General features: G+C 53.6%; 3 protein-coding genes and 1 non-coding gene across 4 annotated transcripts in view; 1 reads left to right on the top strand and 3 right to left on the bottom strand.

The window, feature by feature from the left end:
• The window catches only part of CIMIP2B (ciliary microtubule inner protein 2B), a 16,093-nt gene extending 7,171 nt beyond the window's left edge, over positions 1-8,922 (top strand). The window contains exons 4-6 of the mRNA XM_060236648.1: positions 6,010-6,133; positions 6,816-7,043; positions 8,822-8,922. Coding sequence (XP_060092631.1) covers positions 6,010-6,133; positions 6,816-7,043; positions 8,822-8,922 — 453 coding nt within the window. The remainder of the gene's footprint in view (positions 1-6,009; positions 6,134-6,815; positions 7,044-8,821) is intronic.
• Positions 8,923-11,291: 2,369 nt separating this feature from the next.
• Positions 11,292-42,854, bottom strand: RUSC2 (RUN and SH3 domain containing 2). The gene is made up of 11 exons (XM_060236272.1): positions 40,925-42,854; positions 28,395-29,159; positions 27,480-27,644; positions 26,053-26,196; positions 25,336-25,412; positions 24,247-24,421; positions 22,838-22,943; positions 21,565-21,611; positions 13,999-14,911; positions 13,712-13,891; positions 11,292-11,508 (listed from the first exon to the last, which is right to left on the bottom strand). Exons 1-11 carry the CDS (start codon positions 42,744-42,746, stop codon positions 11,328-11,330), a joined length of 4,575 nt encoding a protein of 1,524 aa, XP_060092255.1. The 5' UTR covers positions 42,747-42,854; the 3' UTR covers positions 11,292-11,327.
• Positions 42,855-75,298: 32,444 nt separating this feature from the next.
• TRNAS-GGA (transfer RNA serine (anticodon GGA)) lies at positions 75,299-75,373 on the bottom strand. The gene has a single exon. It is a non-coding gene; the product is annotated as a tRNA-Ser (tRNA).
• Positions 75,374-81,609: 6,236 nt separating this feature from the next.
• Positions 81,610-138,319, bottom strand: LOC132570219 (phospholipid-transporting ATPase ID-like). The gene is made up of 26 exons (XM_060236647.1): positions 138,107-138,319; positions 134,816-134,929; positions 131,590-131,688; positions 129,555-129,616; positions 126,347-126,419; positions 121,448-121,518; positions 119,286-119,368; positions 113,372-113,530; positions 111,515-111,603; positions 107,278-107,474; positions 104,071-104,279; positions 99,490-99,533; positions 99,190-99,352; positions 98,879-99,070; positions 96,898-97,013; positions 96,046-96,210; positions 93,250-93,361; positions 92,245-92,350; positions 88,602-88,752; positions 87,833-88,016; positions 87,063-87,286; positions 85,876-85,959; positions 85,385-85,630; positions 84,168-84,306; positions 83,687-83,817; positions 81,610-81,822 (listed from the first exon to the last, which is right to left on the bottom strand). The coding sequence occupies exons 1-26, from the start codon at positions 138,317-138,319 to the stop codon at positions 81,610-81,612; spliced, it is 3,639 nt and encodes a 1,212-aa protein (XP_060092630.1).
• Between the last annotated feature and the right edge of the window lie 2,078 nt (positions 138,320-140,397).

The raw sequence follows: 140,397 nt of genomic DNA, 5'->3' as shown, positions 1-140,397 counted from the left end.
AAGCAGATGCTCTTCCACTGAGCCACTGTCCCTCCCAAACACTTAAGAAGCTGCCTTCTACTGAATCAGACCCCTCTGGGCCTATCAAAGTCAGTCTTGTCTACTCAGACTGGCACCGGCTCTCCAGGGTCCCAAGCGAAGGTTTTTCATCCCTACTTGCCTGGACCTTTTTTAGTTGGAGATGCCGGGAATTGAACCTGGGACTTTCTGCTTACCAAGCAGATGCTCTACCACTGAGCCACCATCCCTCCCCAGCCTAAGCAGCCTGCTTAGATGTTTGAGGGCAGGGCTTCTGCTGCTGGGCAAGTCTGCCCCATGAAGCTGCCTTCCACTGAATCAGACCCCAGTTCACCAAGGCCAGGGGGGTCTGCTCAGACAGGCCGTGACTCTCCAAGGTCTTAAGAAGAGAAACGTCTTGCCACCTACTCCCTGTCTCTTTTTTAAGCTAGCGGTGCCATGGATTTGACCCGGGACCTTTTGCTGGCCAGAGAGATGCTCTGCTATGTACTGAGCATGGCCCACCCCTTGCCCAGAAGTCCTTAGTGCTGGGCACAAAGGCTGAGGCAATGGGGGCAGGGAGGGGCTTTAAAGTGTTGGACTGGATGGGCCATTGGCCTGATCCAACATGGCTTCTCTTCTGTTCTTATGTGACACAGAGTGTTGGACTGGATGGGCCACTGGCCTGATCGAACATGGCTTCTCTTATGTTCTTCTGTGACACAGAGTGTTGGACTGGATGGGCCATTGGCCTGATCCATTAGGGCTTATCTTCTGTTATTATGGGACACAGAGTGTTGGACTGGAGGGGCCACTGGCCTGATCCAACAGGGCTTCTCTTATGTTCTTATGTGACACAGAGTGTTGGACTGGAGGGGCCATTGGCCTGATCCAATAGGGCTTATCTTCTGTTATTATGGGACACAGAGTGTTGGACTGGAGGGGCCACTGGCCTGATCCAATAGGGCTTATCTTCTGTTATTATGGGACACAGAGTGTTGGACTGGATGGGCCACTGGCCTGATGCAACATGGCTTCTCTTATGTTCTTATGTGACACAGAGTGTTGGACTGGATGGGCCACTGGCCTGATTCAGCAGGGCTTCTCTTATGTTCTTATGTGACACAGAGTGTTGGACTGGATGGGCCATTGTCCTGATCCAACATGGCTTCTCTTATGTTCTTTTGTGACACAGAGCGTTGGACTGGATGGGCCATTGGCCTGATCCAACAGGGCTTCTCTTATGTTCTTATGTGACACAGAGTGTTGGACTGGATGGGCCACTGGCCTGATCCAACATGGCTTCTCTTATGTTCTTTTGTGACACAGAGCGTTGGACTGGATGGGCCATTGGCCTGATCCAACAGGGCTTCTCTTATGTTCTTATGTGACACAGAGTGTTGGACTGGATGGTCCACTGGCCTGATTCAACATGGCTTCTCTTATGTTCTTATGTGACACAGAGTGTTGGACTGGATGGGCCACTGGCCTGATTCAGCAGGGCTTCTCTTATGTTCTTATGTGACACAGAGTGTTGGACTGGATGGGCCATTGTCCTGATCCAACAGGGCTTCTCTTATGTTCTTCTGTGACACAGAGTGTTGGACTGGATGGGCCACTGGACTTACCCAACATGGCTTCTCTTATGTGACACAGAGTGTTGGACTGGATGGGCCACTGGCCTGATCCAACAGGGCTTCTCTTATGTTCTTCTGTGACACAGAGTGTTGGACTGGGTGGGCCACTGGCCTGATTTAACATGGCTTCTCTTATGTTCTTATGTGACACAGAGTGTTGGACTGGATGGGCCACTGGCCTGATCCAACATGGCTTCTCTTCTGTTCTTATGTGACACAGAGTGTTGGACTGGATGGGCCATTGGCCTGATCCATTAGGGCTTATCTTCTGTTATTATGGGACACAGAGTGTTGGACTGGATGGGCCATTGGCATGACCCAACATGGCTTCTCTTATGTGACACAGAGTGTTGGACTGGATGGGCCACTGGCCTGATCCAACATGGCTTCTCTTATGTTCTTATGTGACACAGAGTGTTGGACTGGGTGGGCCACTGGCCTGATTCAACATGGCTTCTGTTATGTTCTTATGTGACACAGAGTGTTGGACTGGGTGGCCACTGGCCTGATCCATTAGGGCTTCTCTTCTGTTCTTATGTGACACAGAGTGTTGGACTGGATGGGCCACTGGCCTGATCCAACATGGCTTCTCTTCTGTTCTTATGGGACACAGAGTGTTGGACTGGATGGGCCATTGGCCTGATCCATTAGGGCTTATCTTCTGTTATTATGGGACACAGAGTGTTGGACTGGATGGGCCATTGGCATGACCCAACATGGCTTCTCTTATGTGACACAGAGTGTTGGACTGGGTGGGCCACTGGCCTGATTCAACATGGCTTCTGTTATGTTCTTATGTGACACAGAGTGTTGGACTGGGTGGCCACTGGCCTGATCCAACAGGGCTTCTCTTATGTTCTTATGTGACACAGAGTGTTGGACTGGAGGGGCTATTGGCCTGATCCAACAGGGCTTCTCTTATGTTCTTATGGGACACAGAGTGTTGGACTGGAGGGGCCATTGGCCTGATCCAACAGGGCTTCTCTTATGTTCTTCTGTAACACAGAGTGTTGGACTGGAGGGGCCATTGGCCTGATCCAACATGGCTTCTCTTATGTTCTTATGTGACACAGAGTGTTGGACTGGATGGGCCATTGGCCTGATCCAACATGGCTTCTCTTATGTTCTTATGTGACACAGAGTGTTGGACTGGAGGGGCCACTGGCCTGATCCAACAGGGCTTCTCTTATGTTCTTATGTGACACAGAGTGTTGGACTGGAGGGGCCACTGGCCTGATCCAACAGGGCTTCTCTTATGTTCTTATGTGACACAGAGTGTTGGACTGGAGGGGCCACTGGCCTGACCCAACAGGGCTTCTCTTATGTTCTTATGTGACACAGAGTGTTGGACTGGATGGGCCACTGGCCTGACCCAACAGGGCTTTTCTTATGTTCTTATGTGACACAGAGTGTTGGACTGGAGGAGCCACTGGCCTGATCCAACAGGGCTTCTCTTATGTTCTTATGTGACACAGAGTGTTGGACTGGATGGGCCATTGGCCTGATCCAACATGGCTTCTCTTATGTTCTTATGTGACACAGAGTGTTGGACTGGAGGGGCCACTGGCCTGATCCAACAGGGCTTCTCTTATGTTCTTATGTGACACAGAGTGTTGGACTGGAGGGGCCACTGGCCTGATCCAACAGGGCTTCTCTTATGTTCTTATGTGACACAGAGTGTTGGACTGGAGGGGCCACTGGCCTGACCCAACAGGGCTTCTCTTATGTTCTTATGTGACACAGAGTGTTGGACTGGATGGGCCACTGGCCTGACCCAACAGGGCTTTTCTTATGTTCTTATGTGACACAGAGTGTTGGACTGGATGGGCCATTGTCCTGATCCAACATGGCTTCTCTTATGTTCTTTTGTGACACAGAGCGTTGGACTGGATGGGCCATTGGCCTGATCCAACAGGGCTTCTCTTATGTTCTTATGTGACACAGAGTGTTGGACTGGATGGGCCACTGGCCTGATCCAACGTGGCTTCTCTTATGTTCTTTTGTGACACAGAGCGTTGGACTGGATGGGCCATTGGCCTGATCCAACAGGGCTTCTCTTATGTTCTTATGTGACACAGAGTGTTGGACTGGATGGTCCACTGGCCTGATTCAACATGGCTTCTCTTATGTTCTTATGTGACACAGAGTGTTGGACTGGATGGGCCACTGGCCTGATTCAGCAGGGCTTCTCTTATGTTCTTATGTGACACAGAGTGTTGGACTGGATGGGCCATTGTCCTGATCCAACAGGGCTTCTCTTATGTTCTTCTGTGACACAGAGTGTTGGACTGGATGGGCCACTGGACTTACCCAACATGGCTTCTCTTATGTGACACAGAGTGTTGGACTGGATGGGCCACTGGCCTGATCCAACAGGGCTTCTCTTATGTTCTTCTGTGACACAGAGTGTTGGACTGGGTGGGCCACTGGCCTGATTTAACATGGCTTCTCTTATGTTCTTATGTGACACAGAGTGTTGGACTGGATGGGCCACTGGCCTGATCCAACATGGCTTCTCTTCTGTTCTTATGTGACACAGAGTGTTGGACTGGATGGGCCATTGGCCTGATCCATTAGGGCTTATCTTCTGTTATTATGGGACACAGAGTGTTGGACTGGATGGGCCATTGGCATGACCCAACATGGCTTCTCTTATGTGACACAGAGTGTTGGACTGGATGGGCCACTGGCCTGATCCAACATGGCTTCTCTTATGTTCTTATGTGACACAGAGTGTTGGACTGGGTGGGCCACTGGCCTGATTCAACATGGCTTCTGTTATGTTCTTATGTGACACAGAGTGTTGGACTGGGTGGCCACTGGCCTGATCCATTAGGGCTTCTCTTCTGTTCTTATGTGACACAGAGTGTTGGACTGGATGGGCCACTGGCCTGATCCAACATGGCTTCTCTTCTGTTCTTATGGGACACAGAGTGTTGGACTGGATGGGCCATTGGCCTGATCCATTAGGGCTTATCTTCTGTTATTATGGGACACAGAGTGTTGGACTGGATGGGCCATTGGCATGACCCAACATGGCTTCTCTTATGTGACACAGAGTGTTGGACTGGGTGGGCCACTGGCCTGATTCAACATGGCTTCTGTTATGTTCTTATGTGACACAGAGTGTTGGACTGGGTGGCCACTGGCCTGATCCAACAGGGCTTCTCTTATGTTCTTATGTGACACAGAGTGTTGGACTGGAGGGGCTATTGGCCTGATCCAACAGGGCTTCTCTTATGTTCTTATGGGACACAGAGTGTTGGACTGGAGGGGCCATTGGCCTGATCCAACAGGGCTTCTCTTATGTTCTTCTGTAACACAGAGTGTTGGACTGGAGGGGCCATTGGCCTGATCCAACATGGCTTCTCTTATGTTCTTATGTGACACAGAGTGTTGGACTGGATGGGCCATTGGCCTGATCCAACATGGCTTCTCTTATGTTCTTATGTGACACAGAGTGTTGGACTGGAGGGGCCACTGGCCTGATCCAACAGGGCTTCTCTTATGTTCTTATGTGACACAGAGTGTTGGACTGGAGGGGCCACTGGCCTGATCCAACAGGGCTTCTCTTATGTTCTTATGTGACACAGAGTGTTGGACTGGAGGGGCCACTGGCCTGACCCAACAGGGCTTCTCTTATGTTCTTATGTGACACAGAGTGTTGGACTGGATGGGCCACTGGCCTGACCCAACAGGGCTTTTCTTATGTTCTTATGTGACACAGAGTGTTGGACTGGAGGAGCCACTGGCCTGATCCAACAGGGCTTCTCTTATGTTCTTATGTGACACAGAGTGTTGGACTGGATGGGCCATTGGCCTGATCCAACAGGGCTTCTCTTATGTTCTTATGTGACACAGAGTGTTGGACTGGAGGGGCCACTGGCCTGATCCAACAGGGCTTCTCTTATGTTCTTATGTGACACAGAGTGTTGGACTGGAGGGGCCACTGGCCTGATCCAACAGGGCTTCTCTTATGTTCTTATGTGACACAGAGTGTTGGACTGGAGGGGCCACTGGCCTGACCCAACAGGGCTTCTCTTATGTTCTTATGTGACACAGAGTGTTGGACTGGATGGGCCACTGGCCTGACCCAACAGGGCTTTTCTTATGTTCTTATGTGACACAGAGTGTTGGACTGGAGGAGCCACTGGCCTGATCCAACAGGGCTTCTCTTATGTTCTTATGTGACACAGAGTGTTGGACTGGATGGGCCATTGGCCTGATCCAACATGGATTCTCTTATGTTCTTATGTGACACAGAGTGTTGGACTGGAGGGGCCACTGGCGTAACCCAACAGGGCTTGTCTTATCTTCTTATGCCAGAAGCCCACCAGAGGCTTGACCTTTAGCCTTGTCCCTTCCCTGCCCTCAGCTCCCCCCTGCCGAAGAGAAGCTTCCAGTGGCAACTCCTGCCCCCCCTGGGCCCAGCTGTGCTCCTCACAGAGAACCTGATGCAGCAGCGGAGGGTGGCGAGCCCCAGAAGTCTTTCGTTCCAGGTGAGGCTCCGGGGCCACGGAGGGGGGTGGTGGTGAGCGTCGCTGCATGGAGGCCACGGGGTCTGCCACTTTCCACGGGGCCTCCATGTAAACAACCCCCCCGATTTTCCAATTATTTTATACAATCAAATATCCTCATAGAATCATCCAGTACCAAAGGTGCAGATATAAGACACACCCATACCCGAAGGCCATATACTTAAAGCAGTAGTCTATTTCTTTGGGATAAAAATCCTTGTAATTGTTCCTTAGAGCTGGGACTCCAGCCGTGAAGGTGGAGTCCTGTGCTCCAAATCTTCTTGCAGCTAGGGTGAAGATGAGAGGCAGGAAGACAAAAGGACGCAACGGGGACGCGCCTGATGCCCTCTTTCACAATAGGCTTGTCCGAGCTTCAAAACATATTTTCAACTGATGTGGGAGACCAACGCTCCAACTATTCTGCAGACAAAGACGGCTTATGTTGGTCTCCCACATAAGTGCATAAGTGTATAAAATAACTGGCAAATCTCGGGTTTGTTTACGTGGATGCCTACGGGCTTTTTCCCGCTTCCATTGCCACGTTACTCTGTTGGCTTGCCACTTTCCAGGGGGGGCCAGAGATGCTGGCGGGGTGCTCCCAGAAGAGCCGCTGGCCCTGGCCCGCCCTGGGACCCAGGAGGTAACCCGTGGGTGGCTGCTGCAGGCTTCACAGGCTTCATCCCCCGTGCCCGCTATTTGATCGGGGCCAGCTACCCGAGCCTGACCCGCCGGGCCTGGGCGGAGTTTCGACAGATGCTTCGGAAAGAAGGGCAGGAGACCTCTTGGGAGAGCAGCGCTCGCTGGAAGGGCAACGGCCAAGTCTTGCCACCGCTGGTGAAGACCTACCCCGCCGACAAGGGCCTCCTGCCCCACTACCAAGGCTATGTGCCAGGTGAGCTGGGGGAGGGCTGGGCAACTGGGCTCACAGCTGTGGCAGCAGAGACGGGCCCCAGCAGGGGTCACTCCGCGATACCAAAGCCACAGAAACTCTGCCGGCCAGACTGGGCCTCAACTTGACAGGAACCCACAAGGGAGGGGCCCACCTGCTCTGGGGCTCCCAGGCTGCAGCAGCCCAAAGTTCCCCGGGGGGGGGGTGCTGGGGAGGCCACCACATAGCTTCAGCCCCCATTCAGCCTCCAGGGGGGCCAGGCCACAAAGACCCCCACCCCTGCCTCCACCCCCAAAGGGAACTCTAGGCACAAACCGCCCATCTCTTCTGTTATTGCCTTGTGCTGTTTATTCCGGGAGGAAGCAAGACAGCAATTCTTGCCTCGCATTTCCAAGAGGGCTCAACTTCTGAGAGTCTGCTCTCAACAGCACCGTGAGGTGAAGGGGCTGGGCAGAAGGGCCTGGGCATTTGGAACTTACACCTCAAGAAGGCCCCGCCCAGCTAGTGACCCCTTTCCCCACTCCAGGCCCATCCCTGACTGGACCACAACTGCCCAGGGGCTGCTGTTTGGCTCCTAACAGAGACAGCAAATAGAAAACCAGATGTCCTCACACCAGCGCATCTCGACATGCAGGGACAGCAAAGCAGCTGCAGCCACAGAATCTTAGAATTGGAAGAAGGGACCTCCAGGGTCATCTAATCCAACCCCCTGCACAATGCAGGAAATTCACAAATACCTCCCCCCCCACACATACATCCCGTGAGCAGGCCCAGAAAATGGCAAAAAACAAAAATTACCGTATCCCAGAAGTCTTCCCTTTTGTTTCAGCTGCTGCAAAACCTGCAGTAACATGGCATGCAGACAACCGCTTTCTTCCACACTACGAAGTGGAGGGCGGAATATAAATCCAATGTCGCCTTCTTCTTCTTTCCCTTTCTACATCCGCAACAAAAAAGTGCTAGTTTTTTAAAATGAGAGCTGGAAATTCAGGCACTAGATTGTGGTCGTGGATTAATATTGATGTTATCCTGCTGTAGTGTTGATTTTAAAACCCCACCAAAGTCCGTGTGTGGGGAAGGGGGTTTCATGGGGGCTGAGGCCAAGGGAATGGCACCAACGGGAGCAGGTCTTAGGAAAACACACACCTGCCACCCATGTGGGGGAAAAAGGGTGATTTGACTGTGATCTCTCTGAAAAGGAAGTTCCCCAGCCAGGGAAAGATCACACACAAAATGAACGATTTGAAGACGATGTCGGGTGGATCCTCCAAAAAACCCCTGGGTTCCGGCTTGGCTGCCAAACCAGAGCAAGCTCTCTGTGGGAAGCCCACCAGAACACTCCCCCAGACTGGATCTGAAGCCAAAAGGAGAGCCAGTTTGGTGTAGTGGTTAAGTGTGCGGACTCTTATCTGGGAGAGCCGGGTTTGATTCCCCACTCCTCCACTTGCACCTGCTGGAATGGCCTTGGGTCAGCCATAGCTCTGGCAGAGGTTGTCCTTGAAAGGGCAGCTGCTGTGAGAGCCCTCTCCAGCCCCACCCACCTCACAGGGTGTCTGTTGTGGGGGAGGAAGGTAAAGGATATTGTGAGCCGCTCTGAGACTCTTCGGAGTGGAGGGCGGGATATAAATCCAATATCTTCTTCTTAAAAAAAAAAAAAGTGAGGGCAAGCAAGGGGTGACTGAGCAGGACAGCGCCCCCCAGCAGCAGAGTGCTGGGCAGGGCACGTGCAGAGTGCTCCCAGTCCTCAGCAGCCTTCTCCCACCCCACCTGTCTTCTTCTAGGCTACAAGTTCCGGTTTGGCCACACCTACGGCCACCTCACCTACGACGCCCTGGGCCGGAGCACACCGGAGAAGCTGACGCTGCCAGATCGTCTGCTGTAGAAGGCTGCTTCCCCAGCCCCATCTCCCGACCCCCAAAAAACTAGGCCCCTCTTTGGGGTTGGGGGCAGCCCCCACAGCTCTCCCCCCCACCCCCCGTGGACAGACATTCAGGAAGAGAAAGAGGAAGGTGCTGTCAGGCAGGCAGGCTGTCTCTCACCTTGGCAATTGGGGTCGGACCAGTTCCTTGGGAGATCTGAGCAACCCACGGCCACCTGGCCTCTAGGAGGGAGGGGGAGCTGGAAGGCCTTCCCCTCCATCAGTCAGCCACTCCTGGGGAGCCCTGGAGAGCAGCTTCCGGTCAGAGCCCTCCGATTCAGCACCAGGCAGCTGCCTAAGGGACCCAAGGCCTATTTTTGCCAGAGGAGGTCTGGCTGAGGCCCAGGGTAGTTGGGGGTCAGACAACTGCAGCACTCCCCCAGTTCTCTCCAACTGCAGAGAAGCAGCCCTCGGCCTGAGCAGCTCCACAAAAACGGAGGTGGGGTGCTTGTCAGGCCGATGGAGGCAGGAAAGAGTGGGGGTCCTCTCCCTGCTCCCCTTCAAGGTTTCTAGGAGTCTCCTTTGCAAACACCCGGCCCAGCCTGACTTGCTTTGGCAACTCGGGGAAGAGGACCCTCCCTTGCATCCTGCATCAGCCCAGATGTTGTGCCGGAATGCAGAGCTGGGCCCCCCCTTCCCTGGGCCCCTTCCCTCAGTCTTCTTTCTGGCTGCCCCGCCAGCACTCTTTCATTTTTAACTCTTTGGCTGCCTTCCCGCTGAGATTCTCCAGTTGGTTTCATTGCCACTGCATGATTTGGGGCGTGTGTGTGTGTGTTGCACAATCAATTAAGCCGTGAACTCCTGACTCGCTGCAGTGCTCTTGCAGCTCCCCCTTCTCGTTCCATTCAGAAGCCAACTTGGCCTTTCCCCTTGTATCTTGGCAATAAAAAGGGCAATAGCCGTTTTTGGAAAAACGAAAGATGAGAATTCAGAGAAACTAGTGGATCGCAGCAACAGGTTGCCATGAAAATATCGCTCTGTAGCATAACAGCAATTGCTGATTTTTCTCAAAAATCTAAAAGCCCTTTTGTGGGACAGCAGGGGAAACGGCATCGCCATGGGGCTAATTGGGGGGTGGGGGACCTTCAGCGACACCCCCCTGCCTGTGCAGGAGACATCTCGTGGACCTTCTCGGGACACAGTTTGGAGTCTTCCTCCCCCGCAGCGCCCAACGTCTTCCCCGTCCTCCGCAACCCACATCAGGGGCAGGGTGCGGAAGGCATCGGGCACCCATGGGAAGGCAAGGCAGCGTCAGCAGTCATGACTCCAGAAGGCGGCTCCTCTCATCAGCACCTTTTTTTAATTAATGTGCATCATAAATAAAGAAATAAATAAAGGCGAGACACCCTGTTCTAACGCCAAAAGTACAAATTAAACAATGGCGCCATGTCCGCAAGAGCCGAATGTACACCGAAGGGCCCGCTTTGCAGCGGCAGAGACGCCCGGGCAGGACCAGCTGAGGGGAGGGGGGGCTATACCTCGGCTGGCCTTTGCAATAATACTGTTGCGTTAGCTACACTGAGCCTGGCAGGGCACCCACTCCCTACACAGCTTGTCCCCTAAGTGGGCATGGAACACAGCAGCAGGTGACCCCCCGCCCTCCTTCAGACTCCTGTGGCAGGCAGTTCCACCGGCCCGGCGGCCTCCGGGGCCTTCCAGCTGCTGCGCTTCTCTCTCATGCAAAAACCTTAAAAACCCAATAGCCGTTGGCCTGGAACAAAACCCACAGCCACTTGCCCAGGATGGCGGGGCGGTACCTGCCCACTTTGGGCTGGAAGCACTGCCCCTCCCCCATCCCCACATGGCCCCTCCCCCTACTCCCCAGTCCCCCCCGCTGGGGGGGGCAACGCTCACGAACCCGCTACTTCTACCACAGAACAGCTGTCGACTGCTACCAAACCACGACACACAGACACAGACACTGGCTGGACTCCCGCCGGCCCCCCCCCGGCCCTCCACGGCCCGCTCGCGTTAACAGCAGGGAGCACCGAGCTTCCAGCAGCCAGCAGGAGGGACCCCCGCCTGCCCACCCCCACCGCGGAAGAGGAGCAATGCATGCTGGGAACTGTAGTTGCACACAGGCTGCCCTGTCAGACGTCAGGAGGGCACCCCTACCCCACCCCAGGTGTCTCTGTCCCTGCAGACCGATGCTTATCTTGGATGATGGCTGGAGGGGAGGAGGAGGGGGGGTCCCAGAGAGAGCATGCACGATGATGCTGGGCAAGAGAGATCCCTGCCAGCCCCCGCGGAGCAGGGCAGAGGAGGGGCACAAGAAGTCCGTTCTCAGGGACCACGGAGGGAGGAGGCACGACCTGCCCACCCCTGCTCCGCCTGGTGGCTGTCCTTCAGGAGCCTGGTGCCCCGTCCTGTCAATAGTCCTCGTCTTCCATGTGCGTGACGTACATGATGGGCACCAGGCCGCTCTCAGCTCCTCTGCTGCACTGCAGCCAGTCAGCGTCCACCTTGCCCGTCACTTGCAGGATGTCTCCCTTCTTGAAGCTCAGCTGCCCGGCCTCTGTGGCGATGTGGTGGCAAAGGGCCTTCACCTCCCTGGGGAGGGAAGTGGAAAGACATGAGGGCCCACGTAGGTGGCGTCTGGCCCAGGCGGGGCCAGAGCAGCTGCTGGGGAGGTGGGAGAGCCACGCCCAGCCAGGAAGCCTGGGGGCAAAGGCGCTCCTCGCTCACTAACGTGGCAGCCTCCCTTGTAATGACAGAGGCACAGAGCAGCTGTTCAGGGGGCCGGAACACAAAAGGGACACGGCAGAGCTGGGGAAAGGGGAGGAGAGGGCAGCTGCGGTGGCAAAGAGGTTGGCACATCTTCCCTCTGAGGAAAGGCTGAAGAATCTGGGACTTTTCCCACATAGAAAAGAGGTGGCCGGGGGCAGGGGAGGACACGGTGGAGGTTTACAGAAGTATGCATGAGGGTGGAGAGAGCGGACACAGAGAAAGACTAGACCGTGAGGGCATCCAATGAAGCCGACGGGCTCAGGATGGACAGCAGGAAAGACAACTTTACAGGTGGATGGAAATGTGGGAGGAAGTGATGCCCAGGAACACAGATGGCTTGAAAGGGGCTAGACAGATTCATGGAGGAGAGGCCCAACAATGGCTACTAGCCCCACAGTGTCTGAAGGGAGCCCGCATGTCTCTGGGGCTCTGTGCTGAGAGGCAGGGTCAAAGGAAGGCCTCAGCTTCTATTGCCTGTTATGTTGGCCCTTCAGAGGAACTGGTTGGCCCCTGTGTGAGACAGGAGGCTGGACTAGATGGACCCTCCCTGGTCTGACCCAGCAGGGCTCTTCTGATGTTCTTCCCAGGGGAAGGCCTCAGCCTCTCTGCCCTGTTGTTGGCCCTCCAGAGGAACTGGCTGGCCACTGTGTGAGACAGGAGGCTGGACTAGATGGACCCTCCCTGGTCTGACCCAGCAGGGCTCTTCTGAGGTTCTTCTCAGGGGAAGGCCTCAGCCTCTCTGCCCTGTTGTTGGCCCTCCAGAGGAACTGGTTGGCCCCTGTGTGAGACAGGAGGCTGGACTAGATGGACCCTCCCTGGTCTGACCCAGCAGGGCTCTTCTGACATTCTTCCCAGGGGAAGGCCTCAGCCTCTCTGCCCTGTTGTTGGCCCTCCAGAGGAACTCGTTAGCCACTGTGTGAGACAGGAGGCTGGACTGGATGGACCCTCCCTGGTCTGACTCAGCAGGGCTCTTCTGATGTTCTTCTCAGGGGAAGGCCTCGGCCTCTCTGCCCTGTTGTTGGCCCTCCAGAGGAACTGGCTGGCCACTGTGTGAGAGAGGAGGCTGGACTAGATGGACTCTCCCTGGTCTGACCCAGCAGGGCTCTTCTGAGGTTCCCCAGCCCACCTCCGTTTCACTCCCAGAGCTCTGGATCCAGAGAAGTCCATGCTTAAATTCTATCCCTCTCCATCCCTTGCCCCAGCGGGCTGCCACAACCACACTGATCCCTATTGGGTGTTTCTCCTGTGGATACCACCTGCAGCGAGTGTTTGCATCTGACCACCAGCCCGGCTGAGAACTGACCCTGGCGGGGGGGCACTATTTCTCAGCCCACACAAAGCAACCCTGGCCCGCCTCCAGTTTGGTGTAGTGGTGAAGTGCGAACTCTTATCTGGGAGAACCGGGTTTGATTCCCCACTCCTCCACTCGCAGCTGCTGGAGTGGCCTTGGGTCAGCCATAGCTCTGGCAGAGGTTGTCCTTGAAAGGGCAGCTTCTGGGAGAGCCAGTTTGGTGTAGTGGTTAAGTGTGCGGACTCTTATCTGGGAGAACTGGGTTTGATTCCCCACTCCTCCACCTGCACCTGCTAGAATGGCTTGGGTCAGCTCTCGTAGGAGTTGTCCTTGAAAGGGCAGCTGCTGGGAGAGCCTTCTCAGCCCCACCCACCTCACAGGGTGCCTGTTGTGGGGGGAGAAGATTTAGGAGATTGTGAGCTGCTCAGAGTCTCTGATTCAGAGAGAAGGGCGGGGTATACATCTACGGTCTTCTTCTTAGGTTCAAAGACTCTTATCTGGGAGAATGGAATTTGATTCCCCACTCCTCCACCTGCACCTGCTGGAATGGCCTTGGGTCAGCCATAGCTCTGGCAGAGGTTGTCCTTGAAAGGGCAGCTTCTGTGAGAGCCCTCTCAGCCCCACCTACCTCACAGGAAGTCTGTTGTGGGGGTAGAAGACATGGGAGATTGTGAGCCGCTCTGATTCAGGGAGAAGGGCGGGGTATAAATCTGCAATTCTTCTTCTTCCACTCACCAGGGGGTCTCTGGGGACAGGTTCCTCTCCAGCGGCTGCCGCTTGGGGCAGGCAGAAGTGCAGTCTGCTGGCCCCCTCTCCGGCTCCGAGGCCGCCTCCTTCCACGCCCCTCCGGCCCCCACGGTCTGGGCCACCAGCTGGAACACGGAGCGGTCCAGGCTCAGCCAGCCCGACGGCATCCTGGGAGGAAGGCTGCCGTCAAGGGACAAATTCATCTGCGCAACATCCCTCGGGCCACGAGCCACCGAGAGCATCCTCAGAGGAGGCCTCCCAGCCTCCTTGCTTACCTGCTGCTCTGCTTGGGTTCCTTGGTCGCCTTCCGGGAGCCAAAGAGGTGGCCCCACTTGGGCTGGCTGCTCTCGGGGCTGCAGGCGCTGCTCTGCCCGGGGGGAGGGCCCTGTCCGGGGACCGGCCCCCGCTCCTTCTCCTTGGTGCGCTTCAGCTCGGTGAGGACGGAGTCGGGGGGGCTGCCCATCCAGAAGGGGCGGCTCTTCTCCTTCCCTACCTGCCCCCCCTGGGCCCAGGGCTCCAGCTTCTGGGCAGGCTCTGGGCGGGGCCCCTCGGTGACGGGGCACGCCTCAGCCCCTTCCACCACCCCTTCCCTCGGGGGGGGCCCCTTCCTGGCCTCGGCCTGCTGCTTGGTCCCCACCCCCCCAACCGCCTTCTTCTTCCGCTCGTAGCGGATGAGGCGAGCGCCTTCTGCTGTAGACCCTTCAATGTAGACCTGCGAGCTCTGCATGAGCTGGTACCACCAGCTGGCCTGCTTGTCTTTCCTCAGCCCTGCAGCCGCCACCAGGACGTCCCTGTGCTCCCCGCCTCCCTCCTCCTCCCTCCTGCCGCCTCCTCCGGGGGCCCCCACGCCCTTGACGCGGCCCGCCTCCTCCTCCCCGCGGTGCCCAGGGTTGTCCTCCTCAGCCCCCCAGCTGGGCTCGCTGCTGCTGCTGCCCCCCCGGGGGGTCCTCATGAGCTGGAGGGTGGAGTGGGCCGAGAGCACCAGGCCCTGCTGGGTGCGGAGCAGCTCCTTGCACTGCTCCTGCTCCTTGCCCATCTGCTGCAGGCGGTGCTCGAAGAGGAGGTCCAGGCTGAAGGGCAACAGGGAGAGCGGCTGGAGCAGCAGCAGCACCTCCTCGAAGAGGCCCTGGCACACCCCGTGGGACAGCGACAGGAAGCCCACCGGCTGGTAGTGCGCCTGGATGATGTCTGCAGGGAAGACGGGCACACACGTCAGCCACCCCTTCGTGCCCCAGCCCCTCCCCTCCCCACCCCTGCCTCCCACGGGCCAGGGCCAGGGGCAGAACAGCAGAAGCCTCCGGGGAGCCCAAGCCTCTGGGAAGACCCTCTGGAGGGTCTTGGAACTTCATCTCTAGACTCTCTCTTGGCCCAGAGGCCTGCGATGATTCCTGACGGGCCTCCAACCTGCCTGTGAACCAGCCGGCCACACCCCTCTCGGGGAGGAGACAGAGGCCAGCAGGGGACACTCAGGACTGTGGGGCCAGGGAACCCACAGGGGAACTGTAAGACTTGACCCTTACAAGAGTAGCCGTTCTAGAGAGACTGAAAGGATTCCGTCTCCTCTGCTGACAACGGGCTTTGTCGTGGCTGCCACAAAGACCCCATCCCCCAGGGATTTAAGGATCAACAGCCAAAGGGCTCCTTCTCCCCCCCACCCTGACTCAGCTACCAAGTCCGGCTGATGTCCATTCCAACTGGCTGCAGACCCTGGAGTTCCAGCCCCTCCTGCCCCCGGGGTATAGAAGGCAAAAGGAGAAGAAGAGGAGGAAGAGAAGGAGGAGAAGAAGAGGACGAGGAGGAGGAGAAGGAAAAGAGGAGGAGAAGGAGGAGGAGGAGAGGAGGAGGAAGAGGAGAAGAAGAAGAGGATGAGGAGAAGAGGACAAGGAGGAGGAGGAGGAGAAGAGGAGGAGGAGAAGAGGAGGAGGAGAAGAAGAGGAGGAGAAGAAGAAGAGGAGGAGAAGAAGGAGAAGAGGAAGAGGAGGAGAAGAAGAGGAGAAGGAGAAGAAGAAGAGGAGGAGGAGGAGGAGAGGAGGAGGAGAAGAAGAGGAGAAGGAGGAGGGGAAGAAGAGGAGGAGAAGAAAAGGAGGAAAAGAGGAGGAGGAGGAGAAGAGGTGGAGGAGAAGAAGAATAAGAGGAGGAGGAGGAGGAGAGGAGGAGAAGGAGGAGGAGAAGAAGAGGATGAGGAGGAGGAAGAGGAGAAGAAGAAGAGGAGGAGAAGAAGACAAGGAGGAGAAGGAGAAGAGGAGGAGGAGGAGAAGAAGAGGATGAGGAGAAGGAGAAGAGGACGAGGAGGAGGAGAAGAGGACGAGGAGAAGAAGAAGAGAGGTCTGGGAGGTCTGGGAGGTCACAGAGGTCTGGGAGGAGCAGAGCAGAGCAGCTCTGATAGCTGAGACAGCTGGAGAAATTGCTGAGAATTTCTGAGTTTTGAAGGACTACATTCTAAGGTTTGTGGGGCTGCCTAAAATTCTAAGGTGTGATAGCTGGGGAACTGCTCTTTGTTTGGTTGACTGCTCTTTGTTTGGTTGACTGCCTTAAGGGTGAAAGAGATTGAGAGTGATTGCTGCTGATTGAGAGTGATTGCTGAGGAGTGCCCTGCTCCACCTCTTTGCATTTTAAGCTGCGCCTTGCCAAAGGCGCGAGCCTTTGGCGCGAGCCGAAGGGCGAGAGCTAAAGGGCTCTTGGCCTGTGGCTCTTCGCCTAGGGGCTCTCTAAGGAGCAGGAACCCAGATCCCTGGCTTCCTTGTTCTCCAAATAAGGTAAGTTCCCAATAAGGTAAGTTTAGGTAAGTTGACCCGCCAGAAGGGGAGCCACTTAAACAGCATTTAAAGAGGACTGTATATTTTAATATATATATATATATACAATGAAGATAGAATGCCAGCAGGGGGTTGGGGGCTTTCCAGTGTTTTGCACTGAGTGTCACATGTATGACTATCTGCCCAAAGGACAGAAGTCTTGGGTGTGTGCTCGATGCAAGGAGCTCCTGGTCCTCAGGGAACGAGTTCGTACCCTTGAGGCCGAGGTGACTGCCCTGGAGAAGCAGAGACGGTCAGTTAGGCACTTGGGGAAGACTCTCGGGGGCATATTAGATGAGCCCCGCTCTGAACGTAGCAGCCCCGTTGCTGCCAGAGAGCGTGAGGGTCGAGAGGGAACAGGGCACCGTGCTGAGGATAAGGGGAATGCGCCCTCAGAAGGGACCTCTTCTTCGGTTGGTGAGCGGGAATCCTTTCGCGCCAAGGAACCATCCCTGAGCAGGGGGAGAGGGGGGGTATTGGTAGTTGGTGATTCGATCATTAGGCAAGTAGACAGCCGGGTGGCGAAACCGCGTACTGACCGTATGGTGACTTGCCTGCCTGGTGCGAAGGTAGCGGACATTACGCGTGTAGTAGATAGACTGATAGACAGTGCTGGGGAGGAGCCTGTGGTTGTGGTGCATGTTGGCACCAACGATGTGGGGAAATGCAGTCGTGAGGTCCTGGAGGAAAAATTTAGGCTGCTAGGCGGGAGACTTAAGGCCAGGACCTCCAAGGTAGCCTTCTCGGAAGTGCTACCTGTTCCACGTGCAGGGCAGGAGAGACAGGCACAAATTAGAAGTCTCAATGTGTGGATGAGACGATGGTGTAAGGAGGAAGGGTTTAAGTTTGTTAGGCACTGGGATGCTTTCTGGAACAAGCGGGAGCTGTACAAAAGAGACGGTCTCCACTTGTCCCCGGATGGAACCAGGCTGCTGGCACGTAAAATCAAAAAGGTGGCAGAGCAGTTTTTAAACTAAATCTTGGGGGAAAGCCGACAGGAGATGAAATGTCTCTGGTTCGGGAGGACTCGTCTCAAAGAGATGAAGGGTTAGCTGCTATTTTTCTACCGGGTAACGGACCGGAGTTGTCCACTGTGAAGGTGACAAACAATATGGACTGTCTGCCAGTGTCTCGAGGCGGCAGGAGGAAGGTGGCGGGCCTAGCTCGCCTGGGAAATTATAGATGTTTGTATGCAAATGCTAGAAGTGTTCAAAGTAAAATTGGTGAATTGGAATGTTTAGTGCTGGGAGAAAACATAGACATTGTGGGAATTTCAGAAACTTGGTGGAATGAGGAGAATCAGTGGGACACGGTGATTCCTGGATATAAGCTATATCGGAAGGATAGGGAGGGAAGGGTTGGAGGTGGGGTGGCTCTGTATGTCAGAGAGGATATACGGTCCAGTAAGGCTGAGATCAGAGAATTAGATTCACTTTTAGAAATGCTTTGGGTTGAAATAGAGGGCCCAAAAGGAAATTTAACTATGGGAGTTTGTTATCGCCCACCAAATCAAAAGAGAGAGGACGATTATAATATGATGGAAGGCTTAAAGATAGCGGCTAAACGTAAAAACTGTGTTGTAATAGGTGATTTTAACTACCCGCAGATTGATTGGGTCAATATGTGTTCTGGTCGAGAGAAAGAGATTGAGTTTCTTGATGCTCTCAATGACTGTGCTATGGAGCAGATGGTCTCAGAACCTACCAGGGGTGGGGCGATCCTGGATTTGGTCCTAAGTAATTTGGTCCTAAGTAATGCCCAAGACTTGGTGAGAGATGAGATGTAAAAGTGATTGCGCCGCTTGGGAGCAGTGACCATAATGTTATTGATTTCACCGTTTGTATAAATAGGGAGTTGTCCAAAAAGAGGGAGTTGTCCAAAAAGACCACCACAACCACACCCTATAAATAGGGAGTTGTCCAAAAAGACCACCACAAAAGACCACCACAACCACGTTTAACTTTAACTTTAAAAGGGGTAAATACACTGAGATGAGGAGGCATGTGAGGAAGAAACTGAAAGGAAAGGTACATACGGTCAAAACCCTTGAGAAAGCTTGGACGCTATTTAAAACTATAATCCTAGAAGCTCAGATAAAATACATACCACAAGTTAGGAAAGGCACAAACAGGCATAAGAAAAGGCCTGCGTGGTTAACAAACAAAGTAATGGAAGCTGTAAAAGGTAAGAAGGACTCCTTTAAGCGGTGGAAAACCAGTCCAAGTGAGATTAGTAAAAGGGAACACAGGCTGTGGCAAATCAAATGCAAGACTGTGATCAGGCAGGCAAAAAGGGACTATGAGGAGCATATTGCAAAAAACATAAAGACCAACAATAAAACTTTCTTCAAATATATTAGAAGTAGGAAACCAGCCAGGGAGGCAGTGGGGCCATTGGATGACCATGGGGTAAAAGGATTACTGAAGGAGGATAGGGAAATGGCTGAAAAGCTAAATGAATTTTTTGCCTCCGTCTTCACTGTAGAAGACGAGAACTTTTTGCCCGCCCCAGAACCACTAATTTTGGAAGGGGTGTTGAAAGACCTGAGTCAGATTGAGGTGACAAATGAGGAGGTCCTACAACTGATAGACAAATTAAAAACTAATAAGTCACCGGGTCCGGATGGCATACATCCGAGAGTTCTGAAGGAACTCAAAGTTGAACTTGTGGATCTTCTAACAAAAATCTGTAATCTTTCATTGAAATCTGCCTCCATTCCTGAGGACTGGAAGGTAGCAAATGTCACCCCCATCTTTAAAAAAGGTTCCAGAGGAGATCCGGGAAACTACAGGCCAGTCAGTCTGACTTCAATACCGGGAAAGTTGGTAGAAACCATTATCAAGGACAGAATGAGTAGGCACATTGATGAACACGGGTTATTGAGGAAGACTCAGCATGGGTTCTGCAAGGGAAGATCTTGCCTCACTAACCTGTTGCATTTCTTTGAGGGGGTGAACAAACATGTGGACAAAGGAGACCCGATAGATGTTGTTTACCTTGACTTCCAGAAAGCTTTTGATAAAGTTCCTCATCAAAGGCTCCTTAGAAAGCTTGAGAATCATGGAGTAAAAGGACAGGTCCTCTTGTGGATCAAAAACTGGCTGAGTAATAGGAAGCAGAGAGTGAGTATAAATGGGCAGTCTTCGCAGTGGAGGACGGTAAGCAGTGGGGTGCCGCAGGGCTCGGTACTGGGTCCCATGCTTTTTAACTTGTTCATAAATGATTTAGAGTTCGGAGTGAGCAGTGAAGTGGCCAAGTTTGCGGATGACACTAAATTGTTCAGGGTGGTGAGAACCAGAGAGGATTGTGAGGAACTCCAAAGGGATCTGTTGAGGCTGGGTGAGTGGGCGTCAACGTGGCAGATGCGGTTCAATGTGGCCAAGTGCAAAGTAATGCACATTGGGGCTAAGAATCCCAGCTACAAATACAAGTTGATGGGGTGTGAACTGGCAGAGACTGATCAAGAGAGAGATCTTGGGGTCATGATAGATAACTCACTGAAAGTGTCAAGACAGTGTGCGTTTGCAATAAAAAAGGCCAATGCCATGCTGGGAATTATTAGGAAGGGAATTGAAAACAAATCAGCCAGTATCATAATGCCCCTGTATAAATCGATGGTGCGGTCTCATTTGGAGTACTGTGTGCAGTTCTGGTCGCCGCACCTCAAAAAGGATATTATAGCTTTAGAGAAGGTGCAGAGAAGGGCAACTAGAATGATTAAAGGGCTGGAGCACTTTCCCTATGAAGAAAGGTTGAAACGCTTGGGACTCTTTAGCTTGGAGAAACGTCGACTGCGGGGTGACATGATAGAGGTTTACAAGATAATGCATGGAATGGAGAAAGTAGAGAAAGAAGTACTTTTCTCCCTTTCTCACAATACAAGAACTCGTGGGCATTCGATGAAATTGCTGAGCAGACAGGTTAAGACGGATAAAAGGAAGTACTTCTTCACTCAAAGGGTGATTAACATGTGGAATTCACTGCCACAGGAGGTGGTGGCGGCCACAAATATAGCCACCTTCAAGAGGGGTTTAGATAAAAATATGGAGCACAGGTCCATCAGTGGCTATTAGCCACAGTGTATGGAGCACAGGTCCATCAGTGGCTATTAGCCACAGTGTATGTGTGTATATAACATTTTTTGCCACTGTGTGACACAGAGTGTTGGACTTGATGGGCCGTTGGCCTGATCCAACATGGCTTCTCTTATGTTCTTATGTTCTTAAGAGGACGAGGAGAAGAAGAGGAGGAGGAGAAGAAGAAGAGGAGGAGGAGACGGAGGAGAAGAAGAGGAGGAGAAGGAGAAGAAGAAGAGGAGGAGGAGAAGAAGAGGACGAGGAGGAGGAGAAGAGGAAGAGGAGGAGAAGAAGAGGAGAAGGAAAAGAGGAGGAGGAGAGGACGAGGAAGAGAAGGAGGAGGAGGAGGAGAAGAAGAAGAGGACGAGGAGAAGAAGAGGAAGAGAAGGAGGAGGAGGAAAAGAAAATGAGGAGGAGGAGGAGAAGAAGAGGAGGAGGAGGAGAAGAAGAGGTGGAGGAGGAGAAGAAGAGGAGGAGAAGAAGAGGTAGAGAAGGAGGAGGAGAAGAAGAGGAGGAGGAGAAGAAGAAGAGGAGGAGGAGGAGAAGAGAAGAAGAGGAGGAGGACGTTCCTATACCCTGCATTTCTCTGCCCAAAGCTGTTTCAAAGGGGCTTCCTATCGCCTTTCCCTTCCCCTCCCCACAACAGACAGTTCTGATCAGGGGGCTGGACTGGATGGCCCTGTGTCCCCCACCAACTCTGGGCTTGTATTATCTCAAAGCCACCATTTCCTCCAGGGGAACTGATTTCAGTCACTGGACCCCAGTTCCAATCCCAGATCTCCAGCCACTACCTGGAGGTTGGCAAGCATTGCCCTGAGACTGTTTGCCACTCCCTCCCCCAGAAAGGAAGCAGGGGCTAACGGAGCTCTCCTGCTGGAGGCGGGAGGGGGGGTCCCTTGAGCCTGCAGGTGTCCAAATCTTGCCATAGCCGCAGACACATCCCCATTCCAGCGTGGCCGCTTGTTCTTACCTTCGTGGTTGTAGAGGTGATTGAACCAGAACTCCAAGGACCGGATGCTGTTGAAGAAGAAGAAAGTAGGAGAAGGGAGTGAAACTGGCCCTGGAGGGAGGGCCCAGCCCCCAGGAGGCCGCCTGCCCCTCCTCTCTCCCGCCCTCCCCCCCAGAAGCAAGCAGACAGCACACACACACGGGGTCCTCCTCTGCCCTCAGAGGGCATCAGGTAGAGGGAAAGACAGAGGACGGGTGGCCCGTGGCCACCAGGGCTGACTCAGGACTGGAACCCGCCTCTCACTGCTCTCCACACCAAAGCAAATGCTGCAAGTGCAAGTGGAAAGGAGAAACACCCCCCCCCCCATAGCTCTTCCCACATGCCCAGTTCATGACGGGCTGGGATTTTCCTCCAGCCAAACGTGGTAACCAGCCACGGTATTGCAATGAGGGGCCAGGCAGGGCAGTTCCAGCCCTCCAACCCCAAGGCCATTTTTGGGTCGGAAAACTGGTGCCAGGGGGTTGTGTGAAGCCCCTTCTCCCTGCATAGTGGTCCCAATCCAGATCAGACCTCTGAAGCGTGCACGTCATGATCATGGGCCTAGTGAGGCCTGCAGCCTCAGGGAAGCCTGCTTAGGAGCTTCGGCGAAAAGCCTACATCTCCCAGAATCCCGTCCCTCTGATTGGGTAGCGAGGGTTTCGGAGGGAAACAGGCCCAGAGAGGGGCGGGGCCCGGGAAGAGAATATATAAAGGCCAAGCCCAGGAAGTGGGTGTTCTTTTCCTAGGAGGCAGAGCTGCTGCCAGGGAGAGACCCTTGCCCTTAGAGGAAGGGTGAGTAGGCTAGGTCTGGCTGAGACAGTAGGGATAGTAAGTTCAGACGCGTTAGGGCATTTGGTTATTTTCCTCTTCACCCCTTTTACTGTTTTATGCACCTTGATTGTTATATTGCACTGACCTTAAAACAAACCTTTCTTCCCCTCTGCCTGGTCCTCACGGCCATTATTTGGCCTAAGCTATAGGAGACCTGAAGGGCTTGGGAGGGAACTCTGGACCTTCTCAAGGGAGACCCTTAACCCAGAGTGGTGGCAGCAGTTGGTAAGACCCCTCCCTGAGTTGTGACAGCACAGAATCACAGGCCTTCAGTGCAGGTGGGGCTGTGTGGATCTCTCTCTCCCACAAGCAACTGGCAGCCCAGGGGGCTCAACTGCGTCCCCCCTCCCTTTTAAGTAAAGCCGGTACAGACCCCCCCCCCCCACAAACCCCCTGCCCTAAAAGGGGCCGATCCGCAGCTTACTTGAGGAGGCCCAGGAGGAAGGCGTTGAGGCGCATGGTGTGGCTGGTGAGCTCCGGGAACTGGCTGACCTTGGCACAGAGGCCGTGAAGGACTTTGGTGGAGGGGCCTGCAAGGGAGGAGGGGGAGCGTCAGTGGCAGAGCAGGCAAGGAACGGGGTCTCCCCCCTCCCCCAACAAGAGGCCAGATTCCTCTGAGCCCTTCTCCCCCCACCCCCGCCCTGCCATCCTTCAAAGGAAAGGTCCAAGGGAGGGAGGAGGACCACGCAGGTACAGCTCTTACCTGAGACATCTTCTTGGGAGGGTTTGGTCACCCAGGTGGCTGGAAGAGACCAGGGGACTCCCACCCCCCATAAAGCCCACCAAGCCCAAATCCATCATCATGCTGGTTCCATTCCCGAACAAGAAGACCACAGATTTAAACCCCGCCCTTATCTCTGAATCAGAGACTCAGAGCAGCTCACAATCTCCCACATCTTCTCCCCCCAGAACAGACGCCCTGTGAGGTGGGTGGGGCTGAGAGAACTGTCCCAGAAGCTGCCCTTTCAAGGACAACCTCTGCCAGAGCTATGGCTGACCCAAGGCCATTCCAGCAGGTGCAAGTGGAGGAGTGGGGAATCAAACCCAGTTCTCCCAGATAAGAGTCCACACACTTAACCACTACACCAAACTGGCTGTCACAGAAGCTGCCCTTTCAAGGACAATGTGAGGGCTCTGGCTGACCCAAGGCCATTCCAGCAGCTGCAAGTGGAGGAGTGCAGAATCAAACCGAGTTCTCCCAGATAAGAGTCCGCACACTTCACCACTACACCAAACTGGCTGTCACAGAAGCTGCCCTTTCAAGGACAATGTGGGGGCTATGGCTGACCCAAGGCCATTCCAGCAGGTGCAAGTGGAGGAGTGGGGAATCAAACCTGGTTGTCCCAGATAAGAGACCGCAAACTTCACCACTACACCAAACTGGCTCTCACAGAAGCTGCCCTTTCAAGGACAATGTGGGGGCTATGGCTGACCCAAGGCCATTCCAGCAGGTGCAAGTGGAGGAGTGGGGAATCAAACCCGGTTCTCCCAGATAAGAGTCCGCACACTTCACCACTACACCAAACTGGCTCTCCCAGAACCTGCCCTTTCAAGGACAATGTGGGGGCTATGGCTAACCCAAGGCCATTCCAGCAGCTGCAAGGGGAGGAGTGGGGAATCAAACCCGGCTCTCCCAGATAAGAGTCCGCACACTTCAGCACTCCACCAAACTGGCTCTCAAGATAGAGGTGGCCCCCCAGGACTCCCCCCACCCTCATCTCTCCTGGCTGGGACTCCAATCCTCCCCCCTCCCCATAGGAGCAAGCAGAGGAGGGCCTTGCTTCGCTCACTGCAAGACAAGGGCTGGTGCCATGGCAACAGCAGCATCCCTACCCAGCTGAGTGGAGGCCTCCACCACGCTCCAGGGGACGTTGCGCCTCTGGCCCACGATCACGTCCAGCACGTGGCCTTTCAGCCCGTCGCTCAGGAGGCTGCGGATGGCTGGGCACAGGTACTTCAGGATGAGGTGCCCCACGTTGGGGCTCACGGAGCTGTTCCCCAGCTTGGCCTGGAAAGGGGGCGGGGGGGGGAGGAGAGACCCTGCATTACAGCCAGCCGAGGCACCCTGGGCTTGGGCTCCGCCGTGGTCCGCTGCAGACTGGCTGTGGCTGGGACAGGCCGAGGGCCAAAGGGACACTCCCCACTGCTAGCAGGCATGGGGGGTGCTATAAAGTCGGGGTGGGCAGGGCTGAGCCTTTCCAGGAATTGGGGGGGGGTTTCTGCACTTGGAACATGCTGGCCCCCTCGCCCACACAGCCCAGAACATTCCCTGCTGGCTGCTGGAAGAGGGGGGGGGGAGACATGACCCTGGCCTGCATTCTGCAGCTTGCCTGCTGCCCTCCCCAGCCTCAGCCAAGGACCTGGGATTATGCAGAAGGTGCCTGAGTACCCCCTCCCCCCAAGGAGGAGGAAAGGGCTGCTGCTCTGCAGAGGGGCTCACCCACCTTCAGAATCCCTCCCCCCCCAACCCACCTGGCCAGCAGGTCCAGGAGCAGCCAAGACCTCCCACACCAGGAGGGAGGGAGGGAGGAGGGAGGGAAGGGAAGGAAGGGAGGGAGGAGGGAAGGAAGAAGGGAGGGGATGGAAGAAGGAGGGAGGGAAGGGAGGAAGGAAGGAAGGAAGGAAGGAAGGAAGGAAGGAAGGAAGGAAGGAAGGAAGGAAGGAAGGAAGGAAGGAAGGCCAACGTGGCAGAAGACTTCCCAGGTGCCAAAGAGTCAGGAAAGCAGAGAGGTGCAAGTGCCAGAGAGACACGTCCAGACAGAAAAGGGGCAGAGATCCGTGGCCCGACAGGATCACTCCCCCCCCCGCCCCCGCAGTTCGGGGAAGGTTTCTTTGGGGGGAAGCACAAGGAGGGCTTCAGGGCTCTGCTGATGCCCTTTTCCAGCACAATGCCTCGGAGGGGCCCCCAACCCCCGCACTCACCTTCACCCCGGGGTCTCTGCTGGTCCCAAAATGTGCCACTATCAAGTCCACGGCTGTGTTGATGGCCTTGACCAGCCCTGGAAGACAGATGGCAGCGCAGAGGTGAGAGCCCAAGGCAGAAGGGGAGGAAGGCAACACCCCACCCGCATCTCCCCATGCCGTGGGGGCAGCTGTCCTCCCCCGCCCCGCCCCAGAGGGTCTGCTTCCAGCCGCTGGCCCCCTCTGTAGCACGCCTGTCCTCAAAGGCACCCACAGCCAATCACAGCAGCAGATCACTGTTGGGTAGATCTAGGGACTCTACAGTCAGAACTTCCTGTAAGTAGACAAGGCCTTATTTTCCACCCACGTGGCCCCAGTTCCCACCTCTCCAGCAGACAAGGGACTCTGCAGGAACCCCACGGACAGCCCTGCCTAGAAGAGGGCCCCTGCTCTCCCCACCGTCTCTCCTCTCAAGCCCCTCCTGTCCTGCTCACCACTCGCTGGGCCAGACGCAGGAGGGAGGCCCCACAGCCCCCCCCCCCCCACAGGGCAGCAAGAGGGGCCTTGGGCAGGCAGGCCCTGGGACTCCTGAGCAAGAAGGCCCCCAACCACCCCAGAGCCTCGAAGGGCAGCAGAGTGGGATGCTGAGGCAGCTGGGGGCTCCGAGCCCCCAAAGGGGCCGCTGCCGATCCCCGCCCCCCGCCCGCTTGCTCCGTGGCTGCAGCGGAGAAGACCCACCTTTCTTCTGCAGGAGATCAACTGACACGGACTCCGCGTTCCCATCCGGCGACAGGCAGAATTCCGCGGGGGGCTTTTCTGCCAGGGAGAAATAGTCGGGGAAGAAGTCGGAGTAGTTGAGCGGCAGGGGCTTCACAGCCTGCCCTGGGGGGGGGGGGGGTCAGAGAGAAAGGGGGGAGGGTCAGAGCTGGTTCCTGGGTGGCACAGCCTTCACCTTCAGAGCGGGAGGGGGCACTGCCGCCTTTGCCTGGCCCTCCCGATGTGGGGCGGCGGGATTCCTTGCCCAGACAGTGCAGCCTTCCTTAGCCAAGGGCCAAGTCCCACCTCTCCCCCAGAGGGAGGCCCCAACCAGGGCGCAACACAGGACTCCCTCCTCCCGCAGACCCCAGGGAGGGCTGGCCTTTGCCTCCAGAGGGAACAGCCGCCCTCCAAAGAAGGGGGGAGGGAGGGAGGAGCAGAGGACAGAGACAGCGGAGGGGCAAGGAGGCAGCAAAGGCTCAGGAACAAGACCCCCAAGTGGGGTCTCTGGCAGGGCTCCGTCTCCACCCACGAGTCCCCGTTCCGCTGAAATCAATGCCCAGGCAAAGAGATCAGGACGCTGGGCTTGGATCTGGGAGACCCGGGTTCGAATTCCATCCCCCTCCCCCCATGGAAGCTGCTGCTCTCGCCCGGCCTTGCCTACCCCGCTGGGGGGTTGTGAGGATCCAACAGAGGCGGAGGAGGAGAGGGCTGAGCTGCTTGGTGGGAAAAGGTGAGACTGAGATGTAACAGCTAAAACAAACTGAAGCCTGAAGTGGGAGCCGATTTTAGCACCCCGGGGGGGGGGGGGTGGAACGGTGGGCTGGTCAGAAGGCTGAGCTGCCTGTGCTCCCACAAGGGGGGTGGGGGCAGAAGAGGAGGAAGAGATTGGAGTTCTATCCTGCCCTCCGCTCAGGGTCTCAGAGAGCGCCTTCCCTTCCTCTCCCCACAACAGACAGACCCTCTTGCGAGGGAGGTAGGGTTGGGAGAGCTCTGAGAGAAATTGCTCTTGGGAGAACTGCTCTACCGAGAACTTGTGGCTGGCCCAAGGTCACTCCAGCAGCTGCATGTGGAGGAGTGAGGAATCGAACCCGCTTCTCTCAGATTAGAGTCCCACATTCTCCGGTTCCAGCTCAGCCAGGGAAATGAGGGGCCAACGGCGCCTCTTGAAAGAGCCGCCCCGGTTGGTCAGGCTGTTCTTTCGGGCTGCCCCCAGCACCCCCCCTGAAGCCCCGGACGTCGGCAAGACTCCCCCCACTGGAGCACTCCCACCCCCGAGAGAAGACTCCATCCCTGAGCCAAAACCAGGAACTTCCTTTCCCACCAAGTCGGAGCCAAGGGGGGTGGGGCAGTGGCCGCCTTTGGTGGGTCAGGGGTCCCAGAGAGCCCCGCCTTTGGCTGGGGCGCACCCTTGAGCCTGCAGGTGGCGCGTCCCGCACCCAGGGCACCTGGGAACTCAAAGATGGTGTTCCTCCAGTCCAGGCTGCCCGCCAGCCCCGAGACGCGGTCCAGCCCCAGGGGGTTCCTTCGCCGATACTCCCGCCACTTGAGGGCTTGCGGAGAGAGGTGGTGGGCTACACGGCCCCCCAAGGCAGGCACACAAGGAGACAGAGAGAGCGGGGGAGGGGAGGGGGGGAACCAAGAGAGGAGACAGACAAGAACAAAGACAGCAGCAGGTTAGTAGCGTCAGGAGCAACCCCACAAGCGTCAGCTGCAGACTGGCATGGGGGGGTGGGGAGGGGAAAGTCTAAAGATGTGGAAGCAACAAGGCTGGCATGGTGGCCCTTCAGACAAGCAGGGAGCTTCAGAAAATTCAGTGGCATCACAAAAGGGAGACCATGTGCTACATGTTAAGACCCACCTGAAGTGTCTATAGAAATGGCTCCTGTTGAGCTGTTAGAAATTCTAGTGAGTAACTACATCCATGATGTATGCAGGGGTGGAATTCCAGCAGGGGCTCCTTTGCATATTAGGCCACACCCCCTGATGTAGCCAGTCCTCCTGGAGCTTACAGAAATGTAAGCTCCCGGAGGATTGGCTACATCAGGGGTGTGTGGCCTAATATGCAAAGGAGCCCCTGCTAGAATTCCACCCCTGGATGTATGTACCTGAGGACGTGTGCGTCCTGCAAAAGCTTGTACTCAGAATTAAATTTTGGTGGTCTTAAAGGCACCCCTGGACTACTCAGCAAACCCCATTCCTGTGGTTTCATCCGCTGCTGAGGTGGCCATGGCCAATACGGGTGTTTCCCCAAAGCCTCCCACCCACCCCGTTCATGGGAGGCCTGCCCAGTTCTCAGCTGCAGGCAGACACAGAGCACCTACCATTCAGGGGGCGGGGGCCCATGGCACCCAAGGGTCCGGCGCTGAGGGGCTCATTGCAGCCGGCCTTCCATTTGGGGTCGGCAGGTCCTCCTGCCCTGGACAAGCTCAACCTCTCGGTCGCCACAGGCGGGAGGGAGCTGCTGCCGTGGAGCTGGCACTCCTCTGGTGGTCTCTTCTGCTCGGGCAGCCCCTTGGGGACCGGCTGAGGACTCTCCTTTTTGTGTCCGGGATTGGCCCGGGTGCTGGCATGGGGGGCCGGGGAAGGCTTGGTGGGCAGGAGGTTGGCAGAGACGGGGCAAGACCTGCTTCGGGGAGGGTGGCTCTCAGGAGTCGAGGAGCAGGCAGAAGAGGAGGAGGAGTCCACATTTTGGAAGAAAGGCACATTGCTTCGCACGGGGGAGTAGCTGCCCAGCGGGGACGGGCGAGTGGTCTCTGGGCCGGGCTTCTTGGCACTGCCGTCGCTGAGGGAAGCGGCCCCGTCCGCTGAGCGCTGGCCGGCCCCCAAGGCGCCCACCACCATGGGCTGGTCGGCGGAGGTGGCGGAGGCCGAGGACTGGGAGGTGGAGGAGAGCTGCTGGCCGGCTGAGCGGCTGGCGGCCGAGAGGCTGTAGAGCTGGGAGAGGCTGGAGGCGAAGTGGCTGTGCAGGGCCCGCCCCTTGGGCTGCTTGGGGAAGTGGTGCTGGAACACAAAGGGCTGGATGGGCAGCGTGGTCGGCCGCTGGTCTTTGCTGTAGCGCACCACCACTTTGCTGTCTGCGGCCCCGCCTGCAGGGGGAGGCAGAGAGAGAGAGAGTGAGAGGGGTGCAGCCAGGGGCCCACTCTGCCTGCCCATGGAGGAAAGCGTGGCTCCCCCTCCCTCCCCACCCCAGCCCAGACCACCCACCCACTGAGGCTTGCTTGAACAAGGGGCCTGTGTCAAGCATGCTATTTCCAAGTGTTGATTCATCCATACTTTTCTTTTCTTCCCCCCACCCCCCTTTCTCACTTCTTTCTGTGAATGCATAATAAATCTCTCTGCTTCTGGGATGTGTAGGGTAACCTTGTATTAGCAATGTAAAATGCCTCTCCCCCAGATTCTCACAGCCATGTCTTATCAGCTAGCAGAGAATGTGTGAGAAACGGAGATGTTCACATTCCTTAGTCACCAAAGAGATATTAGTGAGTAGCCTTTGAACCTTCAATGCAATTTGCATCTTTGTGTTATTCTTTTGAAGTTATCTGTAACCCTGTCTTTGAAGTAGCCTATAAGATACTATGCAACACTGTGACAAGTATTACTTCCAAAGTATCGGTCCTTGGAGCAAGTTATGGAGTTTCAATAAAACAAGTCTTTGATTCAAAACAAAAGCTTGATTATTTCGAAATATCGATGCCTGAAAAAGGCAACTGGAGGCAGACAAGGGTGGTGGCCCCCGCCCCCTGGGGTTCATGCCTCTCAGCCCTCCCCCCCCCCCCGGTCCCACCTCGGCTGAGATGCCAACTGCCACAAAACAGCAGGACTAGAAGGAAGGGAGAGAAGTCGGTCTGTCCACCATCAAAAGGCAAAACTGAAGGGAAAGGGGTGGAGAGTTCAGCAGGGGAGGCCAAACCCGAACGGACCTCGGCCAACAGAGGCCGCTTGGGCAGGGGATGTGGAAGCACCAGGCCTTATGCCCAGGAGGAGGACGGTGGCACAGCGCCCCGGATCCTCTGCCAGCTCTGAAGCCTTGGTTGCTCAGGGCAACAGAAGGGAAGTGTTTTAACACAGCAAGACTCAGCTTCCAGCCGCCCGGCCAGCCTGAAGGGCCCACAGCCCTGCACCCTGGATTAGGCAGTGGGAGGCGCTTCTCCTTGGGTGGCACAAGCCTCTCGGAGAGGGAGCTTGGTGCAACACCAGCATGGTGCGCATGACACACATGACCAAGCCCCCCCCCTCCACATACATTTGAGCAGGTTTGGTTAGGCAGGCTCCTTGCGGAGCCCAAAGACCCTCCAAGTGAGCAGATCTGGCCAGCCAAAAGCTCAGGCAGGGCCCGGGCAGAGAACGCTCCCTCTGGGCACGGATTTCTCTTCCCTGCTTCAGAAGAAGATTGCAGATTTCTACCCCGCCCTTCTCTCTGAATCAGAGACTCAGCGCAGCTTACAATCTCCTCTATCTTCTCCCCCCACAACAGACACCCTGTGAGGTGGGTGGGGCTGAGAGAGCTCTGACAGAAGCTGCCCTTTCAAGGACAACTCCTGCGAGGAGAAAGTAGTTCTACAAGGCTGTAAATTAATGGAAAACCAGATACGTCTGAGAGGAGTACTTGAAGATGAAGAGTCTGATTTGAGGTCATATATAATAAGAATCATAGCTGAATTTTTGGGTGTGGATGCTGACGAATCTAGCTATCTTTATGACTATATATACAGGGTAAATTCAATGTATGCCAAGAAAAATAAGTTGCCAAGAGAAGTGGTAATAAGATTTGTATCAAGAGATATGGTAGGAAAGATCTTAAGTAAACAATTTGAAAAAACATTGGAAGTAGATGACAGCAGAGTAAGAATCATGAAGGAGTTGCCAAGAAAGGTCATAAATGACAGAAGACTCTATAAAAAATTAACTGACAAACTACGGGAGAATGAAGTGAGATACAGATGGATACTGGCAGAGGGTCTAAGTTTTGAACATGGAGGAAAGAGGATGACAATTACAAATGTTCAAGAACTGAGGAGGTTTTTTGAAGAACACAGGGAATTTGGGGATACAGAATAAAAGAAGAATCACTATGGATTACAAATTAATATCTTGGAATGTAAACGGACTAAATTCACCGCAAAAAAGAAAGGCTACATTTCATTGGATTAAGAAACAAAAAAGTAGTATAATTTGCCTACAAGAAGTACATATTAAACAAATGGATTACAAATTTTTATGGAATAAACAATTGGGAATGGAATTTTACTCGCTGGCTAAGGAGAAAAAAAGGGGAGTGGTTTTTTATATTAAACTAGAATTGGATCCAAAGTTTATTTTTAAGGCAATGATGGGAGATATTTAGCAGTGGAAGTGGTGTTGAATGACAAAAAGACGTTATTGGGACTGTATGCCCCAAATGGGGCGAAAGATGCCTTCTTTAAAGATATTGTGCAACTATTAGACCAAGTGACATACGAACAAATAATGGTAATGGGAGACTTTAATGGCACAGTTAAAAATACTTTGGACAGATACCAAAATCATTTTTTGAATTAGTGAAACAAGAAAGTTTGGAAGATGTATGGAGGAAATTTAACCCTAAGGTGCGTGATTATACTTTTTATTCAGCAAGGTACAACTCTTTCTCAAGAATTGACATGTTATGGATTACAAAAGATCTTGGACTTATGACGAAAAAAATAGATTTTCTTCCTGAAGTGGGGGCAGATCACAATCCATTAATGTGGATGGCAAAATGTGCAAAAAAGACAAGGAGGTGGAGGATTAATGAAGATTTGCTACAGAAAACGGATATAGTGGAGTCTCTAGGAAAAGAAACTAAAGCTTTCTTTCAAATAAATGAAAATGAGGACATTCAATTTCACACTGTGTGGAATGTGTACAAATCTGTAATGAGAGGTATTTTAATTACAATGAATAATAAAGATAAAAGAGCTAAAGAGAAACAAATGTTGGACATACAAAAAGAGACTGCAAAGTGAGAAGAGGAAATCAAAAAGACCAGGAAAAAAGAAATTTATAAGGGAGATTACAGTATTACAGAACCAATTGAGATATTTGTAAACAAAGAAGTAGAATGGAACCTCAAAAGACTGCAACAGAAATCTTTTGAAGAAGCAAATAACCCTGGAAAATACCTGGCTTGGCAAATGAAAAAAAAGGGAGAATAAATTTATTAATAAAATTGTATTAGGAGGTAAAGAAATTGCAGACCAAACAGGAATTAAAAGAGAATTCTATAAATATTATGCTAAGTTATTTCAAGGCCAAAAGGTGGAGAAAAGAAAAACAGATGCATATTTACAGAAAATTCAAGTAAATCCCCTAACAGAAAATATGGAAAAGGTATTAAATGAACCAATTGAAAAAATAGAAATTGAAGCAGCAATGAAATTGGGAAAGGCTCCGCGTCCAGACGGTTTTACAGCAAAATTTTATAAAGTCCTCGCAGAGACATTAGTACCAAAACTCCAGAAATTGATGAATATTATAAGGATTGATGGGAAAATACCAAATACACGGAAGGAAGTAGTAATTTTGTTGATACTGAAAGAAGCTAGAGACAACACAAATGTAAAAAAATTACAGACCAATTTCATTACTTAATAATGACTAAAAAAAAATATGCTAGGATACTAGCAGAACGACTCAAACAGCATTTGAATAATTTTATTAAAGATGAGCAAGCAGGATTTCTTCCCAGGAGACAAATCAGAGATAATATCAGAACTGTTATAGACATTGTTGAATACTATGAGAAACATCCTAAAAGAGAAGTGGCATTATTCTTTGCAGACACAGAGAAGGCCTTTGATAATGTGAATTGGGACTTTATGTTTGCAGTGATGGAGAAATTGGGACTAGGAGAAGATTTTATAAGAATGGTTAAGGTGATATATACTGAACAACAAGCAAGACTTTGTATAAATGCAGATTTGACAGAAAAAATGATAATTAGTAAAGGAACAAGACAAGGTTGCCCTCCATCTCCATTGATATTTATAATGACACTAGAGATTTTGCTTATGCAAATACAAGAAGATAAGGAAATAGAGGGGTTGAAGTTTAAAAGTTTTTCTTATAAATACAGAGCTGATGATGTAATGTTTATTAATGAAAATCCCATATATGTAACACCATTGCTGCTTCGTAAGATACAAGAATATGGAGAATTGGCAGGCTTCTATATAAATAAAGAAAAATCAAAAATTCTGTGCAAAAATATGTCAAAGAGCGAACAGGAAGAACCACAAAGTGTAACAGAGTGTGAGGTTACTTCAAAAGTAAAATATCTAGGTGTGGAAATAACTATGAAAAATATAGACTTGTATAAAAATAATTATGAGAAGCTCTGGTGTAAAATTGATGGAGATCTGATAAAATGGAGGGCTCTCCTTCCTTGAAGGTTTTTAAACAGCAATGCGGATCCTGTGAATTAGTCAGCTCATGAGGAGGGCAGGAAGGGCTGCGTAAGGGCCGAGTTCTCTTAGTGGGCCCTTCTGACATGTCCAGGGAAAGGCTGCTTGGCACTTTGGGCTCAGGCAGCCATTGTTCTCCAGGCCAGTTTGACCAGGGACCCTGGAGGGTTTTGCCACCTTCTGACCATGGAGCAGGAGTCACTGCAGGGGGAGCGTTGGGGGGAGGTAGCTGTGAGTTTCCTGCACTGTGCAGGGGGTTGGACTAGATGACCCTGGAGGTTCTTTCCAGTTTTAGGATTCTATGATCTATCTGATGCCAAGGTGTACAGCAGCCCTCATCTGCACGGCAAAGCCAACGGGCACCAGGGTGGCAGCACAGAGCAGGTCATTCGGCCTGAGAGGGCCAGACTGGCCAGAGTCATGGGAGGTTCACAGAATCATAGAGTTGGAAGGGACCTCCAGGGTCATCTAGCCGAACCCCCCGCACATTGAGGAAACTCACAAACACCTCCCCCTAAATTCACAGGATCCTCATTGCTGTCAGAGGGCCATCTAGCCTCTGTTGAAAAAACTCCAAGGAAGGAGAGCCCACCACCTCCTGAGGAGGAAGCCTGTTTCATTGAGGAACTGCTCTAACGGTCAGGAAGCTCTTTCTAATGTTGAGCCAGAAACTCTTTTGATTTAATTTCAACCCATTGGTTCTGGTCCTACCTTCCTGGGCCACAGAAAACAATTATGCACCATCCTCTAGAGGACAGCCCTTCAAGTACTTGAAGATGGTGATCAGATCACCTCTCAGCCGCCTCCTCTCCAGGCTAAGCATCCCCAGCTCCTTCAACCTTTCCTCATAGGACTCGGTCTCCAGACCCCTCACCATCTTCGTCGCCCTCCTCTGGACCCGTTCCAGCTTGTCTAGATCCTTCTTAAAATGTGGTGCCCCAAACTGAACACAATACTCCAGGGGAGGTCTTACCAGAGCAGAGTAAAGCGATCTGGACACAAGACTTCTGTTGATACAGCCCAAAATTGCATTTGCCTTTTTAGCCACCGCATCACACTGTTGACTCATTGAATGAACTGTCCTTAAGATGTCACAAGATGCATTTTGTGGGAATGGGTGTCTGAGCTGCTTGCTGTCTCCTGTGTGACATCCATATCCCCTGGGGGGAGGGGGACACACATTGAGAGAAAACGGACAACCAACACAGTCCTTCCCGCTGCTGCTGCTGTTCAGAGCTTGGCCCCTGGGCAACGGCCAGAAGGAGGGCCACGAAGGGTGGGGGGCTCAGGCAAGCCTGGCCAAACAGCCCCACCCCATCCTCAGATCCTGGAGTGAAGCACAGCACCTAGAGAAACCAAGCCCCTGGTGCAAATCTCGCCTGCCATTTACTCACTTGGTGGTGTCAGAGAAGCCACCCTGTCAGATTCAGCCCCACACTGGCCACGAGAACTTCCCCGAGAGAGCACACGCAAAGTGCATCAACCATCCCCAGAACACTCTCTAATGCGAGGTGGTCGTGTTCGCATGGTTCCTGCTGCTGGTAAGTGAGCCGGCCTGGGGATCCAGGGGGGGGGGGGGTTATAGCCTGGGTGCCAGCCGCAGAGAAAGCGGAGGGGGCCACAGAAGCCCCCAGGCTTCATACTGCAAGTTCCCGGGGAGCAGAGTCGAGCGGCATTCAGGAGCACAGCAGAGACGCCGAGAGAAGCGCAAGATACACGCCTTGAGATGAGGCAAGAGACAGGCTGGGAGGGGGTTGTCGTGTCTCCCCCATTACCAAGTGGCCCTCCCGTCTCCTCTCCAAGCCTCTCTCTACAACTGCAGCGGCAACAGAGACGGGCCCCCCTGCACTGACCCCCACTAAAAAACCCCAACTACCTGGGCAAGGGACTGAATCTGCCCTCCTGGCCCTTCAAGCCCAACCTCCAGGCGGTGTTTTCCTCCTAAGGCGCAACCGGCAGAAGGAGTCACCCCACTGCCCCTCCCTTCTCCCAGCATCTAACCTGCTGTCTCCTGGGCCCAGTTCCTCCCACTGCCGGCCACAGCAGGGACGCAAGGGAACAGCCCTCCGTCCGGGAAGCCAAGATCCAGGGCCACCGGCTGCTGAAACACGAGAGGCTGGCTCTACAGGGGAGGGGGAATCACATGTCATGCCAGCCGGGACACAAAACAAACCTCTCCCCTTTCAGCTCTTCCCCAGGATGGGCCGTGGGCAGCACCCTCTGCAGGCCAGCCTGCTTCTCAGGGCTTCTGAAAGGCCCCCTTGCAGGGAAGCTACCAGACGCCTATCCAGGCAGCGAAGCAGAGAAGAGAAGCTTCCAGGACAGCTCTGCAGAGAAACAGTCCCCTGCCCACAGACAGAAGTGATGCCCCTGAAAGCTATCAGGCCCTTCAAGAAGGGCCCCAGCGCAGGAATCATAAAACCAGAGTTGGAAGGGACACCCAAGATCATCTAGCCCACCCCCCTGCACAGAGAGCCAGTTTCATGCAGTGGTTAAGTGCGTGGACTCTTATCTAGGAGAACCGGGTGTGATTCCCCACTCCTCCACTTGCATCTGCTGATGTGACCTGGAGTCACAAGTTCTCACACAGCTGTTCCTCTCAGAATCACAGAATCCTAGAGTTGGAAGGGACCTCCAGGGTCATCTAGTCCAACCCCATGCGCAATGCAGGAAACTCACGAACACCTCCCCCTAAATTCACAGGATCCTCATTGCTGCCAGGTGGCCATCTAGCCTCTGTTTAGAAACCTCCAAGGAAGGAGAGCCCACCACCTCCCAAGGAGGAAGCCTGTTCCACTGAGGAACTGCTTTAACGGTCAGGAAGTTCTTCCTAACTTTGAGCCGGAAACTCTTTTGATTTAATTTCAACCCATTGGTTCTGGTCCTATCTTCCGGGGCCACAGAAAACAATTCCACACCATCCTCTATAGGACAGCCCTTCAAGTACTTGAAGATGGTGATCCTATCACCTCTCAGCCGCCTCCTCTCCAGGCTAAACATCCCCACTCCTTCAACCTTTCCTCATAGGACTCGGTCTCCAGACCCCTCACCATCTTTGTTACCCTCCTCTGGACCCCTTCCAGCTGGTCTAGATCCTTCTTAAAATGTGGTGCCCGAAACTGAACACAATACTCCAGGTGAGGTCTTGCCAGAGCAGAGTAAAGCGATACCATCACTTCATGTGATCTGGATACTATACTTTGGTTGATACAGCCCAAAATTGCATTTTCCTTTTTAGCCTCCACATCACACATCACACTGTTGACTCATGTTTAGCATATGGTACGCTAAAACCCAAGATCCTTTTCGCACAGACTACTGCTAAGACAAGTCTCACCCATCCTATAACCATGCATTGGATTTTTCCTACCGAAATGCAGAACTTTACATTTCTCCCTGTTAAAATTCATTTTATTGGTTTTAGCCCAGGTTTCCAGCCTGCCAAGATCATCCTGTATCCTGTTTCTGTCTTCTACTGTATTTGCAATGCTTCCCAATTTAGTATCATCTGCAAATTTAATAAGCATTTCCTTGAATCCTTCATCCAAATCATTTATAAAGATATTAAATGAAACAGGCTGCAGAACAGAGCCTTGAGGCACTCCACTTGTTACTCCTCTCCAAGAGGATGAAGAACCATTCTCAAGCACCCTTTGGGTTACCGATCCACCTAACAACAACAGAATACAAACTACATTTTACAAACATATCAACAAGAACAGTATGTGGAACCTTATCAAAAGCCTTACTGAAATCAAGAAAACTTATGTCTACAGCATTCCCCTGATCCAGAAAGGTAGTAATTTTCTCGAAAATAGAGATCAGGCTAGTCTGACATGATTTGTTCTTGAGAAACCCAAGTTTGCTGCTTCTAAATGTTCCAGGACTGTTTGATGATTTGTTCTAAAACTTTTCCAGGAACATACAACAAACAGATCCTCCTTTCCTGCTTTTTGAAGACAGGGACAACATCTGCCCACCTCCAGTCTTCTGGCACCCCACTTGTTCTCCAAGAATTCTCAAAAATAATAGCCAGAGGCACAGAAATTACATCCGCAAGTTTTTTGCGGTTCATTTGGCCCCAACGATTTAGGCTCATTTAAAGAAACTAGGCGTTTCTGGGCTGATCCTAGGCTGCAACATCTTTCCTTCTTCATGCGTTGCTTTTGACAGGTTGAGCACTATTCTCTCAGAAGAGAAGACGGAGGAAAAGTAGGAATTGAGCAGTTCTGCCATCCCTCATCACCTGTTACAATTCAACTTTCCTGTCCCAGAGTCAGTTTAGTGTAACGGTTAAGTGGGCGGACTCTTATCTGTGAGAACCGGGTTTGATTCCCCACTCCTCCACCTGCAGCTGCTGGAATGGCCTTGGGTCAGCCATAGATATTGCAGAGGTTGTCCTTGAAAGGGCAGCTTCTAGGGGAGCTCTCACAGCCCCACCCACCTCACAGGGTGTCTGTTGTGGGGGGAGAAGATAAAGGAGATTGTAAGCCACTCTGAGTCTCTGATTCAGAGAGAAAGGCGGGGTATAAATCTGCAATTCTTCTTCCTAACAGGGGGCCTGCCATGTCCTTGCTCCTTTCTTACTTTGAACATAAGAACATAAGAGAAGCCATCAGGCCAACGGCCCCTCCAGTCCAACACTCTGTGTCACATAAGAACATCAGAGAAGCCCTGCTGGATCAGGCCAATGGCCCATCCAGTCCAACACTCTGTGTCACATAAAAGAAGTCCTACTGGATTAGGCCAATGGCCCCTCCAGTCCAACACTCTGTGTCACATAAGAACATAAGAGAAGCCCTGCTGGATCAGGCCAGTGGCCCCTCCAGTCCAACACTCTGTGTCACATAAGAGAAGCCCTGTTGGATCAGGCCAATGGCCCATCCAGTCCAACACTCTGTGTCACATAAGAACATAAGAGAAGCCCTGTTGGATCAGGCCAGTGGCCCATCCAGTCCAACACTCTGTGTCACATAAGAACATAAGAGAAGCCCTGTTGGATCAGGCCAGTGGCCCCTCCAGTCCAACACTCTGTGTCACATAAGAGCATAAAAGAAGCCATGTTGGATCAGGCCAGTGGCCCCTCCAGTCAAACACTCCGTGTCACATAAGAACAGAAGAGAAGCCATGTTAGATCAGGCCAATGGCCCATCCAGTCCAACACTCTGTCACATAAGAACAGACGAGAAGCCATGTTAGATCAGGCCAATGGCCCCTCCAGTCCAACACTGTGTGTCACATAAGAACATAAGAGAAGCCCTGTTGGATCAGGCCAGTGTCCCATCCAGTCCAACACTCTGTGTCACACAGTGGCCATAAAAAAACAGGCCAAAAAAAAGCATAAGAAAAGAACCCTTTTTGGTTGTTTTTAGCATCTCTCACTAGCCTCAGCTCATACTGAGCTTTAGCTTCCCTAACTCTCTCTCTGCAAGCACTGGTTGTCTGTTCACACTCATCCTGAGTGTGCAAAAGGGCCCCATTTCAGCCCCACAGGTGTGGGAGATGCAAGAAAGCCCTGCCCAAGATCCTGGAGAGACACTGCCAGCTGGAGGAGGAGAGACAGACCTCAACAGATCAAGACTGGACAGTGCCAAGAGCCCCTCTCGATCCAGGCCCTGCAATAAGATGAAGCACCTGCTCTCTAGGGCACAGGAGAGGGAGCTGGTGCCACCCAGGTTCATACACCCCTTAGCATGGGCCTCAGGGTGGCCTCTGGCACCCAGAATGCAAGAAGAAGAGGAGACTGGGTTTATACTCTGCCCTTCACTACCCGAAGGAGTCTCCTTCCCTTCCTCTCCACACAACAGACACCCTGTGAGGTAGGTGGAGCTGAGAGAGCTCTGACAGAAACTGCTCTTGAGAGAACAGCTCTGAGAGAAACTGGGACTGACCCAAGATCACTCTGGCAGGTACATGTGGAGGAATGGGGAATCAAACCCTGTTCTCTCAGATAAGAGTCTGTGCATGTCTCATTTGGAATACTGTGTACAATTCTGGTCACCGCACCTTAAAAAGGATATTATAGCATTGGGAAAAGTGCAGAAAAGGCCAACTAGAATGATTAAAGAGTTGGAACACTTTCCCTATGAAGAAAGGTTAAAACACTTGGGGCTCTTTAGCTTGGAGAAACGTCGACTGCGGGGTGACATGATAGAGGTTGACAAGATTATGCATGGGATGGAGAAAGTAGAGAAAGAAGGACTTTTCTCCCTTTCTCACAATACAAGAACTCATGGGCATTTGATGAAATTGCTGAGCAGTCAGGTTAAAATGGATAAAAGGAAGTACTTCTTCACCCAAAGGGTGATTAACATGTGGAATACACTGCCACAGGAGGTGGTGGCGGCTACAAGCATAGCCAGCTTCAAGAGGGGGTTAGATAAAAATATGGAGCCAGAGGTCCATCAGTGGCTATTAGCCACAGTGTAGATAGATAGATAGATAGATGATAGATAGATAGATGGATAGATGGATGGATGGATGGATGGATGGATGGATGGATGGATGGATGGATGGATGGATGGATGGATGGATGGATGGATGGATGGATGGATGGATGGATGGATGGATGGATGGATGGATAGATAGATAGATAGATAGATAGATAGATAGATAGATAGATAGATAGATAGATAGATAGATAGATAGATAGATAGATAGATAGATAGATAGATAGATAGATATAATTTTTTTGGCCACTGTGTGACACAGAGTGTTGGAATGGATGGGCCACTGGCCTGATCCAACATGGCTTCTCTTATGTTCTTAACCACTATGGCTGACCCAAGGCCATTCCAGCAGCTGCAAGTGGAGGAGTGGGGAATCAAACCCAGTTCTCCCAGATAAGAGTCCACACACTTAACCATTAACCAAACTGGTTTTCATCACAAGGCTCTCAGCCCATGCATCACGTCTCAAGATATGTGATACAGGATCAGACCCGAGAGGGCACCTTGAGTCCAAGACCCTTCTCCCAACTGTGGTCAATCAAGACCCCGCTAAACAGACACAAATCTGGGCTCTGACCCAAAAGGCACCAACTCTGCATTCACCCAGTGGGGCTGAGCCCCCGTCTTTCCCAACTCAAGCAAAAAGCTTTGGAGACACACACTGAGCAAGGCCAAGGGAGCTGGAACCGGATAAGTCCTGGCCAGGCAAGCTGCGAGTAGCACCACCCCCCTCCTCCCCCCAAGTCCAGCTGGTCCCTGAGACACCAGCAAGCCCACCTCTCCTACAGCATCTCAGCTGTGCCACTGCATGCTCAGGCCCAGGAGCCCCCCATTGGCCCCTCTGCCACCACAGGAAAAGGGTCTTATTCCAAGCCGCCGCCCCAGCAGCCCACACTCCAAGCAGAGAGTCTTTCTCAGGACCTCCCTTCAAGGAACTGCAAGAGAGGAGCCCACGACTCCCCTGCCTGGGAGAAGCCTTACCATCTGCTCGGGCCCGGATGTCTTTTTGACCGGCCCCTGCCTCCACCACCACCGGATCGAGGGCCTCCCTGCCCCACGGGTCCTTCCCAGAGGGGCCCCCTCCTCGCTCAGGGCTGCGGCTGAGGGGGCGGAGCAAGGGCATGGGAGGGAGGCTGTGGCAGACGGAGCCGCCCCTCTGGGACTCAGGGATGGGGGAGAACTCGAGGGAAGAGTCCCTGCTGGCCCGGAGCGGGGGAGAGGAGCCCGTCTTCTTCCGGCCCTTGGCCAGCTCGGCAAAGGAGGTGACCCGCCTGGGGGGGGAGCCCTGGAGGGCCAGGGCGGGGCTGTCGCTCAGCTTCACCGGGCAGCTCATCATGCGCTCCAGTGAGCCCAGCCGGCTGGTGGGGCTCCGGTCCAGGTTGCGGTCGTAGCTGCGGGAACGCTGCCTCCCGTTGGCCAGGGTGGGAGGGGAGACGTTGACGTAAACCTGCCCCTCGATGGCGCTCCTCTCCGCCGCCTCCCCCTGCGAGCCTTCCCCCCGGGAGCCCTCCGTGTCGCTGCTCTCCTCCGGCCGGGCCGGAGGCCTCTGGAACAGGTAGTACTCGGTGGGCTGCAAGGGGCTGGCTCTGGGGTGCTCCTCCGAGCAGCTGGTGATGGAGGAGCTGGCGGGGCTGGGGGAGGACTGGGAAGACAAGTCGCAGGTGACCAGCTTGTAGTAGTTCTGGGTAGCCACCACCAGCCGCGCCTGGCTCTGGAAGCAGGTGGTCAGGTCGGAGCCGTCCGAGGTGCAGGGCTCGCATGGAGGCAGGTAGGAGTTGCAGTTGGCATCCAAGAGGGGCGAGGAGGGGTGATGGCACCCGCAGGCCTTCCCCGAGCCCTCGGGGTGGTGCGCCTTGCAGGGCATCTTGGACTCCATGGGCGACGAGTGCAAGTCCAGGTAGAAAGCCCCCGTGTCTGAGTGGCTGTCTGAGGAAGAGTCACACGACAGATGGCCGGAGTTCAGGTTGGCGTGGGCGTGGCCGTTCATCTTGTGGTAGAGGGCGCTGAAGTTCACCAGCACCCCGTCCGAGCTGTTGCAGGAGGAGTCGCTGACGTAGCCCATCTGCTGGTCCGCCGGCTCCGAGTGGCTGGAGAGGCTGTGGCAGCGGCAGCGCTGGAGCTCGGCACTGGAGCAGCTGCACGTCCGGCTGCGCGGCCCCTCCTGGCTGGGCAGGAGCTCCTCAGCATCGCTGGCCCAGTCCTGCTCGAAGGAGAAGCTGGAGGGGTCCCCGCGGGGGCAGCCGTACTCGTCCAGCTCCATGCAGTCCGAGGCCAGGCGGCTCTTCTTCCGGGCATCACCGCCGGCCAGCTGGTCTTCCTGGCCCTCCACCACGTCCAGGCGGCTGCTGGCGCTCCAGGCCTTCACGACGGGCTTGGTGTCGTGCAGGCGGAAAGGCGGCAGGGCCAGCTCGTGCAGGCGGAAGGCAGCCTTGCCGCCATGGAGGTGGAATGACTTCTGCCCCGGATCATCTTCACAAAGGTCTCGGGGGCCCTCGGCATCCCCCAGCAGGAACGGGTTCTGTCGCTTGTGGGCTCCAGCAGCGGCAGGGGCATCTTGGGGCTTCCCCTCCTTTTCCTCTGCCGTCTCCGCCGGGGCCAGCTCTGGGTCTGCAGCCTGGAGGAAGCTGCTGTAGACCAGGGAGTCGGTCTGTGAGAGGTCCCACTCCGGGAGGGAGGTGGTGCATGCCACACCCACCTCGGGAGGGCAGAAGGGGTTGGCCTGCCTGTCAGGGACCTGGCAGTGCACCAGGGGGATGTGATGGACGATCAGGGTTTCACCGGTCAGCTTCGGGGGGCTATCCATCGTCAGCAAAGCTCTCCACGACCCCTGCGGCTGCCCCCCCAGCTACCCATGGGAGGACCGTGGCAGGCAGGAGACACCCCAAATGCACAGCTCAGGACGGCCCTCGGAGACCTGGGGGGACACAAGAAGCCAGAGAAGGAATTACCAGCCTGGAAGGAGAAGAACATTCTCAAGCAAACGGTCCAGACTCCGCTGCCGCTCCACTCAGAAGTCCTGGCAGCGCAGTGGGGAAGCGTGCAAAGGATTTAACAGTGAAATCGCACCATGAGAAATTCCTGGCAGTTTCTTACCCTGAGAAACTTTCCTGCACAGATGCAGTTTGGGTTCTGCTCAAATCAAGAATTATCTTTTTATTTTGGTATAGTGTTTAGAACATATAGTAATTGTAACGTAATACAATGAAACCTGAAATATACTGTGCCCAAAAGAAAAAAATACTATCAAAGATTTCAGGTTTTCACGGCTGGTAACATCATTAGGGTTTGTAGAATCTTTCGGGCTCAAGTGCCGTGTTCTACTGGAGAAATTCAGTAATTTCTCCAGTAGAACACAGCACTTGAGCCCGAAAGATTCTACAAACCCTAATGAAAAAAATACTGTTTGTTACCTTCACGTTTGAGGGGAGACGAATGGGACATGGTAAAGGAATCTCAGTTAACTTCACATAATTACAAAAGGTTCTCTTACACACTTATCTCCTATTCTGACATATTTATTGCTTCAACCCTTGTTCCCCTTAATTGGATCCATTCACCTGTTACCCTGCGCACTTGGCTTGTTGTCCCTGTTTTGTCTCAAAATGTCTTCATGCTAATTTGTTTCTCAGCCCTGTCTACAAGTTTGAATGGTTTTCTTCCATTCCATTTTATCAGAAGAAGCGTGCCTGCACAAGAAAGATCATACCTAGAATAAAACTTTGTTGGTCTTAAAGGTGCCACTGAACTCTTCACTTTATTCTAGTGCTTCAGACCCACACGGCTGCTGCACGCCTGGCTCTAGCTTTTATTTTGTTATTCAGCCATATCACAGATACATAAACTTACATCAACAAAATATCAAAAGGCAAGGACCAAAAAGACAAAGTCAAAAGAATTGAAGATAGAAAACAAAGTTAAACCTAAACGTTTACAATTCAATCAATATATATATATATATATATATATTGAAGAAGAAGAAGAAGAAGAAGAAGAAGAAGAAGAAGAAGAAGGAGGAGGAGGAGGAGGAGGATGATATTGGATTTATATCCCGCCCTCCACTCCGAAGAGTCTCAGAGCAGCTCACAATCTCCTTTCCCTTCCTCCCCCACAACAGACACCCTGTGAGGTGGGTGGGGCTGGAGAGGGCTCTCACAGCAGCTGCCCTTTCAAGGACAACCTCTGCCAGAGTTATGGCTGACCCAGGGCCATGCTAGCAGGTGCAAGTGGAGGAGTGGGGAATCAAACCCGGTTCTCCCAGATAAGAGTCCGCACACTTAACCACTACACCAAACTGGCTCTCCAATATCACACCTTTATCGGCATAACCGAAAGAAATATACAGAAACTTGTCAGCCAGACAACAAGCAATCCAATATATCTGTTCAAAGCATAAAAGGCTAAAATAAGATTCAGAATCACAATGAAACCTGCTTGAAATAATTTTTGACAATTTCAGCCAAGAATTTGGCAACAGCTCTTGTGATAGTTATGTTGTCGTTTAGTATCAATCCTAATCAATCAATCCTATTCTCTCCATTATAAGATGGTAAGGAAAGACTAACAGAACCTTCCAGGGATCGAACACAGCTGACATTTAATAAAATGCGCTGGATGGAATCAGGTGAGCTTGACCCACACGGAGAATATCTCTTGCTTGAAGAAATCTCCCACAGAGAACACTGGAAGGAAATGCATTCTTCCTAGCCAGCATAAAACCTCACCAAGGTTGTGGGTTATCAAGTTCAAATAAATATTTGGCCATTTTCTTGGCAGACTGATCAAGTCCGAGTGAAGCAGGGGAGCAAGTGTAAGATTGGGCAGGACAGAATTTATGAGATTCTGAGTCCAAGAGTCTAAAATCAGATGAAGATGCAATTCCCATGCATTTGAGCTTCGACATGATTCCATCTAGCCAAGCATTATGAAGACCAGTTTTTAAGTAGCTGAGCAGACTAGCTGGTTCAGCCCTGTAATGTATTCGTAGCCAATATTCAAAAGTTAGAATCCAAGCTTTTGTTTCAATCAGAGATTGGCTTGTTTCTGAGCAGATTACAAAATAAGAAACACAACTGGGGATTCCTAAAAGTTGTTGCAGAAATACTGCCTGGATATTTTCCAGTTTCTGATTCAGAGCATTAATCCACAAAATTTGCAGTAGTGTTTTAGCATTAAAAACTCTGATTGCAGCAGGCAAACTCTGGTTTAAAACAGGTAGTCCCCCCTGCAAGCACCAGTCGTTTCCGACTCTGGGGTGACGTTGCTTTCACAACGTTTTCACGACAGATTCTGTTACGGAGTGGTTTGCCATCGCCTTCCCCAGTCTTTTACGCTTTCCCCCCAGCAAGCTGGGGACTCATTTGACTGACCTCGGAAGGATGGAAGGCTGAGTCAACCTGGAGCCGGCTACCTGAACCAGCTTCTGCTGGGATCGAACTCAGGTCGTGCAGCAGGCAAGCACTGGTTACCTTTTTTATAATGCAATTATTTAATTTGAGCGGAATTATTGTTCTGTCACGGTGAACCACCCATTTAAGACTGTAGTTGAAGGTTATGCCCAAATACTTAAAGCATTTGGATTGTTCAATTTCTTGCTTGCCTATATTCCATTTTTGTGGTCACCAACTTTTAGAAAAGACAACAGCCTTAGATCTAGAACGGTTTATAGCAAGTGAGTTAAGATGGCGGTAGCTGTCAAAAGCATTTGAGTATCTCTGTCGGCCCTCTCAGGCAGGAAAGGGTTGTTATATCATCAGCATACAATAATACAGGGATTGAGAGATCATTTAACTTAGGTGGGTGCCCATTTATGGAAGTCAGAAATTGTGCCATATTGTTTAAGAGAAGATTTAAAAGATGTGGGGCTAACACATACCCTTGTTTAACTCCTTTGCAAACTGTATTTTTATTGTTAGATGTCCCTTAGATGAGTATTTTACCTGGCAAGTCATATTTGTGTGTAAATTCTTTAATAGAATTAACAGAGGAAGACCTCTCTTAAGATCCTTTAGTTTGTTCTATAGCTTGTTTCTGTCCACAGAGTCTAACACACTCTTCAGATCTATAACAGCTACATAAAGCTCCCCCTTTCTTGTATTCATGTATTTAGTGGCCAGAAAAGCCAATGTAACCAGTGATCTCTTTCTTTTTGGAAAAACGTATTTGCTCTAGGCAAATAATGTTGTTTGAATGTACCCGATCTGTCAGCCGAGGTTCTTAATGTTTGGCATATAGTTTGCCCATAATGGATAATAGACTAATGGGGTGAAAACTCTTGGGAAGATTTAAATTACCTTTTTTGTTAAGGTAAAGAGTCCCCTGTGCAAGCACCAATCGTTTCCGACTCTGGGGTGACGTTGCTTTCACGATGTTTTCACGGCGGAATTTTTACGAGGTGGTTTGCCATCGCCTTCCCCAGTCTTTTACGCTTTCCCCCCCAGCAAGCTGGGAACTCATTTCACTGACCTCGGAAGGATGGAAGGCTGAGTCAACCTGGAGCCGGCTACCTGAACCAGCTTCTGCTGGGATCGAACTCATGTCGTGAGCAGAGGGCTCCGACTGCAGTACTGCAGCTTTACCACTCTGCATCATGGGGTTCTTACCTTTTTTGTAGACAGGGACAATTATAGAGTTAAGCCAGGAATCTGGGACTGTTCTATAACAATCAATTAATGCAAATAGGCTGGCCAAAGGCACGGACCACCAGACCACAATTTTTTATAAATAATCTCAGCAGGGAGACCATCAGGTCCTGGTGCTTTGCCAACTTTAAACCATCTGTTAAATCAATAATTTCATCTGGTTTAACAAGAGGCCAAGCTGGAAGATCAGAAAGTGCAGAAGCATCTATAATGGTAGAGGGGCTGACTTGGTCTTTAAAGATCATAGAATAACGGTTGACCCACGTTTGTGGAGAAATATTAGGGTCGACAAATGCCCTAGGCTTCAGGCTGTCTGAAATAAATCTCCAAAAGTATTTGCTATCATTAGATTTTATGGTGTAAAGGCGTTGTCCCGATTATGTTGAAAATACTTTTCCTTCTTATTTGCAAATACCTCTAAAAAGGATTTCTTACATTCTAAATTGCTGTGCAGCTTCTGTGGGTTCCTTAAATAAGGCTCTTAATTTATTTTCCCAAGAAGAACAGTCTTGGTCAAACCATTCAGACGAATTAGGCCTGCTCCATTTCACCACCTCAGCTTTAGAGCTGCAAAGATTCAGCAGCAAGGCAAGTTCAAATAGGGCTTCATCGACTGTTTGAATTTGCAATTGCCATTCCTAATTTTTTAAACCTCTCAGAATTGAAAAGAGCAATGAAATCTCTTTCTTGAGATGAAGACCACTTCAGCCTTTTCAGGACCTCACAAGAAACATTCTCACTTTGAGATGGCACAGAGTTAGATCCCCTCAGGCTTATCTTAAAGGAGAAAACTAAGGAGAGGTGGTCACTTTCAGAATGCGGCTCTATGAAAATGTTGTTAATAAATGGAAATAAATTAGGTGGGCATAAACAGTAATCTATCATGCTACAACCACGAGAAGATACAAATGTAAATTCGCTGGCAGCCAGAAATGGGGGGAATCCATTGAACATACATATGAACATATGAAGCTGCCTTATACTGAATCAGACCACTCTGGGTCCATCAAAGTCAGTCTTGTCTACTCAGACTGGCAGCAGCTCTCCAGGGTCTCAAGCGGAGGTTTCAAATGCCTATTTGCCTGGACCCTTTTGAGTTGGAGATGCTGGGGATTGAACCTGGGACCTTCTGCTTACCAAGCAGATGCTCCACCCACTGAGCCACCATCCCTCCCCTAAAGGGAAAAAACTGAACATATGAAGCTGCCTTCTACTGAATCAGACCCCCCCTGGGTCCATCAAAGTCAGTATTGTCTGCTCAGACTGGCAGCAGCTCTCCAGGGTCTCAAGCTGAGGTTTTTCACACCTATCTGCCTGGACCCTTTTGAGTTGGAGATGCTGGGGATTGAACCTGGGACCTTCTGCTTACCAAGCAGATGCTCCACCCACTGAGCCATCATCCCTCCCCTAAAGGGAAAAAACTGAACATATGAAGCTGCCTTCTACTGAATCAGACCACTCTGGGTCTATCACAGTCAGTCTTGTCTACTCAGACTGGCAGCAGCTCTCCAGGGTCTCAAGCGGAGGTTTTCACGCCTACTTGCCTGGACCCTTTTGAGTTGGAGATGCCGGGGATTAAACCTGGGACCTTCTCCTTGCCAAGCAGATGCTCTAGCACTGAGCCACTGACTCTCCTTAACACTTAAGAAGCTGCTTTCTACTGAATCAGACCCCTCCTGGGTCCATCAAAGTCAGTCTTGTCTACTCAGACTGGCAGCGGCTCTCCAGGGTCTCAAACGGAGGTTTTTCACGCCTATCTGCCTGGACCCTTTTGAGTTGGAGATGCCGAGAATTGAACCTGGGACCTTCTGCTTGCCAAGCAGATGCTCTACCACTGAGCCACCAGCCTTCCCCTAATAACAGAACATATAAAGCTGCCTTCTACTGCATCAGACCCCCTCAGTCCATCAAAGTCAGTCTTGTCTACTCAGACTGGCAGCGGCTCTCCAGGGGCTCAAGCAGAGGTTTTTCATGGCTCCTTGCCTGGACCCTTTTGAGTTGGAGATGCCGGAGATTGAACCTGGGACCGCCTGCTTACCAAGCAGATGCTCTACCACTGAGCCACTATCCCTCCCTAACTATTAACTATCTAGACATCATGTTTGATACAAAATTCTATCAGGCTTAAACCAGCTTTATTAAGTTGTCATAGAATCATAGAATTGGAAGGGACCTCCAGGGACATCTATTCCAACCCCCTGCACAATGCAGGAAACTCACAAACACCTCCCCCTAAATTCACAGGATCCGCATTGATGTCAGATGGCTACCAAGTAGTGTATTCTTGGAATGGTAAATCAGTCCAAACTGTAGCATTAAGGCCTCGATGTCCTAACAGCTGAAGGAGGAGATCAATTTTTTATTATAAGAGCCAATTTGGGCACTCAGATCGCCTACAGTCATCATCTGGGCTAAAGAGCACTGCCTGGATAGAAACAAAATATATGCAGAAAGTTTCTCCCAACAAGAGGTTAGCTCTAGTTCATCGTTAGAGGACGGAATGTACACATGAAGCATGATGAAGATATTGGATTGATATCCCGCCCTCCACTCCGAAGAGTCTCAGAGCGGCTCACCATCTCCTTTCCCTTCCTCCCCCACAACAGACACCCTGTGATGTAGATGAAGATATTGGATTTATATCCCGCCCTCCACTCCCAAGAGTCTCAGAGCGGCTCACCATCTCCTTTCCCTTCCTCCCCAACAACAGACACCCTGTGAGGTAGATGAAGATATTGGATTTATATCCCGCCCTCCACTCCGAAGAGTCTCAGAGCGGCTCACCATCTCCTTTCCCTTCCTCCCCCACAACAGACACCCTGTGATGTAGATGAAGATATTGGATTTATATCCCGCCCTCCACTCCGAAGAGTCTCAGAGCAGCTCACAATCTCCTTTCCCTTCCTCCCCAACAACAGACACCCTGTGAGGTAGATGAAGATATTGGATTTATATCCCGCCCTCCACTCCGAAGGGTCTCAGAGCGGCTCACAATCTCCTTTCCCTTCCTCCCCCACAACAGACACCCTGTGAGGTAGATGAAGATATTGGATTTATATCCCGCCCTCCACTCCCAAGAGTCTCAGAGCGGCTCACCATCTCCTTTCCCTTCCTCCCCCACAACAGACACCCTGTGAGGTAGATGAAGATATTGGATTTATATCCCGCCCTCCACTCCGAAGAGCCTGAGAGCGGCTCACAATCTCCTTTCCCTTCCTCCCCACAACAGACACCCTGTGAGGTAGATGAAGATATTGGATTTATATCCCGCCCTCCACTCCGAAGAGCCTGAGAGCGGCTCACAATCTCCTTTCCCTTCCTCCCCCACAACAGACACCCTGTGAGGTAGATGAAGATATTGGATTTATATCCCGCCCTCCACTCCGAAGAGCCTGAGAGTGGCTCACAATCTCCTTTCCCTTCCTCCCCACAACAGACACCCTGTGAGGTGGGCGGGGCTGGAGAGGGCTCTCACACCAGCTGCCCTTTCAAGGACAACCTCTGCCAGACCTATGGCTGACCCAAGGCCATTCCAGCAGATGCAAGTGGAGGAGTGGGGAATCAAACCCGGTTCTCCCAGATAAGAGTCCGCACACTTCACCACTACACCAAACTGGCTCTCCACTTTTAAAACCTGCTCCAGTATCTTCCCTGGGACAGAGGTCGGACAGACCGGCCTGTTGTTCTGGATCATCCCTTCTCTCTTTTTTGAACACTGGGATAACATTTGCCCTTCTGCAGTCCTGTGGCATGTCCTTCACCCTCCAAGAGGTCTGGAAGATGATGGAGGAAGGCTCTGCAATCTCTCTAGAAAGCCCTTTGGGTGCTCTTGGGTGCCTCCCACCTGGCCTGAAGGATTCTGTCCTCATGCAATGTACCCAAGTGCGTCTCAACTACCTCTCTGTCCATGTCAAGCAGCAATCTTGATGCCACACCACGTCTACTCCATCTCTAGATGAGCCTGTACTTTTCTTCAGGGGGGAAACAGTGGAAAAATAGGCCAATAAGCCTTTCTGCTCTCTGTCAGAGTTCTTCTATTTTCACCCAACAGTGGGCCCAACACCTTTCATCTTACATTTGACCTCACATAACTAAAGATTTTCTTGTTATGGCAAGCCTCCCTGGCCAGCTTTAGCACACTGTGACCTTTGGCCTCTCTGATGGCTGACCTGCAGTGCCTAGCAACCCACAGGTACTCTTCTTTAGAGGTATGTCACTGCCTCCATTTCTTGAACATTTATTTTTTTCTCCCTTAGAACCTCACAGAGTTCTCTGTTCATCTACATTAGGTTTTTGGATTCCCTACCATGTTCCCTTCTTGTTGAGATAACGACAGCTTGAGCTTGCAAGAGCTCTTGTTTTAGGAGAGCCCACCTCTCACTCACTCCTTTCCCTTCCAGCAATCTTGCACATGGAATGATGCTCATAATGCCTTGGAGTTATTAAGGTCAATCTTACTGAAATGTTGGAAATGCAAAAAACATGAAGGTTCTTTCTTTCATATGTGGTGGACTTGTGAAAAAGCGAAAGAGTACTGGAAGATGATACAACAAGAAATCTCCAAAATTTTGGGTTACGACTTCAAGAAAACTGCAGAGACTTTTTTGCTTGGATTACAATTAGAAAACGTTCCAAAGGAAGACAGAACTTTAATTTGGTACTTGCTCTCAGCTGCTAGGACATTGTTTGCACAGCTGTGGAAACAAGAAAAAATACCAGAGAAATGGGACTGGATTATGAAAGTTTTATCGTGGAGTGAGATGGACAAACTAACTAGAACTCTAAGAGACTATGATTTAGACATATTCAAAAAGGAGTGGAAGAAATTTAAAGGATATACGGAGAAAGAGTGGAATGTAAAAAGACATTGGACAATTTTTTAGTATTAATGAGAAAAAAAAATTGAACTTTGATCGGTTAGTAGTACCTTTAGTATTGAACTTAAATCTATAACTTCGGGGAAGTCAACATTGGAGGGAGGGGGGACTGAATTACCATATGGGTTAGTATAAAAAAATTATTATTAAGTTTTGTAACCATATGTTATCAATAAATTGTTAAAACAAAAAAAAATCTTACTGAAATCTAACATACATGTGTGGTACGAACTGTCTTGGCCCCCCACAGCAAAAGGAATTCTAGCAGGACATGGTCACTTCCCCCTAAGGTCTCCACCACCTTCACCCCGTCTACTGCCTCTTGACTGCTGGTCAATATTAAGTCCAGTATGGCCGAGCCCCTTGAAGCTTCCTCCACCGTTTGATGAAGGAAGTTGTCAGCCAGCAGACAGGTCAGCAATGTGCGTGACTGTGGACGCTTTTCAGAGTTTGTCTCCCAGCACACGTCAGGGAAATTGAAATACGTGCGAAAAGGATCTAGGGGTCTTAGTGGATCATGTTATCAAGAGTTTGGCAGCTACAAAACCCCCACATTCATTCCAAGAAATACAACAACAGGAAAATGGAGAGCAGTTAATTGCCTTTCAGCACCCCCCCCACCCCACTCCCACAGGCACCCACCCAAGACGTGGCTACACAGATGTTTCTAGGCAGCCGAGATATCAGCCACGGCACAAATGTGATGCCTAGGAGATAACAGAGATGCGGGGAGGCCAAATGCTAGACTGTACCTCTTCCTGGAAAAGGGAGGAAGAGGAGAGACCCACAAGGAAGCGGAAGAACAGAGGAGTAAGGCTTTCAGTAAGGCTTTTAATAAAGTTCCACATACTGTCCATGTTAAGTTGGTAAAATGTGGTTTGAATCCTGTTACCATTAGGTGGATCTGTGACTGGTTGACAGATCACACCCAAAGAGTGCTTGTGAATGGTTCCTCATCCTCTTGGAGAGGAGTGACGAGTGGAGTTCCTCAAGGATCTGTCCTGGGACCTGCTTTGTTCAATATCTTTATCAATGATCGGGATAAAGGAACAGAGGGAATGCTTATTAAATTTGCAGATGATTCTAAATTGGGAGGGGTTGCAAACACAGAAGAAGACAGAAACAGGATACAGGATGACCTTGACAGGCTGGAAAACTGGGCTAAAATCAATAAAATGAATTTTAACGGGGACAAATGTCAAGTTCTGCATTTAGGTAGGAAAAATCCAATGCATGGTTATAGGATGGGGGAGACTTGTCTCAGCAGTAGTCTGTGCGAAAAGGATCTAGGGGTCTTAGTGGATCATACACTGAACATGAGTCAACCGTGTGATGCGGTGGCTAAAAAGGCAAATGCAATTTTGGGCTGTATCCACAGAAGTATAGTGTCCAGATCACGTGATGCGATGGTATCGATTTACTCTGCTCTGGTAAGACCTCACCTGGAGTCTTGTGTTCAGTTTTGGGCACCACATTTTAAGAAGGATCTAGACAAGCTGGAAGGGGTCCAGTGGAGGGCGACGAAGATGGTGAGGGGTCTGGAGACCAAGTCCTCTGAGGAAAGGCTGAAGGAGCTGGGGATGTTTAGCCTGGAGAGGAGGCGGCTGAGAGGTGATAGGATCACCATCTTCAAATACCTGAAGGGCTGTCATATAGAGGATGGTGTGGAATTGTTTTCTGTAGCCCTGGAAGGTAGGATCAGAACCAATGGGTTGAAATTAAATCAAAATCCGGATCAAAATTAGGAAGAACTTTCTGACCGTTAGAGCGATTCCTCAGTGGAACAGGCTTCCTCCTTGGGAGTGGTGGGCTCTCCTTCCTTGGAGGTTTTTCAACAGAGGCTAGATGGCCATCTGACAGCAATGCAGATCCTGTGAATTTAGGGGGAGGCGTTTGTGAGTTTCCTGCATTGTGCAGGGGGTTGGACTAGATGGCTCTAGAGGTCCCTTCCAATTCTATGATTCTAGGAGTTGGATTCCCTGGACAGGACAGGGAAAGAGGTCTACTTTGGGTGAGTCCATCTGGAGACAACATGCACAAGGGAGCTCTCACACCTGGGCTGCTGTTCCCACATGAAGCTGACAAAGGGTAGGCAGCCGAGCCAAAGACTCAAAGCAACTGATGACTGACAAGATACTGTAGCTTTAAGAGTGAAGAGCCCACCCTAGAAGAACAACCATCAAGGTGTTTTGAGCAAAGGGATAAAAAAGACTGACCAAATCGCATCCCAAGGGGACCGACCCCAACAGGCTGCCTTCAGCACCGTTCAAATGAGCCTTTCCCAAGGTCTGATCTTATGGAACCCAGATTTTGACTGCCCGCTGATGCTTCAGCGTGATGCCCCTGGGGTGGGATTGGGGGCCCTCCTTTCCCAGAGAACCAATGATCAAGAACAGCCCGTCCTTTTAATTAGTCATAAGGTACAGCCAGCAGAACAAAGGTAGGCCTCTGTGGAGAAGGAAGCCCTGGCTGTCAAGTGGGCTGTTGGGACCCTCCAGTACAGCTGTCTGGCCAACAACCCTTTCAAGCTCGTAGTCGATCACGCGCCATTGGTCTGCATGGCTACAATGAAGGACCACAACCACTCGTTATTAAGATGGCATTGATCTCTATTTCCTTTTAGGCTGACAATCCAGTATTGACCAGGCAAGGCACACATCACTGCTGATTTCCCGTCTCAAGTCTTCAAAGATGACCCACTGGACGGCGGTCAAAGGGCGAGTGTATGTCCGGGTTTGCAGTTGCCCGGCCCAACCAACATGCAAGAGAAAACCACCCCAAACCAGGACCCCGTTGGCTGAGGGAACCCCTGACCACACTTCTCAAATCCACCAGGGACAGGGCCTTCTCGGTAACGGCCCCTTGCTGGTGGAACCAGCTGCCGGAGGAGGTGAGGGCCCTGCAGGACCTTGGCCAGTTCCGCAGGGCCTTTAAGACAGCCCTTTTCCAGCTGGCCTATAACTAACTGGCATTGGAAACTCTATAGAAGATTGCAGTGTAGTATTCTGATAGATCGCTTGTTTTATATGTTTTACTATTTTACTGTTTTAACTGTGTAATTTGCTGTATTTTAAATCCAAAATCTATGCTAGTTCTTATGTGTTGTAAACCGCCCTGAGCCACTTCGGTGGGAAGGGCGGGATATAAATTGAAATAAACTGAAACTTCTCACCTGGCCGTGGCCCAGAGGCAGAGAGGGGCACCACGGAGCCAGTGGTCACAACCCAGGAGCCACCCCCTGCCACAGCAATGCTGGGAGAGGTGCAGAGGTGTTCTCCTGGCAGGGCCAGCTACGGCCCTTGTGCTTCGGGGCCTGGAGCTCCACAGGGCCAGGAGTGAGGCTGAAGCCCCAAGAGCAGGCAGTGAAACACAGGAGGAGGACGGTGGGCTGCTGGGGCCATGCCATTCACTTCCGGCCCAACCCCTCCCTCCCAGCAGGGCCGGATCTTGCGGGGAGCAGAGGGGGCGCATGCCCTGCGTGCTGCCAGAGGAAGGAAAGGAAAGGTCCCCTGTGCAAGCACCAGTCGTTTCCGACTCTGGGGTGAAGTTGCTTTCACAGCGTTTGCACGGCAGACTTTTTGCAGGGTAGTTTGCCATTGCCTTCCCCAGTCCTCTACGCTTTCCCCCAGCAAGCTGGGGACTCATTTGACTGACCTCGGAAGGATGGACGGCTGAGTCAACCTCCAGTCGGCTACCTGAAAGCCCAGCTTCCACCGGAGATCGAACTCAGGTCGTGAGCAGAGCTTAGGACTGCAGTACTGCAGCCTTAACACTCTGCGCCACGGGGCTCTTTCTGCCAGAGAGGGGAGCACCACATTGGGTATGGAGTCCATTTTGTTCTATGGGCCCATAAGGGGCATCGTTTTTTAATCCCCCCCCCCCACATGTAGATCTGGTCCTGCCTCCGAGGGCTCTGGAAGTGGGCCCCCCCTCTGTTGGAAATGGGTGGGGAAACGAGGTCAGTCCCTGCTGAACCCAATGATGAGAGGCTGCCGACCCCAATGGACAGGGTCAAGCAGCGAGGGGGGAGGCAGGACAGAGGGAGCAGCGGGGTGGAAAAAGGGGGCAAAGCAGGGGAGGGTGGGGAGAAAAAACAAGACGACTGTGAGCTGTGGCCCTTGCCGAATCCCAAGCCAGCGTCCCAATGCCTCCCAAAGCCCAGAGGCAGCCAGAGATGCCAACATCAGCAGAAACTGAAGTGGGCAGCTGCCACTCCCCATGGCTCCCAGCGGGCCCCACCGCTGCTGACTCCTTCGTGGCGCATTGCCTCTGCTGCTGCCATGCAAGAGCATTGTCATTCCTGCTCCAGCTGCGTGTGCTGCTGGAGAAAGGCCGGCGGGGGACACCAAGCAGAGGCACTTCCCGCTGCACCCACCACCCAGCACCACCAGGGAAAGGACGGGGTGGGCAGCTTGTGAGCTGGCAAAGGAAGGAAAGGGCCTGAGAGTGGGCATAGGGAGTCACCGGGTGCCATCTGCCCAGTGGTACCCAAAACCTGGAGCTGGCCCAGCCTGTGGCGCTAAGCCCCCTTTGTCAGGTGGTCTCACCACCTGGTGGTCTCAGAAGGGAGGGGCTATGCACAGAGAAGCAACAGGCTTCACCATGGTCAAGTACTTGAAGGGCTGTCCTAGAGAGGATGGGGTGGAATTGTTTTCTGTGGCCCCGGAAGGTAGGACCAGAACCAATGGGTTGGAATTAAATCAAAAGAGTTTCCGGCTCAACATGAGGAAGAACTTCCTGACCGTTAGAGCGATTCCTCAGTGGAACAGGCTTCCTCCTTGGGAGATGGTGGGCTCTCCTTCCTTGGAGGTTTTTAAACAGAGGCTAGATGGCCATCTGACAGCAATGAGGATCCTGTGAATTTAGGGGGAGGTGTTTGTGAGTTTCCTGCATTGTGCAGGGGTTAGACTAGATGACTCTGGAGGTCCCTTCCAACTCTTCTATGATTCTAACAGGCTTCCTCCTCGGGAGGTGGTGGGCTCTCCTTCCTTGGAGGTTTTGAAACAGAGTCTAGATGGCCATCTGACAGCAATGAAGATCCTGTGAATTTAGGGGGAGGTGTTTGTGAGTTTCCTGCATTGAGCACGGATTTGGACTAGATGGCCCTGGAGAACTCTTCCAACTCTTCTATGATTCTAACAGGCTTCCTCCTTGGGAGGCGGTGAGCTCTCCTTCCTTGGAGGTTTTTCAACAGAGGCTAGATGGCCATCTGACAGCAATGAGGATCCTGTGAATTCAGAGGGAGGTGTTTGTGAGTTTCCTGCATTGTGCAGGGGTTGGACTAGATGGCCCTGGAGGTTCCTTCCAACTCTTCAATGATTCTAACAGGCTTCCTCCTCAGGAGGTGGTGGGCTCTCCTTCCTTGGAGGTTTTTAAACAAATCCTAGAAGGCCACCTGACAGCAATGAAGGTCCTGTGAATTGAGGGGGAGGTGTTTGTGAGTTTCCTGCATTGTGCAGAGGGTTGGACTAGATGGCCCCAGAGTTCCCTTCCAGCTCTAGGATTCTATAATTCTAGGCCACGCCCCAAACAGGAGGCTGCATTCTGCTCCAGCTGCTACTCTGACTGCTTTCAGCCCCAGCCCGAGTCACCCTGAGCAGCCCTGACAGGCCCCCCCCCTTCCTGCCTTCTTCCTGCAGGCCGCGTTCCCTGTCAGCCTCTCCGTACAAGGCTGCATCCCTCCCTCCCTCTCTCCCGGAGAAGCTGAGTCACTCTGCCTGCAAGGGGCCTTGGATGCTCTGCCCTCTTTGCTGCCCCACCCTGGAGCGACCAGAGAGCTGGAATGGCTGCCAGAAAGCCACCTCGCCTGCAAACAGACACCCCTGCCAGTGGCTGCTGGGAGGGGGGGCCTCTGCTGGTCTCCAAGAGCAACAGACCCTCCCCCCAACATCACCACCTTGCTAAAGCCAAGTCTCCGCATCCCAGGGCACCCCCCCCCCCTTCCAGCAGATCGTGGAGTTGCAACTGTCCCAATTCCTGGCTGGCATCCTGGCAGAATTCTGCCCAGAACAAAGGGCGGCTGTGTCCTGCCAGCCCCACGGGGCCGGACTCCACACAACACTGGGGGGAGGAGAGGTTAACTCTTGCCTCCTCCTTGCTTCATGGGTTGAAGATGCAACCCCTCACCAGCTGACTGGAGCCCCAATAAGGAAGAGGACGGAGGCCTCCACTGCATGTGGCTTGAAGGTGGGGCTGGGCGGGGTGTCTGGGGGGTGTTTTCACGGGCCTCAGTCTGTAACACACAGATCCAGAGTCTCCAATATGGGAGTTATGAGGCTAGGTGGCCACCTGACATCAATGCGGATCTTGCAAACACAGGGGGAGGTCCTTGCAAAGTTCCTCTGTTGTGCAGGGGGCTGGACTAGATGGCCCTGGGGGGTCCCTTCCAGCTCTATGATTCTGTGAACTTTCCCTCACCGAAGTCTGGTTCAAGAGCAGCCTGACCCTACGACGGGCGCCAGAGAAAGCTGCAAAGGACTATAAGATGCCCAGAGCATGATGCCCCAGTTGTTCTGCACTCACTCCCTCGGCTGCCCCTCAGTCGCCAGGTTCCATCCAAAGTGCTGGCCATCACCACACCCTCAGTGCTGTAGGACCGCCCTCCCCCTCCCACTTCACCACCACAACAGCACAGCCTTGGGGGGGGATGCCACCCTGCAAATGGGCAACAGTTCTCCGCTGCAGCTCCCACCCTGAAGGGGTTAGAGACACTCCCCCTAACAGAATTCTTCAGGAAGGCTTGGGTAGAAAGGTAGTCGGGCTATACTAAATGGACTGGTTCACAAAGATGCTTTCTAGGGGTGTAATCAAATTTTTCTTCATTATATGCCTAATCTGTTACACTCTCTCAGATTTTGGTAATCCTAGTCCTAGGACTTGGTCATCTGAGGTCCCTCTCCTATTGGTTGCATCAACTTACACTGTGCTGTTACTATTAGGCATTTCTTTGTATTGCCCGTTGTGGTCCAGCCGGTTCAGAAGATCTGGATCGGGGGGGGGGGGCAGGATGCTGTAAGCATTGTTTATCTTGATGACTTTGTTTCTCCTGATTTCAGTAAGGCTTTTGATAAGGTTCCAGATGAGTAAAATGTGGTTTGGATCCTATTACTGTTAGGTGGATCTGTAACTGGTAGACAGATTGCACCCAAAGAGTGCTTGTGAACGGTTCCTCATCTTCTTGGAGGGGAGTGACAAATGGAGGGCCTCAAGGATCTCTCCTGGGACCTGTTTGGTTCAACATCTTTATCAATGATCTGGATGAAGGAATAGAGGGAATGCTTATTAAATTTGCAGATGGTACTGAATTTGGAAGGGTCACAAATAGAGTAGAAGACAGAAACAGGATACAGGATGATCTTGACAGGACGGAAAACTAGGCTAAAACCAATAGAATGAATTTTAACAGGGATAAATGTAACATTTTGCATTTAGGTAGAAAAAATCCAATGCATCATTATAGGATGGAGGAGACTTGTCTTGGCAGTAGTATGTGAGAAAAAGATCTAGGGGTCTTAGTGGCCTATACACTGAACATGAGTCAGCAGTGTGATGCAGCGGCTATAAAGCCAAATGCATTTTTGGGTTGCATCAATAGAAGAATGTCCAGACCACGTGAAGGGATGGTATTGCTGTACTCTGAACTGGTTAGACGTCACCTCGAGTACTGTGTTCAGTTTTGGGCACCACGATGTAAGAAGGATCTAGACAAGCTGGAACGTGTTCAGAGGAGGGCAATGAAGATGAGGGGTCTGGTGACCAAGTCCTTTGAAGAAAGGGTGAAGAAGTTGGGTATATTTAGCCTGGAGAAGAGGCGGTTGAGAGGTGATGGGATCCCTATCTTCAAGTACTTGTTGGGCTGTCCTATAGAGGATGGTGTGGAATCGTTTTCTGTGGCCCTGGAAGATAGGACCAGAACCAATGGGTTGAAATTAAATCAAAAGAGTTTCTGGCTCAACATTAGGAAGAACTTCCTGACCGTTAGAGCGGTTCCTCAGTGGAACAGGCTTCCTCAGGAGGTGGTGGGCTCTCCTTCCTTGGAGGTTTTGAAACAGAGGCTAGATGGCCATCTGACAGCAATGCTGGTTCTCAGAATTAGGCAGTTCATGAGAAGGAGGATGGGAAGAGTCGCATCAGTGCTTAGTTCTCATGGCCCTCTCTTGCACGCCCAGGGAAATGCTGATTGGCACTTTGGGGTCAGGCAGTTTTTCTCCAGGCCAGTTTGGCCAGGGATCTGGGAGGTTTTTGTCATTGTCAGGGCAAGGAGCCTGCAGGGGTCACTGGGAATGTATGTGTGTGTGGGGGGGGGGAGGTATCTGTGAATTCTCTGCATAGGGGATTGGACTAGATGACCCTGGGGGTCCCTTCCAATTTTATAATTCTATCATTTCTTATCTACTCAGACTGCCAGCTGCTCTCTCTCCAGGGTCTCCTTTCCCCTCACCTCATGCCTGGTCCTTTTACCTGGAGATGCCGGGGATTGAAGCTGGGACCTTCTGCATGCCTAGCAGAGGCTGTACCACTGAGCTACAGCCCCTCCTCAACAACCAGAATTAGCTCACAAACACAAAAGGAAAGCCCTCCCCACCGAAGCCACGTGACCAGTGAAGGGGGGAGAAAGAAGCCTGAGCACCAGGCTGAGCGTCGCCAGCTCCTCTCCTCTCCTCTCCTCTGCAGAGGGCAATGGATGCTGCAGAGCCGTCCTGGCGGCAGCTGGAGAGCCGCCTGGTCTCCGATCCTCCCCCTCCCACAGAAGACAAAGGCAAACCACACAGCAGCTGGAGCTTCTTTCCTTCAAAGGCCGCAGAGACCAGACACCCCCCCCCCCCACCCTAGCAGCCATGGGAGGTGCATCCCCCCCTCCCCAGAAAGCCCTCTCCAGGCGTCTGGATGGAGCTCTGCTGGGACTGGCAGCCCAGGTCCCCTCCCGGGTGGATCCCAATAACATACCAAGGGGGGGGGTCTAGGGTCATCTAGTCCAACCCCCTGCACAATGCAGGAAACTCAAAAACACCCCCCCCCCTAAATTCACAGGATCCACATTGCTGTCAGATGGCCATCCTAGAATCCTAGAATCATAGAGTTGGATGGGACCTCCAGGGTCATCTGGTCCAACCCCCTGCACAATGCAGGAAACTCACAAACACCTCCCCCTAAATTCACAGGATCTTCATTGCTGTCAGGTGGCCATCTAGCCTCTGCTTAAAAACCTTCAAGGAAGGAGAGCCCACCACCTCCCAAGGAGGAAGCTGTTAGAATCATAGAAGAGTTGGAAGGGAACTCCAGGGCCCTCTAGTCCAACTCCCTGCACAATGCAGGAAACCCACAAACACCTCCCCCTAAATTCACAGGAGCTTCATTGCTGTCAGAGGGCCATCCAGCCTCTGCTTAAAAACCTCCAAGCAAGGAGAGCCCACCATCTTCCGAGGAGGAAGCCTGTCCCACTGAGGAACCGCTCTAACGGTCAGGAAGTTCTTCCTCATGTTGAGCCGGAAACTCTTTTGATTTAATTTCAACCCACTGGTTCTGGTCCTACCTTCCGGGACCACAGAAAACAATTTCAGCATCCTCTAGATGACAGCCCTTCAAGTACATGAATATGGTGATCCTATCACCTCTCAGCCGCCACCTCTCCAGGCTAAACACCCCCAGGTCCTGGTGGGGGGGGCAGTCTAGCAACCCCTAACTGAGGAGGAGAGTCCGGACTCCCCAGAACCTGCTGGATGCCAATCCAATACCACCCCCTCCAAAAAAACCATGGATGCTGCAGGGCTTCCCCTCTGAGATTCATAGAATCCTAGAATCATAGAGTTGGAATGGACCTCTATGGTCATCTAGTCCAACCCCCTGCACAATGCAGGAAACTCACAAACACCTCCCCCTAAATTCACAGGATCCACATTGCTGTCAGATGGCCATCTAGCCTCTGTTGAAAAACATCCAAGGAAGGAGAGCCCACCACCTCCCGAGAGTGTGCTGGAGGGGGACTCCCTCCCCCCGCCCGTCTTGGGGCCATCAGGTGCCCACTCAGGGCAAGAGAGAGATCCTCCCCTTGCCCACCTCCCCCCACCATTTTATCTGCAGCCCCCCTGAGAGAACATCTCACAGCAACAATCATTGTTGTTCTGACAAAAGCGCAAGGCCAAAGTGAGATGCTCAGGTCTCTCCCTTCCGCCCTGGGATTCCCCCGCTGCACTGGAGGGGATGTGCTGAGGACCCCCTGCGCATCAGCACCTCCAGAGGAGAACCCCAAACAGACCCACATCCCAAAATGGGCTCCAGCGCAAGTGGCGCTAGTCTGGCTCCCTGGGGCGACACCCAATGAGGCTCAGCTGCCCTGCCGCGGCCTGTGCAATGCCAAGGCCGCCCTCCCCCTCGGCCAGAGGGCAAAGGCAAGGCGGCAGAGGCGGGCCAGGCACGCGGGAGGGAGGGCATAACGGATCAGTGGGTGTCTGGGGTTCCTGATAGGGTTGCCAATCCCCAGGTGGGGGCAGGGGAAACAAAGCATAAGGCTGCCGTGATATTCAACCTCCAAAACCTCCAAAACATTAACCCGAGAGTCCAAAATTATACAAAAGTACCAAATGGAACTGTGTTACAGTCAGTGAAGGCAATCCCTTTCAATCCCTCCAAGGAACGACATTTCATCAGGAATCCAATTCCTTCTTCTACAGGAGATGAATGTCAGATACAAGAAAACGGATGGTATATTACGCAATCAGCAATCCATAAGGCAACAGGACTGTACTATTATTCCTGTTTCGCGTTGTTCGCTTCTTCAAGCTTCTCCCAATTGATATTTATATACTGGGTAAGAACGCCATGAAATGGATCGCTGACTGCATAATATTATACCATCCGTTTTCTTGTATGTGGCATTCATTTGCTTGAGAAGAAGGAATTGGATTCCTGATGAAATGTCATTCCTTGGAGGGATTGAAAGGGATTGCCTTCACTGACTGTAAAACAATTACATTTGGTACTTTTGTATAATTTTGGACTCTCGGTTTAATTTTCTGGAGGTTGAATATCACGGCAGCTTTAGGCTTTGTTTCCCCTGTCCATTTTTACCAAGATTCCCTAATTTGGGTACGTAATCCCCAGGTGGGGGCAAGGGATCCCCTGGTCTGGAGGCCCTCCCCCCACTTCAGGGTCATCAAAAAGCAGGGGGAGGGGAGGGAAGTGTCTGCTGGGAACTCTGTTATTCCCTAGGGAGACTGATTTCCATAGGAAATAATGGAGAATTGATCAGTGGGTATCTGGGGCTCTTGTAGGGCTGTTTTTTGAGCTAGAGGCACCATATTTTCAGGATAGCATCCAGTGCCTCTCCCCAAAATACCCCCTCCCCGAGTTTCAAGAAGATTGGACCAGGGGGTCCAATTCTACGAGCCCCCAAAGAAGGTGCCCCGATCCATTATTTCCTAGGGAAGGAAGGCGTTTAAAAAGGTGTGTGGTCCCTTTCAGTGTGACGGCCAGAACTCCACGATGCTTGTCAACCTTTGCTCCTGGCTCCGCCCCCAATGTCTCCTGGCTCCACCCCCAAAGTCCCCAGATATTTCTTGAATAGGACTCGGCAACCCTAGTTCCTGAGGGGCTGTTTTTTGAGAGGTAGAGGAACCACATTTTCAGCATAGCATCCAGTGCCTCTCCCCAAAATACCCCCCTCCCCAAGTTTCAAGAAGATTGGACCAGGGGGTCCAATTCTATGAGCTGCCAAAGAAGGTGCCCCGATCCATTATTTCCTAGGGAAGGAAGGCGTTTAAAAGGAGCATGGTCCCTTTAAATGTAATTGCCAGAACCAATGTTCCCTCTAAGCCAGGGGTGGCCAATGGTAGCTCTCCAGATGTTTTTTGCCTACAACTCCCATCAGTCCCAGCCACTGGCTATGCTGGCTGCGGTTGATGGGAGTTGTAGGCAAAAAAAAACATCGGGAGAGCTACTGTTGGCCACCCCTGCAGTCTAAGCCATAGAGTCTTGTGAACAGAAATTCTACTTTCTGAGCTTCTGGTGGTGAGCTGTTGCATCAATTATTGTGCTCTGGGGCCATCCTTCCTGAGCTGAGACAATAATGTGTGAGCTGGAGGCTAAAAACCTGTGAGCTGGCTCACCCAACTCAGCTGAGAGGGAACGCTGGCCGGAACTCCTTTTGGAGTTCAATTGTGCTTGTCACACCCTGGCTTCTGGTTCCACCCCCAGTCTCCGGACACCACCCCCAAAGTCTCCTGGCACCACCCCCAAGTCTCCTGGCTCCACCCCCCAAAGTCTCCTGGCTCCACCCCCAAAGTCTCCTGGCTCCACCAGCAAAGTCCCCTGACTCCACCCCAAATGTCTCCTGGCTCCACCTCCAATATCTCCTGGCTCCACCCCCAAAGTCTCCTGGCTCCACCCCCAAAGTCTCCTGACTCTACCGGCAAAGTCCCCTGACTCCACCCCAAATGTCTCCTGGCTCCACCTCCAATATCTCCTGGCTCCACCCCCAAAGTCTCCTGGCTCCTCCCCAATATCTCCTGGCTCCACCCTCAAAGCGCCCAGATATTTCTTGAATTGGACTTGGCAACCCTAATTCTCCCCCCATCCGCCCGCGCGCCATGGGACCCCTCGGCCGGCCGCGGCTCCAGAGGGCCTCCCTTGCCCATCACCTCCCCAACCCCCGAAGAGCCACCCGGCCCAAGCCGCAGCCCAGGCAGGGCCCGGATCGAGGCCTCCTCCGCCCGCCCGCCCGCCGCGCCCCTGCCCCTGCCGCCGCCGCCACGCCCAGGGCGCACAAAGGGAGGCGGCGGCGGCGCGCAGGACCCCGGCCGCTGCTCTGCTCACCTGCTGGCCGCGCCGTCGGGGCCGCCTGGAGGAGGGGGGGGGCGGGGGGGATGGGGCCGCAGCGCGGGGGCGCCGCTTTCCTGGCCGGCTGCAGGGCTGCCACTGCGGAGGGGATGCGCAATGCTCGCGCCGCCGCGCCCGTGACGTCGAGCCCCAGCAGCACCAGCAGCAGCGGCGGCAGCGAGAGCGGCGGCGGGGAGGGCGGCGCAGAGGCGGGGCTTCGCCTCTCTTATGTCTCCGGCGGGCAGCGCGGCTCCGGCTTCTGGCGCTTGCAGGGGCGGCACGGGGCGAGCGCTTCTAGCCCCGCGGGGGCACCTCCGCATGGCCCATGCGCCCCTGTGTGACCCAGCAGGGCTTCTCTTAGCTTCTTTTGTCTGCGGCAGGGATGCTCGGCCCTCCTGGTGCTTGCCGGCGGGGGGCAATAGTGGGAGGGCTTCTTGTGTCCTGGCCCAGCTGGTGGACCTCCTGATGGCACCTGGGGGGTTTGGCCACCGTGTGACACAGAGGGTTGGACTGGATGGCCCACTGGCCTGACCCACAGGGCTTCTCTTAGGTTCTTATCAATGGGGCAGTGATGCCCTGTATTCTTGGTGCTTTGGGGGGGGCACAGTGGGAGGGCTTCTAGTGTCCTGGCCCCACTGATGGACCTCCCAATGGCTCCTGGGTTTTTTGGCCACTGTGTGACCCAGAGTGTTGGACTGCATGGGCCATTGGCCTGATCCAACAGGGCTTCATTCACTGGGTCCTCTGCTTGACTGCATGCGAAGAGGAGAGGGAAAGGGGCCCCAGAGGAAAAGCAGGCTCCAGTGCTGCAGATCAGCTGGACGTAGCTTCCCTGGCTGGCTCAGGGTCAGCCTGGTGTCTCCCTCTTATGCTGGGTCAGTGCCCCTTGCCAGAGCTCTCCACCAGGCCCAGGGCAGAAGACCCACAGGGACGGGGCCAGGCACCCCCAAGATCACGAGGATGGCTCCTCCGGTCAGCTCAGGGCCTCTTTGCCCGCTCTTTGTTGTCTCCCCCATGGTTGCAGTTGCAGCTCACACAATCATAGAATCCTAGAGATTGAATGGACCTCCAGGGTCATCTAGTCCAACCCCCTGTACAATGCAGGAAACTCACAAACACCTCCCCCTAAATTCACAGGCTCTTCATCGCTGTCAGATGGCCATCTAGCCTCTGTTTGAAAACCTCCAAGGAAGGAAAGCCCACCACCTCCCCAGGCGGAAACCTGTTAGAATCATAGAAGAGTTGGAAGGGACCTCCAGGGTCATCTAGTCCAACCCCCTGCACAACGCAGGAAACTCACAACCACCTCCCCCTAAATTCACAGGATCTTCATCGCTGTCAGATGGCCATCTCGCCTCTGTTTGAAAACCTCCAAGGAAGGAAAGCCCACCACCTCCCCAGGCGGAAACCTGTTAGAATCATAGAAGAGTTGGAAGGGACCTCCAGGGTCATCTAGTCCAACCCCCTGCACAACGCAGGAAACTCACAAACACCTCCCCCTAAATTCACAGGATCTTCATCGCTGTCAGATGGCCATCTCGCCTCTGTTTGAAAACCTCCAAGGAAGGAAAGCCCACCACCTCCCTAGGCAGAAACCTGTTAGAATCATAGAAGAGTTGGAAGGGACCTCCAGGGTCATCTAGTCCAACCCCCTGCACAACGCAGGAAACTCACAAACACCTCCCCCTAAATTCACAGGATCTTCATTGCTGTCAGATGGCCATCTAGCCTCTGTTTAGAAACCTCCAAGGAAGGAGCGCCCACCACCTCCCGAGGAGGAAGCCTGGTAGAATCACAGCAGAGTTGGAAGGGACCTCCAGGGTCATCTAGTCCAACCCCCTGCACAAGGCAGGAAACCCACAAACACTTCCCCCTAAATTCACAGGATCTGCATTGCTGTCAGATGGCCATCTAGACTCTGTTTGAAAACCTCCAAGGAAGAAGAGCCCACCACCTCCCGAGGAGGAAGCCTGTTAGAATCATAGAAGAGTTGGAGGGGAACTGCAAGGTCATCTAGCCCAACCCGCTGGACCATGCAGGAAACTCACAAACACCTCCCGCTAAATCCACAGGATCTTCATTGCTGTCAGGTGGCCATCTAGCCTCTGTTGAAAAACCTCCAAGGAAGGAGAGCCCACCACCTCCCGAGGGGGAAGGCTCTTCCACTGAGGAACTGCTCTAATGGTCAGGAAGTTCATAGAATCATAGAAGAGTAGGAAGGGACCTCCAGGACCATCTAGTCCAACCCCCTGCACAATGCAGGAAACTCACAAACACCTCCCCCTAAATTCACAGGACCTTCATTGCTGTCAGGTGGCCATCTAGCCTCTGCTGAAAAACCTCCAAGGAAGGAGAGCCCACCACCTCCTGAGGAGGAAGCCCTGTTAGAATCATAGAAGACTTGGAGGGGACCCCAGGGTCATCTAGTTCAACCCCCTGCACAAAGCAGGAAACTCACAAACCCCTCCCCCTAAATTCACAGGACCTTCATTGCTGTCAGATGGCCATCTAGCCTCTGTTGAAAAACCTCCAAGGAAGGAGAGCCCACCACCTCCTGAGTTGGAAGGGACCTCCAGGGTCATCTAGTCCACCCCCTGCACAATGCAGGAAACTCACAAACCCCTCCCCCTGGATTCACAGGATCCTCACTGCTGTCAGGTGGCCATCCAGCCTCTGTTTAATATATGAGGTTACCTCAAGGCAGGGAGCAATATGCAGCATGCTCCCTGCCTTGAGGTGAGATTCTCCCAGCTCCTCCACGACAGGTGTGCAAATGGCCAGGTGAGAGCTGCCGAACCGCCTTCCCCCCCATGCTGGGCTGAGCCAAAGCCTCTCACTGCAGAAGCAGAGCCTGCCAGGCCGTTAGCCGCAAACCACAGACCAGCAGGCAGCCCCTGTTTTCAAGGCCGCAGCAGCGTCCTCCGCTGTGCAGGAATGCAACTGGGGCGCATCCTGAACCGCCGCCTCCACACCGTCATCTGGCACAGCAACATCGTGGCCTGGAATGTGTTTCCGTGTGTTGTTTATTTAGGACACTGTTGTGCCTCCCGCTCTGGGGAACCTGCCCAAAGTAGCTGCCAAGAATAACATGATAAAATACAGCAATGCAAGTTATCAATGCAGGAACCCAGAGTGACCTCTTGGTGCTTGGGGGGGCACAGTGGGAGGGCTTCTAGTGTCCTGGCCCCACTGATGGACCTCCTGATGGCACCTGGGTTTTTTGGCCACTGTGTGACCCAGAGTGTTGGACTGGATGGGCCCTTGGCCTGATCCAACAGGGGTTCTCTTATTTCTGAGACAGTGATGCTCTGTATTCTTGGTGCTTGGGGGGGGGGGGGGCACAGTGGAAGGGCTTCTAGTGTCCTGGCCCCACTGGTGGACCTCCTGATGGCACCTGGGCTTTCTGGCCACTAGGTGACACAGAGCGTTGGACTGGATGGGCCACTGGCCTGATCCAACAGGGCTTTTCTTATGTGACACAGAGTGTTGGACTGGATGGGCCATTGGCCTGATCCAACATGGCTTCTCTTATGTTCTTGTGCCTGGGGCAGTGATGCTCTGTATTCTTGGTGCTTGGGGGGGGGCACAGTGGGAGGGCTTCTAGTGTCCTGGCCCCACTGATGGACCTCCTGATGGCACCTGGGTTTTTTGGCCACTGTGTGACACAGAGGATTGGACTGGAGGGGCCACTGGCCTGATCCAAGATCGCTTCTCTTATGTTCTTATGCGACACAGAGTGTTGGACTGGAGGGGCCACTGGCTTGATCCAACAGGGCTTCTCTTCTGTATTATGTGACACAGAGTGTTGGACTGGATGGGCCATTGGCCTGATCCAACAGGGCTTCTCTTCTGTTCTTATGTGACACAGAGTGTTGGACTGGATGGGCCATTGGCCTGATCCAACAGGGCTTCTCATGTTCCTATGTGACACAGAGTGTTGGACTGGATGGGCCACTGGCCTGATCCAACAGGGCTTCTCTTCTGTTCTTATGTGACACAGAGTGTTGGACTGGATGGGCCATTGGCCTGATCCAACAGGGCTTCTCATGTTCTTATGTGACACAGAGTGTTGGACTGGATGGGCCACTGGCCTGATCCAACAGGGCTTCTTTTATGTTCTTATGTGACACAGAGTGTTGGACTGGATGGGCCACTGGCCTGATCCAACAGGGCTTCTCTTCTGTTCTTATGTGACACAGAGTGTTGGACTGGATGGGCCATTGGCCTGATCCAACAGGGCTTCTCTTCTGTTCTTATGTGACACAGAGTGTTGGACTGGATGGGCCACTGGCCTGATCCAACAGGGCTTCTCTTCTGTTCTTATGTGACACAGAGTGTTGGACTGGATGGGCCATTGGCCTGATCCAACAGGGCTTCTCATGTTCTTATGTGACACAGAGTGTTGGACTGGATGGGCCACTGGCCTGATCCAACAGGGCTTCTCTTATGTTCTTATGTGACACAGAGTGTTGGACTGGATGGGCCACTGGCCTGATCCAACAGGGCTTCTCTTATGTTCTTATGTGACACAGAGTGTTGGACTGGATGGGCCATTGGCCTGATCCAACAGGGCTTCTCTTCTGTTCTTATGTGACACAGAGTGTTGGACTGGATGGGCCATTGGCCTGATCCAACAGGGCTTCTCATGTTCTTATGTGACACAGAGTGTTGGACTGGATGGGCCACTGGCCTGATCCTACAGGGCTTCTCTTATGTTCTTATGTGACACAGAGTGCTGGACTGGATGGGCCACTGGCCTGATCCAACAGGGCTTCTCTTCTGTTCTTATGTGACACAGAGTGTTGGACTGGATGGGCCATTGGCCTGATCCAACAGGGCTTCTCATGTTCTTATGTGACACAGAGTGTTGGACTGGATGGGCCACTGGCCTGATCCAACAGGGCTTCTCTTATGTTCTTATGTGACACAGAGTGTTGGACTGGATGGGCCACTGGCCTGATCCAACAGGGCTTCTCTTCTGTTCTTATGTGACACAGAGTGTTGGACTGGATGGGCCATTGGCCTGATGCAACAGGGCTTCTCATGTTCTTATGTGACACAGAGTGTTGGACTGGATGGGCCACTGGCCTGATCCAACAGGGCTTCTCTTATGTTCTTCTGTGACACAGAGTGTTGGACTGGATGGGCCACTGGCCTGATCCAACAGGGCTTCTCTTCTGTTCTTATGTGACACAGAGTGTTGGACTGGATGGGCCATTGGCCTGATCCAACAGGGCTTCTCATGTTCTTATGTGACACAGAGTGTTGGACTGGATGGGCCACTGGCCTGATCCAACAGGGCTTCTCATGTTCTTATGTGACACAGAGTGTTGGACTGGATGGGCCACTGGCCTGATCCAACAGGGCTTCTCTTATGTTCTTCTGTGACACAGAGTGTTGGACTGGATGGGCCACTGGCCTGATCCAACATGGCTTCTCCTATGTTCTTATGTTCTCAGGAGCTCCAGGAGAGATCTCTGGTTCTACAGAAGCAGAGTCCTGCTTATTTGAGCTGGGCTGAACCTGCTGGGGAAGGCTAAGCTTTGCTTGTTCACATGGGCAGGCAAACAGGTCTGCACAGCTTAGGAGGCAGAGATACAGAAAGAGGTCCTGGCTCTCTCTCTTCCTTCCCCCCAATCTCTGCATGCTGCAACAGCCAGCTTCTCTGCCTGGCAGACTATGGGGAGGATGAGAGCACAGGGTGAATTTCCCCCCCTCCACCCACCAACAGGCTGGGCACCTCCCCACATGAGATAGAGACAAATGCTTTGCTTGGATTAGCCACCAACAGGTAGGGCTGTAAGCAGGGGTCATTTCATAGAAAAAGAGGTGCTGGAGCTCATTAGCACATGAGGACCAACAAAGTTCTTAAAGGTGCCCCTGGGCTCTCTCTAACTTTATTCATTAGGGAGGCACGGTGGCTCAGTGGCAGAGCATCTGCTCGGTAAGCAAGAAGTCCCAGGTTCAATCCCTGGCATCTCCAACTGAAAAGGGTCCAGACAAATAAGCGTGAAAAACCTCAGCTTGAGACCCTGGAGAGCTGCTGCCAGTCTGAGTAGACAATACTGACTTTGATGGACCCAGGGGGGTCTGATTCAATAGAAGGCAGCTTCTTAAGTGTTAGGGAGGGTCAGTGGCAGAGCATCCGCTTGGTAACCAGAAGGTTCCAGGTTCAATCCCCGGCATCTCTAACTAAAAAGGGTCCAGGCAGGTAGGTGTGAGAGATCTCAGCTTGAGACCCTGGAGAGCCGCTGCCAGTCTGAGTAGAGAAAAGTCTGACTTTGATGGACCCGGGGCGGGGGGTCTGATTCAGTAGAAGGCAGCTTCATATGTTCACAACTCATTTACATAACTCATTTGCATATGCCATACATTCCTGGAAGGTATACAAAATTATATCAGCTCCGCATCTACCTGAAAATTCTTCTTGAATTATAATGGTCATAATCAAGCCTTCCTCCCATCATACTTTCAAAATTACTTCCTCCTATGTGGCTGCAGTGGCAGGAGCAGGATTTCAATCTGTCTGCTTTAGATGTTTTGATTATTTCCTCATTTTTTGTGGGGGGGAAATATTAGCAAGTTTGTCAAATCTTAAGAGTTCAGCAAAATTCTCCCAGGGGGTTTGAACAATGGAGCCCAGAAGCAAGTTAAGAAAGAAAGAGCACCATAACATGTAGAGCTTCCGGAGTTCCACTCCTGTGAACTCCTGCCCCAAATGAGGCCTGGCTGGAAAGATGGAGGTGGAAACAAGGCCTCCCAGCAACAAGACCAACCAGCGGGGCACAAGAGATCAGTGATTTGGAAACTAAGTCCAACCCGTGTCTCTGGTGACATGGTAACCAGAGCTGTGCCTTTTCCTCCCCGCAAGCAGCAGCAGAAGAGATGGATTTATCCCCCGCCCTTCACTCAGAGTCTCAGAGGCGCTTACGATCTCCTTCCCTTCCCCTCCCCATAACAGACACCCTGTGAGGTGGGTGGGGCTGAGAGCTCTTTTGAGAACTGCTCTGAGAGAACTTGTGACTGATCCAAGGAGTGGGGAATCAAACCCAGTTCTCCCAGATAAGAATCCGCGCACTTAACCACTATGGCTGACCCAAGGCCATTCCAGCAGCTGCAAGTGGAGGAGTGGGGAATCAAACCCAGTTCTCCTAGATGAGAGTCTGTGCACTTAACCACTATGGCTGACCCAAGGCCATTCCAGCAGCTGCAAGTGGAGGAGTGGGGAATCAAACCTGGTTCTCCCAGATAAGAGTCTGCACACTTAACCACTATGGCTGACCCAAGGCCATTCCAGCAGCTGCAAGTGGAGGAGTGGGGAATCAAACCCTGTTCTCCCAGATAAGAGTCTTTGCACTTAACCGCTACGGCTGACCCAAGGCCATTCCAGCAGGTGCAAGTGGAGGAGTGGGGAATCAAATCCGGTTCTCCCAGATAGGAGTCTGTGCACTTCACCACTACACCAAACTGGCTCTCAACAGGCCCTCTTTATCAGCAACTAGTCTGGATTGCGGGGGGGGGGGGGGGGGGGGGGGCGGGAAGCGGGGGGAGAGAAGGGAGCAACCCCTGTCTGTGTGCAAAGAAAGCCTATGCTGGGGGTGGGAATCCATTATGAAACAAATCAGAATGTCACCTTTTGCAAGAAGAAGATGCTGAAACTGCCCAGGCAGTCCTCTAACCCTCGTGGGCTGCTGGACTCATGGGAGCCAGTGTCTCCCTTATACGGGTTTAAATAATTTTATTAGTAACATATGGTAACAATATGCATTAATAACTTTTTTTATCTTATCTTTTTATCTCCCTTGTAGAGGCCAGGAGATCCATGTTCGAATTCCCCCTTGTTGGAGGGGGGCTGGCTGGCTGGCCCTCATCTACCTCACAGGGTTGTTGTTGTGAGGACAAAATGCAACCGAGAATGCTGTGAGCTCCATGCGGTATGTGTGCTTTGGAGCTGCACGGGGTGTGTGTGTGGATGAAGTAAACGAAATGAGCACCACTTCCTTCCTCTGGTTTCTGCTGCTGCCATGTTGCCTCTGCGGGCTGCCCGAGCCGGCCTCTCCTTGCAAACTAACCCCCCCCCCGTCCCCCCCGCACGGGCTGGCTGCAGGCGGAGTCCTCTGCTGGGTCGGGTGCGGGAAGGCAGGTGTCAAGGGCCGGCGGGTGGGTCCCCTTGGGGAGGGAAAGGAAAGGTCCCCTGTGCAAGCACCAGTCATTTCCCACTCTGGGGTGATGTTGCTTTCACAACGTTTTCACGACAGACTTTTGGCGGGGTGGTTTGCCATTGCCTTCCCCAGTCATCTACCCTTCCTCCCCAGCAAACTGAGCACTCCTTTGACCGACCTCGGAAGGATGGAAGGCTGAGTCAACCTCGAGACGCCTACCTGAAAACCCAGCTTCCACCGGGGATCGAGCTCAGGTCGTGAGCAGAGCTGAGGACTGCAGTACTGCCGCTTTAACACTCTGCGCCACGGGACTCCGCCCGGCGGAGGATGCAGCGAGCGAGCACCCCCCCCCGCGGACTACAGCGCCCGGCATGCCCCGCGCGGGCTCCTGCGCTGCATGCTGGTCTCTGTAGTTCGCCCGGACCTCGGGGGAGCGGGGTCGCCCTCTCGGCCCCGTCCCGGGCAAGCCGGCGCCTCCCTCCCGCCCTCCTCCCGGGCAGCCCCCCAGCCCCGCCCCCGCGAGCCTCTCTGGAGGGCGCTGGCGACGCCCACAGGCCCGGCGCTCTGCACAGGCTCAGAGGCCACCTCGTCCCGTCGAGCGGCGCCCCCGAGCCCGTCCAGCCGCCCTTGCCGGCAGCGGCAGCAGCAGCAGGCCCCTCCCTCCGGCCCCTCCTGCGGGGACCCCCCCGGCCCCTGCGCGCTCACCTGGCGGCGGCGGCTGCAGCCACACCCCGACGGCCCGGCCCGGCCTCCAGCCTCCTCCCGCGAGCAGCCGCGGCGTCCCGAGCGCGCACGAGTCCAGCCGGGCCCGCCCTTCCCGGGAATGGCAGCGATGCGCGCCCCGGCCCGCGCACCCAGGCAGCCTTCGGGCTCCGGCACCTCCCCGCTGGAGGGAAGGGAAGGAGGCGCCTTGCCAAGCCCCAGGGGGCAGCCGGGCATCAGAAAGGGGGGAGCATGGCTGCTGCGCACTCCGCTGTTCCCTAAGCAGACCGATTCCCATTGGGTAGAACGGAGAATTGATCAGGGGGTATCTGCGGCTCTTGTAGGGCTGTTTTTTGAGGCAGAAGCACCACATTTTCAGCACAGCATCCAGTGCCTCTCCCCAAAATACCCCCCGGGTTTCAAAAAGATTAGGCCAGGGGGTCCAATTCTGTGAGCCCCCAAAGAAGGGGCCCCCATCCTCCATTATTTCCTAGGGAAGAAAGGCCTTTAAAAGGTGTGCGGTCCCTTTCAATGGGATGGCCGGAACTCCCTTCGGAGTTCCATGATGCTTGTCACCCCCTGGCTCCTGGCTCCGCCCCCAAAGTCTCCCAGCTCCACCCCCAAAGTCCCAGATATTTCTTGAATGTGACATGGCAACCCTAGTTCCTGAGGGGCTGTTTTTTGAGAAGTAGTGGCACCAGATTTTCAGCATAGCATCCAGTGCTTCTCCCCAACCCTCCTCCCCCCCAAGTTTCAAGAAGATTGGAGCAGGGGATCCAATTCTACGAGCCCCCAAAGAAGGTGCCCCTATCCTCCATTATTTCCTATGGAGGGAAGGCCTTTAAAAGTTGTGCGGTCCCTTTCAATGGGATGCTCAGAACTCCCTTCGGAGTTCCATAATGCTTGTCACTCCCTGGCTCCGCCCCCAATGTCTCCTGGCTCCACCCCCAAAGTCTCCAGATATTTCTTGAATTGGACTTGGCAACCCTACTTTCCGCAAGACACTCTCGGCCACAAAGGCCAACTGCAGGGGGGCGGGGGGAGGTACAGCTGGCACAGAGGGGCAGGCAACGTGGGAGAGAGAGCAGGGCCACTCCTAGGCAATGGTAGGAAAGGAAAGGTCCCCTGTGCAAGCACCAGTCGTTTCCCACTCGGGGGTGACGTTGCTTTCACAACGTTTTCACAGCAGACTTTTTACGAGGTGGTTGGCCATTGCCATAGGTAATGGCCTAGGGCTCTGGCCAAACTGGGCACCCCCAAATGACTTGGTGACATTATCAGTGAGGGTAGTGTCGCCTGAGAGCCCCGTGACACAGAGTGGTCAAGCTGCAGTACTCCAGTCCTAAGCTCTGCTCATGACCTGGGCTCGATCCCCGGCGGAAGCTGGGTTTTCAGGTAGCCGGATCCAGGTTGTCTCAGCTTTCCATCCTTCCGAGGTCGGTCAAAGGAGTCCCCAGCTTGCTGGGGGGAAAGCGTAGATGACTGGGGAAGGCAATGGCAAACCACCCCGTCAAAAGTCCGCCGTGAAAACGTTGTGAAAGCAACATCACCCCAGAGTCGAAAACGACTGGTGCTTGCGCAGGTGACCTTTCCTTTCCTTTTCCTTGCCTACAGGACTCCAGCTGAGGTTTTTCACGCCTCCTTGCCTGGACCCTTTTTAGTTGGAGATGCTGGGGATTGAACCTGGGACCTTCTGCTTCCCAAGCAGATGCTCTACCACTGCGCCACTGTCCCTCCCCTAGAGCCAGTTTGGTGTAGTGGTTAAGTGTGTGGACTCTTATCTGGGAGAACTGGGTTTGATTCCCCACTCCTCCACTTGCACCTGCTGGAATGGCTTTGGGTCAGCCATAGCTCTGGCAGAAGTTGTCCTTGAAAGGGCAGCTGCTGGGAGAGCCCTCTCCAGCCCCACCCACCTCACAGGGTGCCTGTTGTGGGGGAGGAAGGTAAAGGAGATTGTGAGCCGCTCTGAGACTCTTCGGAGTGGAGGGCGGGATATAAATCCAATATCTTCTTCTTCTTCAATATGAACATATGAAGCTGCCTTCTACTGAATAAGACCCTTCTGGGTCCATCGAAGTCAGTCTTGTCTCCTCAGACTGGCAGTGGCTCTCCAGGGTCTCAAGCTTAGGTTTTTCACACCTGCTTGCCCAGACCCTTTTTAGGTGGAGGTGCCAGGGATTGAACCTGGGACCTTCTGCTTTCCAAGCAGATGCTCTACCACTGAGCCACCATCCCTCCCTAATGTTTATGAAGCTGCCTTCCACTGAATCAGACCCCCGAGTCCATCAAAGTCAGTCTTGTCTTCTCAGACTGGCAGCGGCTCTCCATGGTCTCAAGCTGAGGTTTTTCACACCTACTTGCCTGGACCCTTTTGAGTTGGAGATGCCGGGGATTGAACCTAGGACCTTCTGCTTACCAAGCAGCTGCTCTACCACTGAGCCACAGCCCATTCATAGCTCTCCAGGGTCTCCAGCTGAGGTTTTTCACGCCTCCTTGCCTGGACCCTTTTTAGTTGGAGATGCTGGGGATTGAACCTGGGACCTTCTGCTTCCCAAGCAGATGCTCTACCACTGTGCCACTGTCCCTCTCCTTAGACATATGAACATATGAAGCTGCCTTCTACTGAATCAGACCCTTCTGGGTCCATTGAAGTCAGTCTTGTCTCCTCAGACTGGCAGCAGCTCTCCAGGGTCTCAGGCTGAGGTTTTTCACACCTATTTGCCCAGACCCTTTTTGGTTGGAGATGCACGGGATTGAACCTGGGACCTTCTGCTTCCTAAGCAGATGCTCTACCCCTGAGCTCCGTGACAGGTGAGAAGCTCAATGGCTCAGTGACAGGTGAGAAGGTCTCTCTCTCACACCCGCAGTCCCACACTCACTCGGCTTCCGCGGCAAGGAACAGCCTCGTTGGGCTGCTGAGCGTCCTCTCTGGCCAGCTGGGGATCAGGATGCGAGCGAGTGCAGGCGGAGTCTGGGTCAGGAGTTTAGTCACCAGAAGCACAACCGCATGAGCTAGCCACGGAGGCCACCCTGGGCTTCCCAGAGAGGTTGGATGGGGAGAGAACTGCCCAGCATGCCAGGCAAGAGGGGCAGGGGAGACCCATTTTCAGGGGGAAGCCCAGATCCCCGGAGGCCGATCAGGCAGGAGGAAGAAAAGGAGCTGCTCCGCCTGTTACTGGATCTGACCCTGCTCAGACTCGCAGCACCCACAGAGCTGCTATTAAAAACCATTCTGGGCGGGGCCGCCAGACAATGAGCCGTGGTCTATTTTAGGACAAATTCCAGGCGCTGCGTGTGAAGCGCTGACTCACCCGACGGTTGCAGAAGAGGCCCTCATCGTCTTCTTCCTGAAGGATGGCCCCTTTCTGGCCACCTGGATCCAGGCCAGGGAAACATGGAGACTAGACTACTGGGTTGCAGGGGACCTGGGTCCCCCCTCAGAGGCTCCACATCTGATGCAGGAAGTCACCCCCCACCACCAGCAGGGCTGCTACCAGGAGAAGACTGAAGACTGCAGATTCATACCCCGCCCTTCTCACTGAATCAGACTCAGAGCAGCTTACAATCTTCTTTATCTTCCTCCCCCACAACAGACACCCTGTGAGGTGGGTGGGGCTGAGAGAGCTCTCCCAGAAACTGCCGTTTCAAGGACAACTACGAGAGCTATGGCTGACCAAAGGCCAGTCCAGCAGCTGCACATGGAGGAGTGGGGAATCAAACTCGGCTGTCCCAGATGAGAGTTTGCACGCTTAACCACTACACCAAACTGGCTCTCCCAGAAACTGCCCTTTCAAGGACCACCTCTGCCAGAGCTCTGGCTGACCCAAGGCCATTCCAGCAGGTGCAAGTGGAGGAGTGGGGAATCAAACCCGGTTCTCCCAGATAAGAGTCCACACACTTAACCACTACACCGGACTGGCTCTCAGTTTGAGTAAAGTCTTCTGCAGGGGCCAACCTGAAAAGGGGCACGATCCACAGCTGCCCACCTGTGTGGCTTCTTTGTGGTGCCACACACACACACCCCTTGTGGAGGTCAGGAACGCTCACCCTCTGCTGGCTCCCTGCAAAAATTTGGCAAAACCAAATTATTCAAGAGGGCTTTTCTACACAGGCAATAGAGTTACCTTGTGCTAAATGATTCACAAAGTTATTCCGGACTGTGACCTACACTACTGGGTCCAGCTTGCTGGAACTAGAAGCCTGTTACAGATGCTTTGCTTCCCTTCTGTTTTTTAGAATTGTCTTGACTCACTTTGTCTACTTTGCCTGAAGTGAGAAAGGGTGACTACAGATAACCCAAATAAATGAAAACCACCCAATAAAAGGGACCAGAGACTTGCAGATGTGGACAGATGTGGATTTTGTGCACTTCTGTTCTGAGTAGAGCCAAATGGTTTGGAGTGGGGTGTTTCCGATGGGTTTTGTGGAGAACAAAAGAAGTGTGGGGCACACCATGCAGAAGGTGCATCATTCAGTGCCTCAGGTATTTGTCCTGGGACCTGTTTTGTTCAACATCTTTATCAATGATCTGGATGTAGGAACACAGGGAATGCTTATGAAATTTGCAGATGATACTAAATTGGGAGGGGTTGCAAACACAGAAGACAGAAACAGGATACAGGATGACCTTGACAGGATGGAAAACTGGGCTAAAAGCAATAAAATGAATTTTAACGGGGATAAATGTAAAGTTCTGCATTTAGGTAGGAAAAATCCAATGCATGGTTATAGGATGGGGAGACTTGTCTTAGCAGTAGTATGTGCGAAAAGGATCTAGGGGTCTTAGTGGATCATATGCATGAGTCAACAGTGTGATGCGGCGGCTAAAAAGGCCAATGCAATTTTAGGCTGTATCAACAGAAGTCTAGTGTCCAGATCACGTGATGAGATGGTATCACTTTACTCTGCTCTGGTAAGACCTCACCTGGAGTCTTGTGTTCAGTTTTGGGCACCACATTTTAAGAAGGATCCAGACAAGCTGGAGGGGTCCAGAGGAGGGCGACGAAGATGGTGAGGGGTCTGGAGACCAAGTCCTAGGAGGAAAGGTTGAAGGAGCTGGGGATGTTTAGCCTGGAGAGGAGGCGGCTGAGAGGTGATAGGATCACCATCTTCAAGTACTTGAAGGGCTGTCCTATAGAGGATGGGGTGGAATTGTTTTCTGAGAGAGCCAGTTTGGTGTAGTGGTTAAGTGTGCGGACTCTTATCTGGGAGAACTGGGTTTGATTCCCCACTCCTCCACTTGCACCTGCTAGCATGGCCTTGGGTCAGCCATAGCTCTGGCAGAGGTTGTCCTTGAAAGGGCAGCTGCTGTGAGGGCCCTCTCCAGCCCCACCCACCTCACAGGGTGTCTGTTGTGGGGGAGGAAGGGAAAGGAGATAGTAAACCGCTCTGAGACTTCGGAGTGGAGGGCGGGATATAAATCCAATATCTTCTTCTTCTTCTGTGATCCAGGACTGGGAGTCATCATTGTGTGGAGATTTTGGTCCACCTGGAAGGTAAATTTCAGAAGGTGGAACCAGGGGGTGGAGGCTGCTCAGCACCTTAACCTTTGCCCATTGTGCAGAGGGCTGGACTAGATGACCCTAGAGGTCCTTCCAACTCTAGGGCTGTTTTCCCACTTACCTTACCCCGGAGCGACGTCACTCTTCACCGCGCTGCGTCTGCGCGGATTTCGCACAAACTGCTGTGCAGCACCAGGAAGAGCCGCGTAGTCCCGGGGCTTTTGCGTCGCAAATGTAAACTGCTTTTTGGCGGTTTACATTTGCGACTCAAAAGCCCTGGGACTACGCGGCTCTTCCTGGTGCTGCGCAGCAGTTTGTGCGAAATCTGCGCAGACGCAGCGCGGTGAAGAGGGACGTCGCTCCGGGGTAAGGTAAGTGGGAAAACGGCCTAGGATTCATTGGTGTGGGGTTTGCCCTGCATGCAAGCAGGGAATGGAAGGATGTAGCTGTCCTGTTAAGGCCACACGTCAAACACTCTGTGTCCCACAGGAGCCAAAACCCAGGTGTCATCAGGAGGTCCACCAGCAGGACCAGAACTCTGGAAGCCCTTCTACACTTTACACATTCTTTTCCTGCTTAGAACCATAGAGTTGGAAAGGACCTCCAGGGTCATGTAGTTCAGCTCCCTGCACAATACAGGAAATTGGGGGGGGGGAAGGGTTATAGAAAAAGCCCAACTAATTTGAATATTAGGCCATGCCCCCTGACATCACCATTGTTTCACACAGGGCTTTTTGTAGAAAAAGATCAACAGGAACTTATTTGTGTATTAGGTTACACCCTCTGACACCAAGCCAGTCGGAACTGTGTTCCTGTTCAGTTTTGGGCACCACATTTTAAGAAGGATCTAGACAAGCTGAAAGGGGTCCAGAGGAGGGCAATGAAGATGGTGAGAGGTCTGGAGACCAAGTCCTGTGAGGAAAGGGGACGTTGAGCCTGGAGACCAAGTCCTGTGAAGGAGCTGGGGATGTTGAGCCTGGAGAGGAGGCAGCAGAGGTGAAAGGATCACCATCGTCAAGAACTTGAAGGGCTGTCCTATAGAGGATGGTGTGGAATTGTTTTCTGTGGCCCCGGAAGGTAGGACCAGAACCAGGGGGTGAAATTAAATCAAGAGTTTCCGGCTCAACATAAGGAAGAACTTCCTGACCATTAGAGCAGTTCCTCCGTGGAACAGGCTTCCTCCTTGGGAGGTGGTGGGCTCTCCTTCCTTGGAGGTTTTTCAAAAGAGGCTAGATGGCCACTGATCGCAACGAAGATCCTGTGAATTTAGGGGGAGGTGTTTGTGAGTTTCCTGCATTGTGCAGGGGTTGGATTAGATGAACCTGGAGGTCCCTTCCATTTCTAGGATTCTATAATTCTTCAGGAGGTGGTGGGCTTTCCTTCCTTGGAGGTTTTTAAACAGAGGCTAGATGGCCACCTGACAGCAATGAAGATCCTGTGAATTTAGGGGGAGGTGTTTGTGAGGAAGTTGGACTGGATGACCCTGGACGTCCCTTCCAACTCTATGATTCTAAAATGCCCTTCAGGAAATTCACTGACACTTCCCCCAGACACATTCCCAGAGACCCCTGCTCCCCCATTTTGGAGAGAGCTCTAGCTCCCCCTTCTTCCCTGCCTCTTTATTGCCTGCCAAGCGGCCTTCTCCTGGCCCCCAAGCAGAACCTGCTCCAGGAAGGAAGTTGGCAGTTCCCTTCCCGCCCCCTCCCCCCCATCAATCCCATAAGCAGAATTCTCACCCACCGGAGCTCCTTTTATGTGAAGTTTATTAAAATCATACTGCTAGAAGAAAACCACAAGACCAGCCCCCCCCCCCTCGGATTGTCTCACGCCTTCTTCCTGGTCTCCCTCTTGCTGGGCGTGTCCATCTCTTGCTTGGGCCCTGGACCAGAAGGGTCAGTCTCTGGCCCAGAAACCAGAGACCGGGAGCATCAGGCTGAAATTCAGAGGCTCCATCTCGTTCTGGAGGCATGCCTGACTCCCCGGTGGCTGCCTGTGCAGGGTTCAAGACACAGCCTGAGGAGCTCTCATTCCCGCCACCCCCCAGATCTGGAGTGCAGAATGTAGAGGCTGGCTCTGTGACATGATCAGGGCTGCTCCCGAGGCAGTTCAAGCCCTGCAAGAGCCCCTGCAGTCCCTGCCCACGTGGACAGGGCAGTGCAGAGAGGCAGGTGGGGGATGGCACAGGCACTGTCCAGAAGGCGCTTGGGGCAGAAGAGTACAAAAGGCCAGGACCACCAGATGGCAGACTTTGCCTGCCGCTAGCCCTTCCTTCCTTCCTTCCTTCCTTCCTTCCTTCCTTCCTTCCTTCCTTCCTTCCTTCCTTCCTTCCTTCCTTCCTTCCTTCCTTCCTTCCTTCCTTCCTTCCTTCCTTCCTTCCTCCCTCCCTCCCTCCCTCCCTCCCTCCCCAGAGCTGCATGCTGCCCTGGAGAGGAGACTCTGGGGGGGGGTGGCTTTGCTGCTCCACCCCCTCAACTGCAGGCCATGGGGACAGCACATCTGCACAGCCAGACCCACCCTCGCCCCAGTTCTCGGGGAAGGAAGGCCCAGTCTTGCCACAAGCCCAGAAGGACTCTTCCAGGGGCTCGGAGGAAAGAGCACAGCTCCTCCCCTCCCTTCAGTGCAGTTCTGGCCACCTCCTTTGCAATCTGGTGGGCGTCTCTCAGCCTCGGAGTCTTCTGGAGCCAGGCACGGGTGGGCCCTGATCCTACGAGGTGCTACAGGCATTGCTGGTCAGAAAGGCCCGGCGGTCCCTCGTTGGGGAGGTGTGTGCTGGACCTGAGATGCCAGGTGAGTGCTGCTGCCTGTCTGAGTTCTTCTCCCCCTTCCTCCTCTGGCACCAGGCTCTCTGAAGGACAAGCCCCGCTCTCTCCTCCCTGGCCAGCATCGCTCTTCTCAGAGAGCTCAGCTGTGACTGTTCCTTGGATGGATGGCAGCACCAGGATCCTCTCCCCTCCCCTCCCCTCCTCCAGCTCCCTAGTTCTTGTGCTTCTCGGTGTTGGGCGAGAAGGAACCCATGATGCCAAAGGGGGACTTGGGGCGCATGTTCCGTCCAGAGGTGATGAGGGCCCCGAAGCCGTGCTGGTGGGAGAAGGCGTAGCCGGAGCGCCGGGAGATGGAGCGCTGCAGCTGTCGCTTGGGCAAGGGCACCGGCGGCCTCTTCTGCAGCTCCCGGACCTTGGACAGGACCTGCAAGCACAAGGGCAGCCGTGCTGAGAGGCCCTGGGGGCTGGTCCCAGGGTCCTCCCCAGCCCCATCAAGTCCCAAGCAACCAGAAAGCAGCGTCAACCACCTCCCAGACAACCAGGACTGAAAAAGCAAACCTGTCCAAAGAGAATACCAAGAGCTGGTGCAATCTGATGGTTAGGGGGCTAGACTAGGCGTTTGGAGGCCTGCGTTCAAATCCCTGCTCTGCCACAAAGCTTGCTGGGACACTTTTGGCCAGTCCCACGCACTCTGCCAGAGCAGCCCCACAGGGCCACTGGGACAGGAAACAAAGCGGCTACACAGCAAACTGATCCAAGGAAAACCACTCTGCAAACACAAAACGAATCAACAATAATAGAATAAAGTGTCCAAAATAATTTATAAAGATACCCCAAATACACAGGAAGTATATTTCATGAGGGGATGGATTCCATAATAATTTTCAAGAAGATTCCACGGAGAATGCAGGAGGTCCATTCAAAAGGTTTCCCCTGGGAATTCACTCGCAGTCAATTTCACAAGCTGTGGTTGATCCCGCCTCCCAAAATAAAGGCTCCAAAGGTACAAAGTACAAACAAAAAGTGTTTGTCGACTTGATAGACCACGTTTCGCGAACAAACTTCATCCAAGAGCCATCCTGTAAACTCACAACAATGACGTCAAACTAAGACATATTCAGTTTCCAAAAGGCACAAGCCTGCTGAATGGACCTTCTGCATTCTCCATGGAATCTTCTTGGAAATGATTGTGGAATCCATCCCCTCATGAAGTATACTTCCTGTGCATTTGGGGTATCTTTATAAATTATTTGGACACTTTATTCTATTATTGTTGATTCACTTTGTATTTGCACAGTGGTTTTGCTTTGACCACAGGGCTGCTGAGCAGACAACCTGTCCCCACAGCTGCTGGCAGGAAGGGACAGAAATCAGCACTAGATGGCAGCAGAGCACCACGGCTGACGTGACGATGGTTCAATAGGAAGCGGACCCCGGGCCTTGCAGGCCTTCTTTGAAGAGACTGACGCTGGCACCACTGTGGCCCTGGCAGGGCCTTCCAGCACAGAGGAGACAGGCCTCATCCCAGCCAGAGACTCTCCTGCTTGCTCACTCCAAGCCAGAGCACGTCTCCAGACTGAAGGGCTCATAAGAACATAAGAGAAGCCCTGCTGGATCAGGCCAGTGGCCCATCCAGTCCAACACTCTGTCTGTCACACAGTGGCCAAAAAACCCAGGTGCCATCAGGAGGTGCATCAGTGGGGCCAGGACACTAAAAGCCCTCCCACTGTGCCCCCCCAAGCACCAAGAATACAGAGCATCACTGCCCCAGACATAAGAACATAAGAGAAGCCATGTTGGATCAGGCCAATGGTCCATCCAATCCAACACTCTGTGTCACACAGTGGTCAAAACCCCCCAAACCCAGGTGCCATCAAGAGGTCCACCAGTGGGGCAAGAAGCCCTCCCACTGTGCCCCCCCCAGCACAAGAATACAGAGCATCACTGAGGAAGAAGGTCTCCCCCCGCACCTGTCCAGAATTTGCAAGGGAGGGCTGTCCCCCTCTGGGGGCCACCTGGAATTCCTTCACTAGATCACAACGGCTCTCTCGGAGGCCAAGAGCATTTCCCCGAGAAAAGGCCTGCTTAGGAGGGTGGATTCCATGGCCTTGCACCCCCATCTGCTCCCCAAGACCCACCCGCCTCAGCCTCCCCTCCCCCCCAAATCGCCAGGAATCCCCCAACCCGACACTGGCAACCCTACTGAAATGTGCTGCGAACAAGCTCAGTGGCTGGGGGCAGCCCCCTCCTCCCTCCCCCCCCCCCCGGCAGAGGGGCTGGGGAATCACCTTGTCACTGACGGTCGGCCTGAGCTGCATCTTCACGAAGCGGAAGCCGACCACGGGGAGGACGCAAAGGGTGACGCAGAGGAAGATGCCCAGCCAGACGTTGGGCTGGTTCAAAGTGTTCCGGGCCGTGCCTGGCAAGGAAGGGATGCGGACACCGTGATGGGCAGGAAGGCCCCCTCTCCAAAGCGGGCCCTGACCCTGAGCACCCCCAGCCCCCTCCCCAGCCACCCCCCACCTCCAACTGGTCCTTTGAGCCTCTGCGGCTGTTCAGGGGCCACCTCCCTTCAGGCCCTGCACGCTCTCAGCACATGCTTTGGCTTCCCCTTTTGCCCCCCCCCCACAGGGAGCTCCAAGCTGAATGTAGCAGAGCAGAGCAGCCCCCTCCCCGCATCAGCCGGGTGAGTGGGGGTGGGACAGCTGCTCCAAGCCCCTCTGGCCTTCCCAGGAGGTGCCCTGCAGGCGAGGCCTGAGGGAGGCTTACCGATGAACGGGAAGGCGGCGGTGAAGACCAGGTAGCTGCCGTCGCTGTACATGGTGAAGGTGATGGCGAAGTAGGTGGCCAGGCTGCCCCAGATGAAGAGCTGGTTGACCGCGGTCCAGTAGGCCGTGTCCAGCCCCATCTGCAAGGCAAGGCAAGGCGGGGACTCCCACAGCCGTAGGAACAGCAGCAGCAGTTCCCCCCTCCTCCCTCCACCGGCCACCGGGACTCTGCTGAATCCCGCCAGGAAGGGGCCTGTAGCTTGCGGCTGGCAGGGCTCCTGAGCACCCCAGTGCAATAAGAAGAGAGATGCTTGCCTGAGCCCCTGCCCCACCCCCGCTGCTGCTCTGGAGGGCACAGAGGGGGAAAGGGGACACCTCTGAGAAGCCTCCGCAGGCCCAGCTTGCCTCCCAGAGACACACAGGAGGGGCTGCCCAGGAGAGCTGTGCCCCCTGGGAGCCTCTCTGAGGAGAGCCCCCCACCACCAAAGCCATTCACTTGGGAAGAAGAAGACTGCAGATTTATACCCCGCCCTTCTCTCCGAATCAGAGACTCAGAGCGGATCGCAATCTCCTTTATCTTCTCCCCCAACAGACACCCTGTGAGGTGGGTGGGGCTGAGAGAGCTTTCACAGCAGCTGCCCTTTCAAGGACAACTCCTGCAAGAGCTATGGCTGACCCAAGGCCATACCAGCAGCTGCAAGTGGAGGAGTGGGGAATCAAACCTGGTTCTCCCAGAGTAGAGTCCACACACTTCACCACTACACCAAACTGGCTCTCACAGAAGCTGCCCTTTCAAGGACAACCTCTGACAGAGCTAGGGCTGACCCAAGTCCATTTCAGCAGGTGCCAGTGGAGGAGTGGGGAATCAAACCCGGTTCTCCTAGATAAGATTCTGCACACTTCACCACTGCACCAAACTGGCCCTCACAGAAGCTGCCCTTTCAAGTAGAATGTGAGGGCTATGGCTGACCCAAGGCCATTCCAGCAGGTGCAAGCGGAGGAGTGGGGAATCAACCCGGTTCTCCCAGAGAAGAGTCCACGCACTTCACCACTGCCCCAGACTGACTCTCAGGGCTGGGGGAGGCAGAGAAATCGCTCCCCCCACACACACACACACTGCCTGTATCTGCCAAAGGCAGGAAATCGGGGTCTTCGTTTGTGGGTGGGGGGGCTTCCTGCCAGCAGGACCCTGGCGCTGCTTGGCTCGAGGCCGCTCACCTGGACAGAGACCACCATCAGCAGGCAGGTCTGAGCCATGAGGGCGAAGGACTGGTAGTCGGCCACAGCCTTCCCGTCGCTCCGCACGGCATTGCTCAAGGCCCCATAGGGCACAAAGAAAAGCACCAGGGAGCTGTAGACGCTGTAGAGCGTGCACTTGGCAAACTCCAGCTTGTTGAAGTAGAGGTTCTGCTGGCCGGGGGTGTACAGCTGCGGGAAGTGCAGGCTCCAGCGGTCATCCACGTCCTGGCGGCAGAGGGAGAGAGAGAGACGCCCTGGGATGCAACACGGCTGCCCCTGCCCTCCCCAGCACCCTTCTCTCTTGCCAACCTCCGCCCCACCCGCCCGGCAATGCCTGGCAGCCGCTGTCCAGGCGTAGATGGTTCCGCTTCCAGGAGGCCAGGCTACCCAGCATCGCCACCTTCCTGGGCAAGGCCTTGGCCTCTTCTCTTCTTCAACTGCCAGCCAGGAGGACTCCTTCCTTCCCTTACCTGGTCGAAGAGGCTCATTCCCAGCACAGGCAGAGCGGTGTACACCAGGTTGTAGAGGGTGATGAACCACTCGTCATAGACCGTCTGCCGAGAGAACGAGAGGCCAGTGAGGGGGCTGCGCAGGAGGCCACACCAAGCACACCCCCCAAAAAAAGGTTCTCTTTGTCCATCATAGCCAGCGAGGCCCATTGCAGGCCAAACCCCCGGTAACTCTGCAGTGGCATCGGAGTGGACTCCCTCCAGGTTCAAGGATCAGGTTTGGGGGCTGGAGGAACTCGGATTTGTGTCGGGGGGCTCAGGAGCAACACAGAATCCCTGCCCATCTGCCCCCCCCCCTGGTTTAGTGTGTAAACCAATTTTATTGTTTTGCAATATATTGAAAAATATTCATCAAACATATACTTAAAGATATTAACCAATACACTACAAAATTCCCTCCTCCTCCCCCCTCTTCTGTTTCATGACCTCCGCCGGTAATCAGAACAATTAAGAAGAAAACAAAGGTAAAATTCACAATTATAGAATCTTCACTAAAAATTACATTTACCTTTCCACAATATGAACCAAGACTATGTAATAATTGCTATTATGATTAACCCTCTATTTATCTCATAATCTAATCTGCTAGATTACATATTAAAACAAAATTCAATATTTGCAGCTTTATCTTCTCAGTAAAACTTCAGTTAATGTTCTCAAAAATCACTAAATGTCTCTTCACTTTCCATTATTCTTCAATATATTTTTTGAAATTTCTCCCAGTCCTCTTTAAATTTCCCTGAATTACAGTCTTTCAGGATTCTAGTAAGCTTGTTCATTTCACTCCAGTGTAATACTTTTAAGATCCAGTCCCATTCCTCTAGTATATTATCTTGCTTCCACATTTGCACATACAAAGTCCTCCCCCCCCCCCGCCCCCCCGGTTTAGGAAAGGATCATTCCCCACTGCAGCGTGTCCTTGCATGCCCTCTCACTGAGGGATGCCCTCTCTGGTTTGGGACACTACTGGGCAGGGAAGGGGAGGGCACTCCCAGGAAGGTGCAGCCTGAAAGAGATGCCCACGGGAGGGGTGGCCGTGCCACTGGGATAACTCTGCTACCAGCCAGGGGATGCCCACCCTGTGTGGCTCCACAGGGGATAAGCCAGCACCAGCGTCAACACAGAGACCGTCTGTGGGGCCTGCCTACCTGTGCCGAGAACCCGGAGAAGAACCCGTACCAGAAGTGGACCAGGGTGAAGGCAAAGTTCTTGTAGAAGAAGTAGGAGAGGAACTTGCACATCCGGATGTAGGACCATCGCCCGTGCACCAGGAGCAGTCGCTGCAGGTAGCGGAACTGGGCAAAGGCGAAGTCGCTGGAGAGCACGGCCTGCATCCCCTCCTGGCCGCTGATGCCGACCCCAATGTGGGCCGCTGGGAGGGAAACACACGAGGGACAGTTGTACCGAAGGGAAGTTTTTGGCCCCTCCCAGATCACAGAATCCTAGAGTTGGAAGGGACCTCGAGGGTCATCTAGTCCAACCCCCTGCGCAATGCAGGAAACTCACAAACACCTCCCTCTAAATTCACAGGATCTTCATTGCTGTCAGGTGGCCATCTAGCCTCTGTTTAAAAACTTCCAAGGAAGGGGAGCCCACCACCTCCCAAGGAAGCCTGGTAGAAGCCTAGAGTGGAAGGGACCTCCAGGGTCATCTAGTCCAACCCCCTGCACAATGCAGGAAACTCACAAACACCTCCCCCTAAATTCACAGGATCCTTCTGTGGATATAGCCCAAAATTGCATTTGCCTTTTTAGCCACCGCATCACACTGTTGACTCATGTTCAGCATATGATCCACTAAGACCCCTAGATGCCAGTGGCCTATTTGTCTCCCGGAGTCTGGCCCTTCCTAAGAGTCTTCCACTGAGCTCCCCGCCTCCCCCAGCACCAGAGGCCGAGGGGGAACAGGCACTGCTCACCCCGGATCATGCTGACGTCGTTGGCCCCGTCCCCGATGGCCAGGGTCACGGCCTTCTTGTACTTCTTCACCAGCTCCACCACCTGGGCCTTCTGCAGGGGCGTCACACGGCAGCAGATGACCGTCTTGCACAAGCAGGCTGTCCTCACCAGCTCCAGCTCCAGATTCCCCTCCAGGGCATAGGCCTGCAGGAGACACAACCCCAGGGAGGCAGGGAGTAAGCAGAAGGTCCAGGAGTCCGGAGCGGAGCAGGCACAGCGAGATGGGCTCCCCAGAAGTGTGCCTTGAGAAGACAGCTGGGCTCTCGTGCCCAGCTTCAGGCTCTCAGGGCAAAGACACGAAGGGCAGGGCACGGAGGCACCATCTTCCAAATCCAGCCATCCTCCTGTGGCAGGGGTGGGGAATAGTGGCTCTCCAGATGTTTTTTGCCTACAATTCCCATCAGCCCCAGCCATTGGCCATGCTGGCTGGGGCTGATGGGAGTTGTAGGCAAAAAAAAGATCTGGAGAGCCTCTGTTCCCCACCCCTGCCCCATGACCTGCAGTGCTGTGGGAGGGAAGGCTCCATGTTCCAGAGAGGCCCTTCAGTGTGGCCTGGCTGGATTACCTCCACCCCAGCAGCATTGGCATGTCTGGCTCCACGGGTCAAAACTCAAATCTACCCGAGTTCCATCTGCCGTCAGCTCTCACAAAAAAATGGGGGCACTCGGAGGAACCTCCAGTCCCAGCCCTCTAATGGTGGCAGGAGAAGCAAAGAGCCTCGGTCCCTACCAGGCTGTGGCCATTGATCACCATGCCGTACTCCCCGCTGGACTGCTCCTCGGGCAAGATTGGGGACTTCCCAGGTTTCTGGATCTGGGCGTCGGTGCTGCTGCAGTCGTCCTCCACAAAGGTGTCCGGCGTCATTTTCTTCCTGGCTTTCCTAAAAGAAGGGCCACAAAAAAAAAAGATCTGAATGCTGCAGGAATAAACCAGAGTTCTTCCAGCACCTCCCCACTCTGACAAGTGAGCGGATGCTGGGTTCCTGCCAGGGGGTTTCTCCAGATAGACTGCGAAGTCTGGATATCGAAAGAGGCAAATGTGCAACATCCGATCCCCTTCTCTGGCACCAAGTCCTCTGAGGAAACGTGGAAGGAGCTGGGGATGTTTAGCCTGCAGAGGAGGCGGCTGAGAGGTGATAGGATCACCATCTTCAAGTCCTTGAAGGGCTGTCCTCTAGAGGATGGTGTGGAATTGTTTTCTGTGGCCCCAGAAGGTTAAAATGAAATCCAAAGAGTTTGCAGCTAAACATTAGGGAAAACGTCCTGACATGGCAGTTCCTCAATGGAACAGGCTTCCTCCTGGGGAAGTGGTGGGCTCTTCTTCCTTGGAGGTTTTTAAGCAGAGGCTAGATGGCCACCTGACAGCAATGAGGATCCTGTGAATTTAGGGGGAGGTGTTTGTGAGTTTCCTGCCTTGTGCAGGGGGGTGGACTAGATGGCCCTGGAGGTCCCTTCCAACTCTATGATTCTAACAGGCTTCCTCTTTGGGAGGTGGTGAGCTCTCCTTCCTTGGAGGGTTTTAAGCAGAGGCTAGATGGCCACCTGACAGCAATGAGGATCCTGTGAATTTAGGGGGAGGTGTTTGTGAGTTTCCTGCCTTGTGCAGGGGGGTGGACTAGATGGCCCTGGAGGTCCCTTCCAACTCTATGATTCTAACAGGCTTCCTCTTTGGGAGGCGGTGAGCTCTCCTTCCTTGGAGGGTTTTAAGCAGAGGCTAGATGGCCACCTGACAGCGATGAAGATCCTGTGAATTTAGGGGGAAGTGTTTGTGAGTTTCCTGCCTTGTGCAGGGGGGTGGACTAGATGACCCTGAAGGTCCCTTCCAGCTCTATGATTCTATGATATCACTTTGCCTGCTACATCAAGAAGGGCTGGACGCCCTGGCACTGCCTCATTTGGAATAGCGTGTACAGTTCAGGTCACTGCACCTCAACAAAGACACTGCAATGCTGGGCAAAGTGCAGAGGAAGGCAACCAAGACTATCAGAAGGTTGGCACACCTCCCCTAAGGCTGAAGAGTCTGGGATTCTGCTGTTTAGAAAAGAGACAACTGAGGCAGTGGAGGAACGAGAGAGTTTGCTGGAATGATGCACGGGATGGAAAGAGCAGCTGACAAAGAGAAATTTGTCTCCCTCTCCCAAAAGGCTAGAACTTGAGGGCCTCCAGTGGAGCTGATGGGCAGGAGGTTCAGGATGGACAGAAAGAAATACTTCTTCACACAGAGAGTGACTGAGCAGAGGGGGCTGGGCTAGATGGCCTTTAGGTCCCCTTCCAACTCTGTGATTCTATCATTCAAATGTGGAATCTGCTGCCCTGGGATGTAGTGATGGCCACAGGTTTAAAAGGCGATTCAATAGCCTTAAAAGGGGATTAGATCGATCCATGGAGGGGAAGTCTATCAGTGGCTAAAGGGAATCTCCACATTCAGTGCCAGGAGGAACATAAGGGAAAGGCCTCAGCCTCCATTCCCTGTTGTTGTACCTTCAGAGGACTTGGTTGGCCACTGCGTGAGGAGGCTGGACTAAATGGACCATCCCTGGTCTGACACAGCAGGGCTCTTCTGATGTTCTTCTCAGGGGAAGACCTCAGCCTCTCTGCCCTGTTGTTGGCCCTCCAGAGGAACAGGCTGGCCACTGTGTGATACAGGAGGCTGGACTAGATGGACCCTCACTGGTCTGACCCAGCAGGGCTCTCCTGATGTTCTTCTCAGGGGAAGGCCTCAGCCTCTCTGCCCTGTTGTTGGCCCTCCAGAGGAACTGGCTGGCCAATGCGTGAGACAGGAGGCTAGACTAAATGGACCTTCCCTGGTCTGACCCAGCAGGGCTCTTCTGAGGTTCTTCTCAGGGGAAGGCCTCAGCCTCTCTGCCCTGTTGTTGGCCCTCCAGAGGAACAGGCTGGCCACTGTGTGATACAGGAGGCTGGACTAGATGGACCCTCACGGGTCTGACCCAGCAGGGCTCTCCTGATGTTCTTCTCAGGGGAAGGCCTCAGCCTCTCTGCCCTGTTGTTGGCCCTCCAGAGGAACTGGCTGGCCAATGCGTGAGACAGGAGGCTAGACTAGATGGACCTTCCCTGGTCTGACCCAGCAGGGCTCTTCTGAGGTTCTTCTCAGGGGAAGGCATCAGCCTCTGTGTCCTGTTGTTGGCTCTCAAGAGCAACTGGCTGGCCACTGTGTGAGGCAGGACGCTGGACTAGATGGACCCTCACTGGTCTGACCCAGCAGGGCTCTTTTAATATTCTTCTCAGGGGAAAGCTTTTGCCTCTCTGCCCTGTTATTGACCCTCCAGAGGAACTGGTTGGCCACTGTGTGAGACAGGAGGTTGGACTGGATGGACCCTCACTGGTCTGACCCAGCAGGACTCTTCTTAGGTTCTTCTCAGGGGAAGGCCTCGGCCTTTCTGCCCTGTTATTGACCCTCCACAGGAACTGGTTGGCCACTGTGTGATAGGAGGCTGGACTAGATGGACCCTCACTGGTCTGACCCAGCAGGACTCTTCTTAGGTTCTTCTCAGGGGAAGGCCTCGGTCTCTCTGCCCTGTTATTGACCCTCCAGAGGAACTGGTTGGCCACTGTGTGATAGGAGGTTGGACTGGATGGACCCTCACTGGTCTGACCCAGCAGGACTCTTCTGATGTTCTTCTCAGGGGAAGGCCTCGGCCTCTCTGCCCTGTTGTAGGCCCTCCAGAGGAACTGGTTGGCCACTGTGTGAGACAGGAGGCTGGACTAGATGGACCCTCACTGATCTGACCCAGCAGGGCTCTCCTGATGTTCTTCTCAGGGGAAGGCCTTGGCCTCTCTGCCCTGTTGATGGCCCTCCAGAGGAACTGGCTGGCCACTATGTGAGGCAGGAGGCTGGACTAGATGGACCCTCACTGGTCTGACCCAGCAGGGCTCTTCTGAGGTTCTTCTCAGGGAAAGGCCTCGGCCTCTGTGCCCTGTTATTGGCCCTCCAGAGGGACTGGTTGGCCACTGTGTGAGGCAGGAGGCTGGACTAGATGGATCTTCCCTGGTATGACCCAGCAGGGCTCTTCTGAGGTTCTTCTCAAGGGAAGGCCTTGGCCTCTCTGCCCTGTTGTTGACCCTTCAGAGGAACAGGTGAGACAGGAGGCTGAAATAGGTGGACCCTCCCTGGTCTGATCAGGCAGGGCTCTTCTGATGTTAGATCTTTAGGCTGATCCTGCCTGGGGGTTAGATGGACTGTATGGCCCCTCCCAACTCTATGATTCTATGTTCCTATGGTCTGGAAGCAGGACTGGTTGCCTGAGCAGGCTCACACCTTCCCCCTCTTTTTTTGGGAGGGGATACACTTGATCCTCCCCCCTCATTGGCCTCCAGGTAGGCCTTGGTGTTGCCCCCCCCCCCCCAATTTTCACCTGAGTTCCTGCCGCACTTCTTCGGAGCTCTGGCCCTGGATGAAGAAGATGTCCTCCATGGCGTCGCTGAGCATGTTGCAGGAGTAACCAATATTGACCGCTGTCTCTGCAGAGCGAAGCAGTGCACCGTTGGAGGGAGCAGAAGCTCCGTCCTGGAGGGAGGGGCTCCCCGTTTGGAGTGATGCAGCCAAAGCAAAACAAAAGCCCTCCTCCTCCTCCTCTTCCTCAGTGCGAGCCTGCGCCTGGGCTCTGCCTCTTCAGGCACAAAACCCGGGAGTCACACAGAAACCCAGGCCGCAGCCCTTCCTCCTGAGGCGCCAGGTGGGATTTTTTTTGGAAGAACTTTTCCCCACCCCCAGATGGAATGGGTTCAGCCCAGACTTTCCTACAGCCCGTGCCTTGTGCTTGCCAAGCATTAGACCAGCTGGGATGAGCCAGAACTCAAATGCAAGGCAGGGGTCATCGGGGGGCTGCCCCAGACCAATCTGGCCCTGAGCTAGGAGCTGGGGCAGGAGATCTGGCATCAGCAAGGGGCTGGAGTTCTAAATCCCGGCATTCTGAGTTGGGAAGATTGGAAGGAATGCACATGACACCCCCAGGAACCGCACCCCCCCAGGGCTCTCAGAACAGCTGTGTGGAATGAGGGAGACTTGACCCTTGCGGCAACAGCCCCCCACCCTTTATTGCTCCCCTTCCCCATCTCTCAAGAAGTGACCTCTGCCTCTCTGAAATACATACCGATAGTCTTTCTGGACTCTTCTGCTCTCTCTCTCTCTCACACACACACAATGAGCCAAGGGTTTTGTAAGGTCCCCCAGTGGCGGAGGGGCTCCCTTAGGAGCACAGCAGTGGTGGCAGGAGAGGGGCCGTTCCATCCTCCGTCCGGCACCCAGGGCCACTCGAAGGGTGTACAGAGTGCCACAGGCCTCCCTGCATGAACCGGAATTCCCTGATGGCCACACCTGGCTAAAGAAGTCTGGCTGGTCGAGCCCGCCCTGCACCCACCTTGCTTGTCTCCAGTCAGCACCCAGATCTTGATCTGAGCCTGGCCGAGGGTCTCAATTGTCTGAGGGACGCCATCTTGCAGCTTGTCCTCGATGGCCGTGGCCCCAAGTAGCTGCAGAAGAAAGAGACAGAGTAGGCCAGGCAGCAGCCTTCTAGCTAAACTGAAAGGTACTAATGGTATCTAAACTCTTTGCCTTCTGTCTAAATGCAACTTGCCAGAGTTTTTTTATATACATTTCGAATATTTATTAATATTTATGGTTTTATCTGTTTTAGCTGTTTTAAATGTTTATTCTCTTATATGTTTAAATATTGCTTAATTTTATGTTGGATCTATTGTTGGAAGCCGCCCTGAGCCACCCGTGGGAAGGGCGGGATATAAATTCTAAATAAAGAAAGAAAGAAAATAAATAAAGAAAAACTTGGAGTCTAATAAATTGTTTTCTAAATAGTCTAAGAAAGTTTATCTATGAGGTCTTAAAACATTAGTATGTATTAGCCTTCTGATAACTGCAGGTTGTTTCGGGTTCCTGCAGGTGTTGAGTTTGGTGTTTTATATTGTTGGGGGTATAATCCCAACAACTCCCACCACGCAGGCCTTGCAAGTGCAGCAGTAGTGAAGGAGAGGAAAAGGAAAGAAGCCGAAAATCCACAAGAGGAGAAAGTGGAGCCCAGCAAATGAAGAGAAGGAAGCGGCCTTGCGGGAGGAGAGTGGGGCTGGAAAGGCCAACTCAATCGAGAAAACACCCAGTGGAGGGAGGAGATGGGGACAGGGGAAACAGGCACACCACTGCAAAATACCCAATAGGGTGAATGTTATTAAAACGGATCCAAAATGCTTCGCGGCACACACCACCATCATACAGGATGGCGCAGTCTTCAATGGCGTAAAGTCAGAGAGGAGAGCCAGAATGGGCACGGGGTTAGAATGCTGGACTAAGAGCTGGGAGATCCAGGTTTAAATCCCCTCTCTGCCATGGAAGCTGGCTGGTGAACCGTGGACCAGCTGCACACTCATGCCCTCACGCTGACCTCACACTGGGGGGAGGGGGGCTGTTGTGAGAGAGCAATGAGAGAGCCACTTTGGTGTCGTGGTTAAGTCCGTGGAGAGAACGGGGTTTGATTCCCCACTCCTCCCCTTGCAGCTGCTGGAATGGCCTTGGGTCAGCCAGAGCTCTTGGAGGAGTTGTCCTTGAAAGGGCAGCTGCTGTGAGAACCCTCTCGGCCCCACCCACCTCACAGGGTGTCTGTTGTGGGGAAAGGAGATTGTGAGCTGCTCTGAGTCTCCGATTCAGAGAGAAGGGTGGGGTATAAATCTGCAGTCTTCTTCTTCTTCAATGGAAGCTGCTTTGGGTCCCCATGCAGAGGGGGGAGAAGGGGGAGGAGACTGGATTTCTGCCCCGCCCTTCACTCGGAGTCTCAGAGTGGTTTATAATCTCCTTTCCCTTCCCCACCACAGACACCCTGTAAGGCAGGTGGGAGTTGAGAGAGCTCTTTTGAGAACAGCTCTGAGAACTGTGACTGGCTGCAGGTCACCCAGCAGCTGCAAGTGGAGGAGTGGGAAATCAAACCCGGTTCTCCCAGATAAGAGAGCTCTGGCTGACCCAAGGCCATTCCAGCAGCTGCAAGTGGAGGAGGGGGGAATCAAACCCGGTTCTCCCAGATAAGAGAGCTCTGGCTGACCCAAGGCCATTCCAGCAGCTGCAAGTGGAGGAGGGGGGAATCAAACCCGGTTCTCCCAGATAAGAGAGCTCTGGCTGACCCAAGGCCATTCCAGCAGCTGCAAGTGGAGGAGTGGGGAATCAAACCCGGTTCTCCCAGATAAGAGAGCTCTGGCTGACCCAAGGCCATTCCAGCAGCTGCAAGTGGAGGAGTGGGGAATCAAACCCGGTTCTCCCAGATAAGAGAGCTCTGGCTGACCCAAGGCCATTCCAGCAGGTGCAAGTGGAAGAGTGGGGAATCAAACCCCGTTCTCCCAGATAAGAGTCTGCACACTTAACCACTATGGCTAACCCAAGGCCATTCCAGCAGGTGCATGTGGAGGAGTGGGGAATCAAACCCTGTTCTCCCAGATAAGAGTCCGCGCACTTCACCACGACACCAAACTGGCTCTCTCAGAAGCTGCCCTTTCAAGGACAATGTGAGGGTTATGGCTGACCCAAAGCCATTCCAGCAGGTGCAAGTGGAGGAGTGGGGAATCAAACCCTGTTCTTCCAGATAAGAGTCCGCTCACTTAGCCACTACACCAAACTGGCTCTCTGTGATAGCCATGGCTGACCCAAGGCCATTCCAGCAGCTGCAAGTGGAGGAGTGGGGAATCAAACCCAGTTCTCCCAGATAAGAGTCCGCGCACTTCACCACGACACCAAACTGGCTCTCCCAGAAGCTGCCCTTTCAAGGATAGTGTGAGGGCTATGGCTGACCCAAGGCCATTCTAGCAGCTGCCAGTGGAAGAGTGGGGAATCAAACCAGTTCTCCCAGATAAGAGTCCTCACACTTAACCGCTACACCAAACTGGCTCTCACAGAAGCTGCCCTTTCAAGGACAATGTGAGGGCTAAGGCTGACCCAAGGCCATTCCAGCAGGTGCAAGTGGAGGAGTGGGGAATCAAACCCAGTTCTCCCAGATAAGAGTCCGCGCACTTCACCACGACACCAAACTGGCACTACATCAAAAGGGACGTGTTAGGTCCAGAAACAGCTTATGTGGCAAGCAGCCAGGAACCCCCCAAGTGCTGCCTTCCCTTTTCCAGCAAGGGCCGAATTCCGGCCCCACTGAGCCCCTACCGGCACCTACCGTCAAGTTGGTCTCGATCTCTTCGTACAGCCGCACCAGCCTCTCCTCTCGCTCCACCAGGGCCGTGCTGGCCTCATGATGGCGCTGCTGCCAGCCCCGGAAGGTGGCCTCGTCCAGGTCTTTGTAGGCCACGACCAGCGTCCGCAGGCCCTCCCCAGCAAACTCCTACAAGAGTGAGGAAATGAGGGCTGACAGCCTCCAGGGATGCCCTGCGGGGGGCTCCAGGACCTCAGCCGCGTTTCTATGAAGCACATCCAGCCCCGCAGGGAGGGGGGCCCTTTAAATTGCTCAGGGGGCTGGAGACGGCCCCTCCCACCTGGGTTAGAGCCCACCAATCAGCTGCTTTGTGGGCCCTTTCAGTGCTGCTGCTGGGTGGCCCCCTGCACCATTGAAATCACACGGGAGGGGGCAGCCGTAGGATGGGAGGTGAGGGCCACCCAAAACTGTCAAGGGGCCAGGTCACATGCCCCCCCCCCCCCCCGCGCACATCTATACCCTCCGCAATCCTCCAGCCCCAGCCAGGTGCTCCAGGAGGGCTTCTGGTCAGACTTGCACAGTGGCCTGCTTCAATTTCAACCCCTCTCCCTCGCCCGCCCCTCCGGCACCATCTCTCCAACCTGCTACTGCCCCGGAGGTGCTGTTTGGCTGTTGGTTCAAAGGACCTGTGGCCACGTCCATCTCAGTGCCCCCGGAGGGCACACAGCGACTCCCCAGGGCCGTTTCAGGCTGGGACAATGGCACACGGGGGTGGGAGAGGGGGCTGAGGCCACTTTTCCCTGGGGCACCACTGCCCCAAGCTGGATGGGGCCTGTCTGCATGCTTCAGGGCCGACCCACAGCGGTCCCCACTTACTTCCAGGTGCTCTGTGGTCTCTTCCTTGAGGGGCCCGCAGGAAGGATGCAGGAGATTGTACACAATGGTGTCGGCCCCCTTGCAGTACAGGGTCAGCTCCCCCTTGGGGCTCCGCACTGGGAAGGAGAGAAGAGGGCAAAGACTGAGAGCCCAGCCTGAGGAACGCACAGCACACCGGCAAAGGCTGGCATGGGCATGGGGAGGGGGGGTGTGCTGGAAGTTAAAGACGGGGAGGGGGTTGCTTTCCAGGGGTGGGGGGAGCAGGAATAGAGCCAGCAAGGACAGGCCAAACCCTTCTATTGAATTTGGCCAGGGACCCTGGAGGGGTTTTGCCATCTTCTGGGCATGCAGAGGGGACCACTGGGTGGGTGCGGGAGGGAGAGGTATTCGTGGATTTCCTGCATTGCGCACGGGGGTTGGACTAGACGACCTTGGAGGTGACTTTCAGCTCTAGGATTCTACAGGCTTTCTCTGGGCTTCTGGGCTGCTCTTTTTCTGTTCTCAGTTTGCTCATCTCAAGGACTTCCTTCCTTCCTCCCTCCCTCCCTTCCCTCCCTCCCTCCCTTCCTTCCCTCCTCCCCCCCATTCCTCCCTCCCTTCCCTCCTCCCTCCCTCCCTTCCCTCCTCCCTCCCCTCCCTCCTCCCTCCCTTCGTCCCTCCCTCCCTCCCTTCCTCCTTTCCTTCGTTCCTCCCTCCCTCCCTTCCTCCTTTCCTTCTTCCTTCCTCCCTCCCTTCCTTCCTCCCTCCCTTCCCTCCTCCCTCCCTTCCTTACCTCCTCCCCCCGTTCCTCCCTTCCTCCTCCCTCCCTTTCTTCGTTCCTTTCTCCCTCCCTCCCTCCTTTCCTTCGTTTCTCCCTCCCTCCCTTCCTCCCTCCTTCCCTTCCTCCTTTCCTTCTTCCTTCCTCCCTCCCTTCCTACCTTCCTCCCTCCTTTCCTTCCTCCCTCCCTTACTCCCTCCCTCCCTTCTTTCTTTCCTTCCTCCCTTCCTCCTTTCCTTCCTCCTTCCCTTTCTCCCACCCTTCCTCCTTTTCTTCTTCCTCCCTCCCTCCTTTCCTCCCTCACTGTTCCTCCCTCCCTTCTTTCCTCCCTCCCTCCCTTCTTTCCTCCCTCCCTCCCTCCCTTCCTTCTTCTTTCCTCCCTCTCTCCTTTCCTTCTTCCTTCCTCCCACCCTTCCTCCTTTCCTTCTTCCTTCCTCCCTCCCTCCCTTCTTTCCTCCCTCCCTCCCTCCCTTCCTCCCTCCCTCCTTTCCTTCTTCTTTCCTCCCTCCCTCCTTTCCTTCTTCCTTCCTTCCTCCCTCCCTTCCTCCCACCCTTCCTCCTTTCCTTCTTCCTTCCTTCCTCTCTCCCTCCTTTCCTTCTTCCTCCCTCCCTCCCTCCTTTCCTTCTTTCTTCCTCCCTCCCTCCCTTCTTTCCTTTCTTCCTTCCTCCCTCCCTCCTTTCCTTCTTCCTTCCTCCCTCCCTTCCTCCCGCCTTTCCTCCTTTCCTTCTTCCTTCCTCCCTCCCTCCCTCCCTTCGTTCCTCCCTCCCTGTGCTCCCTCTCTTTGTCCTCTGCCTGCCCTCCAAAAGGGCCTCTCTGACCCTCTCCCCACCGCCTCCCCCTCCTGCCCTTCTGTCCACCCTCCCTTTGGTGGGAAGCACCAAGGGCCCTCCAGGAGCTCTGTCTGTCTGCAGGAGACCACCTCAAAGAGCCTGCCCTGGCGGCACTCCACTGGGAAGAGCTTCCTGTTCCTGCACCTCTTCTTCTCTTCATCAGGGTGGCTACTAGTAGAAAGAGCAGCCCAACCACCCATCAGGTCTGGCATCAGGTCACCGAAGCCCCACTCTGGAAAGTCCAGGTTGCCATACAAAAGGGCAATTTTTGCTTCTGGGGACAGCTTGAACTGTTTGAAAGGTTCAGGCAGGCCGGAAGCAAAAGCCCCAGGCAGAGGGAGGGGCACGTGGATCTGTCCGAAGCCAGTCATTGGTGGGGGGAGGGGCACCTACCAATGACGGACATCCTCTTGCGCACATTGTCGAAGTCCAAGATGGCGAGCACCTCGTAGACCACCGTTTCTCCCATCTCCACCACAGTGATGGTCTCAGGCGTGCGGGCCCAGAACACAAAGCCAAAGTTGCGGGCGGCCGTCACCAAGGCCCCTTCGTCTGGAGACTGGGCCTGATACACCAGGGTGCCTGCTGGCCGAGGGAGAGGGGCCACGTCAGCTCCGGCTGGAAGGCCCCGTCACTGGCCACCCCCCCCTCCAGCGAGGAAGAGGCAGAGGCAAAGAGGGACTCCCAGCCCGCCCCACACCTACCTTCCTTCTCTTCTGGCATCACCGTGTGGCAGAGGGAGAGCAGCCGGAAGAACTTGTGGGTCGCCGGGTCGCCCCTCTTCACAGACTCCACCAGGCTTGAATCGTAGAATGAAAACTTGCTGTCCATCAGCGGGTTGTAGGAGAAGTCAACTTTTTGGGTAGCCTGCAAGAGCAGCACTGCTGAAAGGGGGGCTTGTGGAAGTCCCAGGTGCCTCATGGGCCTCCCAATGAGACAGCAGAGTAGCAAGGAAGGCCTGGCCAGTGACCCTTGGCAAGAGACGCCACCACCGCAGCCCTTACCTCCGTGATCTCCACCCGCTGTCCCTCTGTGTCGTAGACATCCCCTGTGGGTCAGAAACACACGTGGCTGTAGAGGGAGCCAAGCACGCTAGCCCAGCTGGGCAGAGGTGCCTTGGCACCTTCCCGCTCACAACCAGTCTGGACCGGGTGCTTTCCTGGCCAGGCAACCAATATCTGCACAGCTGGGATTTGTGGGGGGGGAGGTCAAGGAACACCTGCAGACCAGCGAGGGGCTCTCTAGACAAACGGGTCTCTCTAGAACCAGCATCTTCTCGCCTGGGCAGGAGACAAAGTCCAATCTCGTAGGGCTTCCGGTCTATGGTGTGGGCATTTCTGCACTACGGACTTGAAGCACCTTTGTCCGTAGCCCTCCTCCCTAGCAGGACGGACAGCTCTCTCCTCTACCTTTTCTTCAAGAGAAGCTGCCCCGTATTGGGGGGGGGGGGGGAGTGTGGAAGGGAAGGGAATCCTTTCTGGGGGTCTGGCCTCCACTGCCTGTGCATTCTGCTGAACATCCAGCAGAGACTGAGCGGCACCCAGGCAGCCTGCGCCGCGGGGATGGGGCTGCCAGTCCTACAGCATGAAGAGCAGCCCAGGGATTCCGAGCAGATGTTATTGACTTTTTGTTGGCTGGCATCATTTCTAGCCCGCCTCGCCTTCCTCCCAGGGACTCATGTCACATTGAAATGAGTCAACAGTGTGATGCGGCGGCAAAAAAGGCCAATGCAATTTTGGGCTGTATCCACAGAAGTCTAGTGTCCAGATCACGTGATGTGCTGGTATCGCTTTACTCTGCTCTGGAAGGACCTCCCCTGGAGTATTGTGTTCAGTTTTGGGCACCACATTTTAAGAAGGATATAGACAAGCTGGAAGGGGTCCAGAGGAGGGCGACGAAGATGGTGAGGGGTCTGGAGACCAAGTCCTATGAGGAAAAATTGAAGGAGCTGCGGATGTTTAGCCGGGAGAGGAGCTGGCTGAGAGGTGATAGGATCACCATCTGAAGGGCTGTCATTTAGAGGATGGTGCAGAATTGTTTTCTGTGGCCCCGGAAGGTAGGACCAGAACCAACGCGTTGAAATTAAATCAAAAGAGTTTTCGGCTCAACATCAGGAAGAACTTCCTGACCATTAGAGCGATTCTTCAGTGGAACAGGCTTCCTCCTTGGGAGGTGGTGGGCTCTCCTTCCTTGGAGGTTTTTAAACAGATACTAGATGGCCATCTGACAGCAATGAAGATCCTTTGAATTTAGGGGGAGGTGTTTGTGAGTTTCCTGCCTTGTGCAGGGGGTTGGACTAGATGGCCCTGGAGGTCCCTTCCTTCTATGATTCTAACAGGCTTCCTCCTGGGGAGGTGGTGGGCTCTCCTTCCTTGGAGGCTTTTCAACAGAGGCTAGATGGCCATCTGACAGCAATGAAGGTCCTGTGAATTTAGGGGGACGTATTTGTGAGTTTCCTGCATTGTGCAGGGGGTTAGACTAGATGGCCCTGAAGGTCTCTTCCTTCTATGATTCTAACAGGCTTCCTCCTGGGGAGGTGGTGGGCTCTCCCTCCTTGGAGGCTTTTCAACAGAGGCTAGATGGCCATCTGACAACAATGAAGATCCTGTGAATTTAGGGGGAGGTGTTTGTGAGTTCCCAGCATTGTGCAGGGGGTTGGACTGGATGACCCTGGAAGTCCCTTCCAACTCTATGATTCTATGACTCAAGGGGGATTTTGCACATAGCAAGTCAGTACAGTCAACAAAACAGGACCTTCCCAAGCCAGTGCTTTGGAGCTGCAGAAGCCTGGAACTTCCGGAAAGCAACGGAAGCAGAGCAGAAGGACAGAAGTGGCACACAGAGTGTACTGCGATGACATCAAGCAGATGCTTAACGCAGCAGTAGAGACCACGCCAAACCTGTGGCTTTCAGGACCCTCCCTTCACTGTCCACGTGATTAACACGTGGGATTCACTGCCACAGGAGGTGGCGGCTGCAAGCACAGACAGCTTCAAGAGGGGATTGGATCAGCATCTGGAGCAGAGGTCCATCAGAGGCTGTTAGCCACAGTGCATTGTTGGAACTCTCTGTCTGGGACAGTGATGCTCTGTATTCCTGGTGCTTGGGTGGGGGGGGCACAGTGGGAGGGCTTCTAGTGTCCTGGCCCCACTGGTGGACTTCCTGATGGCACCTGGGTTTTTGGCCACTGTGTGACACAGAGGGTTGGACTGGATGGGCCATTGGCCTGATCCAACATGGTTTCTCTTATGTCTGGGGCAGTGATGCTCTGTATTCTTGGTGTTTGGGGGGGCACAGTGGGAGGGCTTCTAGTGTCCTGGCCCCACTGATGGACCTCCTGATGGCACCTGGGGATTTTTGGCCATGGTGTGACACAGAGTGTTGGACTGGATGGGCCACTGGCCTGATCCAACATGGCTTCTCTTATGTTCTTATGTCTGGGGTAAGGATGTTCTCTATTCTTGGTGCTGGGGGGGGCAGGGACAGTGGGAGGGATTCTAGTGTCCTGGTCCCATTGATGCACCTCCTGATGGCACCTTGGGTTTTTTGCCCCTGTGTGACACAGAGTGTTGGACTGGATGGGCCACTGGCCTGATGCAACATGGCCGACGCAGGAATTCGGGGGCTAGCCTTACAATGCCTCTCCTCCTTCCTTGTAGGTCGGGGACAAAGGGTGGCGAGTGGAGGAGAGCTGTCCCAGAGACACCTACTTAATTGTGGGGTGCCTCAGGGGGCAGTTCTCTCCCTGATGTTGTTTAATATCTTCATGCGCCCCCTTGCCCAGATTGCCCGGAGGTATGGGCTGGGTTGCCACCAGTATGCTGATGACACCCAGCTCTATCTATTGATGGACGGCCGGACTGACGATGTCCCTATAAATTTGGACCGGGCGTTGCAAGCCGTGGCAGGCTGGCTCAGGCTGAGTGGGCTGAAGCTGAATACAGCGAAGACAGAGGTCCTTTGTGTGGGTCGCGGTGGGCCAGGAGGGGAGGTCTCCCTACCGACTTTTGACGGTGCGTCACTGATACCAGTGTGCAGGGTCAGGAGCTTGGAGTGCTACTGGAGCCTTCCTTGACAATGGAGGCCCAGATAGCTGCCACTGCCAAATCCGCCTTCTCCCACCTTAGGAGGGCGAGGCAGTTGGCCCCCTTCCTGGAACGCAGCGACCTGGCAACTGTGATCCACGCAATGGTCACCTCGAGGCTGGACTACTGCAATGCCCTCTACATGGGGCTGCCCTTGTACCGAACGCGGAAACTACAGCCAGTGCAGAATGCAGCGGCCAGGCTGTTAGTGGGACTTCCACGGTGGGAACACAGCCTAGGCTGCAGGAGCTGCACTGGCTGCCAATTGTGTACCGAGTTCGCTACAAAGTGCTGGTTATTACCTTTAAAGCCCTATATGGCCGAGGACCTGCCTACCTTAGGGACCGCCTCTCTCCATATGTTCCCCAGAGAGCACTGAGATCCAGTTCCCAAAACCTACTACGAATCCCTGGACCAAGGGAGGCCAGACTGAAGATAACAAGGGAGCAGGCCTTCTCCACAATGGCTCCCCAATGGTGGAACCAACTACCAGAGGAGGTGCGAGCCCTGCGAGACCTAAATCAGTTTCGCAGGGCTTGCAAAACCACCCTCTATCAACTCACGTTTAAGATGGAACCCGGAAATGACACCTAGCCATCTTATACATATACTGAACTGTGGCACTTTAATTTGTAGCTGTTAATAATTTTAATTGTTTATTTAATTTAATTGAATGTATTTAACTATTTTAATTGTCTTTTATTGTAATGATTGGATTTTAGTGTAATCATGGAGTAACCCTTGTCATGTGAGCCGCCCTGAGCCCGCTTTGGCGGGGGAGGGCGGGATATAAGAATAAATTGATGATGATGATGATGATGATGATGATGATGTCTGGGGCAGGGATGCTCTGTATCCTTGGTGCTTGGGGGGCGGCACAGTGGGAGGGCTTCTAGTGTCCTGGCCCCACTGCTGAACCCCCTGATGGCACCTGGGTTTTTTGGCCACTGTGTGACACAGAGTGTTGGACTGGATGGGTCAATGGCCTGATCCAACATGGCTTCTCTTATGTTCTTATGTCTGGGGCAGAGATGCTCTGTATCCTTGGTGCTTGGGGGGTGGCACTGTGGGAGGGCTTCTAGTGTCCTGGCCCCACTGATGCACCTCTGGATGGCACCTGGGTTTTTTTGCCCCTGTGTGACACAGAGTGTTGGACTGGATGGGCCCTTGGCCTGATCCAACATGGTTTCTCTTATGTACCCAAGGCATAGTCTCCAACATTGCACAAGGACGGGGGGGAAGATGCTCTTTGATGGCTTAAACGTCATAGGTGAGTGTCACCCCCTGAACTCCACAAAGAAGGAAGTCTCACAAAATCCTTAGCTTCATCCCCCCTCCCCTGTGCCCACAGCATCTCAGCAAGGGCAAGTGCAGCTGCCAGGTGCCAGCAGGGGAAACTCTCAGCCCTTCCAGCGTCCTGCATCCTGTTTTTGACATGAAATCTGGGGGGAGTGGGGGGGGGGAGGCCTGCCAGAGTCCATTTGCCGAAAGGGCCCCTACCGTAGGACTTCCCGTTGATGGAGCATTTGTTGAAGACCATGATGTTCCTCGTCAGGGTGCCGGTTTTGTCCGAGAAGATGTACTTGATCTGGCCCAGCTCCTCGTTGAGGGTGGTGGTGCGGGCCTGGGCGGGGGTGTCTTTCAGCGGGTAGTACATCTTCCGATCCCAGTCGATGTAGAAGCTGTTCCCGAGACGGATGATCTCTACGCTGGAGAAAAAGGAAGGCAACTGACCGACTGGCCATAAGGAAGCCGCTTATTGCAAAAAACAGATTTGGTGAGCAACAGCCTACTTCATCAGACGCATGAATATCTATGTGCGGGTCTGTATCTATAGCACAGGAGCAAATGGAAGATGGGGGGAGGATTAACAGAAAAAAACACCTCCCCCCCACCTCAGCTGCCAGGTGCCATCCCTGCTAGCTTCTCCTGACTTCTCCTTCCTTCATTGGAAAAAGTGCAGAAAAGGGCAACTAGAATGATTAAAGGGCTGGAACACTTTCCCTATGAAGAAAGGTTGAAATGCTTGGGGCTCTTTAGCTTGGAGAAACGTCGACTGCGGGGTGACGTGATAGAGGTTTACAAGATAATGCATGGGATGGAGAAAGTAGAGAAAGAAGTCCTTTTCTCCCTTTCTCACAATATAAGAACTCGTGGGCATTCGATGAAATTGCTGAGCAGACAGGTTAAAACAGATAAAAGGAAGTACTTCTTCACCCAAAGGGTGATTAACATGTGGAATTCACTGCCACAGGAGGTGGTGGTGGCCACAAGCATGGCCACCTTCAAGAGGGGTTTAGATAAAAATATGGAGCAGAGGTCCATCAGTGGCTATTAGCCACAGTGTGTGTGTGTGTGTGTGTATATATAAATTTTTTTTGGCCACTGTGTGACACAGAGTGTTGGACTGCATGGGCCATTCGAGGGAGGCTTCCGAAGGAATCAGCACATAACCCGTGGACGGGAGTCAAGAAGGCCGCCCCCCGCATGTGAACTGCTGCATGCCATTTGGGGAGGTGCCGTCTGCCATGGCTTTCCAGCAGAGGGAGGCACTGCAGCCTGCCAAAACACCAGCTGGGGGGCAGTGTCCCTTCTTAGCTGAATTAGCCTAAGCTAAAAAGAAAAAGTTAAAGAAGCAGAAAAAGAAGAAGAAGATGATGATGATGAGCACCAGCGGTTTCCAACTCTGGGGAGATGTTTCATCACGACATTTTCATGGCAGACTTTTTTTTTTATGGGGTGGTTTGCCATTGCCTTCCCCCGTCCTCTACGCTTTCCCCCCAGCAAGCTGGGGACTCCTTTGACCGACCTCAGAAGGATGGAAGGCTGAGGCAACCTGGAGCTGGCTACCAGAAAACCCAGCTTCCACCAGGGATCGAACTCAGGTCGTGAGCAGAGAGCTTCGACTGCAGGACTGCAGCTTTACCACTCTGCGCCACAGGGCTCTTTAGCGTAAGCTAGCTCTCAGATTTTTAGCCTCCGGCTCACACCTTTTTGTCTTAGCTCAGGAAAAATGGCCTCAGAGCACACAAGTTGATGCAGTCGCTCACAGCGTTAATGCCAGCAGCTCACAAAGTGGAGTTTTTGCTCACAGGACTCCGCAGCGTAGAGGGAACATTGCTGGCGAGGTAGAGCAGGCCCAGCAAGGGCTGCGCTGAAAGCACACATCCGCCTGAAGCCCTGGAGCAGCTTTCTCCTGAGCCAGAGGGGCCGTCCGTCCAGGTCAGTCTGGTCCACTTGCAATGGCAGCGGCTCTGCAGGGTCTCAGGCAGAGAAAGGCCTTTCCCCTCACTGGCTACCCAGGTCAAGTTCACGAGATGCCGGGGATTGAACTCGGGACCTTCTGCTGCCAACCAGGTGCCCTGGGCCACAGCTCCCTCCTCTGCTTTGCTGCCTGCCCCTGGCCATCACTCAGGAGTTTGCCTCACGCTCTCTTTTACACAACTCCTTTGAAAGTTCTTCTCAGGGGGACCTGGTGGGATGTCCCTCGTTTGCCCTTCAGCAGTCGAGGTCACAGAGAGCCAGTTTGGTGTAATGGTTAAGTGTGTGGACTCTGGGAGAACCAGGTTTGATTCTCCCCTCCTCCACTTGCAGCTGCTGGAATGGCCTTGGGTCAGCCATAGCTCTGGCAGAGGTTGTCCTTGAAAGGGCAGCTTCTGTGAGAGCCAGTTTGGTGTAGTGGTTAAGTGTGCTGACTCTTATCTGGGAGAGCCGGGTTTGATTCCCCACTCCTCCACTTGCAGCTGCTGGAATGGCCTTGGGTCAGCCATAGCTCTGGCAGAGGTTGTCCTTGAAAGGGCAGCTTCTGTGAGAGCCAGTTTGGTGTAGTGGTTAAGTGCACAGACTCTTATCTAGGAGAACCGGGTTTGATTCCCCACTCCTCCACTCGCAGCTGCTGACATGGCCTTCGGTCAGCCATAGCTCTGGTAGGAGTTGTCCTTGAAAGGGCAGCTTCTGAGGGAGCTCTCTCAGCCCCACCCGCCTCACAGGGTGTTTGTTGGGGGAGGGGGGGAAGGTAAAGGAGATTGTGACCGCTCTGCGACTCTGAGATTCAGAACATAGGGCAGGATGTAAATCCAATATCTTCTTCAGACTTGGGAGGAGGTGGGAGGGATGGAAAGAGGCAGCAAGTGCTGGGGCAGCCCCGTTGCTTCTCCTGGCATTTGTTTGCACCGGGGGGGGGGGGGGTGGCAAGCTGTGGCCTTCCCTCTTGATGATATTAGATTTATATCCCGCTCTCCACACTGAATCTCAGAGTCTCCAAGAGTCTCACAATCTATCTTCTCCCCCCACAATAGAAACCCTGTGAGGTGGGTGGGATTGAGAGGGCTCTCCCAGAAGCTGCCCTTTCAAGGACTGAGTCTCAGAGCGACCTACAACCTCCTTTTCCTTCCTTCCTCACAACAGACACCGTCTAAGGTGGGTGGGGCAGAGAGGGCTCTCCCAGCAGCTGCCCTTTCAAGGAAAACCTCTGCCAGAGCTATGGCTGACCCAAGGCAATTCCAGCAGGTGCAAGTGGAGGAGTGGGGAATCAAACCCGGTTCTCCCAGAGAAGAGTCCGCACACTTAACCACTACACCAAACTGGCTCTCTTGGCCCCAGGAGGGGTGGAGCCAAAGGCTGAGAGCTCCAGCAAACTCCGCCCCCAGGAGCCCCCGGTCCTCCCTCCCTCCTCTTTCCACAGCCAGGCTGGCTGGCCCCCCTTACCTGATATAGAGAGAAATGGGGACCACCGTGTTGAGGATGATGACGTAGGACCAGAACATGAGGAAGCCGGAGAAGGGCGCAGAGTGGATGTCCTTCGGCCATGGCAAGTACACTTGGAAGTAGAAGCCCTTCTTGCACTCCCAGATGCTGTTGCCAACCGCCAGGATGAGACACATGGCGGTCAGGAAGGCAAAGATCTGCCAAGAAGGAGTGCTTGGGTCAGAGAGAGAAGGCCCACCCCCTGCACAGGATCCAAGAAAGAGGGAGCCCCCCAAGAGTTGCCTCCCACCCCCTCCATAGAAGCACCACTCATAGAATCCTAGAGTTGGAAGGGACCTCCAGGGTCATCTAGTCCAACCCCCTGCACAAGGCAGGAAACTCACAAACACCTCCCCCTACATTCACAGGATCTTCATTGCTGTCAGATGGCCATCTAGTCTCTGTTGAAAAACCTCCAAGGAAGGAGAGCCCACCACCTCCCCAGGAAGCCTGTTAGAATCATAGAAGAGTTGGAAGGGACCTCTAGGGCCATCTAGTCCAACCCCCTGCACAATGCAGGAAACTCACAAACACCTCCCCCTACATTCACAGGATCCTCATTGCTCTCGGGTGGCCATCTAGCCACTGTTTAAAAACCTCCAAGGAAGGAGAGCCCACCACCTCCTGAGGAGGAAGCCTGTTAGAATCATAGAAGAGTTGGAGGGGACCTCCAGGGTCATCTAGTCCAACCCCTTGCGCAATGCAGGAAACTCACAAACACCTCCCCCTAAATTCACAGGATCCTCATTGCTGTCAGATGGCCATCCAGCCTCTGTTGAAAAACCTCCAAGGAAGGAGAGCCCACCACCTCCCCAGGAGGAAGCCTGTTAGAATCATAGAAGAGTTGGAGGGGACCTCCAGGGTCATCTAGTCCAACCCCTTGCGCAATGCAGGAAACTCACAAACACCTCCCCCTACATTCACAGGATCCTCATTGCTGTCAGATGGCCATCCAGCCTCTGTTGAAAAACCTCCAAGGAAGGAGAGCCCACCACCTCCCCAGGAGGAAGCCTGTTAGAATCATAGAAGAGTTGGAGGGGACCTCCAGGGTCATCTAGTCCAACCCCTTGCACAATGCAGGAAACTCACAAACACCTCCCCCTAAATTCACAGGATCCTCATTGCTGTCAGATGGCCATCCAGCCTCTGTTGAAAAACCTCCAAGGAAGGAGAGCCCACCACCTCCCCAGGAGGAAGCCTGTTAGAATCATAGAAGAGTTGGAGGGGACCTCCAGGGTCATCTAGTCCAACCCCTTGCACAATGCAGGAAACTCACAAACACCTCCCCCTAAATTCACAGGATCCTCATTGCTGTCAGATGGCCATCCAGCCTCTGTTGAAAAACCTCCAAGGAAGGAGAGCCCACCACCTCCCCAGGAGGAAGCCTGTTAGAATCATAGAAGAGTTGGAGGGGACCTCCAGGGCCATCTAGTCCAACCCCTTGCACAATGCAGGAAACTACAAACACCTCCCCCTAAATTCACAGGATCCTCATTGCTCTCGGGTGGCCATCTAGCCACTGTTGAAAAACCTCCAAGGAAGGAGAGCCCACCACCTCCCGAGGAGGAAGCCTGTTCCACTGAGGAATCGCTCTAACGGGAAGTTCTTCCTCCAGGCTAAACATCCCGAACTCTCTGCAGAATGGCAGGCCCAGAGCCCCACTGAGTGGGATCACAGGGGGAGGGAGAAGAGCAGCTTCTGGCATTTGAGGCCTGCGGTGCTCTTGAGGCCTGGGCAGCACAGGGTCCTCCCGACACGCTGGCCAGGAGGCAGCATGTCCGGCTGACCACCATGGCCCCCACCCCAGGTCCAGCACTCCCCTCCACTCAAAAGGTTGCCAACCTCCTCTGGAGATCTCCTGGAATTAATACCAATTCCCAATTCCTCTGGGGGAGATGGCTGCTTTGGAGGGTGGGCCCTCTGCCACTGAACTCCCTTCCCTCCCAAACCCTGCCCTCCCCCCAAATCTCCAGGAGACAGCAAGGCCAGTCCTCCCCCGCCCCTCACCAGCCAGTCCAATTCCTGTGAAGTGCTCCTTTTTCTCCCTGCCCTAAATCCAGTGCAAAAAAAGAAGAAAAAAAGTGATGTCTAAAGCTTTCTGCTATTGGGCACTTGCTTTTCCACTGGTCTTGCAGCTCTTTCTATCCTTTCATCTGATAGCTGCAAACTGCCTCCAGCACCTGAGACAGGATATAAATATTTCCAAGAAAGGAACGTGGGTGGTGTTGCAGAGCCGCCTTCAAAGACAACCCGCCGAAACAACAGCTCTCAAATCCCACTTGGGGCACTCAGGAAAAGAAACCTGGGCTTTGATTGTGGCAGAGCAGAGGCAATTGGGCTCCGCTGACGAGAAGGGGAGATGAGTCGGCTTTAATACCTCCTGATAGATTCAGGTGGGCACTGCCGTGTTGGTCTGAAGCAACAGGGCAAAGTTTGAGTCCGGTCAGGCATCTTGAAGACCAACAGTTTGCTTCTGGGTAGAAGCTTTTTGTGCACACATTAAACTCTGTTGGTCTTACAGGTGCTACTGGACTCTCCGCCATAGAGAGCAGTGGGGCAAAACAACACAGCATTGTGTAACAGGACTTTGAGAGACTCTGAGAAAGGAAGGGTTGAACTGCGTGTCAGCCTGGGGCGGGGGGGGGGGGAGCGTGCAGAGAGCAAAGAGAGGCTGAGATCTGAGCTTACGAAGTGACAACTCTGGCAAGTCGGGATAGCTAGGATGTCTCTGTTCTCTTTTATTTGCTATAAAATAGATCGTTTGCAAGCTGATGTTTCCTGGGCAGTGTCTCTGCTGGTACATTTTGAATAGAATGCTGCTAGGAAAATCAATGTTTTTGCATAAAGAAGCATCGTACCTCTGCCCATGACCTGGCGCTTAGCTAAACTATGCACACCTCCCATCTTGGGGAGCACAAAAATCAAGAGGAATTTGGGGGAGAGTAATTTAATCTTTATTTAATTTAATTTAATTTAACTATGCTAAAGCCTTTGATTGTGTGGCAAGTCCTTAAAGAGATGGGAATACCAGACCACCTCACATGTCTCCTGAGAAACCTGTATAAGGGTCAAGAAGCAGCTGTCAGAACGGGATATGGAACAATTGATTGGTTTAGAATAGGAAAAGGAGTTCGACAAGGATGTACATTGTCACCCTGCTTATTTAATTTATATGCAGAGTACATCATGTGGAATGCTGGCCTGGATGAAGCACAAGCCAGGAAATACATCAACAACCTCAGATATGCAGATGATACTAATGGTAGAAAGTGAGGAGGACCTAAAGAACCTCTTGTTGAGGGTGAAAGAGGAGAGCACAAAAGTAGACTTGAAACTCAGCCTCAAAAAAACTAAGATCATGGCATCTGGCCCCATCACTCCTTGGCAAATAGAAGGGGAAGACATGGAAGTAGTGACAGACTTCACATTTCTGGGATCCAAGATCACTGCAGATGGCGACTGTAGCCATGAAATTAAAAGACGTTTGCTCCTTGGGAGGACAGCTATGGCAAACCTGGGCAGTAGAATAAAAAGTAGAGACATCACCCTGCCAACAAAAGTCCGTATAGTCAAAGCGATGGTATTCCCAGTAGTAATGTATGGCTATGAGAGCCGGACCATAATGAAGGCTGAATGTAAAAGAATAGATGCTTTTGAGATGTGGTGCTGGAGAAGACTCTTGAGAGTCCCTTGGACTGCAAGAAGATCCAACCCGTCAGTCCTAAGGGAAATCAACCCAGACTGTTCCCTGGAAGGTCAGATGCTGAAGCTCAAATACTTTGGCCACCCAATGAGAAGGGAGCACTCCCTGGAGAAGATCCTGATGCTGGGAAAGACAGACGGCAAAAGAAGAAGGGGACGGCAAAAGAGGAGATGGCTGGACAGCGTTACTGAGGTAACAAACACGAATCTGAGCAGACTTCAGAGGATGGCAGAAGACAGCAGGGCCTGGCGTGACTTGGTCCAGGGGGTCGCAAAGAGTCGGACTTGACTGAGCGACTGAACAACAAAAAATTTAATCTTGGGGTGGAGGCAGCTCCCATACCACTGCAAGCCCAGAGTCTCAGGAGAGGATGGGGGAGGGGGAGGATGAGTGGATGAGTTTCCTCCCAACCCCGTGGGAATAAAAGCCGCCCTCCTGGCCTGGGGTGGGGCAAGTCAGGCAGAGCCGGGACAGCGCAGAGCAGGTAAGACTCACCAGCAGCACCAAGGTGTTCATGAGCCGGTCGATGCTGGTCCTCTTGAAGGTGCTTCGGCCGCTGTTCTGCATTAATTTCGTGTCCGGCCCTGGAAGATCAAGCAGTCCCGCAGGGCCTGTGATTAATGCAGGAGGGGGCCCCAGGAGCAGGGCCGCTACTCAGAGCAGCTGGGGGGGATGGACACTGCCCGCCCAGCCTTGGGCTCCCTTTGCTTCCACACGGGAGGCAGCAAACAAGCGCTGTAGGCCCCCCGCCCCACCCCAGCTGGGGGCCAGATCCAAAGCCAGCACTGGTTCTTGCCCCTGAGCCTAGCCAGGCGCTTCTGCACCACAGTTGCCAACCTCCAGGTGAATCCAAATCAAAAATACATTTCTCCAGGCACAACAACTAGTCATTTATAACAATGCAATGTAAATGCTCTCTGCAATTTTCTTCAAGCTCTCTCAAGTCCTCTGAGGAAAGGTTGAAGGAGCTGGGCATGTTTAGCCTGGAGAGGAGGCGGCTGAGAGGTGATAGCATCACCATCTTCAAGTACTTGAAGGGCTGTCCTATAGAGGAGGGTGTGGAATTGTTTTCTGTGGCACCAGAAGGTAGGACCAGAACCAATGGGTGGAAATTAAATCAAAAGAGTTTCCATCTCAACATGAGGAAGAATTTCCTGACCGTTAGAGCGATTCCTCAGTGGAACAGGCTTCCTTCTTGGGAGGTGGTGGGCTAGATGGCTCTAGAGGTCCCTTCCAACTCTATGATTCTAGGATTCTATTCTATGATTCATTCTCTCTCAATTTTGCCAGCGTCTTAACAGCATCTGGGCTGAGAAGTTATTCAGGGCTGGCTGCTCCCAAGCGACACACTTAAAGTGGCACTGAGAGCCTTAAAATTGCCCTCAATCAGGAAGGGCTTTCTAAGACTAACAATTGTTGAGAGCCTTGAGCCAGCCAAAGAGGTTCAGGTCTGGCTTGCTCCTAAATTGATACACAAATTGAGAGCATTTTGCCATCCAAAGGAACGGCTTGCTCCTAGAATATAAATATTGTTGAGAGTATGTTGCCAGCAAAGGACTGGCTTTCTCCTATTACACACATGCTAAAGTGGCACCAGGAGAATGAGAGAGCTTGAAGAAAATCAAGAGATTGCAGAGAGCATTTCCATTGCATCGTAATAAAAGGCTGATAACCCTAAAGGAAACAGGAACACTCTTGAGGAAGTGTTTTGGGCAAAATGAGCCTTGATCTGGTTCCTCGAGACTGGAGGGACCCTTCTTGTAATGCTGTAAAGTGGTACTTCATAACATACATTAAAGTCTTATATGACTTTCAAAAGTTTTACTAAATGTTGTCAGCCAGTGTATCCCAGCGTTTGCTTTTTTGCATTGGATGTTATGTGAACTGTGATCCCAGGTGGCCGGAATTTTCTTCCCTGGCCTTTCCTCCAGGTCACACACACCTGTGGGGAGGGGGGAGGGGCTTCCTAGGTGGGAGGCACAAGAAGGTACCCCAAACGATACCCCTCAGGGCAGCAGGGTAGGCAAGAGCTGGAGACTGGCGAGAGCAGGCGGCCCCCCCAGAAGCCCCCAGTTCTGAGAAAAAAGGAAAGGTCCCCTGTGCAAGCACCAGTCGTTTCCGACTCTGGGGTGACGCTTTCACATTTTCACGGCAGACTTTTGACGGGCTGGTTTGCCATCGCCTTCCCCAGTCTTTTACGCTTTCCCCCCAGCAAGCTGGGGACTCATTTGACTGACCTCGGAAGGATGGAAGGCTGAGTCAACCTTGGGCTGGCTACCTGAATCCAGCTTTCGCTGGGATAGAACTCAGCTCGTGAGTAGGGAGTTCCCATTACTGCACACTGAGACTCACCAGCAAAGAGGACCAGCCCAAAGCACCAGTCTGTGTTGCGGATCGTGCATCCCCTGAGCAGCAGCTTCTCGTTGTCCAAAGCAAACTTCTCCCCCTTGATGGTCAAGGTCCCCACAAATTTGTCCAGCTTGTTGTTGGGGGCTTCGCATCGGACTTCCCCTGAAGACAAAGAGGGGTGGGGGGGCTGGGGTGAACGCAGTTCTCTCCTTGGCCTCACCTGCTTCCACTTCCGCGGCTGCTTCTCAGGGAAAGCTGCTTTCTCTGGCTCGGGTTCGACCACCACGCCTGCTCCTCAGGCCACTATCCCACGGCCCCTGCCTTGAAGGAGTGCAAGGGGATGCACAACAGCCCTGCAAGGCAGGCCAGGATTTGCCGGGGGCCAGGGGTGGGCTCCCTAGCTGAGCAGGGGTTTGACTCAGGCTTCACTGGCCCCCTGGCCATGCCTTCAGCGGCTGACTCTCTGCTCCAGACAGCTGTGCCATGGTTCAGCAACAAAATGTGAGAAACTGATTTTATTATATGTTCTTTTTAATATTCGATGTGGTTTTTAACTGTGTTAGCTGCCCTGAGCCCATTAGGGGAGGGCGGGCTATAAATCTTGATATATAACGAACTAAATAAAATAAGAGCAGGGGTGGGTGAGGGGGTACTGCTCTGGGGGGGGGGACATGCTTTTGCAAAACAGCTTGAGGGATTTTCTTAGAGTGTCAATCCTTGGAATTGGCAAAGGCCAGCCCTATCCTCCTCCTGTCTTGGCCCCGCTGAAGCCCCCCCCTCCTCAGAAACCCCTCCACTCCCCCCCACCCACACTGCTTGCATCCGCTCTCTCGCCCACCCGCCCCAGAAGCCCAGCTCGCCCACCCCCGGTCACGGCAAGAGGTGGCGGACATACCCTCCGCCCTCCGAGGCTGGCACAGCCGTGCTGGACGGATGCCATCAACGCCAGAGGTGAGAATCTCCCCCCAAGAGTGGCAGAGTGGAGTGAAGGAAGTGAAGCAGGAGAAGACTCAGGAGAGAGGACTGGGGGTGGGGTGCAAAGATCTGTGAAAAGAAAGGGGGGGTGGCACAGACAAAGAACAGGCAGACCCCAAGGCGGAGACCCCCATCCCCGAGTGAGGCGGCCATGCAGGCGCTGTGGCTCAGTGTTAGAGCATCTGCTTGGCATGCAGAAGGTCTCAGGTTCCATCCCCAGCAGGTGATGGGAAAGACCTGTCTTTGCCTGAGACCCTGGAGAGAAAGCGGCTGCCAGCCTGAGTAGACAAGGCTGACCTGCATTGACCGGGGGGGGGGGGGGGGCGAGGGGCTGAGTCAGTATCCGGCAGCCTCACGTGTTCATGCAGGTGACTTCAGGGGTGTGCACGGCCGTCCGTAATAGAGGACAAATTCCCAGGATGCCCCTGTAGCCAAGGGCACTACAACGCATTTCCCTGCACGGAGCTCAGGCCAAGAGAGTTCATCTCACCCAAGGCTACCCGGTGAGATCGTGGCCGGCCTGGGAATCTGAACCTCTTGTCAGCACCCTCCTCTCACCGCACTGCCCAGCCAACCACAGTGCCCAAGGTGGGCTTGCCCATCACCTCCGCCTGGTCTGCCAGCCAGAGCGCGAACAGAAGGAGGCCGGAGGCAGTGCAACTTCTTCACCCAAAAGGGGGTTAACATGTGGAATTCACTGCCACAGGAGGTGGTGGCGGCTGCAAGCACAGCCAGCTTCAAGAGGGGATTGGATAAAAATATGGAGCAGAGGTCCATCAGTGGCTATTAGCCACAGCATATTACTGGAACTGTCTGGGGCAGTGATGCTCTGTATTCTTAGTACTTGGGGGCGTGGGCAAAATGGAAGGACTTCTAGACCCACTTGTGAACCTTCTGATGGCACTTGGAGGGGTGGGTTTGGCCACTGTGTGACCCAGAGTGTTGGACTGGAAGGTCCATTGGCCTGATCCAGCACGGCTTCTCTTATGTTCTTATGGGCCTGCTGGTGGATCTCCTGATGGCACCTAGGTTTTGGCCACTGTGTGACACAGAGTGTTGGACTGAATGGGCCATTGGCCTGATCCAACTGGGCTTCTCTTACGTTCTTATGTGACAGAGTGTTGGACTGGAGGGGCCATTGGCCTGATCCAACAGAGCTTCTCTTATGTTCTTATGTGACAGAGTGTTGGACTGGAGGGGGCACTGGCCTGATCCAACAGGGCTTCTCTTATGTGACAAAGAGTGTTGGACTGCATGGGCCATTGGCCTGATCCAACAGGGCTTCTCTTATGTTCTTATGTGACACAGAGTGTTGGAGTGCATGGGCCATTGGCCTGATCCAACAGGGCTTCTCTTATGTTCTTATGTGACAGAGTGTTGGACTGGATGGGCCACTGGCCTGATCCAACAGGGCTTCTCTTATATTCTTATGTGACAAAGAGTGTTGGACTGCATGGGCCATTGGCCTGATCCAACAGGGCTTCTCTTATGTTCTTATGTGACACAGAGTGTTGGACTGGATGGGCCATTGGCCTGATCCAACAGAGCTTCTCTTATGTTCTTATGTGACACAGAGCGTTGGATTGGAGGGGCCATTGGCCTGATCCAACAGGGCTTCTCTTCTGTTCTTATGTTAACCCCGTCTCTGCAGCCGGCCTGGTCTGCAGGGGCTACACGGCTGGGCTCACTCCTGCGCTTTGGGGGTGGCCCTATCTGTTCCCCGCAGCTGCCCAAGTGCCTCTTCTACTTTGGCACCAGGGACCACTTTGCCCTTCGCTCCAGCAGCCATTTCAATGCAACTCCCCCCCCCCACAGACCACACTCCCTTGGGCTGCAGAACAAAGCAGGATTCAAGGTGCACCTTTAAGACCAACCAGTTTTATTGAGAAATCTCTAAGCACACTTCATCATGTATTGTGATCCCCACGTCTGATGAAGTGTGCTTAGAGAGCACATGGAAGTGTACGGTCTCAATAACAATTGGTTGGTCTTAAAGGTACCACTTGACTCCTGCTTTGTTTTACTCAGAATGTAAGCTTTCGTATGCTCTAAGCTTAGAGCACACAAAAGCTTAAATTCTGAATGAAACTTAGTTGGACTTAAAGGTGCCACTTGTCTGCTGCTTTCATAGAATCATAGAGTGGGAAGGGACCTCTAGGGTCATCCAGTCCAACCCCCTGCACAAGGCAGGGAACTCACAAACCCCTCCTCCTAAATTCACAGGACCTTCATTGCTGTCAGATGGCCATCTAGCCTCTGTTTAGAAACCTCCAAGGAAGGAGAGCCCACCACCTCCCGAGGAGGAATCCTGTTAGAATCATAGAAGAGTTGGAAGGGACCTCTAGGGTCACCTAGTCCAACCCCCTGCACAATGCAGGAGACTCACAAACACCTCCCCCTACATTCACAGGATCTTCATTGCTGTCAGATGCCATCTAGCCTCTGCTGAAAAACCTCCCAGGAAGGAGAGCTTTGTTCTACTGCTTCAGGCCGATAGGGCTGCTGTCCACTGCAATCTATCCCTTGGGCTGCAGGCTTCATTGCTTTTCCCAGCTGACCCAAGGCCCACATCTCCCCAAAGAAGCAGGACAAAAGGCCCCTCTCGGATCAGGAGGAAGCTGCTGAGGGCGGGCAGGACTCCCAGTCACTTTGGGGAGCTGCACGGCCTGACCGAGAAGGAAGCCAAGCTCCTCCCAGGACGCTTCCCAAAACAGCTCCGGAAAAGGGAAGTTGCCTTTGCTAGAAAGAGAAAGCAAAGTGAACCTCCTTATGAGAAGTCCTCAGCTGCCCTCTAAGGAGAGTCCTATCAACATCCCATTGTTGGGTCCACAATGGAGCTAGGGAGGGGGGTCAAGAGCGGCAGCCAGCTCCAGCCGGGAAAGGAAACACGGAGCTTCCCCCAGAGAATTCCCAACCCCTCCGCTGGCAGCCTCCTGCTCTGCCTTGGCCCGCTTGGCCGGACAAAGGGGCTTCTCCTCTGAAAGCCTTGGAAGGCCCTCCTGGGCTGGCCGCTCACTCTTGGCCACCAGGAAGGGCCTCTGCTGAAGCTCCACAGGGCCTTCTGCGCAGCTGCACCTTCGGCCCCTCCTCCAACAGGCAGCTGGTCGCCAGGACTGAATTCCCACTCGCCTTCTGCCGCTCTCACGCTCCCCTTCTCTCTGTGGGGCTTCCCTCGGATTGCACACGATCTGCCCCACCTCTTTCGTGCAGCCAACAAGATCCTCTGAAAACCAGTTTCTGTTTGCTGCGTGGAAAAGGCGACGGTAGTTGCAGCCCTGGGGCAGAAATCCGACGGAAGCCCTGCGGAGGAGCGTGACGGCAGCAGAAGGCTAGTGGGAAAATTGGTCCAGGTCTCCTCTCCTCGCAGGTGCTCCGCGTCTGGCACAACCCCCTGGGGAAAGGCTTCTCTTGGGCCAGCCCAGAGGCAAAATACATGTGTGTGTGTGGAGGGGGAAATTTGTGCATTTCCTGCATTGTGCAGGGGGTTGGACTAGATGGCCCTGGAGGTCCCTTCCAACTCTTCTATGATTCTAACAGGCTTCCTCCTCAGGAGGTGGTGGGCTCTCCTTCCTTAGAGATTTTTCAACAGAGGCTAGATGGCCACCTGACAGCAATGCGGATCCTGTGAATTTAGGGGGAGGTGTTTCTGAGTTTCCTGCCTTGTGCAGGGGGTTGGACTAGATGACCCTGGAGGTCCCTTCCAACTCTTCTGTGATTCTAACAGGCTTCCTCCTCGGGAGGTGGTGGGCTCTCCTTCCTTGGAGGTTTTTCAACAGAGGCTAGATGGCCATATGACAGCAATGAAGGTCCTGTGAATTTAGGGGGAGGTGTTTGTGAGTCTCCTGCATTGTGCAGGGGGTTGGACTAGATGGCCCTGGAGGTCCCTTCCAACTCTTCTATGATTCTAACAGGCTTCCTCCTCGGGAGGTGGTGGGCTCTCCTTCCTTGGAGGTTTTTCAACAGAGGCTAGATGGCCATCTGACAGCAATGAAGATCCTGAGAATTTAGGGGGAGGTGTTTCTGAGTTTCCTGCCTTGTGCAGGGGGTTGGACTAGATGACCCTGGAGGTCCCTTCCAACTCTTCTGTGATTCTAACAGGCTTCCTCCTCGGGAGGTGGTGGGCTCTCCTTCCTTGGAGGTTTTTCAACAGAGGCTAGATGGCCACCTGACAGCAATGCGGATCCTGTGAATTCAGGGGGAGGTGTTTGTGAGTTCCCTGCATTGTGCAGGGGGTTGGACTAGATGGCCCTGGAGGTCCCTTACGACTCTTCTGATTCTCTGACTGCCCATCCTAACTCTGGCTGGCACATCCTGGGGTGACTGCACTGGCTGGGCTCCGGGGTGTGTCTGTGCCTGTTGCTGTAGGGATGCCTCCCCCCCCCCGCCCCTGTCTGGCCACTGCAGGAAAGGGAAGGCCTCCTCCAGCACAGCTGCCCCGGCTTGTGATGCTGCGCCAGAAGCTTCCTGCCTGAGCCCAGCACAGAACTGCTCGAGACCCTTCCTCCTCCCGGAGCTTCCGGGCCACCCCCTGCCCCGCCCCAACGGCTCAGCCCGGCCAGGAGCTGCCAGTCATCCAGCTCCACCCTCTCAGAGGCAGCCTCCCTTCCTTCCCACAATCCCGCGCTCCCTTGTGCTCGGAGAGAGCCAGGTGGGCAGATCAGAAGCCAAAGGGCTGAGCAGACAGAGCAGAGGAGGAGGAGAAAGGAAGGCATCAGCGGAGAAATCAAAGCCACTCCCCCCCCCCACCCCGGCCTGGGCTCTGAGGGCAGCTCCTGGCCAAGAGGAAGCCACCCTGCCGGGCCAGCCCCACCCAGGGCCCATGCAGCCCAGCTCCTCTGACTGCTGGGGGGGGGAGGGGGAGGCATCGTGGGGCTGGACCAGCCGCCTTCATGGCCTGCGAAGAGAAGGGCTCCGGCTGCCCCCGCCCGCCTGCGGCACTCACCCTCAAAGCTGCTCAGGGCCTGCAGGTCCTCTCTCATCTCGGCAGTGACCGTCAGGGCTTGCCGCACCTTCAGATTTGTTTCCCTGAGGAGACAGAGAGCTGCGGGTCACGGCCACGGCCAGGCAGGAGGGGACGTCCTTCGGCCAGGTCGCGTCCTGCTCTCTAAGATGGGTGCGTGGCTGAGATGGCACTTGGCCTGTCACCCAGAGAAGCCAGGGGGGCCCCTTCAGCAATGGCACCCCAGGGCAAGGTCTGGGCACCTCTCCAAAGCCAGCCTCCCCTGACGCCCCTTGCGTTCTCTGTGCCCTGAGCTCCACAGCACCCCAGGGACCGCAGGAGGCGCCACCCTCGGTGGGCATTAATGCCCCAGAAGCCCCCTCCAAAGGAGCCGGGCCCCTCGTGCCCAGAGATCAGCCAGCAAGGGCCTGCTGAACACACAACACCCACAGTGGCCTTCCCTTCGGAGGGCCAGGGGGAAGGCACGCTGCTTCTTCGTCTTCTTCTTCCAAAATTTTCTTTATTATTAACTCCCAACAGCTTACAGAGAATCATAAAGCTTTTAAAAAAACGGTACAACATAAACTCAACACACGCTCCTCCTGGCAGGCTTTGGGGGGTGTTTGTTCTGTTCTCTGATGTGGAGACATTTCCTGGCTTGTATTTTATGGTTTTCCACAGGATGTTATGCTTTCTGCCGTCTCTGTGACTGCTGAAAGTGATTTTTAAATGGTTCGTGTATAACATTTTAACTGCTTTGAGTTTTTTTTAGTAGAGCAGTGACCTCGAAAGTATTTGGCCACAGCTGCCCACACAGACGGTGCCCGGGCTGGACTTCTGCGCTGCAGCAGACATGGCAGCCAGGGGAGGGGGAGCATTCAAGACTCTGTGGAGTCTAAACCACAGCAGTGAAGCTACCCCCCACCCCACTTTAAGAACATAAGAGAAGCCCTTTTGGATCAGGCCAGTGGCCCCTCCAGTCCAACACTCTGTGTCACATAAGAACATAAGAGAAGCCCTGTTGGACCAGGCCAGTGGCCCCTCCAGTCCAACACTCTGTGTCACATAAGAGAAGCCCTGTTGGATCAGGCCTGTGGCCCCTCCAGTCCAACACTCTGTGTCACATAAGAAAAGAGAAGCCCTGTTGGATCAGGCCAATGGCCCATCCAGTCCAACACTCTGTGTCACATAAGAACATAAGAGAAGCCCTTTTGGATCAGGCCAGTGGCCCATCCAGTCCAACACTCTGTGTCACATAAGAACATAAGAGAAGCCCTGTTGGATCAGGCCAGTGGCCCCTCCAGTCCAACACTCTGTGTCACATAAGAAAAGAGAAGCCCTGTTGGATCAGGCCAATGGTCCATCCAGTCCAACACTCTGTGTCACATAAGAACATAAGAGAAGCCCTGTTGGATCAGGCCAGTGGCCCATCCAGTCCAACACTCTGTGTCACATAAGAATATAAGAGAAGCCCTGTTGGATCAGGCCAATGGCCCCTCCAGTCCAACACTCTGTGTCACATAAGAACATAAGAGAAGCCCTGTTGGATCAGGCCAATGGCCCCTCCAGTCCAACACTCTGTGTCACATAAGAACATAAGAGAAGCCCTGTTGGATCAAGCCAGTGGCCCCTCCAGTCCAACACTCTGTGTCACATAAGAACATAAGAGAAGCCCTGTTGGATCAGGCCAATGGCCCCTCCAGTCCAACACTCTGTGTCACATAAGAACATAAGAGAAGCCCTGTTGGATCAGGCCAATGGCCCCTCCAGTCCAACACTCTGCGTCACACATCAGAACAGAAGAGAAGTCATGTTGGATCAGGCCAATGGCCCGTCCAGTCCAACAGTCTGAGTCACATAAGAACATAAGAGAAGCCATCTTGGATCAGGCCAGTGGCCCCTCCAGTCTCTTATGTCCTGTGGATCAGTAGTCCTGCCTGAGGATTCAGCACTCTCTTGATGTTCTTACAGCCAGGCAGACCACTGGCCACTGTACGCCTACTCTGACCACCAATGGTTTCCCAGGTTCCCAGCTCCAGAAAGGCTTTTCCCATCCCCTGTTGGCAGGAAGGCTTCCCAGGTCATCTAGACTGAGCCTTCCTCCGAAGTCCTTCATTTCTGGGTCCCCTAAAGGATTCTTGCCTGGGCAAAGGCTGCAGACTCACCCATCCAATTCGGCCGTCTCGATGTAGGTCAGACTGTGGGGTTCACTGCTGGACAGCAAGAGGAGGTCAGCCTGTGTAGGAGGAGAGCAGCGAGTGAGGCTGGAGGGGCTCATCTCCCTCCTGAATTGGTTAGTATTCATTACATTTCTATACTGCCTTCCCCAAAGAACTCGGGGCAGCGGACATCTATAACATACAATATAGGTAAGACATGGCAATAAATGTTCATTTGTATAAACCAAAATAATTGCTCAGTTTCCAGTAAAAACCATTAAAAACATCAACCCTCAGTCTCAGACTGGCTTTCCTCCCAGAGGATGCTTTCCTCCCACCAGTCTCGGAGAAATGGGTGGGGGGGGGGGTGGAGCTGCTGTGTTTGTCCGGGACTCTTTTTCTTTCAGGGCGCTTTCTGCCCCAAACACTGCCGGCATTGAGTGTGTCGCTCTAGTGTGGGAAGCCGAGGAGAGTTCGGCAATCTGGGCGGGGCACCGACCGCCTACTGCACCACCAGGAAGCCTGCCTGCCCCACTGGATGCTGTGCCCACCTAAGCACTGGACTTCCCCAGGCTATTCGTTCTGGGAGATTTCAACGTCCATGTTGATGACGCAGCATCTCAGCAGGCACAGGATCTGGTGTCGTCCATGGAGACACCAGGACTCAGCCAATTTGCATCGACTCATAGAATCATAGAAACCGAGAGTTGGAAGGGACCCCCAGGGTCACCTAGTCCAACCCCCTGCACAATGCAGGAAACTCACAAACACCTCCCCCTAAATTCACAGGATCTTCATCGCTGTCAGATGGCCATCTAGCCTCTGTTAAAAAACCTCCAAGGAAGGAGAGCCCACCACCTCCCAAGGAGGAAGCCTGTTAGAATCATAGAAGAGTCGGAAGGCACCTCCAGGGTCACCTAGTCCAACCCCCTGCACAATGCAGGAAACTCACAAACGCCTCCCCCTAAATTCACAGGATCCTCATTGCTGTCAGGTGGCCATCTAGCCTCTGTTGAAAAACCTCCAAGGAAGGAGAGCCCACCACCCCCCAAGGAAGCCTGTTCCACTGAGGAATCGCTGTAAAGGTCAGGAAGTTCTTCCTGATGTTGAGCCGGAAACTCTTTTGATTTAATTTCAACCCACTGGTTCTGGTCCTACCTTCCGGGGCCACAGAAAACAATTCTACACCATCCTCTATAGGAGAGCCCTTCAAGTCCTTGAAGATGGTGAGGCAAGCCAGTCTATTCTCTGGCTTGTATCCACGCTTCTTCCTGATCCTGCCCTGCTTGATTTCCTTGGCACCCTGACCTTTTGGCTTTTGGACACTGACTTCTGCTTCCGGTTTGTGATTCTGCCTTGGTGACTTGGCTCCTGCTTGACTTCCTGGACTTTGACCTTGGACTGGCTTTGGACGCCTGCCTGCCTGCACCCAGAGAACGTGACATCTCTGTTTTGCACTCCGGGCCGAACAGCAGCAGGTCCTGCAGGGCGGGGATGTCTCCAGGGAGAGAGTTCCACCAGGCCAGAGCCAGGGCTGAGAAAGCCCTGCCTTTGGTTGAGGGCCAGATATATATTTGAGCCGTCCCCTCATTATTTTGGCCTCTCTTTCGCACAAGATTCTATGATGCAGTATTTTCCCAACCTGACAGATCCCTTACATTGCAGAGCCTTTCTGCCTGCCAGATTTAATCTTTCCCCTTCGACTGTCTTGAAAGGCAGATATAAGCGCATTCCTTATAAGGAAAGAGTTTGCTGCTGCCTCTTTAGGGAACCTGATTCCGTACAACATATTCTTTTTCACTGCCTTCATTACTCTTCTCTGAGCCACCGCTGGATTCGGCCTCTTCTCCCCTCTTCAAAACCTTGACCCATAACGATTTAGCCTTTTTGTTATCCGACAAGTCCCCCGAAATCACTGCACCTGCGGCTGAGTTTCTGTCCTGTGCAGGGAAGTCAAGGACTAGAGAATACAATATATAGATCTATTCTGCCTGCCTGCTCTGCCTTTTGACCTTCAGTGGGTTCTGGCTTGTCCCTCTTTTATTGTATTATTATGCCATTAAAGGTTCATTCGACTGACTGGTTGATATCTGGGGCCAGGATCACCAGCAGGTTTTGCTCTCGTGAGCGCAAAAGGCAGTCCGGCGGGCACCTTGGGCCCAGACCATTCAAAGCCTGAAAGGTTAGAAGAAGAACCTTAAAGTGGATCTGATGTTTCTGGCCATAGATCAAGAAGTGAAAGTCAAGCTGGCCCTCATCTAGTTGTGACTCAGCCATGCTCCAAGAGACGCCGGGAAATGCATCCAGACCACTCAGTGGGCACAACTGAGGAGGGGCAGGCAAGGGGGGCCGCGCATCCTTCTGCTTCGGATACACATGCGGCCGATGCAGGGCCTTTCGTTGACCAGGAATGCACAGGAACGCAGTTCTGGCTGGCTTGGCGTCAGGGGTGTGGCCTAATATGCAAATTAGTTCCTGCTGGGCTTTTTCTACAAACAAACCCTGCGCAAAACAATGGTGACATCATGGGGTGTGGCCTAATAGAAAGTGGCTTTTGTGTTGGCAGCAGTTTGAAACTCGGAAGCTGAGCCCCACAGATGTGAGGATAACCTGCCAAACACATCTGTCAGCTCAGACTGGCTGTGGCTCTCCGGGGTCTCGATCTTCCACATCCCCTGCTACCTGGGCCTTTAAATGGAGGTGGCAGGAACTGAACCTGGGACTTCCGGCATGCCAAGCAGAGGCTGTCTGTGAAGCCCAGGCTGGCCTTTCCTCCCGGGGCAGCAACCTTTCTATGGCCTCCGCTTGGGACGCTTCCACACAGCTTGCATCTCCCCCCCCCCACTCCCAACCCCCTCCTGACATCACAGAGCTTCCCCATCTTCCCTCCAATCTCCCCTACAAGGTTTTGGGCAAGACCTCAGCACTGGTGCAGGTGGCAAAGTTCTGTTCTTCCCAGCTGGAACTTCACAGAATCTGACAGACAGACTGCTATAATGGCCTGAGGCTACCGAAACATCAGATTGCAGCTGCTGCTGTTGTTGGAACTCTCTGTCTGGGGCAGGGATGCTCTGTATTCTTGGTGCTTGGGGAGGGGGCAACAGTGGGAGGGCTTCTAGTGTCCTGGCCCCACTGATGAACCTCCTGATGGCACCTGGGGTTTTGGCCACTGTGTGACACAGAGTGTTGGACTGGATGGGCCATTGGCCTGATCCAACATGACTTCTCTTATTTCTGAGACAGTGATGTTCTGTATTCTTGGTGCTTGGGGGGGGGCACAGTGGAAGGGCTTCTAGTGTCCTGGCCCCACTGGTGGACCTCCTGATGGCACCTGGGCTTTCTGGCCACTAGGTGACACAGAGCGTTGGACTGGATGGGCCACTGGCCTGATCCAACAGGGCTTTTCTTATGTGACACAGAGTGTTGGACTGGATGGGCCATTGGCCTGATCCAACATGGCTTCTCTTATGTTCTTGTGTCTGGGGTAGTGATGCTCTGTATTCTTGGTGCTTGGGGGGGGCACAGTGGGAGGGCTTCTAGTGTTCAGGCCCCACTGGTGGACCTCCTAAAGGTACCTGGGTTTTTTGGCCACTGTGTGACACAGAGTGTTGGACTGGAGGGGCCATTGGGCTGATCCAGCATGGCTTCTCTTATGTTCTTGTGTCTGGGGCAGTGATGCTCTGTATTCTTGGTGCTTGGGGGGGCACAGTGGGAGGGCTTCTAGTGTCCTGGCCACACTGATGGACCTCCTGATGTCACCTGGGTTTTTGGCCACTGTGTAACATAGAGCGTTGGACTGGATGGGCCACAGGCCTGATCCAACAGAGCTTCTCTTATGTTCTCATGCCTGGGGCAGTGGTACTCTGTTTTCCTGGTGCTTGGGGGGCACAGTGGGAGGGCTTCTAGTGTCCTGGCCCCACTGGTGGACCTCCTGATGACACCTGGGTTTTTTGGCCACTGTGTGACAGACAGAGGGTTGGACTGGATGGGCCATTAGCCTGATCCAACAGGGCTTCTCTTATGTTCTTATGTGACACAGAGTGTTGGACTGGAGGGGCCACTGGCCTGATCCAACAGGGCTTCTCTTCTGTTCTTATGTGACACAGAGTGTTGGACTGGAGGGGCCACTGGCCTGATCGAACAGGACTTCTCTTCTGTTCTTATGTGACACAGAGTGTTGGACTGGAGGGGCCACTGGCCTGATCCAACAGGGCTTCTCTTATGTTCTTATGTGACACAGAGTGTTGGACTGGATGGGCCATCGGCCTGTTCCAACAGGGCTTCTTTTATGTTCTTATGTGACACAGAGTGTTGGACTGGAAGGGCCACTGGCCTGATCCAACATGGCTTCTCTTATGTTCTTCTGTGACACAGAGTGTTGGACTGGAGGGGCCACCGGCCTGATCCAACAGGGCTTCTCTTATGTTCTTCTGTGACACAGAGTGTTGGACTGGGTAGGCCCTTGGCCTGATCCAACAGGGCTTCTCTTATGTTCTTCTGTGACACAGAGTGTTGGACTGGAGGGGCCACTGGCCTGATCCAGCAGGGCTTCTCTTATATTCTTATGTGACACAGAGTGTTGGACTGGATGAGCCATTGGCCTGATCCAACAGGGCTTCTCTTATGTTCTTATGTGACACAGAGTGTTGGACTGGATGAGCCATTGGCCTGGTCCAACAGGGCTTCTCTTATGTTGGTTTCCAAAAACCTGACGCAGCCCTCACCCCACCGCCATGCTGTGGGCCACTGCAAGGGACATGGGGGGGGGCACTGGGAAGCATCTATTGGATGCCACAGGAAAACCACCTGCAATCCACCCCCCATGGGAAACTCCAGGGCCTTTGGGTCTGCATCTCCAGCAGTGGGCAGGGAAACCCGGAGAGCTCGCGGCTCGGCCTCGCTCACCGTCACGAAGTCGTTGTTTTCCAGCTTGATGATGTCCCCCACTTCGACGTTCAGCCAGCGCTCCGCCTTCAACCTGGAAGAAAACCCCACTGGCAAAAGGGGGGAGGGAGGCAGGAGGCCCCCAACCTCCCAAGGATCCTTGCAGCAGGCAGCGTGGGCTGTGCCCCTCACCCTCGGGCTCTGTCTTGGCACTGCACCAGGGGTCACAGCAGACCCAGCAGCTGCAGGATTGCAGGAAGAACATGAGAAGCCATGTTGGATCAGGCCAATGGCCCATCCAGTCCAACACTCTGTGTCACACAGTGGCCAAAATACACACACACACACACACACACACTGTGGCTAATAGCCACAGATGGACCTGTGCTCCATATTTTTATCCAATCCCCTCTTGAAGGTGGCTATGCTTGTAGCTGCCACCACTTCCTGTGGCAGTGAATTCCACGTTAATCACCCTCTGGGTGTTGTGGGTGATGCTGTGATTTGCAGGGCAAAGATGGGGGGATGAACTTGAAAAGCAAACTTTGGAAGGAGCGTCATTCGCCAGGGAGTGGCTCCACCTTGTCCCAGTGGGTCCAAAGCAGGGGGCGGGTGAGGCAACCATCCTTTCTGTGGCTAAGTGGCACGTCTCTTGGAACCAGTGTGGTGTGGTTAAAGTGTCAGACTGGGATCCAGGAGACCCAAGTTCGAATCTCTACTCTACCTGGGAAGCTCGCTGGGTGACCTTGGGGCAGTCACAGGCTCTCAGCCTCACCCACCCCACAGGGGTGTGGTTGTTGTTCTGAGGATAAAAGAGAGGAGAGGGGAATGACGTCAGCTGCTTTGGCTCCCCAGTGGGGAGAAAGCCACGATATGAACCAGGGGTGGCCAAGCTGAGGCTCAGGAGGCACATGTGGTTCTTACACACATGTTGTGCGGCTCTGGAAGCCCCCGCCACCACATTGGCCGGCTTGGAGAAGGCAGTTCTCTCTTTAAATCACTTCTCCAAGCCAAGCCAGCCAGCAGCTTGGAGAATGCATTAGAAGTTAAAGTTGCTTTCTGTCCACCTCTCCCTCCCCCTCCCACCATCTACTTGCCTGCCTGCCTGTCTTGCAGCTCTCAAACATCTGATGTTTATTTCATGCGGCTCTGACCTTAAGCAAGTTTGGCCACCCTGATATAAACAAAGTGAACCAATCTGCCAGTCCAGAGAAGGGCACCTAGAATGATTAAAGGTTTGGAACACTTTCCCTATGAAGAAAGGTTGAAACGCTTGGGGCTCTTTAGCTTGGAGAAACGTCGACTGCGGAGTGACATGATAGAGGTTTACAAGATTATGCACGGGATGGAGAAAGTAGAGAAAGAAGTACTTTTCTCCCTTTCTCACAATGCAAGAACTCGTGGGCATTCGATGAAATTGCTGAACAGTCGGGTTAAAATGGATGAAACGAAGTCCTTCTTCACCCAAAGGGGGATTAACATGTGGAATTCACTGCCACAGGAGGTGGCGACTACAAGCATAGACAGCTTTAAGAGGGGGTAGATAAAAATATTGAGCCGAGGTCCATGAGTAGCTATTAGCCACAGTATATTATTGGAACTTTCTGGAGCAGTGATGCTCTGTATTCTTGCTGCTGGGGGGGGGGGGGCAAAGTGGAAGGGCTTCTAGACCCATTGTGAACCTCCTGATGGCACTTGGGTTTGTTTGTTTTTTGGCCACTGTGTGACACAGAGTGTTGGACTGGATGGGCCATTGGCCTGATCCAACAGGGCTTCTCTTATGTTCTTATGTGACACAGAGTGTTGGACTGGATGGGCCATTGGCCTGATCCAACAGGGCTTCTCTTATGTTCTTATGTGACACAGAGTGTTGGACTGGATGGGCCATTGGCCTGATCCAACAGGGCTTCTCATGTTCTTATGTGGCAGAGTGTTGGACTGGATGGGCCATTGGCCTGATCCAACAGGAATTCTCTTATGTTCTTATGTGACACAGGGTTGGACTGGATGGGCCATTGGCCTGATCCAACAGGGCTTCTCTTATGTTCTTATGTGACACAGAGTGTTGGACTGGATGGACCATTGGCCTGATCCAACAGGGCTTCTCTTATGTTCTTATGTGACACAGTGTTGGACTGGATGGGCCATTGGCCTGATCCAACAGGACTTCTCTTATGTTCTTATGTGACACAGAGTGTTGGACTGGATGGGCCATTGGCCTGATCCAACAGGGCTTCTCTTATGTTCTAATGTGACACAGTGTTGGACTGGATGGGCCATTGGCCTGATCCAACAGGACTTCTCTTATGTTCTTATGTGACACAGAGTGTTGGACTGGATGGGCCATTGGCCTGATCCAACAGGGCTTCTCTTATGTTTTTATGTGACACAGTGTTGGACTGGATGGGCCATTGGCCTGATCCAACAGGACTTCTCTTATGTTCTTATGTGACGCAGTGTTGGACTGGATGGGCCATTGGCCTGATCCAACAGGGCTTCTCTTATGTTCTTATGTGACACAGAGTGTTGGACTGGAGGGGCCATTGGCCTGATCCAACAGGGCTTCTCTTATGTTCTTAGTCGGCTTGCAAGACCGGGAGGTAACATCACCACCACCACCCAGGCTGCCCTTGCTCAACTTTTGATGCTGGATGACACCTGCTACTACCCAGGCCTGGAGGGGAGAGCGATGCCAAGTCCTTTGCCACACAGTCTCCTCTTTCAGCTGTCCCCTTTCGGCCGCCTTTTCCCTGCAGGTCTCCACGGGTCTCATTATTCCTTATGACACCCTTGCGAGGTAAGCCGCTCAACACCGGCAAGGAGCCGCAGCTGAGCAAAGAGTGCATGGCGCTTGTGGCAGCTGCCATGAGAGAGCCCTGCCTGAGAGCAGCTGGGCAGAGAAGCCACTAGCTGGGGTGGGGCGATTCCTGCATTGGGGGCTTAGCTGGCATTGGCAGGCAGGGACTCTCAGGTGGCCCCTCGGAAACCCCCTGCATGCCCAGCCACGGGCTCCCTGGCCTTCTCCCCAGGCTGGCAGCTTCCCACTCCTGCAAAATCCTGGCCTTTCCAACAGGGGGCCGTGGGGCGGGGGCTCCGGTGGGCGAAAAGGAGAAGGTTCCCCCCCCTCCAGCACAAGCCCTGTGGACCCCGCCCCCCACGCAGCTCCACAACAGGAGCCTGCTGACCAGTCTCTGGGTCTCCCGGCCGCTGGGAATCAAGCTGGCCTCACCTGCCATTGAGGAGCACCTGCACGGGGCGGTTGTTGACCTGCTTGTCGCTTTTGTGTCGATTCTGGGAAATGAGAAGAAGGCAGTCACACAAAACGGGGTGAAGCACTCAATCCAGGACCCCACCCTCCTTCCCCCCTTCCCCAAGGCAGAAGGCCCCAGGGCTGAGAGGGCTGCCAGCCTCCAGGTGGGACAACAGTTACAGAACCCTAGAATCTGAGAATTGGAAGGGACCTCCAGGGCCATCTAGTCCAACCCCCTGCACAATGCAGGAAACTCACAAACACCTCCCCCTCAATTCACAGGATCTGCATTGCTGTCAGGTGGCCATCTAGCCTCTGTTGAAAAACCTCCAAGGAAGGAGAGCCCACCACCTCCCGAGGAGGAAGCCTGTTCCACTGAGGAATCGCTCTAATGGTCAGGAAGTTCTTCCTGATGTTAGAATCATAGAGTTGATCCATTAGATGCAGAAGCATTCAATCCTCACACGTAGAATGAAACACTCATAGGAATTCCCTGAACAGGTTCTTGTCTTCTGCTACACATAGAATAGAATCCTAGAGTTGGAAGGGACCTCCAGGGTCATCTAGTCCAACCCACTGCACAATGCAGGGAACTCACAAACCCCTCCCCCTCAATTCACAGGATCCTCATTGCTGTCAGGTGGCTATCCAGCCTCTGTTGAAAAACCTCAAGGCGTTGAGCTGCCTTAGAGCATAATGCCAGTTTGGAATCCTCCTGGAGAAGTTCCATTCCCACAGCATCTTAAAAAACATTTCACCGCAAGCAACGCACTGGAAAGATCAACAGTGAGCGGCACTGAAGGGGGACGTCTTTTTTTTGACAATTGATGGAGCCCCCTTTGCTGGAAGAGTGGCAATCGAACCAGGACTTTTTGAAGTCGGCAGCCTGCACACCGGGACTCTTTGTGGAAGAAATTTCATGAATTATGTTTTGCATTTTGTGTATGCACTTTATTACGTAGTAATTTGTCACTATAACGATTGAGTTGTGCATGTTGTCGTTCTTGTAGTGACTTCTCTCCTGTTGTTACAACCTCCAGGTGGGACCTGGAGCTCTCCTGGAATTGCAACTGGTTTCCAGAGATCAGTTCCCTGGAGATGCAGGCTGCATGGGAGGGTGGATGGAACAGCACAAGCCCCTCCTGAGCTTCCCTCCGCTCCCCTCCTCAACCCCACCCCCTCCTCAGGTGCCCCCCTGACATCTCCAGGGATTTCCCAGCCCAGAGTTGGCAACCCAATGCACACAACGCCCACTGTGAGCACCTGCCTGACCCACAAGTGGGGGCCCTGCCCACCACTGAAGCCAGAGAGGACGGGCTCTCTGCTGGCTGGGCCTCTCTGCTCCTGGCTGGCTCAGGGACCAGGCTGGGGGCACAGAGACTGGGGGGAACTCCTCGGGCCCCTCCCAGATGGCCAAAACAGCTGTCCTGGGGGAGGCCTTCTTCTCAGCCTTTCCACCACACAAGCACCCCTGAGGAGTTCCCCCAGAGCGCCCCAGGAAACAGGTTCTGAGCCGGCTTCCTCGGACCCCTCAGGCTCCCATCTGTCCGCGAGGTCTACGGAGACCCTGCAGCAGGCTGGCCCCCTCTGCCCTGCAGCGGCCCCCCAAGCCAGTGTGGACGTGCCACGCCCTCCCCTCGGGCGAGGCTGGGTTTGGCATTTGCAGAACCCACCGTCTTGCAGCCAGCCCCTCAGCCTCATCTTTCACTTTGGGCTCAGCCGCCGTCACCCCGAGGCAGACGGAATGGAGGATGCTTCCCTAACAGGATCTTTCCGCTGGCCACCGGGTGGCGCCTCTTCCCAGAGGGCAAAGGGACGAGGTCCATTGCTGGGCAGCGACAACCCCCCTCCCCCAGCACTCAATCCCCTGGCCAGCGAGGGGCGGCAGCAGAGATGGCCTCCCTGCAGCCCCATTTAGGCCGCCCCCCCCCCCCGCTGAGGGGTGCCCCTCCTCAGTTCGCTGGACTCAGGCTCTGCTGCCAGCTGAGAAAAGGAACGGGGTTCAGAAGCTTACAAAGTCGTCGATGGCATCCTTCACAGCAGACACAGCCAGCACCAAGACCAGGGGGGCCACCGTGGTGAACCAGGAAAGAGAGGAGATCTGCGGGATGAGCTGCAAGAGCAGAAACAGGCAGGACTCAACAGGCACGTGGGGTGCAAGGGGCTCAGCCTCCCCCTCCGCCCCCACCCTGGCTGGCTCCACAGGGCTGCCACGGAGCACTGCCTGCAAGGAGTCAACGCTCAGGTGTCCTGCCTGACCCCACCTGTGGCTGGCCACACTGCCCAAGGCTCCCCCCCTCCACAGGCCTCCTGCAGCCCCTTCTGGCTCTCTCCTCCTTGCCTGACCATGGCCAGCATCCTCAGTGCGAGCCCAGCCCAGCCCCTTTGTGAGGTGCACAGGCAGGCCAGCAAGCCTCTGGAGACACCCCCAGCCAGCCAGCCAGCAGCAGCAGGGGCTGAAGCCAGAAGGGTGCAGGGAGGAGCTGCCTGGGCCCAACACTCCCACGTCCACCAGGCCACAGCAAGAAGGCCATGGAGGGAAAGGTGAAGGGATGGGGGAACCCCACAAGCAGGGCAGGAAACAGCAAGCTGAATGCATTGCATGGTCAGTCCTAAGAACCTTTTCTGTTCCTGCTCCCACATGCCCAGCTGCAAATTCAGGGCCCTCTCAAAGACCCCCACCCAGACCCCTAGATACAGTGGGGCCAGGGCTATCTTTTCAACCCCCACCTTCCAAACGTATGGGCCCCCCAATCTGTCTCATTGCTCACCGCCACTCTGAACAAGTAGAATCCTAGAGTGGGAAGGGACCTCCAGGGTCATCGAGTCCAACCCCCTGCACAATGCAGGAAACTCACAAACACCTCCCCCTAAATCCACAGGATCTTCATTGCTCACAGATGGCCATCTAGCCTCTGTTGAAAAGCCTCCAAGGAAGGAGAGCCCACCACCTCCCATGGAGGAAGCCTCTTCCACTGAGGAACTGCTCCAACGGTCAAGAACTTCATAGAATCAAAGAGTTGGAGGGACCTCTAGGGTCATCTAGTCCAACCCCCTGCACAATGCAGGAAACTCACAAACCCCTCCCCCTAAATTCACAGGATCTTCATTGCTGTCAGATGGCCATCTAGCCTCTGCTTAAAAACTTCCAAGGAAGGAGAGCCCACCAACTCCCAAGGAAGAAGCCTGTTAGAATCATAGAAGAGTTGGAAGAGACTTCCAGGGTCATCTAGCCCAACCCCCTGCACAATGCAGGAAACTCCCAAACACCTCCCCCTAAATCCACAGGATCTTCATTGCTGTCAGGTGGCCACCTAGCCTCTGCTTCAAAACCTCCAAGGAAAGACAGCCCACTACCTCCTGAAGAATCCTAGAATCATAGAAGAGTTGGAAGGGACCTCCAGGGCCATCTAGTCCAACCCCCGGCACAATGCAGGAAACTCACAAACACCTCCCCATAAATTCACAGGATCCTCATTGCTGTCAGATGGCCGTCTAGCCTCTGTTCCAAAACCTCCAAGGAAGGAGAGCCCACCACCTCCCGAGGAGGAAGCCTGTTCCACTGAGGAATCGCTCTAACGGTCAGGAAGTTCTTCCTAATGTCCTTTCGCTGCTTGGTGAGGAGGACCAATCCCGCCCCTCCCTCCCATTGGTCAGGCATTTGACAACCCGGACTATGTTTCTGCTGCTGGTTTTTTTTCTTTGAACTCCCCCAACAGAGGGGGCCTTTGCAGCTGGTTCACACGCCCATTTCGGGAAGCCATCAGCCAGGGATTTCCCAGAGGGCTTCAGCCTAACAAAACAGGGCTGGAAAATGCTCCCTCCTGGCCTGCCGGCACTTTGCCAGAGGAATCCTGGTGGCCTCTCAGGAGTTTCCCTTCACGAGGCCGGCGGGCTGGAAGAATCCCTGCACTTTAAGCAGTTCTCTTCCTTGGCATTTTGCTTTATTTACAGCAGTCCTACGAAGATTTTCCGTTTTCAAAATGCTTTAAAAACCATGAATTGGACCTCACACTGTACTTCTAGGGCTCACAGAATCATACAGTTGGAAGGGACCTCCGGGGTCATCTAGCCCAACCCCCTGCACAATGCAGGAAACTCACAAACCCCTCCCCCTAAATTCACAGGATCCTCATTGCTGTCAGGTGGCCATCTAGCTTCTGTTGAAAAACCTCCAGGGAAGGAGAGCCCACCACCTCCCAAGGAGAAAGCCTGTTCCACTGAGGAACCGCTCCAACGGTGAGGAAGTTCATAGAATCATACAGTTGGAAGGGACCTTTAGGGTCATCTAGTCCAACCACACCATCCTCTATAGGTCAGCCCTTAAAGTCCTTGAAGATGGTGATCCTATCACCTCTAAGCCGCCTCTTCTCCAGGCTAAACATCCCCAGCTCCTTCAATCTTTCCTCCTAGGACTTGGACTCCAGACTCCTCACCAACTTTGTCGCCCTCCTCTGGACCTGTTCCAGCTTGTCTATATCCTTCTTAAAATGTGGTGCCCACAACTGAACACAATACTCCAGGGGAGGTCTTACCAGAGCAGAGTAAAGCGACACCATCACATCACATGATCTGGACACTAGACTTCTGTTGATACAGCCCAAAATTGCATTTGCCTTTTTAGGCACCGCATCACACTGCTGACTCATGATCAGCGTCTGATCCACTAAGACCCCTAGATTCTTTTCGCACAGACTACTGCTAAGACAAGTACTAGCATTGCTGCTGGTCTTTTTGCTTTTTTTTTTTGCTGAGAGGTGATAGGATCACCATCTTCAAGGACTTGAAGGGCTGTCCTATGGAGGATGATGTGGAATTGTTTCCTGTGGCCCTGGAAGGTAGGTCCAGAACCAACGGGATGAAATTAAATCAAAAGAGTTTCCGGCTCAACATTAGGAAGAATTTCCTGACCATTAGAGCAGTTCCTCAGTGGAACAGGCTTCCTCCTCAGGATGTGGTGGGCTCTCCTTCCTTGGAGGTTTTTAAACAGAGGCTAGATGGCCACCTGACAGCAATGAAGATCCTGTGAATTTAGGGGGAGGCGTTTGTGAGTTTCCTGCATTGTGCAGGGGGTTGGACTAGATGACCCTGGAGGTCCCTTCCAACTCTAGGGTTCTATGACATCCTGGCTACGGCCCTGGCTGCACCCCAAGCCACAACTGCTCTTCTAAAATGGGACCCCCCCTCCTCACCCCCCCCCCTCCTGGCCAGGCAAGGAAAGTGAAGGTGTTTTTCTCAACCTGTAAAATGAGCAGGAAGACGAAGTAGGCGTTGGCAATGCGCTGGAACTGCTCGAAGAGGTTGAGAGGCAGGAAGGTGAGGCAGTTGTACTTGGCCGTCTTGATGGAGTTTTTCTGGGGAAAGACAAGGAGCAAGGCGGAGGTCAGAAGGGAAACAGCCTGGAGTCAGCTCAGCTCCCCCCACTTGCATTGCATCAGCTGCACCTCTCCCCCACCGCCTGGCCTCCAGCAAGTGCTCTGCTGCTGCTCCTGAACCCAAGACTTATCGTGACTAAGGCAAAGGGGGAAAGGGAGGGGGCCAACCCAGCAGGGCCAAGTCCCCTACATGATTCTGCAGCAGAAGGGGGGGAGAGTGGCACTGAGCAGGGCAGAAGGAGAAGAGCTGGCGTTTATACCGTGCTTTTCTCTGCCCTGAGGAGTCTCACAGCAGCTCCCTTCCTTCCCCCCCAGCAGGCCCCTTCTGAGGCAGGTGGGACTGAGAGAGTGCTGAGAGAACCGGGACTGGCCCAACGTCACCCAACTGGTTCCATGCGGAGGAGGAGGAGCGGGGAATTGAACCTGGCTCTCCAGATCAAAGTCTGCTACTCTCAACCAGGACACCAGACTAGCAGAGGGTGAGAGAAAGGAGGCTCTGAGACCGCTGTCTTCTGGGTGGAAGAGTGTTCAGTCCCCCCACTTTGGCCTCTCCTGTAGGAACTTTAAACCCCAAATAAAAGGGGGGGGGGACACAACCTTTAAATTCAAGACTGGTCGTGTGTCAAGCCCCTTATTTGGAAACCTGCTGGCCTCTGGCTGTGCTTATTTGCCAGGTAGGGCATGGGTAGCCAACGGTAGCTCTCCGGATGTTTTTTGCCTACAACTCCCATCAGCCCCAGCCATTGGCCATGCTGGCTGGGGCTGACCGGAGTTGTAGGCAAAAAACATCCGGAGAGCTACCCTTGGCCACCCCTGAGATAGGGAAAGGCCCCTTTTCATAGATTTTTAACCTGACAGACAAGACACGGAAATCAGCAACCAAGGTTTATTTAACAGAAAAGAAAGGCCTGACTCTTCTGCTCCAGCCAGGGGAGACTCTGCAGGGCCAGAAGGCACAGAAATCAGCAGCGGGAGCAGATTTTGGAGCAGAAGGGGGCATCCGAGGAGCCCCCTGGGCAGGCTGGCTCCTCTCGACCAGACCACCTCCCGGCTGCCACTCAGTGGGCTCAGTGCCAAGGACTGGCATTGCTTGCTGCCCCTCCCATGACAACTGGGAGCTGTGAAGCCCAAAGAAATATCTCTCATAGAATCATAGAGTTGGAAAGGAACTCTAGGGTCATCTCGTCCAACCCCCTGCACAATGCAGGAAACTCACAAACACCTCCCCCTAAATTCACAGGACCTTCATTGCTGTCAGATGGCCATCCAGCCTCTGTTGAAAAAACTCCAAGGAAGGAGAGCCCACCACCTGCCGAGGAGGAAGCCTGTTAGAATCATAGAGTTGGAAGGGACCTCCAGGGCCATCTAGTCCAACCCCCTGCACAATGCAGGAAACTCACAAACACCTCCCCCTAAATTCACAGGATCCTCATTGCTGTCAGATGGCCTTCTAGCCTCTGTTTAAAAACTTCCAAGGAAGGAGAGCCCATCACCTCCCGAGGAAGCCTGTTCCACTGAGGAACCGCTCTAACTCATAGAATCATAGAGTTGGAAGGGACCTCTGGGGTCATGTAGTCCAACCCCCTGTGCAATGCAGGAAACTCACAAACACCTCCCAAGGAGGAAGCCTGTTCCACTGAGGAACTGCTCTAACCTTTAGGAAGTTCTTCCTAAAGTAGGGCTGGAAACTCTTTGGATTTAATTTCATAAGAACATAAGAGAAGCCATGTAAGATCAGGCCAATGGCCCATCCAGTCCAACACTCTGTGTCACACAGTGGCCCAACAAATTTTTATATACACACACACACACACACACATATACACACTGTGGCTAATAGCCACTGATGGACCTCTTCTCCATATTTTTATCTAACCCCCTCTTGAAGGTGGCTATACTTGTGGCCGCCACCACCTCCTGTGGCAGTGAATTCCACATGTTAATCACCCTTTGGGTGAAGAAGTACTTCCTTTTATCCGTTTTAACCTGTCTGCTCAGCAATTTCATCGAATGCCCACGAGTTCTTGTATTGTGAGAAAGGGAGAAAAGGACTTCTTTCTCTACTTTTTCCATCCCATGCATAATCTTGTAAACCTCTATCATGTCACCCCGCAGTCGACGTTTCTCCAAGCTAAAGAGTCCCAAGCGTTTCAACCTTTCTTCAAAGGGAAAGTGTTCCAGCCCTTTAATCATTCTAGTTGCCCTTTTCTGCACTTTCTCCAATTTCAACCCACTGGTTCTGGTCCTGCCTTCCGGGGCCACAGAAAACAATCCCACCCCCTCCTCTATAGGACAGCCCACCAAGTCCTTGAAGATGTACAGAGCTGCCTTGAGCCCCCAGAGCCAGACACACTGAGACCCACAGCGCCACCCTTCCTGGCTGCCTCATCACAGGCCAGGGAACTGGGGCCCTCCTGAGGGCTTCCAGCCTCTGCTCCCCCCACCCACCTCCCCAACACCTGAAAGGTCTGGAAAGAGGGAGGCCAGAGGGAGGCGGGGGGGGGCGCTCTGGACACCCCAGCTAAGGAGCCCTCACCCCCCACCCGGCCACCCACCAAGACTGGAGTGTGCGTGACATTCTTTGTCAACACTTCCTTTGGCAGCTCCCAGGAATCCAGAGCAGGCCAGAAAATCCCGACGACTCATAGAGCCGGCAAGCTCTGTCTGCTCCGCCGATCGATCTATCACCCAGCAGGAAACTCTGCCCACATTTGTCAAGAGAGTGGATTTCCAGAAATTCTCCAAATTTCTGGGAGCGCTGGAAATCCACTCTCTTGGTGAATGGGGGCACGGCTGGTGCTGCTGAGGAAGGAAGCCCAGCGCATGATGGGTCCCTCCGCTCCCCAGCTGGGAGCAGATCGGAAGGCCTGGCTCTTCCGTGACTTCCACATTATGCCAGTCGGGTACGAACTGGTACAACCCAGAGTCTTTGCAGGGAAAACCTTCTCTTCCAGCTGGGCCTGGGCTCTTAAGACAGGACCCAGCAGAAATGCCACCTTCTAGCCTGGCACACGACTGCCGCCACACCCCCTCCCACCAGCCACACTTCGGTTTCCAGGGGGCTCAGCCCTGCCCACACCGCCCAAGGGCAGCCACGGCACTTCCTCCTCTGCCCAGCCCCACGAAGAAGCAGCCCCCTTGCTCCACCCTACTCACAGCATAGTCAAACTGGAGGTTGAAGATCCGGTTGTTTGCGCGCAGGTGCCTTTCTTCCTCTGCAGAAAAGAGAGCACGAGTTACACAAGAGGAGGAGGAAGAGGAGGCAGGATTGGGCTCCTCACAAGGAAGCCACCCCTGCAGCCAGGAGCAGCCCGGAGGAGGGAGGCTTCCCTGCCTGGGACAGGCCTGGCACTGTGTCTCCGACTGCATGGCATGCTGGTGGGGCAGAGAACTACAACCTGCCTTCCTCTCTCGAGGTTGGGCACCACATTTTAAGAATGATCTAGACAAGCTGGAGGGGTCCAGAGGAGGGCGACGAAGATGGTGAGGGGTCTGGAGACCGAGTCCTATGAGGAAAGGTTGAAGGAGCTGGGGATGTTTAGCCTGCAGAGGAGGCGGCTGAGAGGTGATAGGATCACCATCTTCAAGCACTTGAAGGGCTGTCATCTACAGCAGGGGTGGCCAGCGGTAGCTCTCCAGATGTTTTTTGCCTACAACTCCCATCAGCTCCAGCCAGCATGGCCAATGGCTGGGGCTGATGGGAGTTGTAGGCAAAAAAACATCTGGAGAGCTACTGTTGGCTGCCCTTGATCTAGAGGATGGTGTGGAATTGTTTTCTGTGGCCCCGGAAGGTAGGACCAGAACCAACATGTTGAAATTAAATCAAAAGAGTTTCCAGCTCAAGATTAGGAAGAACTTCCTGACGGTTAGAGCAATTCCTCAGTGGAAGAGGCTTCCTCCTTGAGAGGTGGTGGGCTCTCCTTCCTTGGAGGTTTTGAAACAGAGGCTAGATGGCCATCTGACAGCAATGTGGATCCTGTGAATTGAGGGGGAGGTGTTTGTGAGTTTCCTGCATTGAGCAGGGGTTTCGACTAGATGGCCTTGGAGGTCCCTTTCAACTCTTCTATGATTCTAACAGGCTTCCTCCTCGGGAGGTGGTGGGCTCTCCTTCCTTGGAGGTTTTCAACAGAGGCTAGATGGCCATCTGACAGCAATGAACATCCTGTGAATTGAGGGGGAGGTGTTTGTGAGTTTCCTGCATTGTGCAGGGGGTTGGACTAGATGGCCCTGGAGGTCCCTTTCAACTCTTCTATGATTCTAACAGGCTTCCTCCTCGGGAGGTGGTGGGCTCTCCTTCCTTGGAGGTTTTTCAACAGAGGCTAGGTGGCCATCTGACAGCAATGAACATCCTGTGAATTGAGGGGGAGGTGTTTGTGAGTTTCCTGCCTTGTGCAGGGGGTTGGACTAGATGGCCCTGGGGGTCCCTTCCAACTCTAGGATTCTACGATTCCATCCAGCCTCAGGACACTCTCTCCCCTGGCATGTCAGGCCTTCCAACTAGGCACTCCTGCCACCCCACCTCGGCCCCATCCTAGGTAGGCATGTGGGGGCTCCTCCCCTCTTCCATTTCCCCCCAAGGGCTTCATTCTCATTTCTTCCTGATTAAAAAACAGCAATCTCTCTGAAGAACTTAGGGGGAGGGGGGACTTGCTTGAAATATCTTCTCTTTTAGAATGAATGAAATGCTTCTTATGGCAAAGGGTTCTCCACTCAGGCCCTGTCCACACAGCGTGTTGAGTCCATGTCAAACTGACCCGGTTCTGTTCCGAATATCTTTGTTCCGGGTATTATCGCTCAGGCTGCCATACTGCAATTCAAATCACTCCGCGGTGAAACCATCTTCTGCCGTCCATACGACGGCACCATGCAGTTCTTTTTTTCTCCACTACTATGAACACGCGTGCATTATGCGCACAAGCGCTGTGCGCAAAGGTTAAAACATTATGCAGTTATGCACATATTGCTAAGTCGTCAAAAAAATGGCAACCGTAAACTGGATGTCTGAGGCCCCTTTTTCTGGGACAGCCTTCAGACATCCGGAAGTTGGTTAATATCGCAGCAGAACTATCCAGGCGGAGAACACGACGAGGTGAAACTGGAGAACTCAAAAAACACCACAAATGAGCAGATAACAAAATAATCCGGTTCCGAGAAGGATTGGGGGAGCTACCAGGAGGTAATACTGGGAGGCAGATGTTGCTGTCTGATCAGCCACTTTAAATCCGGAAGGAAACAGCAGCAACGTCTGATTATACTGTGTGTCTGAACAGGGCCGCAAAGCGTATGGCATATAAAAGCTACTGGGCTCAAACTTTGTTCAGTTATGCAAAGACATTCGTCTCCACGCAGACAACCTGGAAGCGTCCAGTTTCCTTTCTTGGGAATTAAGGTAATATAAGCATTCTGCTTCCAACAGAAGGACTGGGGAATTTTGCTGAGCTGTGGGG

This window comes from Heteronotia binoei, chromosome 4 (assembly GCF_032191835.1).
Source record: "Heteronotia binoei isolate CCM8104 ecotype False Entrance Well chromosome 4, APGP_CSIRO_Hbin_v1, whole genome shotgun sequence".
NCBI classification, from domain to species: Eukaryota; Metazoa; Chordata; class Lepidosauria; order Squamata; family Gekkonidae; genus Heteronotia; species Heteronotia binoei.
The sequence above is the reverse complement of the archived record's forward strand: the minus strand, read 5'-3'. Positions and strand labels throughout refer to the sequence as shown.

Coding starts and splice junctions, on each gene's coding strand:
- RUSC2 (XM_060236272.1), bottom strand. CDS start 42,746: ATGGATAGCCCCCCGAAGCTGACCGGTGAAACCCTGATCGTCCATCAC. Junction 24,422..25,335: donor GCAGAGACCCCGGGGTGAAG/GTGAGTGCGGGG, acceptor CCCCCTTTCCAG/GCCAAGCTGGGGAACAGCTC. Junction 11,509..13,711: donor CTGTCCCCAGAGACCCCCTG/GTGAGTGGAAGA, acceptor TTCCCTCCCCAG/GGAGGTGAAGGCCCTTTGCC.
- LOC132570219 (XM_060236647.1), bottom strand. CDS start 138,319: ATGCAGTCGGAGACACAGTGCCAGGCCTGTCCCAGGCAGGGAAGCCTC. Junction 99,071..99,189: donor GATGCCAGAAGAGAAGGAAG/GTAGGTGTGGGG, acceptor TCCCTCGGCCAG/CAGGCACCCTGGTGTATCAG. Junction 87,287..87,832: donor CGACGTCAGCATGATCCGGG/GTGAGCAGTGCC, acceptor TTTCCCTCCCAG/CGGCCCACATTGGGGTCGGC.